Genomic DNA, 126,980 nt, shown 5'->3' with positions numbered 1-126,980 from the left:
GCCTGCCTGGGATCCCATCCTGCTCCAAACGAGGGGCAGAGGGTCGCTGATGTCGGGGGGCCCCATGCGCACAGGATGCCTCCACATCAGTACCACGCAGCTGCGAACTGGGCACAATACCAACCACCAAAAACACCTGATGTAATCTCAGGGGAGAAAGGAAAGCCCACGACTCTTCCAAATATGCTCAAATCTGGGCCCAGCCTAAACCCCACTAAAATGAACATGAAGCTCTCCTTCAGATTTCAGTGAGCTACCTACGTTTCATCAGCAGCCGCTGGAGGACACGTGCTATACACAAACTTCACGCGCTATCCAGTATGTATGTTAACACCAGCAAACACTTCAGAAATCATGGGAGTATCACATGAAAGATTGTGCATGTAGCACATAAGTGAAAAAGGAAAAGCAGACTACACTATAAAGCTTAAAGCGATTGTACCTATTTAGTTTGCTTTTTAGTCTATTACAATAGATCTCACTAATCATCTTGAAATCCAAAATTGCTGTTAAATGAATACAGTTCCAAATAACGGTATTTTCCATAACCTGTAGCTACAGGTAATGAACTCCTCTTTGCTTACGCATTCACGCTTGTGGCTTATGCCTTTGAGTACTTCTTACTTTTATTCAAAATTACTGATGGATAGTAACATGTAGGAACCACAGCACAAAACTAATTGCTTTCTCAACAGCTTCACACACCTCCTTGAAACCTGGCTGACAAAATCTGACTGCTTCAACTACAAGGCCTGATTCAAAGCCCACCCAAGTCTTTGGGCGTCCCTTCCTTTGACTTCAGTAGGTTTTGGATCACTTCCAGAGTTACAGAGACATTTCATCCAGGCTTCATTTCCCTGAACAATATAAAACTTCTACATCTGAGTTTAAAATAGTGCCCATATGTTTGAATATACAACCAATATGCTTTTTTTGTTGTTTTTGTTTTTGTGAAATGCATGTATAATCTACCCCCCGGACATAGCAAAATGAAGAGTTGTAGAATAAACATAAGCCATTGCCTATGGGGTTTTGGCAATAGTTTACAGTAAGTGGCAAATCATTACTGCCTTTGATGTTCATTGTAATAATGTTAACCATCTTGAACTCTTCTGGTATTTCTTTGGATGCAATGGGCAGTTGCCTAGAAATTTCATTTGTGCCATTTAATGCAGTCACTACATAACATTTTCTAAGATTACCCAAGTATTTATGAACAAGGAATAAAAGTTACATATGCATAGAAAACACCTGATATATATATGATATTTAAATTTAAATGATTTCAGACATTAAAAAATAGAATTCTCAAAACAAGAATTCCTCCAGCAGACAAACATGAAGAACAGTGGCAATGTTAGCACTAGTGGGAAATTTCAGTGATGGTTCCTATAGCTATGCACTGCAGATCCCCAAACCACCAATCTTCTCCAATCTTCTGAGCCAATTAAAGGTGAAATCCTGTACTCCATCACACTGAACTCAGAGGAAGTGTTGCCACTGATTTCAACATGGCCAGGACACCACTCCTGGTATGTTTTGAGGATAGTAGAATCATTGCAACAGCATCAAGACTTCACATCAGAGTAACAAAGAGGAATTCCTCAGCTTGAGATTGAAGCACACATCAGCAACATAGGCTGAAGGAAGTTGTTATTTCTTTTCAAAAATCTAAACAGCTGTTTTCAAGGCAGATTAAAAGATTTTTCAATGTTTGGATTCAACTCAAGAGCTTTATCTAATGCATACTTTGTATTTGAGTATTTGTTGAATTAGAAATTTAATAGAGCAGCTGAGTATTTTAAAATCTTTTGGAAGATGTGAAAAAGGGATGTGAACTCTAGCACACCCTGTAAAACATAAATTTTTTTTTTTAACCAAAAGAATATGTTATTCATGTGCTCTGTACATTAGGTCAATTATTACTCACTTTCTTTGGAGAACAACCAAGTGTCTCCACCCTTTATAACAGAGCACTGTAATCAACTGTAGTAAGAATAGCAGAATTATTCTAATACACTTTGGTGGCTCCGGCCCTTGCTCAAGGAGGCTTGCACAATAGGAGACTGAAATTGATTTGCCATCATCTTTACTTTTTTTTTCCAGAGGGGAATAAATTAGTACTTCCTTGTACACTTTAATAAAAAAAAATCAATTTCACATAAACAGTAAAAAACTTTTAAAAGAGTGCTTTAAATTGGCCCTTCAATTAAAACACTTCAGTTATTTAATGACAAATTCTGTAAACATTCTGATATCAATACTTCTTCCACTGCACGTCTTTCATTTCCGCTAACCCAATTTGACCTCTCATCTTCCTTGCAGTTAGCAGCTGTAGAAAGCTTTTTTTTTATATATATATACGGACATCAGCAAGTAACTGAAGTGCTAGTGCGATATTTAAAATGCCTTCTAAAAACATGACTTTTTGTATTGAATTTGGAACAGAGTTTGATACAACTTGTACTGTTAGTTTAATATAGTATCACCTTTCACGGAGCCGAATCTTGTTGGGTTCCTGCTGGGACCTGAGAGCTGAAAAATCACAAGGTTTAATGCATGGTACTTCATTTTGCCCAGTCTGGCTCAGGCCAAGTGAAGCATTTCCAATTATTTGGATAACCACATAGATTAAATACCCAGCAAGGTGGCTTGCTAAGTCATTCATCATTTACCATTCCTGGACTGTGCTTATGTCTCACTAATGTTTTTACTAGAACAGTCATTCAGATGAATGGAATGCACATCTCCACTGGGTTTCCCCTGTCTAATAAGCAATCTAAACTTCTCAGCCTGTCTTCAGTGCTCTCTACAGCTCTTTTCTTCAGAGGAAGAGAAAAATATTTGACTACATCCCCTCTTACCCTTCCATTCTTTTCCCTCACTTGCTTGCTTTTCCTTTATGACCCTCCATTTCTATATTGCCCCAGTGCATTAAAACATTACCCACTCCTTATTTCAATCCCTCAAAAAGCTCAGAACTTGTCACCTTATTATTCTTTTTGCCTCTTCAATTCAAGAATCAAGTAATGGTGATAATTCACCACTGTTGGTGCAATTCAACCCAGAGTATCTGCTTCATTAAATTGTATCTTAAGAGTTCATTGATGCCACACTGATCTAACACCGACTCTCCTTTCTCAGCTGTGTATCACTTTTTTTTTTTTTAACTGCACATTTCATTGGTAGATCTTTTTGCTTTTTAAGCCTGCAGTCTGGAAGTCATTTTTGACCTTGTGGTTTCTTTTGAAGACCATATTAATCCGACTGTAAAGCTGTCATACTACCATTTTACGAACCTCTCCAAGTTACCACCCATACTGTCCCACCGGGACATGGAGATTCGCATAAAGGCTTTCATCATATCCCAGCAGGACAATTATAATTCATTGCTCGCTGGTTTTACTATTACCTCCTATAAACATTTCAAGCTCAAGTAGTATTCTGTCACTGTACTGCTCAGCTGAACCAAGATGTCTGGCCATAATATTCCTGCACAGAGGGCCTTTGAATAAGCAGTTCAACAGGTCTCACTAACATCCATCTTAACTACACTTTAAAGATAGTGCACTGCATACTCTTTCCACTATACGTCTACTCATTTCTTGCCCTAGTTCTCAGAAACTTAAGTAGACTTAAGAGCTTTTTAGATCCTAAAAATCTTCCCTCACTAAGAGACCCAGTTCCCTCCTAAATCAGATGAAATTATCAGTCAAAATGTGGAAGAAGCCTCAAAGCTTGTGCATTATTCAGCTGTATCGATTACAAGGTACTAGTGTTTTCAGATTATAATCTCATAGTGAAGTGGGATGGTGAAGCCTTTTTTGCAGCACTGTTAAGAACCACATGATACAAGCAAAATACGTGCAACACCGAGAGCATTAGAAGAATTATGAATCTGTAGATTACCACTATGTATTTGAAGTAACTGAAGTCAATCACTAAGCAAGAACAAAAAAATGCATTCCTCAGTTTCATGTTGGCTTCTAATTTTAATTTCTACAGAACACAAGAAAAGCAAAAGAAAGTAAACAGTTTTCTTACTCTGCATAAGATCTCATCTTTTCTGATTTGGGATAGATTCTCTTGTGCAATAAGTAAAGCTCAGTGCAGTACTAAAGATTTTTTGAACTAGTTTTGGCTTCCTTATTCTTAGGGCTAAGAGCTGATGTGGCATAAAAGCTCTAAAAAGCTACCACTGAGTTAGTATCCTTAACAGAAAGATGTCTCTTCTTTTCCTACCTTTCACTTTTGAAGAAGAAAGACAGCAGCAAAGCTACAGCAATTGCCTTCAGAGCAAAAGAAAATATTTTTTAAGTCTGTCTGTAATTTCTGTCTAGATTGCAGCCTCTGTTCAAATTCAGTGGAAGAACAGAGCCATAAGTTAGATAACACCGAGCAGCTAGGTAATATGAATTCTATTCTGTATTTGTCCTCCTTTTCCCCAAAAATTGAGTTAGCAAGTACATATCCACACACAAACAGTGTGCATCAGCTACCTCACTGTGAAGCCATTTACAGGGTGGACTCTGGAATGGCCTCTAGAAAATAGATCTTTTCCTTCTGTTACATGTGACAAGTAGGCAAGTATAGCCAGTGTCAAGTGCAAGTAGGAAAGTTCCCCTGAGAATGCACCTGCAGTTACTAAGGGGATGCCAGAGACTGCACAAATGGATCACCTGGCAAAGATGGGAAAGTGTCAAACACATCACTGTGATACAGTAGGAAGCCAGATCTCAAATAATTCCAGCAAATGCAGGGAGGAGAACAAATAGGGTTTCCAGAACCAATGTAAGCACCAAGAAAGAACAAAGCGAGTCCTTCCTGGGATGCCTGCATCTCTAGTATGTAGTTTCTCGCACATCACTGACTATCATTTGAAAATGACAGGTTAGTTTCTTTCTCACTAGTGTTACGCTGACTGCATGACAGAAATCAGCCACAACATGCAAGGATCATAGTAAGAAAACACCCACTCCTTCCAGGTAAAAAGCCTCCAAGAAGAATTATTTTATTTGGTGGGCTGCAACACAGCTCCATTTGCACATAGCTCAACAGATGGAGCCTCCCTGCTCAGCAGTGATAAAGAGCACGGTGATAGAAGAAGTTCATAGCAATTTTCCCTCATATGCTAAAACCAGGCTGTTACGTGGAAACATGTAACATACTGTCAGGCAACACACATTTTCAGTTTCAACATTTAACTAACCCTTAACTTCCCATGTAGGAACTGCTTTGTCTCTATTTCAGACATACTAGTTGCTCTTTCTTATAATTAAAGATACAGAGAAAGAAAAATAAGAATGAAGCTTAGTTTCCACTATAATCCTCAAAAGCTTTGAGTATGAATAACAAACAGTATGACCAATATTTTCAGAAAACATTTTATCATTGGCAACATTATTTCACAGAGATTGCTTTCTTCAAACAACTCCTGGATTCTGTTTTCACAGATAGCATCAGTCAGTCATGTCGTTCTCTTATTATACAGGCGATGCCACAGGGAACATTAACTAGACAATTGAAAGAAGTTTTTTTTTTTTTTTTTTTTTTTTTTTTATGTGTAGTATCTAAGGGGAGCATTTCCAGTTAAGACCTAAAGGCTTCCTTCAGTTTTGGACCAAATCTCCTTCTATTAGGCTTGGAATAGAATTCAGAAGGCTGTTGTGTGATGTAATGATGTTGAAAGCTGGTCTTTGCATTTCTATCCCAGATACTAACACCTATTGCTGGCAACGCACATAGGCAGTTTTTGTAGCTTGTAGAGATTCAGCTGCCTCGATAGTTAAGATACACCTTACGGGTTGATACAGAAGATCAGCTGAATGCCACAGCACTACCACCTGCCCTGCCACAGCTCTTACCTACCTCCATCCTTCAACCATCTGGAAGTGAAAGCAAGCTGTTGAAGATGCCAGCACCCTGCATGTGAATATGCTCCTACCTGTGCACAGCTTTGTGCGTAGCTGTGTTTGCAGTGTGTATACACACATACATTTATTTATTTGTGCATAAACAACACTTATGCACATCTAATATGCAACTCCAAAGTAAAAAAAAAAAATTTTTTTTTGAAGTTCATTCTCACATTCATAAAAGAGAGGTTTACAAACGTACATCTTGCTAGTGTTAATTGTAGTTGAGAGCATTCCCTACTCCACCACTCCATGAACCACTGTAATTTTGTCAGCTTATATTATATATATATTTAATTGGCAGTTCTTTTTAAAATTTTATTAGGCAAGTTCACTAGGAATTATCAGTGAAAAATGTGCTTTCATTGTCTGGCTCCCCATTAACAGTTGCCACAGGAAAAACACCCTCTGCATAGTATAACACACAAATAAGAAGAAATGCAGAACATCCACAATTATGAATGATGTGATAATGTCAGCACAGGACCTTCCTTAATTGGCTAAATGGTTTGAATGACACAGTTGAAGGTGTTACAAAGCACAGACAAACATGAATTTTAACACACTTTGCAGAAGCTGAAATATAGTTAGAAATTGTCTTCTCTCCCCTGTAATTATTATTTTTTAATTAAGCACATTCTTTGATATGTAGAAGTCACCCCATTATGTAGTAGCTGTGAATTTTATTGTGCTGTTTTTGCTGGAGATGCACTGCTTCCCCCAGCCTTGCTGGAAACTCATCTGTCAGTAGATTCAGTGGAGAGATCGAAAGCAATGGGACCCACGTGAAAGGACCTACAGCACAACTGATGGCGTGACCTTGAGGCCAGTCAGCACTAAGGGACTGCTGCGCACACAAGAACAGGAGAAATCAAAAGTCAAGAAGCACAATAAAATCCCACTGAAATCATCCTCAGTGCTGCGACGCCAGCAAGGGGCCCTTCCCCTGCCCAGAAGCCTCCGTGCCAGACCACCGCATGGCCTCCCCGCTGGCAGGGGGGGAGAGGCACGGGCAGGCAGGTTTCGACCCCGCTCCCTTCTCCTCTGCTGCAGTCAGTACCACCGAGTTGAAACAAGAAGTATTAGAGGGTCGTAGCAGACTATTCATCCCAAGGAGTAAGGAGGAAACAGGAATGCCACTGAAATTTTTGATGATTACGGGGTGGTAAACTTCACAGAAAACAGAAACGAGGAACATAGGCCAATTATAAAACATGACCAGGACCATTTGGTAAACCAGACTTACTCAAGTTAAACACTCGGGGTCAAGGAAGACAGCGCACAGCCACCCCTTCAGAAGGGAGCTGCAACCTGAATTACACTACTTTGAAAAGAAATCAGGATTAACAGCGTATGTCTGCACAGCAGACTGAAGATGTAGCTGCAGTTAAATTAACATACTTACGCTAATTTAGCCTGGGTAATGCTAACAACAGACATAAGTTAAATGGCAGGATTGCAACCAAAAATCAACTGTTTACAAGTTACATATTTCTGTTCTTAATACACACACACACAAACACACATACACACACATTTTTAATAGCTTTCACATCATTTTCTTAATGAGTATTTTTACTTATTAAAAAGCTTAGCTTTTATTTAGCTTTTTAATAAGTACCTTTTTAATTACTTAATTTTGGTTTCTTTGCTTAAGAAAATTCTTTTTTTTTTTTTTTCCTCTAAGGAGCTTTTTTCTGGATAAGAAATGCAAAGCTAAATTCTGTTTTACAGCAGAGCAGAGTTTGGAGAGTGATCTTTCTCTTAGGGCTTCTTTCTTTTCAGACCTTATTTAGGCCTCTTTTCTTTTCCTACAGCATTTCACTGGAGTGCCAAATCGTACAAGCTGTCACCGAAAAAATATATAAAACCACCCAATCGTTATTCTGGAACCTCCTAAGGCCAATTGGAAGTGTGAATGTGACCGTTGCTACGGTTGTTCTTCGATAGTTACTTCCTACAAATTTTTGCAACTTTTATGCTGAGATAGCATATGAGTTATCTTTCTAAATACAGCAGATCACTACAGAAAACTGTAATAACTTTTATACAGAAGATTTTACCATCAATCTGTTTTAAGTTGCACAGGAATTTACATGTAACAAAACAGTTATACTGACCAATTTGACCACTTCTGCTTAAAATATATTTTCATTAGCGTCAAGCATTTTGCAGTTGACCTACATAAAAGAATTGTTTTACTTGGAAATGCTCTTGTCAGTTTAGCCTTGCATTAGGTATGATCTACGACGTTTCAAAAGAGGTTCTCTTTTCTTTGTTAGAACTGACCATCATGAAAGTTTTAGGATATTTACTAGAACTTAAAAAAAAGACTCCATAACTCTCAAATTTGAGTATTCGGTGATCATATATATTGGTATTTCATTTTTCTGTTGCAACTGTAAAAAAAATTTCAGCTTACTAGCTCAATAAGAAAAAAAAAGGCTTAAATGGAAAATATTCATATAAAATTTCAGGGTGATTCACAAAAAAAACATTTATTTTCACTGCAACAAATCAAAGGATTTTAGGTAGCTGTGCTTTCTTATATCAAAGCACATAGTGGCCCAGAGAAGAAGGAACATTCTTCTCCATAAATGGCTAAGTGGGCACTGTTAGATAAGTTCTCAGCTTCAGTTACTCATTCTCTGATCATACTCAACTCCAGGATTTACCATTTAAAAAAGCACCTTTCCCATGGAAAGCTCCATGTGAGAAATTAGTTATGTTAATTGATTTTATGTTCTAGAAGCTAAGCTGCGACCCACGAACTGGGAGATAGCTGAGATTGGGTAAATGGGATGTCTGCAGTGGTAACAAGACAGAATTGCTTAAAGCCACTCGTTCTGAAGGTCTCGATGCAGTGCTGCAGTGACAGCTAAAATCAGTACACGGTCAGTGGGGCTTTCAGCACATGAAAAAATTCGATTTTCGTGGTACAAGACATCAGACAGATTCTTCCCCATTCTCCCCAGAGTACAGACCTGGCAGCATGAGCCGTCCAACTGCCTGCACTGCGTACGTAAAAATCATGTATGTATTGATGTAACCTCCCGTAACCAAACCACCACAGACATCTCGTTGCTTATATAATTTCAGCAAAACCTTCCGACACAAGGGCAGGCCTTCACTCCTTGTTTCGCAGGTACCACAAGCCGGATCCTGCACAAGCAGAGCCGACCTGAGTTTGGCCCCTGCCTGCAGGGAAAGCAGAAGCGAGCTGCTGTGCCGCGACACGGGTGCTCGTGGGCTGCCAGCGTGCTCTGCCGGCACCGCAGCGGGCTCTGCAGCACACCTCTTTACAGGAAAACAAATGCAGTGATTTTCATGCAAGTCCCTTCAAGTCCTACACACAAGAATCAGATTTAAAAATGAGAATAGTGCATTTTTTTCAGCCAAATTCTTGTATTATGATTTATAAATCTGCCTGCATTAACTTACGCAATTGCTAGTTAAAAACCTTATTACTTCTACCTCAATCAAAAATGAGCTCCTCAATTTGTGTTCAAATTTGTAAGGATCTCTACCTGCTACAGCTAAAATCAAATCAAAACAAAACAAGAAGTCCAATACCTTGTGCACATCTAAAGGACCGTGCCTAAGCAGCCAATCAAGAAGGAACAGAAATACTGAAGGGGCTGCCAAATAATTGAATGAAAACTTTGGATCTGACTGAAATCAAAACTCAATTTAGAAGATAATGTAAATGTTCAGCTTCATCTACAAAGTTGGAGTCCTCACATCTCACAAGAGACCTAAGCCCATATGTACTGAATCATTTATGGATCTTGATTAAGCTTCAAGCATGTATCTGAAGAAACATTTTAAAACATGCTATATGATATGCTGACATGCACAAAGCATAGGAAAAGAGATATATGACTGGTTAGATAGCTGTGCATTTGCAAGGAACAGAACAACGGATAAAACCTTCACATACACAAGACCTTAAAATGTTTTTTGGCATTAAATAACAGACTGAGTTTAGTACTGAGTTCAGATCCAGAGATCTATTGATTATATTGCAAAGTATTATAACCCATCTTAAATCACACGTAGTAATTCTGTATAGTCCAACTGCCCCTGTAGCTTTATTTTTAAAAATAAAAAAACTTCTCATCCATTTAGCTCAGCCTCTCTCACAGAAAAGAAATACTCCAAGGCACTGATACTGAATTTTGTTTTAAAACTGAAAGACATTAGAGTGAAAACATGTATCTATTCCAATTACTTTAAAGAAAGTAAAAAGTCTCTCTGTGACTGAATATGTTAAATGTCCGCCTGAAGCAATCTTTTATAATTAAGTTAAATATTCAGGGGAAAAAATGGTGTGCAAGAATACTCATTCCAGGCCTTCAAGCCTGGCCATCCGTTAGTGTGCTGCTGTAACACTGTACATGCATTCATGTTACAGGGCTGCAGAAACTACATGTCTATGTCAACAGATGTGTTTCTTGGAAGACAGCTACAAAAATCAAGTTTATTCAAATGTTTGCCAGCTACCATATGCTGCAATACTACTTTAAATGCAACATAAGGCTTTGGGAACATACTTTCACTGCTATCTACACTTTGTTATTTACTTTCCATTTAGACTAAATACCAGAGACGGGGCACACTAAGGGGTGCAGTGTCTTCTTGGTGAAAACATTCCACCCGTTGTAATATTTAGAAAGAAAAAAATATACATAGTACTACACCACTCTCGACCACTTTCAGCGGTTGCACTCTCACAGAGAGGCTCTGCGAAAGATATTTTTACATATGGCATTAATTCTGGGAACTTTTAATAATGGCCAAATATAATTAAAAATTATGCAAAAATTCCTGCCATGAAGAGAGTAGTACAGAAATGACTCTGTTCGAAGAAAAAGCATTCATTTGCTCATAATCTGAGTCCATAAAAAAAAAGAACCCTCCCCAGTATATTTTTAATATTTGAAGTATATCAGGCCTAATACTCCTCCTCTGTAAAGCCAATGGCAAAATTCCAAAATGCAGCAGGATTGAGCCCCTGATGTTGTCACAAGCATTCAAATAAACAAACAGGGCTGTAACACATTCTAAGCTTCCACTGTGTTCCTCTAAATGGATCCAGACAGGAAAAAGTAAAGCTCTTCACTGCATTTTTGGAATACAAGGATAATAACAACGTACAACTTTGTATTTTATAGAAGTCACCTTATTAAAATATAATCAACTGAAGTCCAAAGCAAAACAGACTCAAAGAGTCAAGACAGCTTTTATGCACTATTTTGGAAGAGATGGTTCTATGAGATTTAACAGCGATGTCTGATCTCCCCAAGTTTGCTACATGTTGCTTCTTCCTCTGGACTTTTATAAAGCGCATGACACAGGGATGTTTTCACATGAGCCAATGTGGGCATCTAACATCGCTAGTCAGATCCCCCAGGCTTTTTATACAGACAATAAAAAGAGCTGTTGATGTTCTGAATTGTCCTCAGGGGAACCTAAGCTAAGCCCCTGCTCTGAATCTCTTCAGCAGCTCTACAAGGAACTTACATGTTGTATTACGAGCAACTTATATTACTAACTTTAGTAGTAAAAGTTGAATGGTGTAGAAATAGCACACAGTTCTTAACTAGTAGAGGAAATTTCGTTTTGTCTGCATTTTAATATTCCATTATTTGTGATTTCTTTTCACAATACTAATATGACTAAACAATATGCTTAAAGCTCAGTGCACTTCTCAGTACTAAACTCCGAAAGCCTGGGCCAAGTTCCAGCAAGGCTCTTAACCATTTGCTTAATTCTAAGTATACTAACATCTCAAGTTTGAAGATAAATGCATGTCAAAACCCACGACTGGATCAGGCCAGAGAACTCAGCACCTTTCCGAATGAATCCTAGAAGCACAAATATTTTTAACTGAGCAAGAATCCATAAAATATTTTCCATTCTGGACAGTATATTTTAAATCTGTCTTAAATTGCTGTAGGAAGCCTTTCCAGTTCCACTACACTTTTGCTGTTTCGCTTATGTCCAGTTCATCTTTTTGATGAATATTATCCCAAAGAAATATCAGGTCTGTTGTATTTACGATACACCTGCATATACTTATCAGAGTGCCAGGAGGCTTTCCCTGTCCTGGAAAGATGCCAAAGACCATATACAACAGCTTAGGAGTTAATGATTTAGATGTAAGACTATTTTGACTATACCACAGTTATCAATCCAGCTTTGATGAAGTATATCTCACTGGCGACATAGCACACATTCCCTGAACATGCAGAGGAACTCCACTGAAAATAGCAAACCTAAAAATTCCTTTTGATCATATTTGGAGTGGTTCATATCATCATTAACACTTCTAGTAAGCCCCACAAAAAGCAGCGTGTGTGCTCTAACTGTCCAAGGCTAGCTGCCACTCTATGAAAGAATGACTGAATAAATAAATAAAAAGCTCATGCCACAGCCTTTGATGGAGCTTGCTGCACCATGAAAGCAGCAGGTCCTTTACCAGATAAGCACTTTGATTTTATATGTATTTGAAGATACTGACCTATATACAAGTCTCGTAGATCTTCACTAACAATCATACAGTCAGTATTTCGCTGAGGTAATACCAATCTTGCTACAAATATGGGCTAAATAAATGGAAAAATATTACTTAGAACAGCAGACACAGACCCACATAGTATGCATCTGGACTTAAGAAGCTGGCTTTAACTTTTCTATAACAATCTGGATCATCTTCATTGTTTTCTATATCAGATTATTAGAATAATCCCCATGAATGTGGTTGCCTCAACATTGTTCTATTCAAGGTTGTTCTAAAATAAAACATTTGCAGTGAGAGTTGGAATATTCCTTGGTGGGAGACATAAATGCCAAAAACACTAAGTGACTTTTTGTAGACTATTTGTAGAGAAAAGCACTGCATGATATGCAGTAGTAAATTACTTACATCACCGTTAGCTTGTGGCATGGCATAACCTAGAAGTCAAACCAAGGCCAAACATACGGAGAATGCGCATGCCACAAAACCATATCACTCCCTTTCACATCACACTTATATCCAGAAATGATGTTTTCAAAACAACCTCCCTCTCCTCCTCCTCCTAGAAATGAGATAGTTTAAAAGACTATTTCTCTTGAGTAATTTCCTTTTTTTCCCTCACCATGCTCAATTTTTTTAAATAAAGATATAGTTTTACTCTACAAGGCATGAATCTTGTCAATCTATTTACTCAGTAACATTCATCCACATATACATCAGAACCTCACCAGAGAGTGTCAACAATCCGTGTAACATTCCAGAGCTAGATTCAAAATATGGACCTTTTCCTTTGCTGACAGTTGTGCGAAATCACATGCAGCCAGACAGCTCCCTGATGACCACACAGGTGCATGTGCTGAACAATAAGCTATTCCAACTAAGGCCAACATTAGTTTAGAATTAAAAAGTTTTTTCTGATGGCATAATGTGATTCAGAGACCAAAGAAACACCACCCCCTTTTTAGAGAAGGGGCACACATTAGCTCAGAGAGGTACAGAGGCTGCAGGAAATCTCTGTGAAAGAGACCAAATTTCAGAGGTCTTCTGGGAAGATATGACTGTCATTTGGCCTCAACACTGAAGCGAGCATCAACCAGAAATACTGTGGCTCATTCATGTCTATTTTCTCTTTTACAGATAACTAGAGAATCAAACGTGTGCTAAGAAAAACTGCTTATGGAAAAGGCATAGAGATTAAAGATTTCCACCTCAGCTGTACTCGGTAACATGCCTAAGATTCCCTGATGGCATGGCTTGGTTCCAACAGCTTTGCACTCCCCTCTTCTCACTCCATCTGGCAAGAGAAGCAAGGCAGGAGCCCCAAGGAACAGGACTGAAGCTGTTAACTGGCTTCAGCCTTGAAACCAGTCCTAATTACGTAGAGTTAAACTGGTCCCAGATCAGACAACGTAAAAGCAGCACTGAACAACCCTCTTCCAAACTCACAGATTACAGTACTTCAGCACACTCAAAGCTCAGACCCATTGAGAACAAGCAGTCATTGCTAGAAATTTCAAAGCCTTTACAGTGCAGTACTTTCTTTACCTGAAAAGCTTTTATTCTCTTCAAACTTAGGACCTTTAACCCAAGATATTTAATGTTTTTCCATTGCTTAGACTCCTCTTCGGTGGTGAGAGCCCAAGCAGCATTCAGAACAGAGCTACCTTTCAATCTTCAAAAATATTTCACCAGTTCAAACTACGTACAGAATCTCAGCAGACAACAGGTAAGACTTCACACAGTGCCAACACAGCAATTTTCTCTGCTGTGCAGCGTGTGGAAGGTATCTCCTTCATCCTACTGTCTGCTCTAGCACAGAACAGATAGTTTTACTCCCCCATGATTTGTTTTTCTGCATCATCTCCTACACTGCCCGTACAAAAAAAAGCCGATCATACGTCCAGGCCCTGTCTTGACAGCAGTGAGCATCCGACACACTCACTGACAGAAACTACGTGCACTCAGCACATCTCTACATGCAAGCCCAGAACTAGGTCACCAACATCAATACTGTCCTAGGTTCACAGATAAGTAACACAGCCTATTGTAGGGGTAGCATGTATGAATTTCCAAAGCAACAGATCAATCTATCAACAAATCAGTCAACTCTATTAATTGAAAATGTATTATTTTTAAGGTTACAAAATCCAACAATGTACAAAACATGCCTTAATCAGTTGCACGTGTGTTTCACCCAGGCTTCTATCCTCCTGAAGCTCACATATTGCTAAAACTGTTAATTAATATTTAATTTTAGTCTTGAACTTACAAAAAAAAATCCAGTCAATTCAATTATGGATTAAAGTAGGCAAAGGCTCAACAACCATATGATTAGCAATTAAACAGGAATTTTTGCTCCAGGAAAAGAAAATGACACTTGCTAAAATCTGCCATGGACTGAAGAACTAGTCTTTAAAAGCATATCAGTCAATGTCTATGATACATTAAAATCACAAGACAAAATAAGATTGAATGATTTTTCCTATAACAATGCTAAAATTTTCCTTCTCATTAAAAATGCTGTCTAGGAAAGCTGTTACAGTTTTAATCTGCAGCATTCCATAACTAAGATCTCTGTAGTTCCCTCAGTCTGAAGTTTTGCTTTCAAGAAGAATCTATACATTGCATTCTACAAGGACCTTAATTCTGTTTTATCTTATTCATAGACCATAATAAAATATTAATATTTAAATGTGTCATATCACTGGTATTTTCAAGTTACTGTTAAGCAAGATGGAATACCAATTTTTTCAGTTTTAGGGCACATACCTCTTTCACACTGGGGTCCAGTAAAGCCATACGTGCAAGCACATCGGTTGGGAGCCACACATCGCCCTCCATTTAGGCATCCATTTTCACAGACAGCTGCACCAGAGAAAAGGCAAAGGTAACCTGCACTGAGTTACTTCCAGAAAGACAAAGTTATATATACTTGACCACCTCCGGTAAACTGGTAGAAGCCAAGATACTTTATTTTTCCAAATATACTTGTGATATTTTGTGGTTTCATGGTGTAAGGAGAATGAATTTTTAGGGGAACATAATATAAACACACCAACAATCACAGTTTTTATACCTCTCAGACCCCTTCTTTTTGAGATGGCTAGACAAGTCAATGACTTCAAACTAACAACTCTTTCCAACTTTCAATGAAAAAACAGTGAAATAGTAGAGATTACAGATATAAGGTATAGACAAAAATTTAATCTCTACATCTTCAAAAATTTTCCCTACTCAGGAGGAAATTTAAAAACATATTTGCTCCTCTACCTTCTAGAAAAACTAGTATTAAAAAGCTTTTTGCTGATTATTATTAATTCATGTTATCTACTAGGATAGCCAGAACTAATGTAATTAATTACATTTCACTAAATTAATCCAAGATACTTTGCCTCTGTATGACACTCACCAGATACAGAATGCACTTTCCTCATAAGAAACTCCAGAAGCAGAGCTTCTCTCAAAAATCATCAGAAAAGATAACACTGACATGAAACAAATAGGTTTTAGTACAATTTGATGCTCTTTGAATAATATTATTCTTTGTTCTGTCTCATATTCATCTCAGTAGAAAGGAGGTTTCCCCTGATCCTTTTTTATCCACTTGGTATTTCACAGACAAGGCAGAAATACAATTCTTAATTTTTTCACCATATGATCCTCTTCCAAATTATTAAGGTAAATTCCTGGTCCTACTAAAGTTCATATAAAGTGTGCCATTGATTTTAAACAGAGCACAAAAGGTTTTCATTAAATAAGTTAAAAACATTTTCTTTATTACCAATAGTTCACTAGACAGCAACAGGGCAGCTTTGGCTCAAAAGGAGTACCTACATCCTTATTTGAGTTTCTTCACAGCACTCTAGCTAAGAAGAGCAAGAGACAACTGGAATCGGGTTGGGATAAGTTTCAAGCAGTGGATCCAGGAATGCTATTAGTCCTGGACTGATTGAGGAAATCAAAAATTTGTAAATCAACTCTAACAAGACAATATCAAAATGAGCAAAATTCCTCAAGTATACTAACTTTGTAACAAAACTCTGAAATTAAAACAAGGTTTTGTATTGAAAAGCTTAATAATACCTACGAGATAAAAACTGAATCCCATGTAAATACTGATTTTAGGGCCTATTGCTCCAGTGAGCGTAAAGCCCTGGAGGTCAATGGGAATTATAGTAGTGTGAGAACTACAGGATCAGGTTATATCCAATTATTATGAATTCACTTGATGTTTATTTTTATAGTCCTGATCACAAAGAATTCACTCGGCACTCATACTACGGAGTCATGTGTTTTTCTGTAAAATTCCATTGTACCTGAGCAAGTACAAGTTAAACATCAGCTGAAACTCAGTGTAAAAGAGTGTCCAATCCACACATCTCAGAATTATTTAACTTTACATTTCACAGTATATGTATTAATAAAAATGTACTTACGCTGTCCACAGTGTGTTCCCGTATATCCCTTCTGACAGAGGCAATGGTCATCACTACAGCTACCACCATTCATGCACCGGATGTTACAGTGTTGTACTTGAAAGGAAAAAATATTTTGCTCAGCTAAACCAAATCAGTCAAGAACAATTAACTAGCTGCTAAGGGTTTTTTTAGGGATTGATGCTGTGAACTAGAAAGCAGTACTAGAAATGGAGGATGTGTATTTTAGGACAGATATTTAAAATGCCAGTAAAGAAAACAGAAGATGGGATAAGAATTTGATACCATCTGTATTTACTGAAGTCAATAGCACTTCATACAAGCAAATATCTACAGCACCTGTCTCCTAGTTTGTAACAGTGAAGCAAAGGGAAAATATTAAACTTCTGGTGGATACCACTAAAAACCACCAGGGTCTTATCATCTGGGTAATGAGGACTGGAAGCATTAAAGGTAAGGGAATAGGAGCAACAAAGCTTCAGAAAGTGGCCTGCTTCTGCCAACATACGCAGAAGACAATCTGCCTGGCTAGGATTTCCAGTGTGGAAAAAAAAAAAAAAAAAAAAAAAAAAAAACATAGCTGGGCCATTCCTTTCCATCCACTGTCTCTGGGCTCACTCCATCAGCAGGCAAAGCTGCCCATGGCTGCTCAGCTTGGGGCTGAGGAGCTCCCAGACAGTAAGTCCCCAGAGCCAAAGACCTTCCCCTGCTAGTTAATAATGATGAAAATGGAATTCAAGTCCCATGCCAGTGAAGCATAAAAGCCTGTGCTGCATTTTTCAGATAATAAGGACAAATATGTTTTTTAACTAGATGTCAGGAACAATTTAAAGCTTCTGGCTTTTCATTTGCAAAGAAGTGGCTGGATGTCCCGATCCCATCCTCCTCACTGCTCCTGTATCCAACACAGCTCACTGGGGCCAGCACCGCTAGTGCATGGCCAGGAAATGGCTTTCTCCTAACGGGGACCACATGAAAGGCTCCCAGACAGTGTTTTAGTAAATGGCCACAGGGCACTGAATACCTACACCACGCTGAGATGCTCAAGACTGAAAAACTACAAATTGCATTGCTGCCACAGTCTATTGCTAACAGGTGGAAGGTCAACCACCAAATTTGTGTGTTACACAAAGCCCTTAAGCATCATTTAACTTATTGCATTTCAAAAGTATGTGCATGAAATTTTATTTTTATTTTTAAGCAGAAAGAGGAATTTTAGCTTTACTGCCATCTATAGCAATATGAATCTACATAAGTTAAATATGCTATTAGAAGAAAGGATTTAAAACAGCCTGACATTTAAAACACTAGTACACTTACTTTTTCAACTATAAAAGTAAAATCTGTATCTTACATTTCTTGTGTGTCTAACAGTTATGATACATCTTTGTTTTATTTTGGATGTACTTCAGACAACAAAAATGTACTAACATTCCTCAACAAAAAGTAAAATTTTCTGCAAAAACACAATGAATATCTGGTGAAGATTTTTGGACAATGTCCTAAGTAGGTCAGAAAAAGGTATATAGTTACTTTAAAATGTGTAATTCAACTTAGCTTTATACAATCTTAGAAAAACAGAGGGGATTACAAAAAGCATAGGAAATGATATCATCTGTCAAGCAGGGAAGGAACTTAAAAACCACAAACTGATTTCAATTAGAGCAAGCTATGCCAAGAGCTAATTTCCATTCCCACATGAAGACCAAAGCCATTTAAACAGTTTGAACTACATTTGAGATAAAAAGGTTAACAGTAGCTTATATGATGATTTTCCTATTATTTGTTCAAGTGAAAGCAAAGTATATTTCCCCATTTTAGGATAAGGAATGGTTTTACAAAGAACCCTAAAAAAAAAAAAGTTTCCATAATTTGTCTTACTGCTCTCAAAGAAACTTTTCCAAGGTGAAATATTTCTCTCTCTTTTTTAAAGTAAAATCATTACGGGAGATTGCTGGGATGTCCAAACATCATTATTGGAAAGAGCCATTCAAATCAGGGAGCTTTCTCCCTTATTGCTATGCAACCAAATCAGTGACATATAGTCACAGTAAACTTGTTATTACCTTTCTGTCCTCTTTTGAGGGGATTTTGGAGATATTATTTCCAAAAACTTACTAACTACTCTGAAATATTAGCCTTCTAGAAGTTTATAGAAATACATGTAAATGCTGTCTGGAGCTTGGATGATGATTTTAAGATTGCATTTTTGAGAAGTACTATATTAATACAGGTCCAGAGTCTCTTCTCAGTTATATCAACAATTCCATTAATTTCACTGAAGATATTCCAGTAAATAAAATAACTTGTTCCAAGGTATCATACTGTCTGAAACTCAAGGAAATAGCACAATAATTACTTTAAGACTAGTAAGCCAGTTCATATGCCTTATCTCAGCATGCATATGAAATGTTAACAATATTAATAAATTATTGTTCTTAATAAATTATTGTTCTCTTTCAGGTCCAATTTATAAACAGTCTGCATTTGAAATGTCTGAAGTCAAAACAGGAGTAGCTGCAGGAATCTAGCTTTATAAACCTGCAAAAGAGCCAAAAAGATCAAACACATCTGCACACATCTTGTGTGGATAATGCTTGTAATGTTTAACCAAGTGAAACTATAAGTTGCACACTTAAGCATAACAGTCTCTGACTTTCCTAATAAATTCTCAACAAAACCGAGTAAAAACCTCATCCTACAGAGCATACCGACACACTAGTACAGCTCATGAAATGTTCAAAAGCAGCTCAAAGGTAACACATACGCTGAGTATTCAGCAGCTCCAAACTATAAAATATGAGGGTCTGCAACTATCACAGGAAAAAAAGCAAACCAGCAGTATCTCCAGCTGCTTAGGAAAAGAAGCACTTGGTAGGAGCAGGCACAGGGCACCAGGAGAAAAGGCTGGGTCTCTGTTTACAGAAATCTGTGCCACTGCAGAGGAAACACTTCCAGCCCAGGCTATGCATTACGCAGGGGTTTGCCTGCCAGCAGCTGTAAACAAGGAATGATAGTCTCATCGCATCCCAGATGCTGAGTGTGTTTCCTCTGCCGACCGACTGACTCAGGAGATCACAGCTAGAGCTGGGCTGTAAACCACAGGCTACATCCACTGTGAGAGCACGCACTGCCTCACTGCCGGCTGCACATTAGTGGGAAAGCCTGTGGTAGCGTTAAAAACTCTAGAAATACTAAAAATTTAAGAGCTTTTAATGTCTCCAACAGTAGCAGAAAACAAGAAAGTGCTGTGCTCTGGGCTGTAAGCAGACATCTCCCGCATTGCCCAAGCCTGGAGTCAACCCCAAGCACCCAGGCTGCCGTGCCCACAGTGCCCGCAAAATTCCTGGAGGAGGACTTCAGTGTGATGGCTCAGGTAATGCCAAAGTACCCAAACTCTAGTTGATTTGGGACAAAACAACTGAGCAGCCCTGTCAGAACAGGCTCAAGAAGGGTGGACAACTCCTGTCCCAGGACACGCGAGCACAGCGACCCTGCACAGCAGTCTGCTCACGTGCAACTTCAGAGCTACAGGCACATCAAAGCCACATGGGATATGCCTACACACGTGGCAATCATATCTCCAGACACACTGTAAGCATACCCAAAAATTCAAGAATTGCACAGAAATAACCACTAACCAGCCAGCAAGTTCACTGATGTTACAAAAATCTTTTATGAGAAAGCCACCAGTTAATCTTTTCAACCACAAATCAGCTCCCTAAAGCTGATTCGTAACCAAAAAAGTCACAACAGTTGACCTTCTTAAGAATCAAAATTGAAGGATTTGTTTTGCTCTCCAATCTACATGAGCACACTGCATTAATCATTTGACTCCAGCAGACAACTACTCTGTAAGAGCTATCCCAAGTTTGGCTTCTGCCTATGGCTGTACATGCTATAAATCCTGGGCCAACTACTAATACCTTAGGTACCACATATCAACATCGGTTAAAATATCCAAAAGACCACTCAAATTATCTTATGAATCAGGAGCCATATGTTTAATTCTGAGAAGTCTGATTTTCTCACCTGTATCTGTTACTTGTATTTTAAATGTAACAAAACTTGTGTAAATCTGAGCAGTAACGGAATATCCTTGTGCTCATGGAAAGATAACTGGCAATAATCTATGTGCCAATAATTGGGACAAGATCACTAATTTACATATGTTGCTATAATCTCACCTTCTGAGGCTGAAAACTAAACAAAACTATGACAATACCCAGATTGTTATAGAGTGGTATAAGAAACAATCAAGATTATTTGACATGACCTGATAATTACACTAGCTTGATGATTTGGTATCATCTTGTTTTAATTTGATATTTTGTATTATATTAGTCTATTTTTTTCTTCTCATTTGTTAAAATATGTATTAAAAGTTGTTATGTAACAGACTTACAAAGCCTTGAGACAAATGCAAGCAAGTTCTGTGATCCACAGATCTGCTCTACATAGTCCCATATACTGGCACCCGAACTAGAACACATCTCTTGAAGGACAGTTGATTTCTGTAGGTACCATATCCTTCAGTGCTGCATTTGGCCTGCAGCGTGTTTGGGAGTCTGCTGTGAAGCATGCCAAACCATCAGCCCCTAAACTTGTCTCCTACTAGAAGTCTAGATTCCTAACAGAAGGTATTATGAATTGAGCACTGTTCCTAATTCTGGATTTTCTCTTCTCTGGGTTAGATACAGCCTGAAGTACTGCCAATACACTTATATGAACAAATGCATGTTTTCACTAATGCTAGTAATGGCACTGTAAATGCTAGTCTGTGCTGTCTTTACTCAACTTGGCATCCTGACTCAGATTTAAAAAATATCCACAGAATCAGTCATGTAAGTAAAGCTGCAGTAAGATTTGCATCATCTTATTTAAAATCCAGCTTCAATGTTGCCTTTTTGACATACTCATTGAGATAATAAAAGTGTACAGCCTTCAGATCACTTTCCTTCATGGTAAGGCCCCATTTCAGGTTACTAAATTGAAGTATTTACATTTTAAAAGTTTTTAAGTTCCTCTCTTAAAACTGACATTGTCAAATATCCTAACAGAGGTACAGCTCTTACCTTAGTATTTGGTTCACAAATGCATATTAAATGCATATGCTGACAAAATATTAATCATTGCTAATGGAAGCTGGCAGAAGTCTTTGATGTCAAACAGTATTGTTTCCTTTGTTTCTTAATAGCGGATCTGAGTCATTGTGCTCTATTGTGTAAATATATATTCATAGATTTGGTCTACAGTGCCAATAGAGCAAATGACTTACAGAAAGTGTATGTTCTAAAGTCCTAATGAGGTGCTGGGTCATAAAAATTATTACAAAAGAGTGCACAGAAGCAGTAGAGTCTTTTCCCACTACAACAACTTGAGACCCTTTTCCTTTTAGAATTATTTTTTTTAATAAATAAAGGTGATGTGACCACACACAACATGTATCTTGAACTACTGCATTCATTAAATACGAAATAATATTTTTGAGCCAGCTGCTCAATGTATTGGTAAAGTGCTAATACTTCTACATTACACAGAAAAGCAACATTATAAAGTGGCCAACTTATATGACACGTAAGAAAAACATCAGCACTGCTTAAAACTGCTGATTGGGAGAATATCCTTGTCTATAAAAAGCAATTGTCAACAACTGCAATAACTAAGACATATAGGCTTTTGAAGTTGCATGAATAAAAACCGTAGCAAAGTCTCTGGGCCCATTCACCTGTGCATGCAATTCCAATGAGACCGAAAGTACGGATATCAATAGTAGGATATATCAGACAAAGATCTGCAATAAAAACTTAATTTTTATTCATATTCCTTTTTTCTTTTAATTCTTGACTCAATAAATAATTCAGAGTGGCCTAAGGGGAAAAAACAAACAAACAAACAAACAGACAAAAAGTAATACTAAGGTCCAGGCATTCCTTGCTTTTACAAAGGTGCAAAAACATGCAACAGATGTAGGGAGTCTGTACCCCAAAGGAGACCTGGAATAAGGTCATCCTTTCCTGTACTGCCTTACAAGATTAAAACATATGCACCTGGTAAAACAGTAGCTGTAAACCCAGGCAGGCATGCAACAACAAACACATCTGTCCACTGCTCTGCAACCTCCCTCCTTCCAGCACTCAAGCTCCATACCCTCCTTGTGCAGGCCTCTCCCTAATAGACATCACAGGAGCCTGAGAAAGGGGTTGAACTACAAAGAACAATATTTACCACTTTAGCACATTCCATTACATTCCACAGTTGTTATTGTTTTTCCACTGTTACTGCATGAAAAGGATGCTAAAGCCACAAGCTGAAATGGTCAGTTATACGGGAAAACTCTCTCATCTAGGAAAGTAGTAAAATTGCAAGGTAAAATACATGGGCCAAGCAGACCACACACAGAGTCTGAAAAGATATTCAGCAAGATAAAGGCTTTGCAAAGCAAACAGGTAAAACAGTATTACAGACCTCAGCTGAGTGTATCTGCCATTGACTTCAGTTAAAATGTTGTTCTGACATTTTCAGGTATTTGTGGGACACAAATCCTCCCCCAATTCTTCCCAAATTCAGAAACTTTCCATTTTATAGCAAATCAAAATCTTTTGTAGTTTAAGAGACAAGAATCACACTCAAATTGAGAACACAGTAGACATTATAGCTGTATCTTAGATATGAAACAACCATGATCCCACTTCAGGTCAGACAAGTCACGATGAGCCATTGAGCTGTTTGGTTCACGGACTGATTTTCATCTTACTGATTTTTTCTGGATCTGGGCAACCTTTCTTGAAAACCTGAACTCCAAGTACTTCTAGGAAACATCATCTCTCTGAAAAGTTTCGTTTTCAAAGCATCTGATCTTTTTTTTTTTTTTTTGATGAAAAGCTATTCCCCTGAAAAATCTTGAACAATTTTGTACCTCTAACACCTACAGAAGTTTTACCTGAGTAAGGTTAGCAAAATTATATTCAGAAGATGCATACTGAGCCTGGCAGGAAAACGCTGTAACATCTGGTTAATTCATTTGAAATAATGTATGTATTTATATATGATGGCATAGTCTGGCCTAATACTTCTAAAAATGATAATGGAATTACAAAGCAATTCAAATTCAACTGCCAACAGTGATCTCTCTATCACTACAAATTTTGTGCTGTATGTTTGTGCATGGGTATGTATATGTGTGCAAATGGAGGCAAGGGATTTTCCAAAAAGTAAAGAAATACTGGAATTAGTGTAACAAACTGGCAAATAAACAGCTTCCAATAAAACTAATTTGGCTTTAATTTGGCACAAAAGAATGTCTCCAATAGCTAGTTTCTGAGTCATTCTTTAGTTTTCGTCACAGGAGGCTAGGCTTTCTTTCCTGTGGTAAAGTATGTCTGGTGACTCACAGGTTATTTGTCTTGCATATTGACTGCTGAACTAGCTACATACCTAGCTAGCTTCACAGACTCAAAAGAGCAATATAAAGACACAGAAGAAATACTTACTTGATTTTGAACCACAGGAGGGGGCTATCTGACCATTCGGGCATGTGCACATGTTTGGTCTAGAGCAAAATCCATCCCCACAGGAATGTCTGCATATTGCTATAAATAAAACATACATGGCTTCAAAACATGTTTAGAAAACCCAAACACACAAAAAACCTGATAGAAAAGATCCATTCAGTACCATGAAATAAATACCTACAAACTCTTTAAATTGTACACAACAAATTCCAAAAGAGTTCCTTCTTTTCATCTGTCTATCTCTGTAAGGGACAACTAAAATCTAGACCTTCATTATCTTAATAAAAGGCCTGGGAGCATGCCACAGGCAATGCAAGATATGTAAGGAGATTCCCCTGGAAATGGGAAACTGTGGTCCATTTTACCAAAGCACTCTTGAAAGAAGGAGGGCACTGAGATGACATGACCATGCACCCTTTATTTCTGCACCACAGACATATGCAGCAGTGCAGTATTTCCCATCTGACAGTATCTTGTCTCAGAATCTTTGGAGACTGTTTTTATCTCCCTCAGTAAAAGTGTCTGTAAAAATTGCTTCTGGTACAATGTAGCATTACACATAAAATACTTTTATAGCAATAAGATCTATCTATCTATATATATCTACTAATATCCCTACCTACATATTTCAGGCATATGGTCCAAACAAGCACAGCAAAAATATTTGCTGGCCCAATGCTGTTGCCTTCTTCCATGTACTTAAACAGATGAACGTATTCCACAGGTGCTCAGTCCTGAGAACCCAAACACACCTTGGATCCCTGTACCACAGATTTAAACAGAACATATGGATCCCTTGTTAAATACTGGTATCACATCACTATACTGTAGCCCACAAGACTTTGTATATTAGCTTAACACATTTAAAATAGTAAAGAAATGATGTATAGCTACTATTGGAACCATACAGAAACACATTTTTCCGTTCTAGTACAAAAGCAAAAATACCCTGACATACAGGGGCAAAGATAAACCTCAGTCATAACATATACTTGGATTAACTTACGGACTATGCATTGGTTTCCACCAGGTAAAGTTTTCCATCCAGGGCAACAGTAAGCATTGTAACGTGATCCACACACATTGGGTCTGGAAGAAAAAAAAGATGAACTTTTATTTTACTCAGAAATACATTTTAAAAGCAGAGGCACAAAACAAAAAAAACAGAATCACTGCAAAGTACATTTCAGTAAATAAAAATGCTATATGTTTTTAGCAGAACTGAATTGTAGTTTTTTATTTTGAGAATATACACTCTTTCAAATTGGAGATTACATTAGAAAACATGAAATCAAATCAGTAACAGAAGGGACAAAACTCATCTCTCATAATTCAACATCCGGAAATGTAGCTTGTCCTCTATTAGAAAAGTTTTGGCATGCTCAGGCTCTTCTCCACAGGCTAGCAGAATTCCAACTTACATACAAAATGAGGGATCACCCATCTTCATTAGTGAACATCAAGGAAATTGAGTGCCTTCCGAACGATAGTTTAAGTCTTATGTTCTTTATTCTACTCTAAAACATTATCACTATTCCCTGTTTTGTCCATAAGCAAAATCATGTACATACATATGAGTGAAACATGCCAACCATGACACTAGCCAAATAAAGGGGCCAAAAAATGCAAATGCTTCAATTACAAAAATGACTTGCTGTCAAAAAAATCTAGACTGTTGATGCATTTAGAGAGACAGGTCCTATGAAGAGAATTAAGGGTCTACTGCACTAAGAATTTCTAACATTTCCTCAATGACAGATCCATATGAATTTTTCTTCCTAATCTGTATCTCTCACCCGTATTTACTCTTTCTGATAATTGTATCACTAGAGCTTACAATGAAGTCTTACAGGACATGACACTATTATCATGATTTTATTGGTGAAAATACAAAAGCTGAAACTCTTCAATACCCCTCACTGATGTTAAGTCTTCTTAACCTAAGCTGCTGCATTTAATACATCTGTTTATAAAAGCAAAACTAGCAAGACAGCTTCAAATATGAGAAAATGTGCCTCTTTTGTAGTATGCTTCATAATTTTATCAGAGGAAAATTTTACAACATGTATTAATATTACAAGCAATTACTCAATGGATTAATGTAACTAAAGCTTGCCATAAACTAGTACTTCCTAGAAATAGCTTTAATAAAATACTGTATACATATTAGGGACAGATTTAAATTGTTTATTGTTTTATGAAGGGGGGGTTTATTATTATGTTGTCCTTGGTCTTTTAGAAAGTTCTTCATCCCTAGCACTGCAATGTTTAAGTAAACAATAGTTACCTCATATGGTGAGGCAACTTAAGACAAACAATCTTGATATATACAAACATTTATATGTGCACATTTTCTGAGTAACAAGGTTTTTATACTGTATTTATTTAGAGATTTGCATTGTTAATACAATTTCAAGTATTACAATTACACCAACTTCAGTGACACCTAGTCTTTTCATTAAGTGCTTGGCCAGAAACTACTTAAGTCAAAGCAAACATTATCATTATCTTCCATTGGTTTTGCATAATTACAAAGCAGTAACCAAGATAAATGTGAGCTACACAACTGGACATGCTGCAGAGCCCTTTCCCCTGCCTACAGCTGGTGTAACAGACTCAAAGTCCTCCTATTCACAGAATTCCAGCATATTCAGTTTTAGTAATGTCAGCTACTTCCCTGCAGGGCTATAACCATGTAACTTTCCTAGAGTTCCCTGTTCATCAATGCCAAATGTTGCTCCACTATCAACTGCCAAGTAACACTGGCAAGCAGACAAGCGAGATTGCTTTTCACCTTCTCCAGTCAGAAGAAATAATCGAACTTATTAAGACAGACAGAATGGGTTTGTTGCTACCTGTTACAACTGCAGACATAAACTACTTATTTCTGATTCAGGTTGGTAATAATCTATGAACAAAAAAATCACAAAGTGATGTTTAGATACGTGGGCAAATTTCAGGCTCAGCAACTGTATGTTTCTGGGGACCATATGGTCCAAGTTAAGAGTCAGGAGCAGCTTCCATGCCATGGGCAAACCTAATTTTAAAATCTGTTTCCAAAACACGGCCCTGGAAAACCTAGATGAGCCAGCAAACATGAAGTCAGAGACCCTGAGAGCCACAAGGCTGTCCACATGGATAGGCTAAGCCATACACCCAAGAAGCTTCAACTCTAAGGCAGCCTCTTAGTTTCCAGAAAGAAAGAAAAAAGTCATCAAACTGCACTTCCATGGAACAGTTTGAGTCTGACAAGTGCATTTTCCACTGGAACACTTTTTCATCAGAAAGCTTCTGTCTAGCTTTATAAAAGAAACCTATATTAAATCCTGAACTCCACCGTAGGCTTCTCTGGCAGGGAGAGGTGTGCCCTTTACCTTCCAAACAAAGTTGTTTGTGTCTATTTGTAAAACATGTTTTAAAAGCAGCAAGTTAGAAGGTTAAATTCATTTATATTTTTGCAGGCTGCTGAAATACAGGCCATATGTCCCAAAAAGCAGCAACCAAGAATGATGAAACAAAAATTCTAAAGCATAATATAAAAGCTATTGAAGGTAAAATAATTTAAAGGGGTAAAGATCATGTTCAAGCAACATTACCTCGTGATCACATTAACATTAGACAATGTGCACAGTACAATAATCTACTCATGGTCCCAGTGATGTTACTGGGCACAGTATCTCGCAATATCAAGTAAAAGAAATAATAATGGTTTAAGCAAATATATTTACCAGGTCTCAGTTACAGAAAACCAGAATAAAAACATACTATCAAAGAGTTTCTGTTCAGAGGAGCACATAAAACATGGCTTGGTAGATTTTACAATTCACTTAGTTTATCCCTCCACCAATGGAAGTATTATCTTTCTCTAAGTTATTATTTTAATCCAACTATTTTTACATCATAATAACCATCATTCAAACTAAATAAAGTACGAAGATACAGCCTGTGAACAGTTAGCCACCACTGTGTTTAACAGAACATTTTTTCCTGCTGATATTATAGGCTGTGAATACTAAAGCATTTTATATTCCTATAAAACTGTTTTTCTGAACAGCACTACAGAGCGAGTTATAAAATATGCTTTGTAAAGGTAAAATATGCAAAAATGCATGTATACAGCCCAAGCAACACATGGTGCCCACAGCACTTCCCTTCACTCCAAAAGAAAGACGGGGCAGAGGTCACCTCAGAAACATAGCTGTGGCCACCAGAACCAGGCCAGCAGTTTAGGTCAAATTAAACAAATGCACCAAAAACCAGCAATGATCTTTGAAAAGCAGAAAAAGCAATGCTTATATGAAATTAGTTCACCACTTGATGCATCTCACTCTGCACCTTTTACCTACAGTTTGTCTTTGAGATTCTGAGCTTTCCAGTATACTGACTTCCTCTGCCTCTACCTGCAAAGTACCTATCACACAATAAGAGTTTCAGTGAGATTGAGAATGTAAGATTTTGTGTAAAAAAAAAAAAAAAAAAAAAAAAAAAAAGAGAGAGAGAGAGAGAGAGAGAATAAAATAAACACCAGTGTGTACATTGCATATGTTACCACAGCATAGACCTGGAGTGTTGCACTTCATACAAAAAGTTTCAGACTTGCATCTTCCTCCAGTCAAATTCTCTATGACTATTCAGAGTGAGAAGACATGTGATCACATCAAAAAAGACAGTTCACACGTTTTCACAGATCCGTAAGCCCTTTCCCTTTTTCTTTTCTTTTTTTGGAGGGAGGGGCAGGGGGGAGGAAATGAGGAAGAAGTCTGCCACTTTATTTTGGAGTCACTTACACATCTGTAAACTATAAAGGATTTCCGTAATGGTATGGCACTGAGAGAAGGTACAACTGATGCCCAGAGTTTCATCAAAGATGTCCAAAATAAACAAATTATGTCTTCAATTAATGACATGCAAGTAGAAATTCAGTAGCTAAATTAGTTGAATAACCATCAAGAGATGTTAGTCACCAACTAGAAAATTATGAGAATAGCAGAGAGAAACATCCTAAAGTTCCTGTAATTAATGTTTGAGAATGACAGGTTCAGCTGACAGCATCTGTATGCATGGGAACAGAAGACACTCCTCTTTAGGTGCAAAGGCAAGGAACCTCCACTTCTATTAGGAAGTAAAAATTCCTCTTTGCTTTCCACCTCCACACAACTCAAACTTTTTGATTCAGTGCAAGCACAAGGATCCAGCCTGTGCAGGACTTAGGAGAAGGATATAGCTCCTCAGTCAAAACACACTTCTCTATTAACTCTGTTAACAACCTGATGTGTTTTACCAAGGGTCCCTAAACATACTCATTATGCCACTGCAATCTCTAATGGATTATTTATGTGTATCATACAACAAGGCACACAATAAGATAAAAAATCTACATTAGTGTTTCAATACTGTCCCTGACCCAGCTTGTTCTGATAGACGTGCTCAATCCCACCACCAAGGAAGTGCTCTGCCCCGGAGCACACTTTCCAGCTGTCCCTTCTCTCTGCTGGACAACACAGTCCTGCTCTCACAGAAACACACAACCAGGCCCTCTCTTCCCTGGCTACTCCTGCTCCTGCTCCTCCGTTGCCATGAGGATGAGCAGCTCCCCGACTTGGCTGAATAGCAAGTGATTAGAGAGCAATCAGCTCCTAATTTAAACAAGGTACAAATGCAAAATGATAGCTGACAAATCACGTGGTAAGGTTAGCAGTGCCTTCCTATCAGATATAATCAGGCAGTCACAGCATTGCATACCTAAGGAAGAGAGGAAGTGTTCAAAAGCACATTCCAGAGGAGGTCGTGGGGAGCAGCAGCCGATCCCAGCACAGGCCAGTGTCATTTCCAGCGCTGCTGCCATCCTCTCCAGGAGCACTTGCAGAGAAAGGTAATTCTGAAGCAGAGCCAGAGTTCCACAGGAGCCCCGCACCAGGGGATGTGCCAATTCAGCACATCCCCACTTTGCTCTGCCTGCAATCCCTTGAGGAAATCACAGCTCTCTCCTGAAGCAAGCGTTGCCCATTCGCTGCTCCCATGGGAAGAAGAGTTTTTGGCATTTCTGTGAGCTAAGCTTCGGTGGAAATTCTGTCAGCAGCACTGCCATGCACTGGCCAATGCTGGCGTAACCCAGGCTGAATCAAGCCCAAAGCGTGGGTCTTGAATAAATTAGACGGAGAGACTAGACAGAGTGGGCAGAGACTGGCTGAGCAAGCAAGAGAGACAGCTGATCTTCTGATAACGCTGAGCTGAGATGCAGGCCAAGAGGGGAACACTTTTAACCGTTCCCTCAACTCACTTTTCCTCTTCCTATGGAAATACATTTGGACTCTTCCCTGCAAGAAAATGTTTAATGAACTTCTATTAACTCCTTGGCTGCTGCAGCTAGCATAGGTTTACCGTAATGTAGAGCTGCAGATTTCTGGCAAAAGAGATAAAAGTTAAAATAATACCATGAGCCAACTGTTATTTTTTTAGAGGAACCTTTGTCTGTTTCTCTTCTTATGTGGATAAAGCTGGTACCTGCTAAAACTGCACCTGAAGTATTTGCTGATCGCTTCCACACAAAATTTAAGTGGTGTGCCCATAGATTGAGTATTAAAAAGAATGACAAACTGTACCTGAAAACCTGGTAGGCTGGTCTTTAAAATGTGGTTCTGCAAGTCTGAATATACCCAATGTACAAAGAAATCCTAGCTAAGGTTCCAGAATGTAAGAATAGCTCTTATTAGTTGTTTTCCAGAGACACACAATCAAACCTTCGCTATAAAACAACTTCAGTTGTTAAACTCCTCAGTATTTCAGAGCAAATGCTAGGAGCCAGTTCCCCTCTGAGAAGCAGCACAGCTCTGCTGACCTCCCCAGAGCTTTACTCAACTCTCCCACAGATTCAAAAATTTCCATCCTTACAGATGGGCAAAACTCAACTAGACAGAGCTATGAGCAACCTGATTGAAGTTTACCCTGATTTTAGCAGGGGCTGGACCACACAGCCTTCAGAGGTCCCTTCCCACCTAAAGGGCAGAGACCCAGAAGCAAGGCACTTGGTGCATCCCAGAAGCAATACTTAAAGTGCCTCCCTCTGCGCAGCTGGCATCTTCCACCCAAAGCAAGCAGCAAAGCAGGGCTGTGAGGGGATGGTCCAGCAAACAGGACGCAGCAACCAGCAGCTCAGACACACAACAACCAGCTTTCCCAAGCCTGTGCATGCACTGCTCCACATCTTGGAGCCTGAAGATGCAGATGCTGCGACCCGGCAGGTCCTGCGCAGCCTCAGATCCAGCTCTAGCAAGCATATACGCACACACATAGCGAAGCAGCACTGCACATGGCACAGAGCACAAATGCCAATGGCAACCTACATCTAGCACGTCTAACCTTTATTTCCACACATCCCGTATACTATAAATTAGGACTGCTTTGCTCAATATTAGATTTATTAAATTAGAATTGTTTCACTAAATATTAGAAAAGAATGCTGTTTTTAAATAGTGTATGCCCTTTTCAGCATTTGGTGAAGACCCTTAGGCGAGGTCTTGAAAGCTATTTCAATAATATAAAAAGGAAAATCTGTGAAGCAACACTAGACTTTGAAAACAAAAAGTTTATCTTCTATTATCCTAGAATGGATAAGCACTTCACATCTTCAAAATCTCAATTCATTTTTTTATGCAAAATACGTGTTTTATAAGCAAAGGATTGCTTCTGGCATACAGATTTTTACTGTGCAGTAAGTTAGCCTGGATGTCTCTGCCACGCAGAGAGCCTAATACGATAACTATTTCTCACTCTGACAGTAAGAGCACCGCTGTCCCAGAATCCTGGCTCAGTTCAACTAAAAAAATAACATGCTGAGCAGCTCTACGGGTGTCTTTGGCTCTGCAGCCGTGAGGCCTATAGGCAAGTCAAGAGTTCAAAACGACAAGCAAGTTTCCTGCAGCAACACTGAACACTTTTCTAACCTTAACTCCCATCATACTGTGACAGCTAAATACAGCAATCGGACAATAGTATTTGACATTAAGCAGATTTTTCCATGCTGGTTCTGACAATTTGCTGTCTCTTTTGCAGCGACAGACTCATTTAACCTGCCAGCCAGGCATTGTTCTCCTTCCAAGCCAAAGACGGACACATTTCTGGCACATATTCCCCAATTGTTCCACATGGGAATGTCAGTGGGTCCGCTTTGACACCCAACTTACGTGGCTGTATAAGACACAAAAAGCACAAGCATGCCGCCACAAAAACACAAAAACTATTTGCTGGGCCAGCCAAGCATGGCCCAGGAACAGAAAGCAATCAGCAGGCACTTTCTTCAAAGAAAGGGTGTGCTCAGGGGATACCAAACCATGCCTTAGTAGCCATCGACACACCTCACACCCAACAGGAAACAGAAGTGACTATAGGGCAACATTATCCTCTCCAGACTTCACTTCCAAGGGGGAGGGAGGGGGGAACGGGATGGGACGGGACACGGGACAGGACAGGGAGAGACCAGGTCACAATTCCTGCATTACTGCCAGCGATACTGCGTATCACTGCTAATGGCCATCAACATGGGCAGATTTCTAGCAACCTCCCATGAAAAAATGCACCAGCAAGCTCAGGTGTTCTGCCCGGCCCAGCAACATGGATTTGGCTGTGGCATGGGGCAGGACGCAGGCCCAGCGCCCAGCCAAGCCCCAAAGGCCTGACACTGCTGTCTGAAGGCTTCTCACCACCCCACGCCGCCCAGCCACCCTGCCCTGGCCAATGCTGCAGACTGACCTAGTGAAGAGGGTGCCCAGAGCAAGCAGCACCCAAGAGATGGACAAGCCTCTCTGACCCCTCTGAGTTCAAAGAAACTCAGAGACCAAGAAAAATGTTCCAAATTTCCAGCTGGAGACAGGATAGAGGCTCCCAGGAGCTGAGAGGGTTTGATCACCCAAGAATGTATACTTATGTGTACACCTCTCCTTTGCACGCTGGTGGCTTTGTAATAGTCACTACTCAGAAACCAGCTCAGAGGGACAAGAAAGATGAGCTCAAAAAACAGTTAACCAGGAGCAAATCCAAGCCCTCTGGGGGAGAGTCTCATAAACGTGATGGTGTGTAACACTTGCCAATGAATATCCTCAAGTGCTAAGCAATGCCTCTAACTTGTGCTTTAAAATGCTGCCCCGTAGGCTACTGGAAGATAGAGCCCTTCTTTCTTCCCCCAGAGTACACCGTAACTTCCCCCAAATCCTTTGTTACTGGGAGAGCAATACTTCATTTTTAAAAGGTAAGTTAACTGCACGTCTGCTACAGCATAACAGAACAAGCTGTCAATACTGATCCCACGGCTTTGACTCACCCTGCCTGTAAGAGACACTGGGAATTCTCTCTGTACACAGGGAAGAGGAAAAGATGAAATATCAGGGGGGAAAACAAAGAAGAAGAGAGATAGGAAAAAAGAATGTTCCGAAAGGAAACAAATTTTCATTTGAAACCTCAGCTGAACATCACCAGGCTATTCTGATGTCCGCCAGTAAGACATGAGAGAGAGAGAGAAGCTTGAAGAGGATGAAAACGATTAAGACTGTAGACAAAAGAACTGCGGCTTCCATTTGGTATTTCTGAGGCTTTAATGGTCATGAATCATTTCGTAAAATGAGAAGTAGAAAGGAAAACAAAGATTCTCCAGCAAGTCAACATTCAAAGTATTCTTCCAGATAAAAGCTAGAAGTTCTTCATACTTCAGTGGAGATATGTAAGCAAAACCAGAAACCACAGGTTTTAATTTAACAGGCTACATTTTACTTTCCAATGTACCTTCCAGAGACGAGCCCAACTTCACTGAACTGTCAAAAAATAAAAAAAAAAGACAGTGGTTCTTCTCACTTCTCTATCTATGCACCAACGTTAACAAGAATGAGGCCGTTTTGTAGGTCTGAAACCCTAAGAAAAACTCAAACTGATGCTGCAAACTGAGAACTGATGAGAAAACAATCAAAGGAGATGTCCACAGTACAAAATTTAGTTACAAATATTTTTTCCAGCGCAGTGTGATGGATTATCAGAAACTCTCCATGCCATAATAGTTCCAGTCTAAAAATATATATATATACACACACACGTATGTATTTTATATATATAAAAAAATTTTTTTTTACTGAGTCTGGGGAGTAAGATCAAAGTGAACATATGTAACTACACCCTCTTGATCTTTGGGGTTCAAGCAGGGAGATAAGGAAGGAACAAGATGGAAGGTGGTCTTCACTGCAGGGTGAAAAAGCTTATGATTAATTCCTGACCATTTTCATGAGCAGAGATTCAAAGTCTTTAACTCCTAATGTTTTGTTCAAGTAGAGATGGCCTCCTATTAGCCAATGTCTGCTATACTTCTAACAAGAAGTTTTTCTGGTGATCCAGGTAGCTAGATAGTTTGGATCCTGTTTTGGATAATATTGTTCTAAGAATCAGAGGCTAATGAATCGCTGAATGTATTTAAAGCGATCCTCATGAACATTTGTGTTAAACTCCATACAGAAAACATTCAAGTTTGCAGGAGGGAAGACAAATGACATGAAAAACATTGTGCTAAGGCAGCATCATTGCTGAATGACACATTGCAGGAAAGAAAAAAATGAGCACACAGGAAAACAGAAACTGTGATTTTATTCACAAAGAATCACCGTAAATGAAGCAGACAGGTAGACAGTCCCTGCCAAGCCCTAATCCACCAGTCCTCCCATTATTCCCAAAGAAAAAGAGTAGCCTGAAACCTACTTCACCTTTTGAAATCCAAACACAGGCCCAAACTTTCTGACACTGCTACGTGAAGCTGCTCATAGCATAGCTCATCCAGTTAACACAGCAAACACACCCACATTAGACTGTGCCCTGCAAATGCCTTGCATGCAGTGAGACGCATGCTCTGTGGGTGCCGTTTCCCCCCAGTCCTTTGCATCTGCCGTCTTGGAAGGCCAAGTGCTACCTGTCCCTTCACAAAAGCCTGGCTGAAGACCCACCAGCTGCATTCAGAAAGTCTCTGTGCCACACGAGATCAAACAGCTCCACCACACCTCCACAATGAAAACGAGCACCTGGAACACACACACACAACACAATCTGTAACAACTCTTCTTGTGAGTAGCAAGTGTAGCATAAATCTGTTTCTAACCTGTCAACGAATTAATCAGAGTCACAATCCGCCTTATGCAGGACTTGTCCAGGATGGGCAATCTGCCTTCCTATGACAGGGAACAAAGTGGCAAACCCATTACGAAATTCACTTCTCACCCCAGACATGAAGTACAACTCGACCACAGTGGTGCCACTTTTATAACTGAAAATTCATGGAATACACAGGATATTGGCAGGTAGCAAGCCAAACAGCTCTGCTGCTAGTACACTTTAGTTATTTCCTTTATTCCCAATTTACTAGCCCTCAGCACTCAGCCTCCGTCTGTCCACAATGTGACACAGACAAGGTGTGGCAAAGCAGCCAGCCAGAGGTGTACGGGCCAAAAGTGGTAAGAAAGATGTTTGAGGTTTTTCAGTATAAACCAATATTTACCGGTACGGCAGTCTGCTTTTCTTCAGCAGGCTTTTAGTGGTAAATATTGGTTTAAAATGAAAACCAGAAGCCTTAATTACATATCTGAATACTGGAATTATGTTATAGATCTGTAAGATTTATTTTATTGCAGGGAGCAGCGATGCATAGAAAAGGTCAAAGCCAACACAGATTGCACAAGTAACCAGTTCAGTATACCTATAGACTTTGTTTCAGGAGTATGGCCAACAGAAATTGATCCAAGAAACCCAATCCACTGTTGAATAGTTTTAATCTAAGAATTTTATGAACCATATTGGAGCCAACTATTCTGTTCTGCAATATTCACTATCATTTCAACTTAACAACAAATAAATTAAATTATTCTTGCCAAATGCATTTTATTAGTGTCTTAAGAGTTATTACATCACAACTCAAGTCTCTTCAAGAAATCTTATTTTTTAAAAAAACCTCAGCTGAGCTATTTGCTTTCTATGTCCATTATACCGAAAGCAGCTGACAAACACTGCTTACGATGTTACTCAAGAACTTATTCACCCTCATTGAAGTTTGAGATCTATGTCTTATCATCATCAAAAAATGGGAAATCCTAATTAATGATAAAATCCTTAATCCTAAGACTGTTTGTATTCAGCAAAGTACTGATCAAATCACCAGTAAATTATTTTTTATTCTATATGCAAATGGTTCAAACATTTATACGTTTGAGTTAAAGCTTACATTGTCTAGAAAGAACTTCCCATTCATGGCCCAATTTTGTAGTTTTTTTCTTCAAAACTTCATGCTACATTCTTACATATTTAAGAAGTAGCAGGATAAAGGCCTTGTGCCTTGTAATTCAATACATTAACATTTCTCCTAAATGGTCTTTGGGGTCTAGAGGTTAAGTATCTATGTGACATGCTTATTATTTTCACTTACTGAGTCACAACAGATTCCACAGACGTTCCCATTTCTTATTTCACAATATGAATACCGGATATGATGCTGAAAAATCTAGTTATATTAGGAAGTAACTGCCACCTTCATCCTGGTTGTTTTCTGACCAGTTAGCAGCAGTAGGCACTAGCGCATGAACACACGTTGGCTTAGACGATCTCATTCAAACACGCATGGCATTACAAGGACTTAATTGCTAATGCCTTCATAGTGGAATCAACTCTAACTACACGAGCAGCAAGCTTAAAGTCTTACAATGAATACATAAGAGGCTTTTCCACACAATTTGTAAGGTTAAAATACATCTCTAGAATCACACCGTGTGTTCGGACAAGTCACTAGTATGACCGATGAGGCAAAGGTCCTAAGGAAGAAGGCAAACAACTCTAGCGATGAACAACTTGTAGTAAAACATGCAAATGTGAAAAATCACCAGAAATGAAACAGTAAATCCTAGACTTTCTCATTTTTACATATAACACCAGTACCTGCACAGAGACTCTCCTCAACATTTTTAAATGCTAAAAAATTTTCAACATTCATATAATAAAATGCAAATTTTAAATTTAAAGGATTTCTCTAAAAACGTTTCCTCGGATTCTTAAAATCGGAGCAAGAGCTCATTGCAAAGATGATAGTCTTACTCTCAGTCAACTACAATAACAAGAAAATAAAGTTTCCCAGCATCTATTAAGATCTGTATTAGGACTCTCCCAAATATATGTTTACTGATGAACAAGTCAGAAAAGTAGTATGTCTTCTTGCAGAATCATATTTTTAGTGCTTTAGTTCATTTAATAACACTGAAATCTCCTTGTCTAACATATATACAATTCCTGTACATTCAAAATACATTTTCCATCTGGATTTCCGAAGAATTATTTCCAACCTTGTCTGTTAAAATGACAATTCTTTTTATTCATTTTGTACAGCATACTACCACACCTAAGGAAGTGCTTGCAATTTCTAAATTAGAAACATCCAGCAGGATTCTCCCAACAACAGCAAAGATGATTATGTGTTAACAAAAGGATTTCCACCTCCTTAAGCAACTCTACTCTCAGCCTCAAATGAGTTGCAAAAAGAGTCTAACAGTCCCAAATTAATGATTTGTTTTGTCTTTTACTGTACACCCAATCATTTGACAAATTGCTATCATCTTGTTAAGAACCTGCTTCCTAAGGGCATTCATTCACAACTGTAAGGTTCCAAATAATTGATCAAGCTATAAAATATCTAAAATTGGTACTGCCATTAACACTGGATTCTCAGATTGCTAAACAGATACGTAACTCACAGATATACATAATAAAAGGAAGAATCACTGCAAAGAACATAAGAAATTGAAGGTTTCAATTAAATGCATGAATCAATTCAGACAACTAAATGCTTATCCTGACACGTTTGAGGTTTTAGAAATAATTAACACTTGAAGTATCTTGTTCTGATGCACTATTATTACTGCCTGAACAGCGCAGTTTTAGAGCAAGAGTTTTGTTCAATAAAGCAAATTTTATCCTCTGATACATGCCTACAACTCCCACCAAGTCAATGGAGCCAGCACACATATACAGGACAGTGTACTTGGTCCCGCTGACCAGAAAATGGTGTTTGTCAACTTGATACTTAAATGACAGCTCGAAGAAGAAAAACTATTAAAACAATACTCTTCCTGAAAAAATATTTTTCCTTATAATCCTTTCAGAACTTTTATGATGTGCAACTAGTGCTGCAAGCCCTGCTATGTATACCTCGCCGCCAAGGACGGTTTTGTCACAGGAAGAATCTACTTTGTCCAACTATTTCTCTGGGCAACCAGGTATGTGGAAATGAAACAAGAGAGTCTGACCCTACACATTCAAACCCTTGAAAAAAAACCCAGTCGCCTGCAGACATCTTTGCAGGATGAGGATCTAAAATATAAACTAAGTACCTTTTCCAATGAGGCAAATATTTAAAAAAAAAAAAAAAAAAAAAGAAAAGCAAGATTGCACATTTGCGTGTAAGTAGGGAGCATGATACAACTGCGAGGAAGTTAGCAAGGAATTAAAGCATATTTTTAGAGGCCTTGAAGAAAAAAGTTGTAAAATTCCCCTTCGGGGACCCTACAAAAAGAGGGAAAGCACGGTGCACGCTTTCCTGAAGCATAATCGTCTCGACACAGTTTTTGCTGCGTTCGCCCCCCGCCTGCTGAGCCAAGCACTTGGCTACGGGCTGAGGAGGTGCACGCGAACACCTAAGAAAACAAGTATCTTTTTCCCTCTAACGTTGCGAGGTCGGACTTTGAAAAACCCCACGGCTTTCGGACAAACCCAGCTGTCAGCGAGCGCCCGCCCGGCACCCCGGGCGCCCGGCGCGGGCTGCGCGCCGCCGGGGCTCGCGCGGCCGCTTCCCCTCAGCGCGGCCGCTTCCCCTCAGCGCGGCCGCCCCGCGGGAAGCGCCACGGGCCGCGGCGGCGGGCAGGGCACGGGGGGCGCCGCCGCCGCGCCGCGCCGCCCCGCACCTACCCTTTGAGCGCGTCGTGCCCGCCGCCGCCCTGCCCTCGCCGCTTGGCCCGGCTCGCCCGGCTCTCCTTGGCGCTGGCCGCCTCCGCGTGCCCGGCGGCGGCGGCGGCTGCGCCCGCCTGCGACGCCCAGAGCACGGCGACTCCCAGGGCGATGCCCAGCAGCCGCCCCCGCCACATCGCGCCGCCGAGCCCCCGGGCTGCGAGCGGCCGCCGCCTCCTCCGCCGCCTCCTCTCCGCCGCCGCCGCCTCCTCCTCTCCGCCGGTCCCCGCCGCCTGCCTCGGCGGAGCCTCCACAGCGCGCTGCGAGGGGAGAAGGGAGGGGACCGTTAGGGGCCGAGGAGCCGCCGGCATCGCCGCCCGGCGCCAGCCCGCCCCGCGGGACGCGGCGCTCGGCGGCCGCTGCCTCCCCGCCCGCAGCCCCCGCCGCCCTCCCCGGCCGCGGCTCCGCGAGCCGGGCACCGCCGCGGGGCCGGGCCGGGGGCGCGCAGCCCGCCCGGGGGAGAGCCGCGGGCAGCGAGACCCCCGCCCGCCCGCCCGCCCGCGCGGAGCCCGCTGCGCCGGGCGCACCCGCCGGAGCCGCCGCTGCCGCCGCCGCCGCCGGCTGCCGTTCCCGCTGCTGTTCCAGCTGCGGCCGCCGCACCCGCCGCTGCTCCAGCTGCGGCTCCAGCTGCCCCCTCCCTCCGCCTCCTTTTTCCCCTCCTCTCCCCCCCTCCCTCCTCCTCAAGTATCGCCCGCGCCGCGCTCTCTCGCGAGAGGGAGCCCGACACCCCCCCACCACCACGCACACCGCGCCGCGGGGGCGCCGCGGCCACCTGCGCGCCCGCCGCGGCCCCGCAGCGCCGGCCGGGCGGAGGGGGCGCTGGCAGCAGCGGGCTCCGCCGCCGCCCTCGAGAAACGCGCGCGCACAGAGCGCGGCGGCGCAGCCCGCGGCGGCGCTCGGGGGCTCGGACGCATCCGCGGAGGGGCCGCGGCGCAGCGCACGTGCGGGCGAGCAGGGCGCGGGGCGAAGCCGGCGGCAGCCGCCGCCTCTGGGCGCTGCCGGGGCCACGCTGCAGCCTCCGGGGAGCCTCCAGGGAGCTCGCGCAAGCAGCGGCCCCGGGGCTCTGCAGCTTTTATACTCTGGACTGATATATACAAAATTCACACCTGGTGCATAGATCCAATATTAATTTACTCCATGGTTGGAAGCAGCATAATCTTGGATTTGATAGACTGGAGGGGGGGGGCAGCAACACTAGCTTATTCCTGAAACTTTGACAAGCAAGCTGACTTTCAGGCAAAAGAGGCACGGTGAATAGTTCGAGGGTGATTACTGCTTTGTGTCTCAGAGAACTGAATTGCCGTTGTTTTTTTGTTTGGGTGTTTTGGTTTTTTCCCCATCTCTGCCAGCTGATTTTCAGCAAAATGGAAGATAACGGCACAAAGTGCGAGTTACACACTCAGGAGTTAAGGGCTAGGGAAATTCAGACACAAAGATAACCTAGATCAATTTTCAATGGACAAAATACTAAATGAGAATGCTTCTAGAATTAAGAACCGTACACACACCAAACAGTTAACAGAGATTCAGTGGAATAACAAGATCTATGCAAAAGAGATCCCGTCCAGAGTAAAATACCTGCTGCACAGCAGGGAGTACAAGAAACCTCCGTGAATTCACTTCCAGGACTCAGCAAGAACTGCTTCCTAATGATAACGCAGACAACAATAAATTGTCTGTTCCTAATAGCATCTTCGAGCCCAAAGCATACTGATGTCAATGAAAATCTCTTTTCAAACTCACTGGACTTCAGATTGGTCCTTACAAGAAAAAGGAAACTCTCTAGCCATAATCCAACCTTAATAACTAACAGATTTGTAGCTCTCTCATGAAGTTATTATTATTACTAATTCTGTACAGCCAGCTCCAGGACAAATGCTTGTCTCATCTTTATCAAACAAACAAAATCTAGCAGCCTTTCTTTTTTGGTCCATGACATGCTCTCCTAAGGCCGACTTTGGAAATTCTGCAGGAGAGCAAACTACCATGCTGCAAACAGAAACCTGCACAGCTATAATGCCTACATAATTCCAAGGTCGTCTCCCTCACTTCTCCAGTTAACAGTAGGATTATCGCATTTCAACATACACTGAAAATACAACAGCAGAAAAGCAAGCAAGCAGAAAAGGAAATGATGTTTATGTATTCAGCTGCTCCTTGCTTATAGATAATTTGACAGACTTAGGGGGGTTTTGTTTAGTTTTTTTTGTTGCTGGTTTTTTTTTGTTTGTTTGTTTTGTTTTTTGTTTTTGTTTTTTTACACTTTCAGGCAGGTATTCTGAATGGTCTTGTACTACGGAACTGATGTTGCAGAAGTTTAGCTGCCCAGTTCAGTAAGCAGGTAGCTGTCCACCCCCACACAGCAGCTGCCAAACCAGCCTGCCCAAAGGTAAACCCAGAATAAACCAGGCGCTGCTAGTACGGTACATTAGAGGGAAGAATGAAGTCCTGGGTAAAGTTTTCTAGTACAAATCTCTGCTTACCAGCTCTAATCTAATGATGGCACTATTAAAATATGATAGATACCATTTCAAATAAGTAGCTTAAATATTTATAGTTGTGTTATATATATATATAAATAGATATTAACCTTCTAAATTAACACGGAAGTATTTAAAGTAGCACAGGAAATGCTATATAGCTAAATATATTATACTTATGTCCTCAATATAGTAACAGCATTCTAAGCATTTTATTTTAGTGGATTTTTATCCGCAAGGAGATAGATTTTATAATCTGCAAAACAGTCATTTCACTTTACCCATACCAGTGTCACTAATTAATATTTCAATGTGTAAACTTTAGCACTCACATAAAATATAGGTAAATTATACATAGGCACTGAAATACAGTGACAGCAGCACAAGAAATAATCAATAGCATTCAGAGTATGGCTCTTCAGTGTGTCAGAACAAGAAAGGCCCAAGACAGTAGCAACCCAAACCTTATACCACCATTTTGTAGCTTGTATGAAGGAATCGATGGAATTAATTTTGATTTTTGCATACAGAGTATTACTAATTTGGAGTTTGTACCACAGAAGAAATGAAGGGTTTAGATAAATCTGAACTATTGACTACCCTGCTGCAACCAGTCTCTGGATAAATATGAATTTCATTTTTCAAAGTTTTTCCATGTTTGTCTGCCACATGCGCATTCTGGAAAACAGATATTTGGTATGTCTGTGTTTGTTAAAGAGACGATGTAGCACTGTGCAAAGGATTTTGTATTTCTTTTGCAGTGGCAAATTAAAATTTGTTCAAAAAAGAAAAGAGACGAGGATAGAGATGGCAGTGAATATGTTCCTGCTATTAAGAAATCCAGCATGTGCAATACTGCAATATACAATTCTGTTCCTTTGTTCTCATCTATGTGAATAGCAAAATCTAAACATAGAAGTTAAATATTTTTAAACCAAAACACTAAAAATTGATGTTAGAAATTTACTAACTACGTTTATAGCATGAAGATGGGATTTACAAGTAAATAAAAAATGAGTTATGAAAGGAATTCTGATATACTATTTACTCAGACATTCTGTTTCAGCTGTTTCAGTTTTCGGGATAGACTGGATATTTTCCAGCAGCTTATGCGACAGGTTAGCTGGATGATTTTTTCATATCTTCTAGGACATTATATGATGTATTATTTTGCATGGTTACAGAAATATGGATTACACTATATGAAGTAATGTTACATGATATGTGGGCTGTCTGTTAATTAAGCTAGTGAAATATGTGGCACATCATCAACTTCTGGTATGTCATTTTATAAAATATGTTTAAAAAAGTACTTAATTTGTTCACAACTTCTTAGTAGTGCCCCACCTGGGTTCTCAAACCACTAGGAAAATACATTGTCGCAAGCGAAAGATTTAACAGAACTTCTGCTCTCCGCTGCTAAACAGAGCTACTAGTAAGGGTCATGCACATACTTTCGCACAGCCACCTGAGCCTCTTCAAACATTTGGACTCTAAAGAACACCTAGACAGATTCCTATACGGCCTCCAAAACACCTGCCATTGTGTCAGAAATTTCATTCAAGAAACAAGCAAATAAATAATTCTGATAATCCAGTTGATCAGTACCCCCCCATGATGACAAACAAAGTCAAGCTCCCGTATTAACTGTTCAGTGGTGTTTTAGCTCATGGTTAACCACTTTGAACCAAGCACAGTGAAGGACGCTGAGAACAAAGCACACAACACCATTACGTGTCCAGAGGCATTTGACTCTTTCCCAGAACGCTGCTTCCAGCTGATTTTGAATCACAGTTCCAGAGAATCTTTTAGCACTATCTTGAAGATTATGGATAGCAGTGACAGGGCTCAGCATCAGGGGAGGATAGTTATGGTTAGATTAATTATATCAAGGAGCAGGAGAGAAGAAATGGTCTATCCTTTGCAGTTAGGTATCAACTGGGAAGCAAGGATCTGAAATATGTACCTATCAACACACATGCAATCCTCCCGCACACCTTTAAATCAAAAATTGGGTACATACCTCTAATAAAAGACATGCTCACAGCTAGCCATACCTTAGTGCATCTCTCTATGCTTACCAATATCATATACATAAATATTTCATTTTATACAGTAGCTGAATTTAAAAGTTAACTGATTTTCAGAGAAATACCTGTTTGTTCTGCTCTTCATCCTTCATGAAGAAACGTAACTGAAATTTTCAGTGCTGAGTATCTTTATGTTCAAAAGCAGTGATAGGAAGCAGTGGTCTCTTCTTCCTGGCCTTTACCAAGCTGTTACTCTTTGTTTTACATGAGCCTTCCTCCCTCTCCTTCTGTAGGATGTTTATCAGAATTCTCACATTAGAGACATTTAAATTGCTTCGAACCATGGCAAACAAATCTCATCACATGGAAGTACTGTGATAGGATTTTTTTTTTCATTTCAGTTATATGAACTTTTGCAGTAATTGCATATCTAGATGCATAAGTTTACTCCAACCATGTGAACAGAAATATATCCATCTTATATATTTCTAAATACAAAAAGCCTTGATTATGACAATGAAAACAAGTAGTGTGGGAAAATTTTGGTGTGCATATTTAAGTACATTAACAAGCACAAATAATAATTGCATCCAGACAAGAGAGACCAATTAATTGGTTCAAATCTAAAAAACTAGGTGACTTTCAAAATGAAACAAACTATCCCCCCATTTTTCCTAATGTTGTTGGGTCAGATAAGCTGTAAGAACTAGAAAAGAAACTCATCCAGAACGGATTTTAGAGAACAAATTTACTAAAGATTTTTTTTTCTTTTTCAAATGTTTTGATTTTTCATTTGTCAGCTGAGTTTATAACGATGGAGGAAGAAATCCAATCCCACATTAGCATGTAATACCACTTTGTGAGACTGTGCAAAGTGTTGGGGTAATGCTTCTGTAATATTATAAGCGAAAGGAGGTCTATTTTGGCTCAGACATTAGGGGCCTATATGCTTCTGAGAAAATTCCAGCATTTTATCTCAGTTGCATCCTAGCTGACCTCAAATCTATTATATTTTATACAGATTCAGAACATCTCTCCCCTGTTTCTTCTTGTATGGAATAGTTTTAGTGTAGAATTTGTGTCATTTTAAACAAAACAATCCCTTTATTTTACCCTCAGAAATAAAGCAAATTTTGATAGCTCCCCACCAAAAATCAGGAGAGAGTTCAGACACTAGCTGGATTTGTCCTCCCTAAGGTCTGAAACAAACAGATGTTCTTACTCCTCTAAAGCACCTCGATTCTTAAGTATCAATGACAAAGAAAGCATGAGGAAACTGGAGAGAGGCACAAATTCAGACACCTTTTGTTCAATGCTATTTTTAAAAAAAGTTCTGTACCACACTCATAGCTATTTTCTAAAACTAAATAATTTTTTTAAAGTCAATCCTTACCTAGTAAGAGTGAGACTATGACATTACACCTCCATTTACTAAAGATGTAATGTAATAGTTGTTTACGGATGTTCTAAAGAAAAGATAAACTGTGTCTTTAATTAATTAATTAAATAATAATTAAACCTGCGACTTCTATCTTGTCCTCTGGGAAGGTGAAGCACAACTCATTTTTTTTGTAAAATTAATGTCAAATATAAATACCACTAGAATATACTAGAATGGAAAATTAAAAACAAAGAAAATCCCAGTATCATATATACAAGGTATGCACATTCATACATTTAAGCCTAGAAAATTGAAAGTTTAAAATTGCAGTTCTGTTTGACTTAAATATAAAAATCTTAACTCAGCCTTAATGCAAACGAAAAAAATATATATCCTTGTTCTTTATATCAGTTGTAACCCTGTCAAATTTAATGGGAACTTGGCCAGACTAACCATTGCAATACACGTTTCCCCAGTCTTACAGTCCTAGATGACCTTCTAAATCTCACCTGCAAGTTCGGAAGCAAAATGAAACAAATTTCGTAGCTTAGCATGAAGTGACAACTGCTAGTGAATTTTCAGGCTAAAACATTGAAAAAACAGATACAACTTTTTGTTAAAATTAGTACATTCCAAGTGGGTGGAAGTCAGTAACTAGGAGCCTCTTCTTGTAGCTCTCATTTATGCAAACTCCCTACTGACACAAACAAAGACAGCTGAATCAGGCCCTACATTCCTTCAGACATTGTGTCAGCAAGGGATTGGGTGTCTCTGCCTCTGTTTTCCATCACAGTGTTCCTCTAGCTATGAGATGTTTCAGTTGATAGGGAGTTTCCCCATGATGCAGTTGAAATAATAAAATAGGTAATAGAGACCAGGGATTAGACTCTGAACCCGGCACATTCCGTTTACACGGCCCTTCCTTGGAGGAATTACACTATGATAGCATTGCATATGGCTCTCATATAGAACCGAATAGTAATTTAGGTTGGAAGGGACCCCTGGACATCATCTGTTCCAGTTCCCCGCGTGGAGTGGAACCGACTTAAACAAGGTTGCTCAAGCCCTGTCCAGCCGACTTCTGAGTATATCCAAGGATGGAGGCTCCACAGCCCCTCTGGGTAGCCTATCCCAATGCCTGAGCGCCCACATGGCGAAGAACTTTTCCTAATATTTTACAGGAATTTCCTTTGTTGCAGCTCATGTCTGGGGCCTCTTATCCTATTGCTGTTCACCACCAAGAAGAGTCAGGCTCTGTCTTATCCATACACCAAAGATGGCAGTGAAGTCCTCCTTAATCTTTGCTCCTAGAATGAGCTCCCACCGCTCAGGATGCACGCTCCAGCCCTTTATCATTGTGGTGGCCCTCCATCAGACTCTGCCTTGTTTAGGGACATCTTTTTTTTATACTGGGGTGCCCAGAACTGGATACTGGACTGCAGAAGCAGTCTCACAAGTGCCAGTGGGCAGGAAGTCACTTCCCTCAACCCACTGGCAACGGTGCTGGTAATAGAGCCCTGCGTGCAGTTGGCCTTCCTCACTGCAAGGGCACGCTGCTGACTCACGTAGAGTAGCGATTAGTCTCTGGCCAGTGAATAGCTCGTTACAGCTCTGATCTGCACTTTCCCTTGTTCAATAACTTTCCAAAGACTGACCTCATTTCCTCAGGTTTTCTAGATACCAGTAAACTAAGTGAGACAATCTCATCCGAGACTGACTTCTTACTGGGTATAAAAATCTTTTGGGGATTTTCTTTCCTGTCTGTGAAAAGAACAAAAAGTTACTTACCGAGAATCACCAGGAGGGTGTTTTATCAGGCCCGTAAACATCATCAGCCAGTCTACACTGCTTCAAAATGCACATCAGATGCAATGTCTCTCTTATACACCACACTGGATAGAACATATTCCATTTATTTAAGAATGCATACATCTTTGAAATACTGTATCCAGCACATCCAGTACTGTTAATTAGGTATGTTCAGCCCAAAGTCAATATGAAACTTCTTATCGACTTTAAGATGGTTTTATTATTAGCCCTTTCTCATTTAGGTATTGGCTCTGTTTCTAATAAGTTCATTGTGTCCTACACAAGCAGCTGAAACACAAATAATGCAAATAATCTGACTGCCTTCCTTTATAAGAAAATGCACAAATAATAATTGCAGTTAAGTCAAAAACATACTCATTTTACAAGTAACCAAATGAAGTTAAGCTGTTTGAGTAAGAGAAGTTGCAATAGATTCCAAATAATCAGCCTTACAGCGGGAACATGAAGGGACAAGAGAAAATTCTGTATGTTTTTTTTTTAAACTCTTTTTTCTTCTGTGCAAGTAGGATTGAGATATAGGGATAATTTACAATTTATTACATAGAACACTTGAAACAAGAGTAATTTTTTTACCAATGTTTATACTATGAATTATTCAGTTTACAATTTAAATGAGGAAAGCAATTCATAGATAGAAAAGTCCCTTAGGTTTTTTTTTTTTTTTTTTTAAAGACACTGCCCTTAAAGCAACTTTAACTATTTTCAAATTATCAACACTAGGTCTAGCCAAAGCTGGTATTACTGTGATGAATGGGGTGGAGTTCAGGAGAGGTTGTTTCGCTTTTTGAGTGACAGATTGACACTTTAAAAGTTTTAAATAAAAACATTGAAAACATTTTTTAGCTTTGTGCACTCCTCTCCAAACCAAAATATATACCACATAACTTCAGATAAATATGAACAGAGGTCAAGCAGAAATGCATTCAGCAGAGAAAGTGTCATCTGACACCAGTAGGGAGAGCCAAAAAAAAAAAAAAAAATCACAGACAAGAGATACTTGGGGAAAAAAATCTGTACCTATCCATCTATAGATATATGAATATACAGCAAAGCTGATTATCCCCATTCATGTTCCTCAGTAAAAGAAAGAAAGGCTAATTTTAGGGATGAAAAGTGGATGAGGTAAATAAGATTCATGCTGCCCTTTCAAGATAAGGAAATCTAAGTGACTCCAGTCTGGACATATTTTATGATAAACTATTGGGAAAACAACAGAATTTCCCTGGTGTGGAGAAACTTCCTTTGGCACTTCAAGCTCTGTCCAAAGCCTGAGATCAGGGTTTTTTCTTCATTTATTTCAGTGGACTTTAGAACATGCCCCGATTTCAGTGCAGTGAATACTCTTCCATGCAGTTAAGCTAAGCTACAGCAGTGGAGTTTCTGAAAACAGCATCATAGATTCTGATGCATTAAGGAGAACTGCCAAAAAAAAAAAAAATCTTCCATAGAATTACTTAAGTCTTTCCTCCTTTTCAAAATCCAGTCCTCTCCACTCTTTAATTCATACATAAGAATCTTTACCTACCTACCTTGCTGGGCTTTCGCCACAAAAACAAAATGGCAACGAGTCTATGAAGCCCTGCTGACTAAGTATGCACAGCCCTCTATTGCGGAAAAACAAAGAAAACTCAGCAACATTACTTAAAACACAGAACTAACACTTGCTGAGTTTACTCCAATTCATTAAGAAAAAAAAATCTTCAGAATTCACATGTGTCATGCTTTACTACACATTCAACAGTGACAAATTTAGAGTTGTGTTATAAAAACCATTGCACCACTGTGTCAGTACCTGTGTGTCAGATCCTTGATGTGTGTATACGCTGAAAATGATCTTTTCACATGGAATCCTGGAAAAGCACACTTTTCTATACTACAGCATGTTAGAACTGCAGTCATTTCTTCCCCCCCCCCAAAAAAAAAAAAAAAAAAAAAAACACGATACCATAAAGATAAGCTGATTTAAGCAGTCCTGGTAGCAACTTACACTATTTTGGCTGGTTTGTTTCACAAGCTCTCCTTCTCCCTCCTCCAGTCAAAAACTATATAATACTACTAGTTGTTGGAGAAAAAGAAAGAAATATAAACAAACATCAATGTACTTTTAAGAAAACATTATAATTTATGGTACTGGCCAAACCCCTTAATAAGGAAAAGGTTTGCCCTGTGCATAACGAAGTCACATTCTGGAGAAGAGAGCTCTTCTAACATGTTTGGAACTAAATTCTGCATTCTGCCAATCTGTGATACAAAGACCAGGGGATAGAAAGAGGATCTAAAGAGCTCTTCCATCTATGCAGAAGGCAGGTGGGATCTAGCCCAGGAAGGTGCTGGGAAGATTAACACACAACAGTGTTAATCTGCAAATCCCAGCTACAAAACCATCCAAGTCTGCATTGTTCAACTCGCTCCTGAGCTATCAACAAGTAGCCTTCTTCCAAGAAAAGGCTGGCTGACAGCTGTCAGGTGTGTACATTGCTGTCCTTCAGATGATCAGCAAAATGTATTCCACAATTGCCAGCACTTTTGCAAGAAAGCAGTCAACAGACATTGTGGTGATTTGATTTATGGGGTTTTTCATGTTACAGAAGCTCTGAGCAAGCCCAGATGGGACTGTGGCTTCAATACACTATACCGACAGCACAGGAAGAAAGCTCCAGACTATTAGGCATTTGGCTTTCAACACCAGGTCTAGGCAAAATGGAGCAGTGCTGGAGAGACACTTGCAGCTGACAGCAAAGTAGAAATGTATGCAGTAAGGAGTCCAACTGGGTCATCTCTAGGATGACTCCAGGAATTAAATCTTTTGCCATAACTAGATCTTACAGCTTTTGGACATGAACATTTGCATGATTATTTTTAAGTCCTGCTTCCTTTGTCCACATCGTGTTTTTTTTTCCTCCCTAGTGCTATAACCTTTTAGCAAAAATTTCTCATCAGCTATAGCACTGCCTCTGGTAGTAACAACAGTGAGCTTCCTAACAGAAGTGAAGTGCTGGCATCTAGCAGTATTTTAAAGGACTATGTTACATGCAGCAGTCCACAGGAAGGGCTTTACATAATCATAGGTTCCTTTCTCCTCTTTCACTATTGCTAACATGAGCTGAAGGAATGGCAGTAGGTCGTTCCTCACTTTTTTTTTCCTGTCTAAATTTAAGATCGGCTGAAGATACACTCCAAAGGTAGAAAGTGCGTTGACCTGAAAGAGAGAAGCTGTAAGAATCTGGTAGGAACTCTCACTAAATCTAAGTCTGCACAGCAGCTAAGTAAAAGGATCCTGCCTTAACTCATATATACCAAAGAGTTGTTCTGAGTCTAGATAAAACCCTACTAAACTACTACAGAGATGCAACAAGCAGGGCTACAGGGCTCATGAGCTATTGGGATCTATTCAGTCACCTTCTCTGACAGTGAACTGCCTCACTACTTCTACTGCCTCACAGTGTTTCAGTAAGTTTTCTCTGCTTTGAAGTCCTCAGGTAATGGAGTTTGAATACCATACTCTACAAAGTTCCCCCTTCTTCTAAGCACAGAACTTCAAAAGTCATACTTTTACTCACACATTAAGCTGCAGATCTCAAATAACTTTGCTTCTGGGAGCAGAGCACTGGAGCATATGCACGCCTGAAATTGCAATGTTATGGGACTCCTGCATGGACTGGATGCAGAGAGCTAACAAACTGAACTTGCAGAGAAGAGTAAGAGTGACATAACCAAAAGAAGCAAAGAAACTTGTCAACATTGTTAAGCTTCTGCAGGATTGCCAGGCACTAGACTGGATGCCCTGAGCAGTTGTGGATCCCTCCCTACCCAGGTCTGCACAATCCTATGGGCAAGGCCTGCCACTCATTTAAGGGAATAAAAAAACCATCTACCCCACCTGCCTGCTTGTGCACTTCTCCCAGATGTATGGATTGCTTTATTTCACATTACATCTCATACCTGCTTTCTACATGTGTATTTGTGAACAATTTATATTCTGTTTGACTGTTGACACCATCAAAAAAAAAAAAAAAAAGTAGAACAAGTACAAGAAAAAAGTAGAACAAGTTAAACTCCCTGGCTGATGTATCGGTCATAACTTCCCACAGGGACTTCTCAGACATCCAAAATGATAAACAGAGGAAAAGACTCTACTGGCTCAGCTCATGTTTATTAGAAATATCTGTTAATGACCTAAAGGGAACAATCTTGAGAAACATAGGAAATAATAACCAATAGCTGGTGAAACTATAACATGCATAGCCGACACAGGCAAAGAATCTCTTATAAGAGCAGCGCAGGAAGACAGAAATTATATTTTATGAAGAATTTTACTTTTAATGTTTGGTTTCCTTCCAGTTTGGAAGAAAACAGATATCTAAGTCCCACACACACACACACCAAAAAAGAGAGAAAAAAAAAAGTAGGTTTTGAACTACTAAACTGTTTCTTTTCAATTTTGACTTTTTAAAGTTGCAAGAGTCTACAAATGAGGACTCCTTTTAAAACAGAAGATTCCACTCAAGTAGTACTCAAGTGTTTCTATTCTGGAACAGTTTCCAAGTTTTTTCCATAACTAAATACAAAGAGCAATACAATTTTGCAAAGCATTGACAGAACTGTATTTTCAAACAGAAAATCATCATCAAAATGGTCTTTGATTTGATATCCTTCCCCCCCCCCCTTTTCTCCCAAACAATAGTCCAAGGCATTCTAAAAGAAAACAGAAAAGCTAAGAATAGGTAGTTTGAAAAGAGCAGCTAGCTTCTGAAAAGTGAATCATCCATATATGTTTTTAAGGTACACTCTCCAAGCAGAGAAAGAAGAAAGAGACAAGCATCTTGTGAAGTACCTTACCCTTTCCTAGAATAATATGTTAATAAATCATCTCAAAAGCGTTCAAAATATGAACTCCAAGATTCAAAGAAAAAATTGGCCAAGTTAATGGTTACCCATTAACTATTGCTGTGGTAAGCCTGTGCTGCACACCTATATCGCTTAGGTTACATCAGCAGCTCAAGAAAGGAGACAGTGGACTACTGGAAAATTAGAAGTTTCCATTCTGATCCCATAGGTTCTCATCTGTTTACCAGCTAGCGGAAGCTACATCCTGCACAGAATGACCTAACTGGCAAGCTTAAAGCATCATCCAGCTATTCAAGAGTCTCCAGATGTCTCACAATTTGCACGGGCCCAAACAGTGTTAGGCATGCACCAAAACTGGCATGCCCCACAGTATAAAAGTACTGCGTTGCAAATGTAACTAGGTTTCACTAATGTTTCTATAGCCTTCACTGCAGTTTGTCACTAACACAGCTGCACTGGAACAGATTTGAAGGTATAGAGCATAAAGGTTTAATACACAGCTCTAACATTCTTCTATAGAAGTTGATTTATGTATGCATCTTTCTACAGATGTGGCTGCAGTTTGTTCTATAACTAAAAATCAACATATACAAAATAGTTACACTGGCAAGAATCCCAGTTACTACAAACTAGTTTGTCTACAGAAAGAAAAGATGAGAAGGAAGGGAAACTATCAGCTGGCTTTGGTTTTTTAAAGAACCTTGATACACCATCCTTAAATCTATTGAGAATTATTATATAAAAGTACATATCGTACAAGACCACTAGAGGGGAGTGAAGTAACTTAAAACTGACTATTTCTTCTCTACTCTATTTGGCTGTACAAATTGCTTTTGTACATGTTAATTAACAGCTATAGTAAAGCCAGAGTATTAAAGAATTGCATTTGCTTAACATTCTAAAGCAGAGTTGATTAGATAATTACTGTATTTCTGTACCATTGTCCCTTCTCACTAGGCTGCAGGCTGACAGGGAACATTCGTCATTTGGATGAAGCCAGAACCCCAGAGATGGCATTCAGCCAGAACATTTGGCAATAGAAATGAATTTCTTTACTTGTATTCAAATTTACAAAGAAGCATCATTACATGATGGAAGCAGACTCATTTTAGCAAGTGTTAAAAAGGGACAGGACTTAGAGATTGACTTGCTTGGTAGGTAAGCATACACAGGAACTAAGGAAACAAGAACTCTGCTGCTCACATGTATCACTGCTCAGGTCTACCAGCAGGGAAGTATTTGTCCAAGCAACAAGAACAGAGAGAAAAGCATGGTTAATTTGGAAGTGTAAAGTACTCTGCATCAGAATTTTGGGAGAAATCTCACTACAGCTGCAAGTAATGTGCTCCTGTATCACTGCCAGGTTAGCATCGTCTCCATTGTAACCCATCTACACAGTGGGAGACAAGACCATGCAATGAATCTGCACAAAAGAGCAAATGTTTAAAATAAATTTCAATGGGAAATCTTACCAACTCCCACAGAACAAAGGGAAACATGAGAACAGAGTTCCAACAGCAAAAGAATGGTTTTGACAGCAAGTTTTAAAGATGAATGACTAATAATATGTATGTATATGTGACTATGTATCTCAATACTTCTGGAGAGTATGTCTGGGGAGTATACCCAGCTTGAGATTTTATGAGAAAAAGAACATTATACAGTAAGTAGACCTTCCAACTTCAATGGAAAGTACCAACTCAAAAGTATAATAAGAGATAGTCCAGCAGATGGGGGGTAATATGAAATTCTAATGGTGTCAAGGAAAGTCAAAGAACACAAGCCAGAATTCTCCATAACTGCATATCCACAAATTACACTTAGTGAACTTGGATTTAACAGCACCAATTTTGAAAGACTTTCACAATGATAGGTGGAGGTGGAGTGCTTCGCAAAAAAAAAAAAAAAAAAAAAAGGAGAGAGAGAGAGAAAAGAAAAAATAGCAGTTCTACAGAAAAATTGACAACCATAAATCAGTCTGAAAGCTATCAAGTATGGAAGGGTCATGACTGGTTAACTCTTTTTTTCCATTTACTATTTCCTGTCCTCTGGACTCTTTCCACATCTGCATGGAACAGACCTATACATCTTAAAACCTGACTTTTTACAGAAAGATTGAAAGAAGTGGTGCTATTTAGGTGAAAGAAAAGTGAGGAGAAACACAGTAGTTACTGAGCATGTAACATGCTGACAAAGGAAACAATCTCTCTTGCATGTCATCGGTCCATTGGATAAGTAGTAATGGGCTTAAATTAGAGCAAAAGGGTTCAGGTAAGACGTTAAAAGAATGGGGACACAGCCTTCCAGCACTGAGGATTACAAGCTACTGGAAGGAATTTGTTTGGGCAGTTGTAAAGTTTCCAGTATCAGAACTATTTCAGAACACAGTGGACAAACGCCTGTTAGGACCAACATCAGTGTAGCCAATTCTGTCTTGTACCGGGTAAAAAGAGTGGATAACCTTTTTCGAAAATTAACAGGTAGAGAAGACTTACCTATGCCACGTAAATTTTAACTTCAGGAGGAAGAGAAGGCAACCAGCTCACTAGAGTGCTTGCAAACTGCTGCTGAAGCTAGGCTTGAGCCAGATCTAAGCCTCAAATCATACATGAGTAAGGCTAAAACAAGAGGTTGAGAGAAAGGTCACCAAGAAATCAGGAGTCAGATAATACCAGAAAGGATACCTGTGTCACTCTGGAGAAGAAATTCAGAATACGCCTCCAACTTTTTTCAGAGAAGGGGTAACCAATGAATGTTGGAAGGAATAATCAATAAATCTTAAAACCAGACGAAGTTCAAGGAAAGAAGACAACTCCAAGCAAAGTAAAAGGCAAAGAGAGGCCAAGATTAACCAAAAAAGAAGAAAATGAAGAGGTTAAGTGCAAAGTCAAAGAAAAGAAAATAGGCCAGTATAAAGGTAAAGGGAATAGCAATTAAAAAAAAAAAAAAAAAAAAAAAAAAAAAAAAAAAAAAAGCACAAACAAAACCCACAAAGGGATAGACCAGACTAGAACAGAGGACAAATCAAAGAAAAGTAAAAGCACAGTAAAGTCATCAAATATAAAGAAAAGGTAATGTGGTAGTTAAAGCATTAGCCAAAGATTTAAAAGGTCTGTTTTTAATTCCCTGTTCAGGTTTCCTAACTTCCTGAACAAGCTACTTAACCTCTCTGGGCCTCAGTTCCCACTCTTACAACCAGTCTTGTGTACTTTCCCTCTTCACAAGGATCTCAAACATTTACATACATTAGGATGGTGAGGCTCTGACATAATGTTAACAGCATTGTTACTTCAAATCCTTTTGCTTAGTTTCCTTCCATCCTGCACATAACAGAAGAGTAAGCTCAGTTTATTGACAGTGATAATACGCAGAAAGAAAAGGGTGCTCAGAATTAGAAGACAGTGTTTCTGAAAAGAAGAAATATTAACACTGAAAGCCTAAAACATTGTCTCCTACCACAGTAAGTTGTGGTTTGGGAAAAAGCATGTGCCTACGAAAAATAAAGGAGGTGGATGATTACATGTTGCTTAAGCTAGATATATTATGAAGTTTCTCCATTAATGGAGAAGCTGCGTGTTGCTCTAACATAACAGAATGTCACTATTTCATTCCATCGGAAAGAGGAGGCCACTGAAGATACATAAGCTAGAATGATAGACACCAAAAATAAGTTATCTCAAAACATGTATCAGTTAAGGACAAATCCAGTGCATTCCTGCTACATACATTGCACACAAGTAACTTATGTACATTTAACTATATAAAAGACATTTTCAAGTTCTATATAAATTGTATGTTAAAGTAATAACCTAGAGTTACCTCCTTAACACAGTGTGATACAGGCATCTTGGAAACAGCTACTCTTGTATTGATATTTTAGTGTGGAATAGTGACATAGTCTCAGAAAAAAAGGTTGTTCTAGGCAGAAGTGTGCATATATACTGCACCTGCAAGATGAATCAGCTAAAGCACAGAGAACAGATAAATCTCTACCATAGGAAAAAATATCATTGCACACTGCTACTCTTTTTTTTGGGGGGTAGAGTTAAACAAAGGTTAAGCTAAATAGCACTAAACTGCAACATCACTAGGGAGAACTAGGTAACTGGCTATTATAGCATAAACACAGTATTAAAACAAGCAACCATCTGAATCAAAAAGACCTAACAGTAGGTGATGAATTCTTGAATAAAACAGGTAAGTTTTCAGAAGTATAGCCCAATGGGTGAAAATGTACAGCAAACTTAAGATATTCATTTAGTAGCTGTTACAATCTTGGCTCAACTGTACTAGTCCAACCACATATATTGCAACACCACATCCCCCATTCCTACTGGTGTCAGCTGGCCAGTTTTGGGAGTTGCCACCCTTATGTTAGCCTGCTGTTGCTTCATTCTTTCCTACTGACGTTACAAGAATGAGGGCTGAGGAATGCTTTTGACTAGGAGCTGTTGATTCTTGGGCTAAATATTTCCTTTTTCCTCAAACTTTTACTCACCAGGGAATGCCTGCTGCTGTTTGGGTCTGGATCTTCTCTTCAGGCCTTTGCAGTTGATTATCATTAAGGAAAATAGAATCCCCTCAGCAGCTCTCTGGAGCTGTTGGTGTAGTAACATAGAATTAGGTGAGCAAGGATTTACCTGCATCTTTACCCACATATACATTTCCACATACAATACAACTTTGGTCACTGATACTGTCTTGTACTGTGATATGATATACACTAAAACAGCAACCTAAATATTCCTACTTTTACTAGCTGTGACTGGAAAGGTTTTTTGCCTTGCCTCTTTTGCCTGTCTGCCTGACATATTCTTCCTGTCACATAAAGAGAGAGGAAAGCCATACAAACGAGAACCTTTTCCCAAGCCAGGCTCTGAAGTTTGCTGAAGAGACTTGCCCTCATTACCTTACCGCCGCTGTGATCTGCTGCAGCCTTCGCTTTCTCCAGTGTGCACAGGAACAAGCAAGATCCATTTGCTTCAGTGGAAGACATCAGCTTCTAAACCAAGAATCTGAAAATTGGCAGCTGTCCAAAGATTATTGTGATTATGATCATTAAGTATTTCATTCTGCACTAAAGTCAATGAGTTTTTAAGTGTAGGAAGTTTTTTAAAAGCTAGAAACTATAATATGTAACAAAAAAAACATTGAATGAGATGACGTAAAACGCAAGCACTCCAAAAAGTTTCAAAAGGATTTTGAAAGCAGTTTTCATATATGCACTAAACTTGGCATTTTGGGGAGCAGCTACAAATAAGATATTAACTCCATCTCAGGTGAGTGATAACATAGGAAAAACACGATCATACATGCTGCACTGAAACACTGGGCAAAATTCTTACTACAGCTGCTTGTAAGATGGGTCCTTGACTACTCTAGCTGAATACTGTCATGTCCTTCAGAACAGTTGCATATTTACTTCTATGGACACGGGCTTTGTCCACCGTAGGAAGGTCTCTGGATTAAGTCAAGGAATAAATTTATCTGATATACTGTTTTTTTTTTTAAAAAAAAGGAAATAAAATAAAGCAAGTTGTGCAAGCACCTCTTATACTGGAATAAACATACTTTTTTAAGCTCAGGCAATTTGGAAAAACATTTAAGCTAACCAAAAAAGCCACTCTTACATTAAAGGAAAAAAATAAGTATCTATGTGGGGTTTAGAGTGGGATAACTAGTAAAAACTTTCCCCTACAGACAAGGCCACAGTTATTTCCTTAGCTAAGAGCTTGGAATTTGGCCCCTGAACTTAACCACTGTCCATGTTTGTTTAGGCACAAGAGGTCTCTTGTGGCCTGATCTTGTTCCCACTGAAGATGACAAATCCCACCTTCACTGAGGAGGAAGTGGGATTGGATTTATGGGTAACACTAAGGGCCACCAAGAAATTCAGATTCCTCTCATTAGACCTCCTGACAAAGCTTCAAGTCACAAATCAGTCTTGTGTACCAGATGTAATGCATTCTGCTTTGCCAATTGGCCTGAAAGATAAAACAGGCAATTTTTTTAAAAAAAAGGAAGTTAACTATGTTTTGCTCTTGAATCTTACACTATTTTCCTTGTAAAAAATGAAGGAAGATCTCAGATTAGACTGTACTGTTCAAATCTGAAAGACCAAATGAGCATCCTTATTGTAGTTAAGGGGCAGAGTAGTTAAGAGGTTCTATCTCTCTGAAGGCAGGGGCAGAGAGTTGTTGGTTTGCTCCTACAAAATAATAGGGGGGAAGCTTTTTGTTTACGTATTCTGTATTAATGTTCATGTGACTTGCTGGGCCATAACCACATTATTAGTGGCAGTAAGTATTATTGAATCACATTATGTAAACAAAAGTGAAAGAGCCAATAAAGCCAGAAGCAGAACTCCTGCCTTCACAAAAGTATCCCTAGAAATGAAATGTAATGCCAAAAGCAAGGGTGGGAGGGGGGAACACACATCCCCATGGATACAGGCAGAAGTCTAAATGGCATTTCACAGTTCCCTACAAAACACGAGCAGGCCTTTAAATAGAAGCATCAAGGTAAGCATCAAGAGAAACATGACTGCATCTTCGTTAAAAATGATAGTTTTTGCTATTAAGAAACATCTGCAAAACATGGTTATTCTAAATTAAACCTTCTTCCTCTCAGTATGAGCTATTTTTTCTGTACCCAAGGGAAGACATACTTGAAATTCGATCATTTAATAAAAATATGCAATATTTATGCTTTTATTACAGGTATGCACAGAGGCTTAAAGGGGGTCTTTCAAAATGGACATTTCAAACAAACCCTAAAAGATCTCTCATACTGAGCTCTGGAGTTTTCATAACCATTTTAAAAGATCACCACAAGTTACAGTACCTTTGTTTTATATAAATAAAAATTGCACTGCAGGCTAAACTTAAAATATAAAAATAGATTCTATTTAATAAACATATACAATATAAACTACAAAAGTCAAGACAAAGTAAACAGAAGTCTCCATTAATATTAATTTTATAGCATTTCTTCAGGTAACAGTCTCAAATTGTGTAACATTGATCAGGTTTTTCCCCATTCCTCAAGCTTTTATTTAAATATATTATTTCACCTCACACACACACACACAAAACTGGGAACCGCTGATATCAGTTCAAGTTAGAAAGTGGGCTATCAAAACCACTATCTTCTTGAAAAGATTGGGGAACCTGCACCATTTTCTTCAAATATTGGTTGCAGCATTTTCCTACATTTGAATTTGGTGATGCACTGAGTTGCGTGACAGCAGGATTTGATTTGTCCGAGTTCAGGAATGCAGTATGCTCTAGGTTCACTTTCAGATGGTCTTTACTGTAAACTTTTATGCTGTTTTTTGTGCCAAGAATCTTGTCATGAGTAGGTTTTTTCTCAGAAGTACTAGCATTTTCATCTGCAGAGGAGAGTGACTTGATGTGAGGAAACTCTTCACAATACACAATCTGTGCTTGGTCACTAGTACCAGCTTTTTGTTCAGGATACAGCAAAGACATGTTGCCACTATCCAGGTGCAGACTTCCATTCACAGAACTCCATTCACTGCAGCTTCTTTCATCCTTTTCTGGAGTTCCTTGAACATCAAAATCTTGAGTTCTTTCAGATGTGGTCTTCCGGTTTCCACACAGCTGGTTACATTTATCTTCTTTCAAGACTGTTCTTTCACTTTGGCTCTCAAGCATGCAATGAGTTGGCCCAGGGATAGCAAGGCCGTTCATACGGCTGGATGTATGCTTAGTTCCTAGCTTTACTCGAGAAGTAGATGGAGGGCTACTCTGATTTGCTATATTGCTAGCTGCACACAACAGTCCTTTGTCTGCATTTACGATGGGGCTGTATTTTTCTCTTCTTCCATCTTCATTTGGATAAAACTCTGACAAAACATCTCTTGAAGTAACATGTAGGTTTTTAGAATTATTCCCATTGTGGAAACCTGGGGTCACTCCTTCACGAAGCACATACTGTGTTTCAGTCTGCGCTGCATCAAACTGCTCTCTCAAGTCATGCGGTACACATTTCTGAACAACTTTATCATTGGCTTTTTGGGTAGTACTTTCAGCACATGATCTGCTTTCCATATGGTTTGGCCTAGTTTGAAGCATGAAATCTCTTTTTGAGTGCTCAACTCCAGTTGGCAGATCAGAATTTAATAGCAGAGCTACGAGAGAAGGGAAGGAAACTGATTAATTGAAGGAAACAACGCTGGAAGAAAAATCACTTTTTATAAAGAATTGTCAGTATTAGCACTATCAAAATAAGCAGCTCATGTCTACATTTCTGTTGGCAAGCTTAAAAAACTTATTTCACTGCCCATCTGTATTTTCAGTACTATATGCACTAAACCTTTAGGACAAGTAAGAGAATTATCTAATCCAACATACCTGAGTGGGTAGCTTTGCTTTGGGGTATGTGTCGAACAGGCGTTTCAAGGACTTTAGCCATTGTAGCGAGCTTGCTGGCAGCATTCATTATTTTCTTTTCAGCTCTGCCGAGAATCACAGAACATTAAAAGTTTAGTTTAAGGTTAATTAATTTTTCCTATGTCATTTCAGCTAAAGCCATCAATAACTTTAACAGTAGAATGCACAGACTTTCTATGTCAACCACCATTTATCAACAGATCTATACTACAGAAAAAAAGCAGAATTTGTTGTTTTCTCTAGTCCTTTGTTTTTAGACAAAAGCCTACATACCATAAAGGACGTTTCTAGTGTTCACTCTTAAATGCCCATTGTCCAAAATACCGTCCTTAAAATCAATTTCTATTATATGGAAATAGATAAGGCTTACAAGATTCTACCTTGGAATATTATACAAATCAGTAGAAAATTGCTAAGTTTAAAGCATTGCACATTTAGAGGTGTTTCTTAATACAGACTGTTAAACAGGCATTAAAAAAAAAATACAAGTGATCAGCTGCCATATACACATTCCAGAAAAAGATTTGTTAACAATCCAAAACCAGCCCTGCTTCTTCAATTGAGGCTCAGAAAGGTCAGACTACTTTGACAAGCCTTCCAGCAAGACCAGAGGAAACCAAAAACAAAACTAGAAGTATTTTAGTCGTCTTAATGCTTCACACAAACAGTGAAGAACAAATAAATTTTTACTATCTCAACCTTAAAAGATCACCTTTAAACTAGTAAAAAATAAGATGTACAATAGTTGCAAAATGCTAGTGCTGTTTTATTTCCTTTTTCTTCTTCTTCCAACCTTGCATTTTACTTGAAGGAAATATTAAGGAGAGTCAAAGAACCCTAGATAGTATATTAGACTACTCAAGTTCAGTCATAAAACTCACTGGGAATCTCATGCTGGAATACTAAAGCAGGCCAGTAAGACTTCAGGTTAGACATGGTTTGCTCCAAGATGGGCTGCACCACAACTGGACAAACTCAACACTAAACTAGAAGTTTACTGCACTTCTTTCAAAAGCCATACTAATTCCCAGACAAACATAACTGAACTTACCCTTCGTGTTTCCCATTATCAGTAAGAAGCTGCTGAAGGCACGTCAAATAGTACTTGCGCATTTTCCGAGCAGTTTCTTGGCGCTCTCTTAAAACCTCCGCTTTAATCATTTCAGCTGCTCTCTCCTTACTTTCACGGATATAACAAAGCATATCACCTAAGCAAACACACTTCATTAGTACTGACTCCCTAAAGGGAAAAAGGAACTGGGACTGTCTAGCAGACAGAGCAAGGCAGCAAGGGCCCAGATTTACCAGCCAACATTCCTCCCAAATCCCTGCACCTCGCGTTGCCTATTGGCTAAATGCTGTGCAGGACGCAGAGCCAGCCGGTTAAGTTCTTGTTTAACGTTTCATATTGGCTGCCACTGGCTCCTCAGCAGCGTTTAGCCAATAGCCAACACTAAGCACAGGGATTTGAGAGGAATGTTAGTAAATCTGGGTCCAGGAATTCTTTGATGGCAGTATAGTTGGTACTTGGGGACCTGCTGCTGTCAAGTAAGACCTAGCAGACTTAGTCCCCTCTTCTCTGCCAAAAGGCTGACTAAGGCCCAGAACACAGGTTATAGTACAAGAGTAAAAATAGGTTTCCACAAAACAAGCTAAAGGAGTAGGTAGATTGTTAGAGAAACAAGATTAGTTCACAAAATAGATTTTACCATTTAAAAATATACAATATTGTACAAAGTAAGGATAGTGTAACATGGCTTAAACCATCACACTAAGCCTTGTACAAGACAATTCCATTTCTCACATTTACTCTAAGAACACAAATGTAATTCCTGTATGACTTTGCTGTCAGATTCCTGCGTGATTTGGCGAAAGGAGGAAGAACTAACAAAGTAAATTATTTTGCTCTCCTAGCCTTTTATACTTTAATACTTACTCTTAATCTTGCTCACAGCTTTAATGTACTGAACACGCATTTCCTCCAGCCCTTTTACAGTATCACAGGATGTACAAGGTTTTGAGATGGCACCCTCTGACAGTGACCTGGAGAAGCACACAAATTAAACAGCACAAGAAAGGCAGCTTGTCTTATGAAAAATTAGTTTTTTTTTTTTTTTTTTTTAATACCTTGGCGGTGTTCTCAGGTCTTTGAGTTTAATCTTCAACTCAGAGTTTTCTGCAACTAGAGCCTCTAGAGCCTTCTCGTTTTCTATTAAAAAAAAAAGTCATGAACCATAATTCATTGTACTTCTCTAAATTCAAGTAGACTTCAACCTAAGTTACTACACAGTAACTGCTATCTCTGGTGTAAGAATATAATGTTACAAAGCATCAACAGCGTATGCACAGCTGTCAGTGACAAGCATTAACAAATTGATCAGAACTCAATCCAGTGAAATCTGAATACAAATCCATCTAATAGAGTAAGTAATCCTAAAGCCTTTATATGCCATGACTGAGCCTGAGCTGGAGGTGAAACTTCACATATATCAGATGGGCATATAGAAACGGTGGGAGAAAATAACGAGGGTTGTTTTGACAAATGTTAGAAAAGAATGATTAGTTTGTGGGTTAGCAACCATAGCTTCTTTGGGATGGAAAAAGCTAAAATGTTTGTTTCTTAATCATCACAAACTAATATTACAGAAAAAGGACTTTCATGCTGAATTGTGCTCAGTGCTTCTAAAACCATTTAAATATTATGAGTCAGCAGAGAATGAGCAAACAGTGAAGCTGACAAAAGGCCTCCAAAAGCTTTGGGCTTTGAGCCGACACCAAAGTTTGTTGATCATGAAGTACAGACAGCATACTGACACCACCGTGTTGTTTTCTGAAGTGGAAGTTAAAGATCCTGAAAATCCATTTACAAGCCATTTAATGTGATCTAAGAAAATGGTTATTTCTGAAAAGGGCATAGGTAATTACCGTAACTTGAAGAAGTGATAGACAAACTTTGATACAACTATGAACTCTACAGTTTATTATTAGGGAAGAAAAGCAGCATGAACTGGTGTCAGTTCCCACCTATCCTTGATCATACATGCTTGCTGGAGATACTACTAATGCATCCAGTCTCAGAAATTCTTATATGAAAATAAAAGGAGAAAGGGGGAAAAAAAAAAGCAACACCACGAAGAGCGGTATGCTTTATCAAAACAGAGTCTCTTTGAAGAAAAAAATCATAGCTTTCATGGATAGAATATAGAAAAGATAAAGGATAGAGCCCTGGAAAAGGCAGATAAATTTTGCTTTTTTCTCTAGGAAGATGTATGAAAAAAAACCCAAAAAGCAAGGAACAAATACAGAATGAAGCAACTCAACAGTTCAAGTTTGGAAAAAGCTTTCAAGAATTCTCATTTGTGGTTTTCATCTCATTTTTAACATTTGACAGATGTATCCCTGATGTTCTCAGTGACAGCAGTAGCCTTGTTTTCATCAGCAGATCTCTTACTATCCTTCAATTTTTCATTGGTGCTCAAGAAAGTTTACAAGTTACATGGTTTTGGACAAAAATTTCAGAGGGTAGTATTTTGCAGATCTGTATAATTTACCCACCTGGCCTTGTTCATACAAGTCTGCTAGCTGGCAAGAATGACTTCCTTACAACATACAGCTTTTACTGCTCCTTGCTGACCATAAAATTTATTAGAGCAGGCAATTGAGAATTTTCATATTACCAAAAAATAAAAAAAAATAAATAAAACCCACACCACAAACCAGTCTGTGGCACATGGTGTGCTTAGTCCCTTGGTATAACCTACTACTTGGCATCTACTCTAAGTTGACCATTTGCCACACGTTTAGTGTCCATGATTATCTTCCACCAAGACAAGCCCAAGCAAAAAAAACACGGCAGGGAGAATGATGCTCTTATTCAAATTGCCAGCATGTTTTTCTTCAGAGAGAAAGTCATCCTCTTTGTTCTAATGATGAAAACAAAGACATCTACCAACTTAAATATAGGGGTAAAAGAGTTCCTCAGATACCAACTGAATTTACCATGTGGCACAGGGTTCCTTTTATATCTCAAACAGGAAAGAAAACAAACGTTCGAGCATAGGAACTAAGCAGAGCAAGTATTCTTTCTACAACTGCTCTCAGAAACCAACCTAGACAATAAAAGTTACCTTTGCTACCATTCAGAGACAGATGAATCGGTAAGACTTCCTCTGAGCAAACAGCCAAAATACAAGGCCCAGAAAGCAAGAGATAGTAGAGATAGTTACAGGTACAGGTGAAAAGGGGTTTAATATAGAACAGTGTTATCCATGTTATCTCAGTTTCTACTATGGGTAGAGACTTTTATTAAGATACCTAAAGAAATAAAGGATGAAATCTACTATTCTGCCCTATATTTCTCTGTTGCAAAGCAACACAAGAATGTCTTGATTTGAAAGGCAAAGAAACTACATAAAAACTACTTAAATAAGAACTACTTAAATCCTAGTTTAAGATTAAAAAAGAAATCAGGACAATTACAGCTTAAATCTATTACTAACTACAGGAAGATACAAGAAACTGTGGACAATGGCTTATTAACACTGGTGCCAAGAGGAACCAGGTAGCATTTGAGGCTATTCTGCTCTTTATACTCCTGCTATGCGGGGTAAGTATGTACGCAGTACCAATACAGCCTCAAAGGAGCCAGCTAAAGACCTCCCAGACTCATATATGAAAATATAAATCTATGTAACCCTCACTGGCAATGGGATCCACATGTACACAAATTCAAAGATGATCTGTTACATGTTCATTTTTCCTTATTTTTTCTTAATATCACACATGTGTGATAGTAATGTTTAGGGCCAAGAGTTCATTATTTTTTCTATATGCATACTGTTTTATACACACACACACACTCATTACATCCATTGAAGGCTTTATAACACAAGAGGTGAAAGATTCCATGCAGCCAACAAGGCAGAGCTCTTCAAAGTTTTTTCCAGGTGAGTAACAATGCTAACCTTGGATTTGTTCTGCCTTAGCTTTGTGCTCCCTTACAGCAAGTTGAAGATGTTTGCAGGCTTTCTCCAACTTTTTTTTCAAATCCTGGCACACAGTCTCCTTTTTTTCAAGCTCTTGGCAGCAGCATTCAGAGCAGAAATCTTCATGAGACCAAAAGTTCCTTTTCTTACACTTCTGATCTGCAACAGCAATTACTAGAAGTTATATATCACCCATGGGATCAAGGAGAATCAAACCCAATCTTACTATTTCTAACATGCAACTTAGATACTCTTTTTCACTAGGAAAGCATACAGTGTATTAGTCCAATTAAAAGAATCATAAGAGGCTAGATCCCAGTTACAGAACGTGCAACAGTATCTATCAAGTCTTTAAGCCCTCATAGCCTCCATACACTCATATTTTTGATGCTCTGATTCTAGAGAGACGTCTGAGCACAGATAGTCATGAGATCTGTGTATTGATTTGTTTTAAAAAAAAATAATAATAAAATAAATAAAAAAAGCCAAATAGAGGCTTTTGGAATCATCTGAAAGAGAGATGCTCCCAGCTGCAAAGGCTCACATGCGGCTGAGTCTAGTTAAGCTAAGAGATTTACAAAGACTGGGCTACTTCCAGGAGAGCAACAGCCACTCTCTGCAGCCAGGACAGGGAGCTCTAGAGACAGAAGAGATGCATTGCTTGTATTGTTTTGTGTTTAATAGACAGCTTGTTATTTTGGTTTTGAAGGAATTCAAGCCACATTATAGGCATAAGGCCAAAGACTCTCTTGGATTTTGTTGCTTTATGTTTTTTTGGTTGCATAAGAGCTTAAACTAAACAAAAAGCCCAAGAGAGATTTCTGTGCCTCCCCTAAAGCTTTTCCCCAGCTATACAGTCTCCAAAGTATGGATGATGGCTTGTGAAGAGCTACAATGCTGCAAAGAAAAAAAAAAAAAAGAGAAAAAAAAAAAGACACACACCACACACACCACCATCACCCCCACCTCCAAAAAGAAAAATCCTGCAAATTCAGATTTCCTAAAACAAAGTTATTGATTAAAAGAATACAAATATCTACTGTGCCAGGTAAAGTATCATTCTTGACACAACAATGTCTTTTACATGAAGACAAAATTCTTCATCTACTGTCAAGAAATAATATTATTTCAGCTTCAAAGCATTAGTTTAGTATTACCCATTTTCAAGGCACAGATTATATCTTGCATAGCATGATCAACATAGGCTTGCTTACTAGCTGCCAAGTACAGAAGGTATTAACATTTCTCTGTCCACAATCACCTAGGAGTATTTCAATCTACAGCAGATACTACAGCTATTCATTCTTGAAGAATAGTTTTAAAAAGCTGAAAGCTACTAATATTCATTAAAAATAAAGCTCTTAAAAATCTAGCATTAGATCAGCAATGTTAGACACCAGTACCATTTGTCATGCAGTTCGGGCATTTCTAACACAGTACAAGCTATTACAGCATTAAACATTAATGTGGGAAAAACTGCATCTTCCTCTATCATCCACATGATATCATGATATCATTCACAAGTTATATAAGCATGCATTAGACAAATCATCAACTACTAAAAGCCACTATTAACAAGCTTAACTGTATGACACATGATCTATCAATTTAAATTAGAACAAAACCAGTACTTTTATCTGTTTCAGTTTCCTGTGAAGGCGGCAGTTGTCTTAGCATTCTTTGTATTTCTACTTGGTGTCCAACACTGTATACAGAAGGTCTTGCCATGTCCCCAGTTTCTCCTTCACCACTTTGCACACAGGAGTATCTTTTTTCATTTACCTTACTCAGCAGTTCTTCATATTTCTGCAATTGAAAACACTCTCTGAAAACTCACTACATAGCAGAAAAGTGTTCAAAGGCACTTAAAAAAAGAGAATATTAGGAGTAAAAACAAGTTACCCTTAGTGGCCCAATTAGTTTTAGCAAGTGTATCTTAGGTTTAAAGTCTGTCATAGAACTGTAGATAGCAGCCTGGATTGCGAGAAAAGTCTCTATTCTAACATGTGAAAGTCATACCTAGTATATAATTCATTGCAATAGTAGTACCTGGTTTTCCTCAGAGTTTTACTTTAGAAATGTCAGTAGCCATTAATATCATACAATTAAACAGTGTCTTTAAAAAAAATAAGCAAGCAAGCTTCAACTATTCAAAGGCATATCTAGCAAAAAAAAGGGTTTGGACTCACTTAGCAAGTTTCTGCAGAAACATGGCTAGTAGAGGGACAAGTAAGTCATCAGGAGAAATAAAGTCACTTTTCTTTAGAGTTATGGTAGCATAATACAAGACTTTACTAAGGATGGGTATAAGGATTCTACCATGCACAGGCTTCAAATGTGGTTCAAACCAATCAACATTTTGAAGCTGCTTATTATCAGCAGTTTACCAAAAAGCATGCATATCTGTTGCAAAAGATGCATCAAACTTAAGTAAGAAATTCTGATTTTTAATTGTGCAATTTGTGATACAAAATCTTTAGAGAATTAAATTCTGAACAGAAACTTGCTACTACTAGGAAACTGGATAATGAATATGAAATTATTTCTCATGACACTATTTCCACCACTACTCATTTGGTGCCTTTACTTGAAAAATAAGACAAATTTCTTTATGTCCTATTCTTAGATAATTCTACAGCTGCTGAGTGTCGGGTAGCAATGGCATTTCCAATGGGATGCTCCCCATAATCAAAAACTTACTGCAAGCATAAGCATTGCAAAAGAGGAATCTGTAAAGACAACAGAAATACAAAAGGAGCTTTTGGACAAAATTCTGCTTAGTCCTAAACTAATTGAAGACAAGCAGGATAGTTTCCCTCATTTGTGCAAGCACATAAAAAGAAAAAAAAAGAATTTCCTATACCACAATAACGTTAAGAAAGATTAAGATTATACCTGAGATAAAACAATTGGTCAATTATTTACTTTCACTACAGATAATCTGCAAGAGTTTAGTGTTTTCACCTTTATATCAGAAGGAAAAAAAAAGTGATCCATGGTCACTACACATTCACCTCAGTGGAATATTTGAACTGCTAAATTTACTCCCAGAAAGGCTGTAAAAAGTCTTCCCACTGAATAGCCCAGAGGTCACAGATATGAGAACCATCTCATATGGATTACTGTTTAGCATGTTCATTTTATCAACAATTATTTTGGTAAAACACATTCCAGGATGAATACCTTCGCTAAATATTGGAATCAGCTCAAATCAAGGCTCTTAAGAATAAGGATAAGAAAATTAATGTCTGATGAAGGCACTATGCTTGATATTTTGTAAAGATGATAATTAGCTTCATGGATGGACTAAAATCATTTTGAACTACTGGACCTAATGATTATATTAAGTGTAATTTTACCAACTCCAAAGGAATAGACTGAGATCACAATCTGAAAATGAAATGATGTTTCACCATTTTATCTCTAGGTTGCAAGCCACAGAGCTCCAGCTATGTTTATCTATCATTTACTTTGTGTTCTGCTGCAATTAGGAATACAATATTATGTTTTACTTTTATTATAAAAAATAATTCACATTGATATCAATAACATGCTGTTTCTAAATAAATAGTCTGCAGAGTGAGGTGATATACCATGCTTGGGGGATGTTGTTTTTTAAAAGACTGTCAGGAACTTATCAGTAGGTTGCAACAAACCTGTTTAAAAAGGATAAGTGCCTAATTCTTGCTAAATACACAGAAGACATGAATAATTTAACACACAAATGTGTATACACCAAAATCCTTACCATACAACTTCAGAAAATATTTCAGTTTGTCCCTTGTGTTCAGCTTATATACAGCAGGGGAATATTTGGATAACTCAAAAGCACGGTTTTTCGTTTCCATCATCACAAACTTTTGTAAACAATCTGCTTTAGACTAGATTTTTCTGCTTTTATATTAGATTTGCTTTTGCCTTGACTTGAGTTACTTTGATGACAACTAAAGCAACCAGCCGAAGGGATGGCAGTCCATCCCTACAAATGCATTAACTATTAGAACAGTAGTGTAAGACCATTACTATATAATGGTCAGCACAGCTCAAGGGTGTACCTCCACCTATTTGCATGCGCTGGTTTGGCAGCTAGTAACATAGGCTTTAATTATAGAACTACTCATTTAAGAGGTCACAAGGAGCTCTTAAAAGGCTCCCAAACTTAAGATGGTAGGTGGATCCCATTAATTAATGACTTGTGGTATTAGAAATAAAGCGATTTCTAATCAGATTTTCCCCAGCTTAAGCATTAAGAATGTCAAAGCTACACCCACCTTCTTCCTTTTCACTTCTTGAAGGCAGATCTATCCTCCTTTTATAGTTCTAAAGGGCATATTAATGAATTCAAATGTAGGACTGATTCTCAGGATCATATGAATATTTTCAATTAAGAGAAAAAAAATGTAGAGTCAAACTGTCATTTCCCAAACCTTTCTGGTTGGTAGTTATAAATTATAACTACTAAAAATTATAATTTTACCTCTTTCCATTCTTGTTCAGCCTTTTCCAGGACTGTGTAAACTGTGCTTCTGTAGGCCTTCTGTAGGCAAGCCTTTATTTTCTCTTTGCATTGCTGATTTAATTGAATGGGAGTGCTGAAACACTTATCCTTCCAAGAAGGCTCATTTTTTGTGCAGTTGACTAGTTCTTCATGGATTTCTCTTAGCAAGCACTCAAGTTCAAACAATGTCCTCTCCTCATATTGAATAATTTCATCCTGAAGTCTCTTTGTTTGCTGAGCTTCCCATTCTCGCTGCTTCTGGTCTAGTAACATCTTTATTTCTGCCTCTTTCTGTATAGAGAGGTCATTTTTCTGCTTTACAAGATCTTCCTTTGCTGTTGCAAGTACTTCTTTAATTTTGTTTCTATGATCATCTAAAAATGAACGGTAGTCTCTTTCATTTTGCTCTTGAATCTGAAGGATTTCTTCTTGCTTTTCTTTGTTCCACTGAGCCCGGGCTTTTGCTACTTCTGCTTTGATAATTGCGGGGATTTCTTCTTTCTTTAGCTCCAATTCCCTTTGGAGAGAAAGCACCTTTTCTTCAAGTTCTTTCATTCTCAGTCCAGATTTCTCTGTATTATCAAATTCTTTCTTCCATTTCTCTTCAGCAGCTGAGAGAACTAGAGCTAACTGGTGAATATAACAGAGACAGCTCATTAACAAACACACAATTAATTTTAAAGCATGATGCACTACACTAATTAAATGCATCAAGAGTCAAGAAACAGCTGAATACCACCACCATATATTAAGCCATTTGATATGCTGTTACAATACATTTCATTGTACTGTTGAGTAAGATAAGCCCAGCAGCTTTTCCCACACACACCACTACCCCCTGCAGTGTAGCTTCATAATATAGAAACTATAAAACTACTAATGGTCATTCATTCAAGGCCACAAAATCCTTTCAACCAGAAGAAATTGCATCTTCTTACAGAGATCCTCACTCCTCTTCTATTACATTGATGCGGGACACCAGTGTTTTGGGCAAAGAATGAGTGTTTATCTGGTCACAAAGGCGTAAACTTCAGCTTGACCAAATGACCAAGTTGGCCCTGATTTGAAGGGGGAGGTGGAGGGGAGCTTGAACCGTATAACCACCAGATGCCTCTTCCAGCCTAAGTCATTCTGTGATTCTATGACTGACATGAAACAATCTGATTAGAAGACTAAGCCATGCCCACTTTAAAACTTTTTGTTCTTTATAAAAAGAAAAAAAAAAAAACACATGTTCTTGTTGTAAGGGCCACAGAATATTAATATTCTTCCTTAGACGTTGACAATGTGGACAGAACATTCTATTAGTTTATATGAGGTATATGAGGTATAGTTACAACCTCTCCACTCAACAACAATTAATTTTATCTCACACTATTTTTTTGTATCTACTAACTTATTTGGTTCTAGGTTACCCACTGATTCACTCCGCAGAGACTATATTTTTATGATTTATCTCTCTCAAGTATTGGATCATTAGCAATCTTTCAGAAATGATTTCCAAGTTTTCATACAAACATAACCCTACCGACAAATAACCCTCCATGTCACAGGACACTAGAAACATGCCTCCTTAATGATTGCCCATTTACGTTTGTTAATTTCTCTGCTTGAGTACAAGATTTAGGAAACTGAACAGTTTAGCAATACATGTAAAGCAACTATTTTGTGCTACCTGCTTTGCTGCAGTCTCTTTGTGTTCCCTTTCCCATTTTTCTTGTTCTGCTTTCAGATTTACTTTATACTCTTTGAGGTCTGTTAATTCTTGTAGCCACTTGGCATGAGCTTGGGTTAAAGCTGCATCTACCTATAAACAGGGAAAAGAAGCTACTTCAATCACCAGCACTGAAAACAATTTCATTACTATTTACACATAACAATGAAAGAAAATAGTTCAGTTTGGATTGACTGTTTGTAGAAATTCATCAGACCTGCTGCATCTGTTGCATTTCTTGTTCTCATCTACCAAAATGATGACAGTGTTAATCATGTTTTCCTTAATAAAAATGGTATAAATCACAAGTAGTTTTGCACAGTTCTGTTCAAAATTCCTGCAAAACTTTACCAACTGTGTAAGATGTGAAAAATTAATATCTAGGAAAACAAGTTGATATGCTACTGCTTCTTCAGGAGGTCACAAGTACAAATTATTAAGGTGACAGTGCTTAAAACATATCTAGACCTATTCTGCACATTTGCACATCAGTTTTACTGCCTCCAGGCGGACAGAACAATTATTTGTTACCTGGCTGGCGAGATTTTTACGGTATTTATTTTCCAGTTCTATTTCAAGTTCTTTTAAGGCCTCTTCAGAGGCCATCTTTTCTTTCAGTGCCTTCTGGAGCTGCCGCTTCTGGTCCTCAACAATCCTTGCTAATTCTTTAGATAAAGTTTCATCCGTAACTGTTCCTTGGTCAGTTTGGCTGCTGCAGTCATTACATTCAACTAAAATTCTTCTTGTTTCTTCCAGTCTGCTTTGCCATTCTCCTTCTACTTTTGCAATGACTTGTTCTTTATCCTGTGGAAAAAAATATTTTTTTAAAAAAAAATCTCTCTAATATCTAAATAATTAGAACTTGACCACCATTTAACAGCAACAAAACCCCTATCAAAAAAACTCAGTTTACACCAATAATCCTCCCTGACAGAAAAGCAAAGCCATGTTCAAAGGCAGTGTGTTCCTTCCATCCAAGTCAAGTATCTACATTTCTGAATAATAATAAAAATTTAACTGAGACATTTCTTACTAGGTCCTTTTATGCTTCATCCTTCCTTCCTCTCCCCAATTACATTTCTGACTATATACTCAGTTAAAAATGAATGCTTTTGTCTTGCAACACCACAGCTTTAGCCAATGAGGTGGGAGACGCACATTTATAGGACCCCTGAGTGAAAAACAGAAAAAATGTAACCATTCACTCAGATACCAAGTTGAAACACTTCAGCAAGTGATTAGCTGTGATAAGACATCTCTACAGTGTGTCTAATACCTACTGACTTCAGAGGCTCCTAAAACAACAGATCCTTAACAACTATTTTAAATGGTAGAATAATATTTTATAAGTGTATCTATATACAAGTTTTCCTTCTGAAAAAAAGTAATTTAAAATCCTCTAGTATAAGCTCCAACCTCTTTCTCTTCCTTCTCCCAGTGGACTTTGGCTAAAGCAACTTCCTTTTCAACCTGCTGTTTAATATAAACTTCTTTTTCTTTCAGCCATTGGTTCTTTGCTGCTATGATAGAATTGTTGTACTTCTCTTCAAGCTCAATCCTCAGATGGTTAAGTGAGACTTCTTTCTCTTCTAGTAGTTGTTTCTTAAGCTAGGCAAAAAAAAGAAAACAAAAAATACAAAACAAAAAACCCACAAAGCACACAAGAAACATCAGCTTGGACTAACTTCTATAAAAGCATTCAGTTCCCAAAGGTGCAGCAAACTATTCCAGAACAGAGTGATTAGCATGCATGATGATATTCAATTAACTCCCTAAAGCTTGCACACTGATCTTACCAATGATATCTAGATAAGAGATTTAGCTCTCAAGAGGTGTTTTAAGGCATTATATTTGAACTACTTGGAGTAAGTTGCTCCAAAAAGAAGTTTTCTTAGTCAGTATCTTTACTTTCAGTATATTTTAAGCTGCCTATCTTTACTGTACTTCCTAGCAAGACAGCTGACCTATTTATTTCATCATTTCACACTAATACTTTGGAAAAACAAAGCAAGTTTTTAAATCAATACAGTAAATTCAATTTATTAAATAATTATTGAAAACTATTCTGAAAATATAAGACAACCTCTATGATCAACAAGTTTTTTTTCGAAAAAGTCTCACAAATATAAAAATTCACATTGCTGACTCAGCCCTGTAAAGAGTCATAATTATGATTTTTAGAAACATCACTATGTGAAAATAAGTAGCTATTGGGAAGGAATACTTCTCTACTTTAAACCAAGGGACATAGTAGCAGGTTAAATTACAACCAATATGCCACACTTGCTAGACTTCTGATGCAACTGCATAGCTTCCAAATACCTTCCCAAAGTAATTATTAAATATGTTTCTAGATATATATTAAGAAAACAGTCTCAAGCGATACAATTTATAGGTATCTTCATCAGTACCTTCTCTTCTTTCAGCTGCTGCTCTTCCTCAAATTTCTGCCTTAAAGTAGTTTCCAAGGTGTCCTTCTCACCACAGACTGCTATATAAAACTCCTTCACTGCAGTCATCTCGCTGTTCAGCTCTTCCATGTCAGCCCTTCAGACCACATATTGTTTATAACAAATTTAGTCTTCACATTCAGAGAACAAACTTTCGTTTTTTCACAAATAGTGTAATTAGCATTGAATGCTAGATAAGAAATGCAGAAATTTCAGTGAAAGAGGGAAAAACGAATAAGCCTTACTTGAACTGTGATATTGTCTCTTCGTAAGTTTGAATAAGCTGCTGTTTTTCTGCAGCATATCTCTCCACAACGTCTTTCTCAAACTGAGCTTTTGTATCCTCATGATGTTGCTGATACATTCTTTCACACCTATGATTTAGAGAGAGAAAAATACTACTCTACTTTTCTTCTTAATAGGTTGTTTCCATTTTTTTTTTTTAAGGAAAATTATAGTTTTAATGTTGCCCTCCTTATAGTTAGCTGGTGTAAGGACATACATGCAGGACCAAAGTTAACAAATGGAACTAAGCAGAGTCCACAGGCTTACCTGTCAATAGCTTCTTGTTTATCCTCATCAAAATCTTGAACCATCTGTCTCATCTGATAACAGAGATCTTGATTTGAATTTTTCAGCTTTTCCTCACTTGCTTTCAGTTCTTCAATAGTCAGAGCATGCTTCTGAACAAAAGTCAATAGAACGGTTTTAAGGAAACTTTCATAACTGCAGATTTTGGCACAACTTTATTGGTCAATCTTATTTTAAGGAATTTACAGTATTTCAATCTTACCTCAACTTCCTGCATCAAATTTTCATTAGCCTTTCTGAGTCTCAGAACCTCTTCCTTAAGATGATCAGAAACAGATGGAGTAGCTACTAAAGTATCATTCAGATTTTTCACAGGCTAAAACAAAACAAAATTAAAATGAGATCTTTCAAGGCATACTTGCTTTAGAAGTTGATGCTTTAAAAAAAGTTACAACTGTTGGATAAACATTTTACTCACAAAGGAAAGAAGGAAATGATTGCAGTACAAAATATACAGATAGCATCACTGTTATTCTGTATGAATTCTTGAAATTCGTAATATTTTGAAGTTTAAGAAGCACACAGTTGATATCCCATTTGCAAGCTGAATGGCAGCTACCATCCAGTTGCGTGTGTACATTCTAAGCATATTCTTTTCTTATCCCATACTGAGATCACAATTTATGGATTACAAAAGCAGACATTAGATGTTTGTCCAATTTATAGAGGGATGTTAAAATACCAGGGTGAAGAGGGATACAATATGGAGAAGATTCTTCAGTGATCAAACTACTTAGTAGAATCATCAAAAAGTAATTTATTTAATGTTCCTTGTTGAACTTAATATCAGCTTTCTCAGAGAAATTATGAGATATTTTTTACTAAATAAGGCAGCAGTAAAATAGAATGCTGACACCTCCCCCCCCCCCCCGAAAAAAAAAAAAAAAGAAAAAGGCAGTGGCCATTAATGCGTACCACCCAGGCCTTCACATCAGAGAACATCTAATAAGAGATATTGCTACTCAAGTTCTGAGATTTCTTCAGGTTATTTCTTTTTCATTGAAGATACAGAACAAGGTATCACCAAAATTGCAAAACCAGCCTAAAGATCAAACAGATTTACTTATCTGCCATAAATACACAGCTACAATTTCATTCTTTGGTCTGTTTTCAAATGAGATTTAAATGTTGGTTTGGTTCATTTAAATTCAGTGCACTTCCACAAGTTCTTTTTTTAAAGCATAAGCTGAAAAAGAACAAACCTCTGAGGCTTTTGATGCTTTTTCTGCTTTCAGCAACTGCTTGGATTCCTCTAATGCTTTCTGGTAATCTTTAAGGTCATTTTGTAATTGAGTAATCTTGTTTCTCTTCGTTTTGTTACTGCTCAATAAGCGTTCCAGTTCAGCTTTTAATTCTATGATAATTTCATCTTTAGAGAGTTCTTTATCCAGGTCTCTATTTTGTATTGCACTAGTAGGGAAAACACAACCAGTTCCATTTTATAAAAGACAAACAAAAATAATTTGCGCACACACAGATATTTGAAAGGTGGTCGTAGCAAAAGACGAGCAACTAATGCTACCAGCAATACAGTCGTTCAAGTATAAGATAGGAGTAAAAAGAATGAGAAACAGACACAAAAGTTTTATTAGTCATGTTGTAATTAATGTACAGAAAAGGTTTTCATTGTTATTTCCATAAAAGACTTGCTGTTTCAAAACACCTCACATAGTATAACAACTCTTGAATGGTTGTATTAAAAGACAGCTTTAAGTAACTAAGTGTAATCATTTGAGCAAAAAGGTATCTACACATTTATCCACACAATTAACATGAAGACTATGCATTTCTATGGGCAAAAAAAGATATAGCTGCCTTGTACTGAGACATTAAGATGCTGTTGACATACAGACTGAGCACTCAAGCACATTACTGTAGTCTCTACTACATGCTCTAGATTTTACCCATATGGGGTAAGCTACAGTTAAGCAGGTCTCAAGCTTTCTGGAACACAATCAAATCTCTCTTGCCATGTAACACCGATTGTTTTAGGCATAGTGCAACAATATAATGAGGAATTTCTCATTACTTGTGAAATGCTTTCTATCTTACTCCAGCAGTAATTGATACAAAAAGCTTTTTTTTTTTTTTTTTTTTTTTTAAAAGAGGTTTCAGTTTTTAGAGCAGCTTATAGTAAAAAGATGCTGCTACTTAATTTTACAATATCCCTTTCCCTCCAAAATAACACCAAAAGGAGGAAAACAAACCAATCTCACACCTAAAGAAAAGCAAAGAAAAGTCTGAAGATTTCTCAGCTGGCAATTAGGCATTCAAATTATGGTATTATATTCAGTTCTTTGTTTCCCAGATCCCTTGACAATATATACATTATTCCAAATATTCTGAAGTAATTACATAGTAGTCCTATAAGACTATCTTTTACTGACAAATCAGATATTATGCATTACTTGTATAACTTCTTGGGGGCTTTAGATTTTACTAAGAATCACTCAATACCTGCAGAATCTTGATTTTTTCCAGTTGCTTTTAATCCCCAAATCTACATAAGATTCACTCAGCTCTCCACCTGCATCATTCAGAAACACTCCAAGCTTGGCAGCAGATTCATACAAAGTTATTTCTTCCTTCAGGTCCATTAATTCTTCCTTAAAGAAAGGAACAGAAATAAATTACACTGAGCAGAGAAACTCTAAGCAAACAAATCAGGCCTAATGACAACTCTTCCTACAAAAACAGATATGTAGAGCTCTTATTTCTAAATGATAAGCTTGTTTATTGAAGTATCCTAGCATTGGTTTAATTCTACAATAAACAGTTTTGTTATACTATCTTTTTTGATTCTTCCAGCAAAGCATAATAAAATCTACAAATTAATTGGGGAATGTTTTCTTATCACTGAATATTTCCTGTCCTTTTTCTTACAGATTACTTAGGAAATTAAGTATGATTTCTTTTGCTCTTGCTTCTTCTCTCCTGCCACACTGCTGTCATCTATTTTACTACACAAAAAAGGGTATACATTATCTGTGAAAACAGACTACTACTCTAGTACTTATTAGGAGTCATTGCTTCCAAGCTAACAGATTTACACAAGTCAAATACCTGAACTATACCGTAAACACGGACTTCCAACCATATTTCAAAAGAGAAATCCTTAGTATTCCCTCTGGTTGGCAAAAGGCAGACTTCAGAACATTTTATTTCTAAATATTCCTATAGTCTAATGTAGGATATTCCTGGTCATGTCCAAACATAGCACTTGCAAGTTTACATTTTTGTTGTTCCATAGGTAGATTGGATAGATGTATAATATAAAGTTTGCGCTGCTAACATATTTGCATACAATATATATATTTTTTTTTAAAAAAAGAGAGGTCCAACATACAATACTTGAAGAAGCAGATAATTCTTCACTGAAGGGAAACACGCTGTTTCCAAAAAGAGACGAATAGAAAGTTTCAGCCTACCAACTTCTTACCCATAATGCCCCCATCTAGAGTCAAAATGGTAACATATTTAATAAAATGAATTAACCTGCAAAGCCTTGTTCATGTTATTGCTTATCATGTGTGCAGACTGAGCTTGTTGCAATTGAAGCCGTAACTGATTTGTCTCCTGAATCGAGCCTATTGCAGGGAAGAAAGGGCAGGGGAGAGGGAGAGACAAATATAAATAAGCAAGAATCATAACATCTGAAAAAATAGCGGGATTGACTCTCACAAAAGGTATTATTCTATTTCCTTGAGCTCTCCAATACAAACAATTACGTGAAAGAGTATTTCTTGCTATAGTGAGGAGGTGAAGGTTCTCTAAACAGCAGTTTGTTTAAAGCTTAGCACTATTATGGTGGCTTTATTTCTTCAAAATTTTTAATAGTACCTTTAAAATAAAAGCCATGAGTCGCAAGACATGACAAGTGTTCACTGTCCTTGCACATCACCAGAAGAAAAAACAAAATCATGCACCTGTGCCAGAAAGTCAGCAGGAACAGGACTATCCTGGAAAACAGGTCACCTTCCCTTCCTCCCAAAATTAATAGAGTAGCCTCGTGAAGTTGCCAATTTCTTAAGATATTCGATGAATATAGCACAGAGCAAAATCACCATCTTTCTTCAGTTGGCAGTTACACTCTTAAATATCCTATTGTATTCATAATTACGTATTTACATTTTAAAGAACTAGTAAGGTTCCCTTTCACCCTGAAATTTTCAAACACTGATTTTTCCTAGACTACCAGTTCTCAAGCAGAACAGGCTCTCAAATCAGGATCCATTAAAACAGACATTTAATTTAGTCAAGATGGCTGGATTCTATGAAAAGACACATAATAAATTAAAAAAACTTCAACATGCAAAAGTAGGTACAAGCCACACATATAAAGGGCAAAAAAAAAAAAAAAAACTACACACTATTAAAAATAGTCCTATTAATATCAATTCTCTAGAATCAACCTCCAACTACAAAACAATTACTTTTCATTACAATTTAATGTGCAATGGTAATTAACACTGAATTATTTTTTCACTGAAGTACAGAACGTATGCAAAAGCACAGCTCTGCTCAGAAATACCTACCTATTGAAAAAAGTTACGGCTGTTTACACTTAAACCTTTCAAAACCTAAAAGCTTTAATTTCAGAATTGCTGTATATTTCTTCCCCTGACTTTTATTTTAACTAAGCTTCAGTTCAATCTGGCTAATGTACTGGGTAGGAAACAGTCTAATATGCATTTAGACTGATGTAGATCCCATTTCAATAGGGAGACAAATGTGTTATTCCGTATTTCAAAAAGTTTGAGTCAAATCTGCAAGAAAAGACAAGGTATGAGCAAGACTGACCTGTTTGCAATAAGTTTGCACATTGCTTTTGGCTTTCTTCTAGGCTCCTTGTCAGACGGTTTATTATTTCGGTTTTTTCGCATTTGTTTTCTTCTAGCATTTTTTCAAGTTGCTTAACATGCTCTCCTAAGCGATTGCAAAGCTCATTCTGGGAAGCAAGATTATTTTCATTCACATTACAAGAAAAGAATTTTAAAGAAATCAAATTCTTATTTCCCTCATATGAAAGAGGAGGGCAATTTCCCGAAGACTGCATAGGCTACACCTTTTGAATATATTTAACAGCATAACCAACTGTTATTAAACATTAAGTAAAATAAGTTCTATAATCACATGACAAATCTCACTGAACATACTAAGTACTATTTTAAAGACAGTTTGTTTTGTTTTTTTCTCCTTCTTTTAACTCCTTACTTCTAAAATAAAGCAACTGTCCTAGGTTTGGGAATCCACAATCACTCTGAGAACAAAGCTTGGGAATTAGTCAGTATGTTATAAACAGTTTGTCTTGTAGCAAAAGATCAGACCATTTCTCAAGTAGCCCTTTTCCTTCCCAAATTTATACCTAATGATTTTTTTTTTAATTAAAAAAGATTGTGTACAAGATAAAAGCTCAGAAAGGCAACAGACAAATTATTGCCTTCTTTTCAAATAGAGCTTTCTCTACATCTGCTACATGCAAACTCCCACAGTATCACTGTGGAGATTTTTGTAAGAACATACCACACAACCTTCCTAATATTGAGACTTATGAATAATTTTCTTTCCATTTAGTTAACAATTTTCAGAAGGGAAAATTATGATTACAGGTCAAGAATTGCTATTCAGGAGAGTTGTGGAGCCCTACAGCATCTGAAAGACGGTGTCCCAAAATCCATTCTCACCTGCTCTCGGAGTGCGGAGTTTGTAGTATCAAGTTTCTGCTCTAACAATAATACTTGCTTTTCATACTTTTGCTTGAGTGCTGAAATAACAGCTTCATGTTGCTCTCTGGCTCGCTGAAGGGCGTCTGACCGCTGAAGTTCTAACAGCTGCTTCTGCATGCTTTCTATGGCTACCTCTGCCACTTTGGACTGCTTCAGTAGCTGTAGGAACAGTATTAGAGTAGATCTGAAAAGCTGCATATCTTAAACATTAACAGTGTCGTAACTGAGTGGTAATTTTTTAGAGCTGGAACTCCTACAAGAAATCTAGTATTTCAACAGTAATCTATTCTCTAAGTGAAATAAGTAAGGCAAAAATCAGAATGTCAGTAAAACATGATCAGTCTTCCAGCAATTTTGTTAGTGAAACTTCTGAGAGCTCTAGGCATATTTTAAGATACCTTCCTCTCTGTATATCTCTAACTCAGCTGATTAATTTTTATTGAGGGTTTTACTGAGTTCCCATATCCCCTTCACAAAACTCAAGAAGCATCCTTAGATAAAGTATCTTAAAATCACCTCAGTATAATTATGGGCCTGGTCTGTCACTACTTCCATCTTCCATCCTTTCAGTTACCCAAACGAGAATTTGATTTGCCTTGTGCTGTCCCTTCGCTGCTTCAGTACCCTCCTCCATAGACACAGGAAAAAAAAAACAAAAAAAAAAAAAACAAAACAAAAAAAACACTATCCACACCAAAATGGTATTTACAGGCAGTTCACTCACATCTTTGTCTAAAAAGTATGTAAAATAATCAATCACTGTCTTGAGAAACAAGGAGCATGGGGAGAAGAAAAAAACAACAACAACAAAAAAAAAAAAAAAACACAAGCACATTCTATTTAAGTTGACACTTTGTGTCTCCTGTCTAACAAAAGAAAGTTCAAAGCAGTAACCAGAAGGGATTATTGCTTTTTTCACAGATGCCAAGAAAAAGTATAAGGGAAGTACAGCAGGTTGATACAGTACTGTTTAAAAATGGAAATCTTTCTGCTTCAAGTTACACTACTTGAAGGGGCCTTTAATTTTGAGTGTCAGCAGAAGATAAAGTATGTTCCACTAAAAAAGCTCCAGTCTCCTGTCCCAGATATGTACTTTTAATATTTCTATTACTTGGAGAGAGAAAAGCAAGAAGGGATCCTTACAGATGGTTACAGTTTTGTGCCGTGAATGTTAAGATAATCAGCACAATTTGAATTCCAGTGTATTTATCTACCAAAAAGTAAAAACATCCTGTTTTGAGTCATGGAGACACAGAAGTGACAGTGAAGGTCTTATAAAGCATCCCAAGGGGCATGTCAGGCAGGAACAGACTAAAACAAAAAACCCAAATGAGCCTGCATGAGAGAAGTTATTGACATGGCTTAAGGAATGCAGTATGTTAAAATAACTGTTTTCATTACAGTCTGACTGCTGTAGCCAAAGTGACTCATCTAAAAATCAAAGGTTGGTCCAAGAACACAATGCTTTTTTAAAAAAAAAAAAAAAAAAAAGTTCCTCATTAAAGAAAGCCTTTAACATCTGGCTTTCAACAGAATATCCCATATTAGTAGGTAATATGACTGTTTTTCAAAGCCACAGGTATGGCTCAAGCCATTAAGTGAGTATTGACAGACTATTTCCAGACCAATAATACAAAGTTACTGGAACAGGCTGAACTTATGTTCATGTAGCTTTTGCTCCAACATTTTGTATGTCAGTTCACAACTTTTTCAGGCAAGAATTGCTAAAAATCGTCATATACTGCCTGGATTTTAATAAAACCGATTTTTCCACCAAAATTTCCTATTCATTCATCATATATTCAACTTCTGTCAATGAACAGCATGCCAGAAGACTATGAAGCATAATATTTTATACATACATATATATATACATACATATATATATATATATATATATATATATATATATATATATATATATATATATTTTAACTGTCGAAATCTTCTACAACTAACAGTTTAAAAATAATTACCAGTACCTGTTCCTCACTGGCAGTAAGAGTCTGAATTTGGGTTTCAAGTGCTTTTATTTGACCTTCAAGATGTACCTCCCGTTCTTTTCCATTTTGATAGAGTTTTTGAGACTCACGAAGACTAACAGCCAAACCATCCTTTTCATCTAAAAAAGGATAGCAATTGTGAGTGAAACAAAGAACAGCATCCATTCAACAAGCTCATAGAACATGACTGTTCAATATCCTGCTCTACAGAACAAAGCTCTACTAGCCCACCTTCATGTTCTATTGGAGCTGAGAAGCACAAGAGATCACAAAAAGGTTCAGCCAATCTCCATCTACAGCAATTGCATTCCCTCCAGGAGGGCTAGCAGCACTCATACCTTGTACCCTCAGAACTCTGGTGTTCTGTTGGCACCAAGAATTAACATCATCCTTCAGATATGTGAGGGTAAAACAAACAGATTCCCCTGAAGGGTTAACCAAGACACAGCAAAACACTTGACCAAAGATAGAGAATTTGGGGTATCTTTTTGCACTCTACACATATTCTTAATTTTCCAAGCTCATGACTTGTCTTAGTCTTTTCTTCCCTATAGGAATAGACAAAGACAACCACCAGTCTCCTTGACAGCTTTTATCACTTTGGAAGAACTTCCGTCTACACATAGTCTAGGAAATTGGTCAGTTAAACCATACAGTACTAAATCTTTTTGTCACGGGCATCTTTCTCCTGTTTGCCTTTTTTAGGGGGGCAGGGAGGTACTTTTAACTCACTAGCTTCTCATTTCTAATTCTAGATTTCTGCATTTAGAATGCCTAGCACATGAGAACTCCAGAATATGATGGTGGCCTTCAGAATCAATGCAGTAAAAGTTAAGTTGAGACAACTTCCAATCCAGAGAAGCATTTACTCTAAGCATATGCCAACACATTGTCTGAATGCTAATATTTTATTGAATTAGGGTCTTATCATGACAATAACTGCTGTTAAGTACTTGAAAAAAAGAGTCATAGCTCACGATGTTACTACATTTAACAGATGTTAGAATACCTCAGGTTACTTTCTGGCTGAAAGAAAACAGGAAATAGCAGCAAGATAGCAGAAAAGGCTCATTTCAATTTACTACCTCTCAAACAACAGTGTTGAGGGTAAAGGGTTAGGTCCACATTTGATTCCACATCAAGCTTATAAATACAATCAATACTAACTAAACAGAAGTTTCAGAACAAATAAGTTGCTAGATATCAGTAATTCCGGATATTAGAGATCTTTACAAAAAGATTTTACCTTTGACCATTGAAAGTTGATGATTCAAATACCTAATCTGCTGTGCACTCTCTTCTAATTTTTCATTAAGTTCTTCCAGTTGTCTTTCTCTTGCTTTATTTAGAACTTGAAGTTGAATAATCTGCATATTCTCTGAAGAATCTGCCAAATTTAAAATAGCGTACAGACAAGTCAGCATAACTGCAATGAATTAACCAAGTCATGAACATAAATCACTCCTCCTCCAAGAATCTTTCATACAGTGTCAAATTCACAGATGGTACACAAGCATATTATTTTTTATCTATGTTAGATTCACATCACCTCAGTTACTCTATTAGGTTTGAATTCCATTGTTAGTGCCTACAATTTTCTAGCCATCACTAACAATAAGCTCAGAGATAAGTATTTACATGATGTAAATTCACAGGCAGTATAGTGATAACTACAAAGTTTTCCTCAAGATGTCTAAAGGGAACAGAGTAAAGTAACTGTCATTTGAAGTGTACTTTGCAGAAAAGCCCAATCTGGCATCAAGCAAAGCACCTCTCAGCATGGTGAGCCATTCGTTTCCAATATAATTAACATGACATTGCATACCAGCAGTGCTCAAGATCAAGCCATCAGAAGGTAAAATAGCTTATTTTGTTCTTGTTCAGTCTCACCAGTCAAAATTACATTTTTCAATACCCTGAAAGGTTAATGCCCTCATTAAAAAAAAAAATAGATAAAGTAGAAGGTTAAAAAAAATAAAAGAAAGAAAGGAAGGAACAGGGGCATCCCAGTGTAAGTTTAGATCAAAATAAAAAATAATGTATATCAACTTTTTTTTTCAGTTGTTCTCTTAATACTGTATGAAAAGTCCCCTATTGATTTCAATAGATTTTATTATTTCAAGCCTAAAGAACAAAACTTACTTTCATCACTGCCCAGAAATTCATGCTGCAAATCTTCAAACACTTCATTTCTTCTGGTTCCTTCTTGGGTCATTGGAACTTTTTGTTGAATGCCATTTTGATACGGTTTATATGTCACTTTGTAAGATTCTACAGATTGGCTGCTAACAACTTCAGACGCGCCAAACTGCTGTTGTGACAATATATACATAAGGGCAAACAAATAAAAGCTACAAATGTAGTCTTGCTCAATGAAAGTATTTCTCCTTTTGATTTACATGTTCACATTAAGAAGAGCTCTAGTAGCTTTTCATTCTCAGGTGCCAATCCAGCGAAGTACTTAAGTTGCACTTACTCCATTGAAGTTGAGACTTCACCACACTTAAATTGGAAGCCTTCATCAAAATTTATAACTTACTTATAAAGTGCACCACATCCATACTACCTTATATGCCTATAGCTAGCCAAACAAAAGGAAAAAAAAGAAATCACTACAGGCACATATGAAAATCCAGATATTAGTGTTTGGCTGTTTTAATGCCTCCCATCGTTTTAATTGAGAGTAACAGTCTAAAAACAAACAAACAAACAAAAAAAACCTACAAACTACTGCCAGCACCTATAAATCTACTAAGTCTTTCCAGAAGAGACAAAAATATACCAGTTTCTGAAATACCTTTAGATGGTCCTTCGAAGTATCTGGAAAAAGTACTATTTTACTTTGTTTATTATTCAGTTCTGGTTTATGGCCATTCATATATGGCCTGAAGTTTTCTGGCAGATGATACACATTGCTCTGTTGGTAGCAGTTTGGAGCGTTATATCCATCTCTACCAAGATATACATCATCAGGATCCTCTTGACTGTTTTGGCCACAGTAATCTTCCTTAATCTCGTACAAGCATTTTTCTTCATCATTACATAGGCCATTCCATTTCTTGGAATGTTTTTCAACATGGTTATTTTGCTGGTCACACAGTAACTGGTCAGGAAATAGATTTTGTCCTTGTTCATAACCCTATTAATGGATAAGAGATTTAGAATTGCTCCATCAAAACTCAGATTTCTTTTCTTGCTGGGGTTACCAGCAAGGTAGAAGAAATATTTCTGCTGAAGAGCAAAGTAGGTCACCTACACAGAAAGCACATTTCTAACTTAAAGAATATTTAGCATGTTATTCTGAACAAGCAGTTGCTATTAATTAGGTGACTACTTAGAAAAAAGCTTACATTCTGAGGATCAGTAATCAACGGATGATCATTCCACCTTCCATCATGCTTCCAAGGTTCATGTGATCTAGAGAAAGACAAGCAGCTTTACTCTGTTAGTTATAATCTTGGGGGGGTGGGAGGGAGCCCCACACACCTTCATTCAATTAACTGACATCTACTCTGTTTCCCACACAATCCAAACACTACTATGAATTATAGTATGGCTCCCCTCACCCTTTTTTTTAAAAAAAAAAAGATCGAGGACTTGATTATATGAGATTTTACTCCATCTCAAAAGTACAACCTACATTAAAAATAAATAAATAAAGCCTTACTGCTCTTCATTCTCATGAATGCTACTGTCCGAATAGCTGGAGAGCTGGTCTCCACTGTCTTCCAGCATATCATGGGGAAGGTCTGTCAACAGCTGTTGCAACTGAAACAGAACATGCATTATATTTCTTTTCAAAAGAATATATGCAAACTTAATCTAAAGCAGGACAGAGGAAACAGGCCACTTGCATAATATCTGGGTTTTCTTCCTCCACTGAAAAGGTGTCATCCACTTAGAACACTCATACCACTAGAGCTCACATTAGAGTGCTTAATACACTAGAGTTACCAATCTAATGATTCTTCTGGTAAGCTGTGAAGCAAAAAGGTGAGCGATAGGCCATCAGAGTGAGTTGTTCCAGGACAGACTGCTTTTGAAAACTAATCTAAACTTCTTGTGCTAAGCGCTCTCTTCTCTAAATTCTAGGTAACAGATTTTAGACATTCAAAGCATGCTCTGAGAAGCCTGAATTGAAAGCCTGATAAGAACATGCCACTCAGTAATACTACAAACAAGTCAGCATTGCAATGATTAGTGGTCTGCCTTTAGCAGCTGAACACATACACACACACACACACACACACAAAAAAAAAAAAAATACAATACTTTGAATTCAGGAAAGAGATAACTGTGCCATGTGGCAGCCCAAAGGCAGAATAAAGTAGTATGACCTATATTCAAAATTATTATATATACTAGTGTACAATGAAATCAATACTGCATGTAAAAATACATCATCTCTCCAAATACATACTTGGCAAAGTGTATTCTGAATCAGAGTCCATACATCTCTGCCATTCTTGCAGATAGCAACAAAACGAAATTTAGTAATCGTGAAGTACATTAAACAATTCTCCAACATATTGCTTTTAGCAGCATTAGTTGCAGTCTTCAAGGTCAAATATACCATTCTGTAGAAAGAATACAGCTAAGCACAAAATGTATGGAACATGCACCTAAGCCAAAAAATTTGTCAAGTTCACTGGTGTATTACTAACAGGCCAGAGATAATATAAGGGTCATATTATATAACATCCGTTTAGCTTAGCACTGCATTTCTGAGTTTGGCTAAGGAGTGCAGTCCCAGGTCAAAAACAATTGTCACAAAATGACTAGCACTATTTACTAATTCATACAACTTGGTAGCCAATATGCACAACAGTGACAAGTGAATAATCAGTTTGATTTGTTAAGTTCACAATGTAAATTAGAATTAAGGATATTTAGTGTGTAACTCTTATATGAAAATACACAAGAACTTAACCGAGAGTACATTCACAAGCTAATAGTTTATAACTCCTGTATTTTATAGGTATTTTCCAGAACTTGATAAAAGCTTATATAATGCTTTAAAACCACTGAGGACAAAGACAAGCAATTGCTTTGAAATAAGACAGCTTCATTTAAAACAGTTGGTATTTTCAAAATCATGCGAACTCTTTAGAGGTAGTATTTTTTAAGTGTCAAAAAAGCAAAGTTATCTCAAGGCCTTTTATGAAAAGAAACCAATTTAAATTCTTTTATAGTGCATGGACACGTACTGTTTCCGAGTATCTTAATCTGCCTTTCCAGAAGTTAGTTCCTTTTGCCCATATAAGTTACTTAAAAAAAAAAAAAAAAAAAGAAGAACTTACTTGATGTAATGAATCCTGTATAGAATGTACCTGTTCTTCCAGAGTGAGGCTTTGACATGCGGCCACATATTGGCCTTCACCTTCTAAGTCTGAGCAATACATTCTGTTTCTCCTCATTAAGAGACCATAGAACTACACAACATATTCAAAGTTATTGCATCATGTATCTGTACCCTAACTGTTTTTCTCCAAACTGTCAGACAAAGCACATATGTGTTAATTAGAACAGAAACATCAGCTGCTACATGTGAAATACTATCAGGTATTACTGTCTTTGTAAAAAAAGAAAAAAAAAATGCAACTAAGTTGAAATTTTAACTGTTATGTATTAGAAGTTAGCATCTATATAGCTTTATTCTATTTGACAACTTTCCCTATCATTACTGCATCCTCTGGATTTATTGCGTCTAAGATCCAGAGAGCAGGAAAGGAAAGATAGAATCATTCACTGGAGAAAGACCTTTCATCTGCCCTATTTAGAGTCAAGAACATACTCAAGCACTAAGTTTCACTGTTCTTCCACAGAACACTGTTTCCACTGTTTTGGAAACAAATTCAAGAAAAAGTAGCACATACATGGTTCACAAGACACTACCACGAGATTTCATACATAAGCTGAGTTCAGTCTACCAGTTTAGCCATGTTTGGAGTCCCATGGTAGCTAAGGGCAACACAAGATAACCATCTGAGTGGTGTCTTTAGTCAGCTCACTTAACATTAATCAGAGAAAAAAGAAACGTCACAGAACGCAAGACCACCATAAAACAGAAGTGCTAATGTTTTTTCTTGCAAATCTGTTTCTTGTATGCACCAGAATTCTTCACAAAAATCGCTTAGAGGGTCTCAAGAATGCATCCCCCACCTTTGCCACTAAAATACATACCCAAGAGACCACCTCTCTTCAAGAGAAAAAAAAAGCAACAGATTTTTCCCCAATAGACTATACATAAGAAGATATTATTGTTATCAAAATTGTCATTGTGATAAAATAAAGTTCTTGTATAAGGGTAAGTTTATTTTGCTGTGCAGCAGCACTGCCTTACTTTTAAACTTATACTCCAGAGGAAAAAATTTTAAAAAAGAACCTGCCTCGAGGTTAATACACTTGTGGGACAGCTGAAGAGAAGGAAAGGCTTGTTCTACATGAAATAAAAGTTGAAAAGCTACAATCACCTGTAAGTTCTCCCCCCACCTGCCATTTACAAAGACCTAAAAATTCAGAGGACATAATTTTCACTTCCAACAGTTCCTAGAAGACAAGTCACATAATTCAAGTATTGAAATGGTTCTAATGCAGAAAAATAATATTCCTGTTCCAAATAAAGGCACTGTAAACAGTGAGATGTCAGAAGACTGGGTTGGGGGGGGGGGAAAAAGGGTATTTCATAAGTAAAAGGAATTTGCATATTATTTGGGTTAAAAAAAAGGGGGAAAGAATTGTATTTCTTAAAATCCAAAGAAGTGTGGACCCAAACATTGAATAATTTAATGCCTAGTCTGAAGAGGTTACCTCACAGCTTCAGAAGGTATTTCTGAACCTCAGAAGTTTAAGGATAGTCATCCTAGCACAGAGCAAGCAAAGTACGCAGCCTTAATTCCAAGGCTAGAAACACTCAGAAGTCCGCACTACACCTCAAGCAATACATAGATACAGAGGCAAAGACTATATCCATTGTCCAACAGCTTGTAAAGGCTCCAACCCTGGCTTGATTACCACACATCTATTAGCTAACATAGCATATCTCTTGGTGACTCCTTTTCACTTGTAGAGTTACAGATTCAACCAATAAACAAACACAACATTGGATGAACAGCAATTTATTCCCACCTACTCACAGACACAAAAGATTAATAGACCTTTTGTATGAAGCTACTTAGTGTATTCAGTCTCTGAAAAAAAGCCTATGTTTATCTTACTAATATCTAAGTTGGATATACATAGTTCAGAGATCTGACCAAGATGACACATGGACTACTACTAAATATTCCAAGACTTGTCTCAGATTAGCTCTTCAACACCACACTGTAATGACTAAGGTAACAGTAAAAAAAAAAAAAAAAAAATGTTTTAACTCTGATTTTAAAGCTTTTTCTTCTGCAGTAGGGATTTCTCATTTTGATTAGCTTACCCCACATGACCGGCAAAGATCAAACTCCTCTGTCTTTTGGGAAAAAAAAACTTATTATCTCCCTTCAAATCTCACGAGTGCTGTAACAGTCCAGGTAACTGTTACTAGTTTAAGCTTTTACTTATGGAGAAATAACTCCAGTAATGACCTGGCATCAAAAGCACTCTCCTACTACATAGAGCTTAAAGAAGGGAAAGTAGGGTTGGCCCTGGTAGAAAACTTAAAATAATGCAGAAAGTCTTGGCTTAAGTCTTGAGTAGTGAACACAGCAAAGCCTCCATTGAGTGAGTTTGCTGGACGTTACACCCCACTGAAATAACTATGCTACGTAACATTTTGTGAACTCCAGATCGCCCCAGTTAAAGGTTGCACGACCTACGATGATTATCACTAACATATTCAGAAGAGACGGCTTTGTACAACACTATTAAAGTGGAAAAGTAAAAGAAATTTTAGAAACAGTACTGTTCCCACATTTACTCCCCTTCATGAACAAGATTATGAACAGGATATACAAACCATTTCTCCATAGACAAAGATTTTATCAGATGGCAAAAATATATGCAAAAAATCCACACCCCAGTGCCCAAACTTCTTTAACAGACAGCAGAGCTGAACTTCTACTGACATACTTCAATCATTACATGTTTGCTCTCAGCAGCTCCCTCCATAACCTGAGCACAGTCCTATTTCAGGACTGCTCAGCATTCATTTCTATCGGAACAACCAATCCTCAGAAACCAAATATTTTCCTATTCTGTTAAAATATAAAAGAAAGACCTAAATATACAAAAAAAAGAAGCCTCTCTGAACTATTCCCACTGGCACCAGTGATCAAAAGGCAGCTCAGGCAGATTGTGAGGTCACTAAAGAATTCTCTCCCCATGCCATCAAGTTTTACTTTAAGATAGTTAGCAATGCTTTCAGAAGCAGAAAATGCTTATGGAGCCAAGACTGCAAGGACAACATAAAAAGGAAGGAAGAGAAAACAACCAACCAACACACCCACCCACCCATTATACACTTACAGTGAAATTTGACCAGGACGCAAAACAAAGGATCTACCCTTTGATCATCTGAGATCCCTTTACAAATATGAAATACTGAAAAACTTATTCAAATGGTAAACTACTGCTACGATAAAATAATCTGAAAGCACGGTAAGCTTCAGGCATTAGTGACTATGGATTAGAATGCCGCTTCAGATATCATGAGAACACAATGCACCATTGGGGAGAAGGAAGTACCTTAGACTAGTGCTATAAGAGAACCTGGAGTGACAAAAAGATATTATCAGTGCTCTAAGCTTATGATCCTATTTATTCTGTCATCTTCTGACTACAATAACCTTACAATTACTTCACTTACTGTTCTCCTGCGCACACACAATATCCTTTATTAGGGTAAAAAGCTTTTGAACAGACATCACATTCTCTACAGTGTTTGCAATAACATCTTTAGAGGTTGCATGGCTATTGCTCTGCTACATATTTTTGTGAATATTTGTGTGTATTCACTGGCCCGCCAGACAATGATCCCTGAAGTATATGTTGTGGGGCTTAGCTGACACAAACACAATTTCCTTCCCTATAAGAACACATTCTGCACATTCATGTTAAATTAACATTTTGCCAATTCTATATTTGAAATTAAGGAAATAGAAACACCTAGGATAGTCTGTGTATTTGAACCCCCAAAAGGAAAATATGTGAATTTATTTTTTCTAGAGATTAGAGTACATAACTTACAATCAGAATTTTAAAAGTTTCCTCATTCTTTTCTAAGCTAACTTAATTTTCAGTTGAAAGGGAGCTGTTGTAACAGTAGTAAGTAAAGCCGTGAAGGAATACAGAAAATAAGTGACAGTGATCTTTGGCAATCTACTAAATAGCCAAGGGACATCATTCTTGCAGCCGCTACATAGGACATTGCAAGGCTCTTAAGACGCACCCCCTCATTATCTCTCTATTTCTTGTGCAAGTCTTAAAAAGTTGAGTCTGTGCTCTGCATTATCATTGCCAGCATAAAACTTCAGTTTAACATGGAAAAGAAGCTAGTTAAACAAGCCTTTCAATCAAATCATTTATTCACTTATTTTCACCTCTTGTTCTCTTGCATAATCCTCTTGGTCATACTCTTCCTCTTCATGTTGAGTTTGTAGAGCTCCACTATCAAAGTCAAGGGACATTGTTTTCTAATGATAATGTTTTTGTATTCACAAACCTATCACAAGGCAAGAAAACATCAAATGAGTAAGAGCGTAAGGTCTAACACAGAATATATTCACTCAGCACAGACTGATAATTATGCCTGCTCTTAAATCTTGTTTCATTGCTTTCTATATACTACAGTATGACTATATACACTACAGAATGACTTAATCTTGAACCAACTGTTGGAAGTAGGTTGCTGCTTATTAAAGCTATTAGCCAAATGCTCAATGAAAAAAGTATCAAGTTAATTGAAGACTTAAATAACTGCTTAATGAAAATAAATTCAAACACCCAAGGACTTACCTACCCTGAACAGTTAGTTTGCAATAAGCCAGAGTTCATAAAAGCTGGCCTACATTTGATTACTAGATCAGTTATTCCCTGATGACAACAGACTCCTCACATACAGCTATGAAACAAAGTTATTAGTGAAGATTTTACAGATTTCACATTCTTTGATCAAACAGGTATAGCATATATTGACATTTTTACTCAGTATTACAGTAAGCTTTACAAGTGCATTCTTCCAAAGTTAGTTTTTCAAGTGTTTTACTCAGGTTGTTAAGGACATGCTTGCCTGCTTACATTCAAGAAAAGTCTATTATAGAGTTAGCAAAGGTCCTAACAAGAGCACCCGTCCCTTTGCTCCCCCTAAAAGACCATGTTTCACTGTGAGAATCACTGCAGCATCTTCCACAGCATGGCGCAGGAGCTCAGGCGCCTTCCCGCAAAGCCGGCCCCAGCCGTGAACTACCGCCTGCCCGCCCAACAGCCGCGCTCTGCCCCGGGCCACCAAAACCCTCCCCGAGCCCGCGGCTGAAGCCGGGGCTGGATACGGGCCGGCCCGCCGCCTCCCGGCCTGCGAGGAGCGCGGACGGGCACCGCGCGCCCGCGGGGCCGGCAGCCCCGGGGCGCGGCAGGCGGGGGCCGCTCGCGGCAGCCGTTAGCCACCGCCGCCCCCTCAGCGCGGCGCGGCGCAGGCCGAGCCCCCGCCGGCGGCGCTCGGCGGTTTACTCACAGCCCGTCCCTCCCCACAGCAGCGCGGGCCGGCGGCGCTCGGAGGGGAAGGCGCCTCCCGCCTCGCCCCGGCCCCCCGGAGGCGGGCGCAGAGCCCGGGCCGGGGCGCCGACACTCACCGGAGCCGCAGCGCCCAACGGCCGCTCGCCTCCCATCAGGCACAACAAAGGCGCCCCCGCCGCTCTTCCGCGTGACAACCGAACCCCGCGCGCGCCGCCCTCGAGTGGCGGCTCGGGGCTCCAACCAGCGAGCGCGGGACGGCCCTGTCGCCCCCGTCCTGCAGGCAGGAGGGGCGGGCGGGAGCCGCTCGCCCCGCCTCCTTCGCGCTCGGCTGCGCCGCAAACCCTCTCGTTGGCTGTTTGAAAGCAGGCGCGGACGGCCGCGGGAACGCATCTGGCTTGTTGGTTGGCTAAGCGGCCAGCCAATGGCTGTGGCCACATGCGGAGGGGGCGGGGTTATCGCCCCGTGACATTACGGCGTTCCCGCCCCCCGGGCGCCGCGCACAGGTGGTGGCGGCGCCATCTCGCACCAGGTCGTGGCGGTTGCCTGGCAACGCGCGATGGCGCCGCCAGAGTGCAGTCCTCGTGAGGTGACCTGGCGGGTGACGTCTCGCGCTGAGAGCGCTGGCCCCCGTGGCCTTGTCATGACGAAAGCTGACAGCATCGTGGAAGCCCCTCTCGCTGCAGAGCCGCTGCGCCTCTCCCGGGCGGCCCTTGAAGCGAGGCGCTGCCGCGCTCCTCGCAGGGAGGCTGGTGCCCCTCGCTGGGAGACGCCTGTGGCCGGTCCCGCTTCCTCTCATGTCACCGTGCTGACAGGGTGGTGATGGCAGAAGAGCTCTGAGGCCCTCTGGATAAACGTCCTGTGGAGGGTCCTTCAGCGGGCCTTCACCCCTTGCCCGGCCCTAGTAGGGGCCTGGGAGCAACCCTCCCTCAGGGTGTCCAGCACTCAGCCCCAGCGATCTACTGCACCTCCAGGGCTTACTTTAATCTTTTTTTTTTTAAATAAAGTTTTTCTGAGCTGGAGGAACTCCTTCCATAGAATTCAAAAACCAAAAAGAAAAATCAAGAAGGTTTCTCGAACAATGAGCATTTATTCAGAGAGGAGGAAGATATGTAATAGCACCATCTGGTGACACTCATCCTCAGCAATAATGCTTCCAGCCCGAAAGGATGGCGGGAGAGATGTGTTTGGGTCAGCTGTTGTAATATTTTTATTGATGAAAGCAACTAAATATGGATGTTAATGTGTTTCAGTGAAATTTATAGGCACTTTGAAAAAGAAGAATCAAAATACTGTGTAACTTTAGTTAAAATTACCTGTTTTTCCCAGGGGCTTCTAGTAACAATTAGAATGAACACGACCGGCCGATTCTTAAAACCACCTCAGTATTTTCACAGGCATATGCTTAATATTAGACTTCATGAAGTCTGATAAGCCCTGAGAGTAGAAAGGATACCATGCAGGGAGTTGATACGCCACTTACATCTGCTTGCCAAATAGCCCTGCAGTGGCATAAAACTTGAGCATAAGCTTTTGCTGGGGGCCCTATTCACAGATGAGAACCTTGGATATGATAGAACAGAAATAAGTTTGATCTTTATTCTAAAGACTTGAAATATCAGCTATGCCCGACCATTTTCAAGGAAATCAACTACTGATGTTTAAAAGCATCTCACTGCTTCAATATATGTTATTGACTATCTTAATCACATTGTTATTGAGGAATGAAACATATTCTGTGCCTATTAGTTGAAGAAAAAAATGCTTTTTAGTCAGCTCTAACTGTGGATATTTAGATCAGACTTTCCCTCCAAGAAAACTTATGTCCCCAATTATTTTATGTGTATACACCCTTTCTGTTTTTCAGAGAAAAGAGCTCTGACTAATGGTCCCATTTAACATGAACACTTTAGGCAGAAGAACAGAATTGCTTTTTTATAGTCAAAATTTCTTTCAGTGATTGCTGAATGATCCACACCAATTGTCTGCCTTATGGAACTAAGCTGGTGGGCTGGGAGCCAGAGCGAACATCTCCGGCTCTGCCAGGAGGCATTGCTTATCTTAAAGGGACAACCTTCTCAAGGACGCCATCATCCAGACTACCAGTCTCCTTCCAAAAATCTCCCTTCCCTTTCTTCAGTTACTTATTAAATGACTGTTTCTTCAACAGGAAGACCAAGAAACCACTCTTCACACTGAATACAGGATTGTTTTTTATTTATAATATTTATTGTGGCAAAACAATTCATAGGTTTCATTTAGAAGACTTTTTTCTGTGTTTAGGAACAGATGGACTCTACATGAAGAAAGGGGAAATCATGTATCATTTTGAAAAGAACACTGAATAAGGGCACATGCAGAGTTCAAACCATCTTTTAAATAATTTTCTCTCAAAATGCATCATTAGTTTCATTCAGCTTCTCTAGTTTGTAAAGGTCTATGGAATCAATGAAAATATATTTAGCCTACGTTTAGAAAGGGAAATCTCCAGTATTAATTAGTAATAATAGTTAAATCATATGCAAGACACAAAAATATTAGAATCTAGCATGCTTGTCCTTTAACAAGTTCTATTCCAAAATTATATTACATATATTAATTTCAACTTTGTAAATGTTGCATAATCTCAAGTCTTTGAGTAGGCAGACAGTGATAAAAAATGATTAAGAAACCAGATAACCTTTCTGTATTGTGAATGCTATTAATTTCAAACACTACTTGCTAGTAAAGTGCTGTTACAAGCAAAATGAAATCATTAGTGTCTATTGAAAGCAGGAGACGTTTTAGTAATATTCAAATTCTATTTGTTTTGGCAAATAGTTTAAACCTTAGACATGTTTGTTAAACTGCCCAAAACTAACTTCATAAAAAATAATACTGTTTTCCAATAATTCTATGCTAAAAGGCACATACTAATGTTCCGGCAGTTTGTTCAAGTGAGCTCTTGCATGTAAAGGTTTAATTGTGCTTTTAAATAGTTACTGATTCAGTATGACCTTGAAAGTGACATCTGTGCATGTCAAAAATACCTTTTTCACAAATGAATCTTGCACTCTGAAGGTATAATTTTGTTAAGATTATATATATCTATATAACTATGCATATCAATCTCTATAGATCTACATAGATATACACATATACATATATTCATACATAGACACACAAGAAGAAGTCTTCTGGAACAGCAGCAGAAAGTGCAGTCTATACTTTTTTGAATTGGCTTCATAATATAAAGTTTCATAATAGTCAATGAATTTTCAGAAATGAGTTGTATTGGGATTTAGAGATCCAAAGGATTATTTGTGATAATGCATATATCCCGTATTACTCTCTTTCTTTACCGGCTGTTTCAAACTCACTTCACTTCCAGAAGAGATGATTGGCAAATTATTTTCCATGTGATACTGTATAAGATGACCCACACTATCAAATATATGGTCTTTGGTTCTTACCTAGTGGAAGAAGCAAAAGAATATATTTCAAGTTATATTGTGCTTAAAACTGGTTGGGCATGAGCCTAGCCCATTAAGGTCAAAAGGCATTTAAGCCATTGAACTCCCTGTGGCGGGATCAGTAGGCTGTATACATTAATGCATAGCTATCCTTTTACCCAGTGTTAGGTGATGTGTGGAACCTAAAAATGTGGTGGACTCCGTTAAGACAATATATGCCCCTTAAGCATTACTTTTCTGATTTACTGTCTCCTCTGAGAAATGTCATTCAAGAATGCTCTCCTAGCCGCTGAGCAGAAGCAGCTGAGCAGAAGCAGGTAGAATTCAAGTGACAGCAAACCAATGCTCCATTTTCTATATCCAGAAGTGTGTTACTGATCAACTTTATTATTTGATGTTAGGGTTATTCTTCTGCAGTGTAATAACAATTCGAAAGATGCATTAAGTGTACTTTTATTTACACTTATTGCCAGTATCTTGACTCACAAATTTAAGTTCCTCACTTCTATTTCTATGTAACTTAAGTACTCACAAGCTCTTGAAATGAAATTTAAACCTATACTTCAAATTAATCTGCATATAATCATATCAGTTCCACTTTGTGGAAACCATCCATGCATTTTGACCAAAACATCTGAGCAACCCTGACATTTCACTATATGAGATGCTCATACCTTGCCCTCAGGATCCACCAACAGGAGATGCTTTGCCTGCCCTCCCTGAAGTCCACTGAGGACATACTGACCAGGTGATGTTGTGCTCTCTCGCACCAGAAAATCCCCATCGTTGACTAGGAGGCTCTCTGCTGCTTTCCTGTTTAATTTGCCATGGTAACAATCTTCATTCTTTAGCTGTTGTTTTATTTGTGGTATAATACAGAGACCAGCTGTGTTGCTTGCAGCACTCTGCTGAACAGCTTCCGGTAATTCTAAAATTAAATGCAAGGGAACATATTGGACACTTCACCTAGAACTTCATCCTAAAAGGAAGTGATACAATATTTTTATGGCTGTTAGCCTTCTGAAAAATTCAAATGATTCAGTCCTGAAGCTGTGAACAAAGCAGCCTTACAGGCTATAACAATATGCACACATGAATGTTCACAACACTCCAGTGCATTAGGTAACATTATCATTCCATCTTCTCCCCATACCTTAGATGGGAAAACCTTGGGTTGCTAGGCAACAGGAATTTAAATCAATGATTTTTTTTCTCTAATGCTCTGCTGATTTGGTTTTGTATTTCTTCAATTGTATTAAAAAAGTCAAGGCTTCCCTGTAAAAATAAGATTTTTGTTGCTTTTTAGCCACAGTACATTTTTAAAGATCTAGTTTTTCCTTCTTCCTTAACAAGCTCTGAAGAGATTGTCACATCTAATTGGGAGAGTCACTTTGAGTGACTCCAGCTATGTGTAGGAATGTAAGACAACATGGCCAACGTAGCCAGAAGGAAGGATTACAGCATGATGCATCTGCTGTGAAAAAAATGAACAATTACTGCATGTACTAACAAAACTGGGTGGCTTGGAATATAGCTAGCCAGACTGCAAATGACTCACAGGCAGAACTCCTCTAAGGAAGATAAGAGGATACCACTTCTCCAATGGAGTTGTGCAACTTAAGGCTTCTCAGGATATAGCTAGTTCCTGTTAGAGTACAATGCAGCCCCGGGTTTGAAATGTCTCAATGGCCACAGATTTCCTTTACTCTAAATCTGTGCAGTCCTTAGCGCGCTTTTTGATGAAGCCAACATTGACAGAAAAAGCACTAAGTGGGAATCCAAAAAAGGTGAAGATAATAAATAAAGTGTCTTCAGTAATGAAAATCTGTAGCAATTATATAGTCAGCTAATGGATATACTCCACGTTGAGTGTTTCAATCAAGACTTAATTTAACATAACAGATACTACTGATCAAAGAGCTTGATTTAGAAATTATTGGCCTGGATTCAACAGTCTTTGTTATGCAAGAACTGAGAAAAGATGATCGTAACAATCCCACTTTGACCTTGCGTGCTGTTGCCTGTGAAGCAAAGGCATCGGAGATCAGTTCCAGTTCAGAATGGGGGGAGATATGAGCGACATGATCGCCCTCGTCCTTGAGTCAGTCCCAAGCTTTCCTAACATCATAAAGATTTGCCTCTTATTACCTGTGGAAAATGTGACACTATTTATTGTTATCATCAACTGCAGAAGATGAAAGGTGTTTCTACTTGTTATCTGTCAGTATTTCTAATCTTTAATCCACTTTATCTTGAATTTAATAATCTAAAAAGCAACTAGTAAGGGTCCCCCCCCCTTTTCTTCTATATTTATTATTAGGAAAGCAAAAGATCTTTCTCTGTGCATATAGTTGACAACACCTCTCTTTTCAAAGCTTAGAAAAGCATGGTATTGCAATGTGACCCTACTCGCATGGTGCAGTGGGCTCCCATGGGTCGGTGCTGTTGCTGTACCACGGGCTGTACACACTGCGGATTGCAGGGTCTGTGTGTTGATGTAACATGGATCATCAAAAAGATCTAGTTTGTAGGCAGGCTTCAACAAAGCTGCATCTTTTTTTGTCCTCTGTGATCTTTCACTGCCATTACCTGCAATGAATGTGTAGTATGCACAGTTATTTTCTTTAGCCAAAAGAACTACACAAGCTGAAATAGAAATATTGTTGTTCTTATGTATCCCACTAAGATCATTCGTAGGGAAAATAAAAATTGACTGATGAACTAGGTTTTCCTTATGGCTAGAAGGCACCAGGTACACTGCCAAACTCCCAAACTGCCTAGAATGAAGTTTTCAAAAATGTTCTGCACTGGTTCAGCTTTACTCCAATTACTGTTAGTGCTGAAACTGCCAATGATTGTAGAGAAGTTAATATATCTGCCTTCGCAGAGGCACAAACTGTATCCATTGCTTGAGGCAAAGCCGTTTTGCTTCCCCTTGCACTGCAGGCATTGCGGGAAGAGCACGGAAGATGGAGGAGGCTGGCGCTTTGCGTCTCTGCCTGGAGAGCCAAAGCCACATCTGCCAGGTTCGGCTCCTAGCCTAGAAAAAAGCTAATAGAAAATCTATCCCCTGCATTCTGAACTGCAGCTAGCCAAATAGCACACATTTTTGCTCTTTAGCAACATTTTATTCATAGATCTATTCATTCTTTTATTTATTCACCCTCTCTTTGTAGAGACCATTTAATTTTCCTTTACTTAATCAGAAATAGCACAAGAAACAGAACTATCCCCTGCAGATCCTGTAACAGAACCCTTTATAGCAGCGCAGGTGGGAATTCAGAAAGGACCTCGCTGCACAGTGAAAAAGAGGAAACATGCTCAGCTCAGGGCAGCAGCTCTGGCAAGGGACATCCAGGAAGGGCTGGAGGCTGGCGATCTCACAGGGTAGCCGAGAGCAGGTTTTGCTAACGTGAAACCGAGGTGGGCACAAAACCTTCGAGCGAAGGGAAGGCAACACCCCTGCAGTCACTGCCACCGGCTCCACGGTAAAGCAATGGCGTGCTGATAGCTTAGGTCTCCTGCAGGGTTTGGAAGGGGAAGGGGTATTTTCAGAGACTTAAGTAGAGAAGTATTTTCCTTCTTCAAAGGGTATGAAAGGGAATAAAACAACAAAGGGTATGAAAGGGAATAAAACAACAAAGAGCTACTGTACAGCATCATGACAAGTAAAATGAGCAAGTCTGCCTGCAGACATGAAGACAGATTAGTGGCCTTTTGAAAAGCTATAAGGCCTTTTTGTCTGTCCTCCATCTAGGGAACTAGCAATGACCTAGTAAATAGGACACTTTTCACCACTGCATTGAAAGCAAACAGGCAGCTCTTCCAGGCAATTTGCCTTGCTTAGTTCTAAATATGCATGAGAAGGAAAATAGAGTCCATACCCACAGTTCTGCTTTCTTCTGGGCAATTTTCATATATATTGGTGAATGTTGGGCTTCCTGGCTGTAGAAAAATCATAAGAACAGTCACAAAGGATCTTCTTTATAAACTTCAGATAACTTTATAATGTCCATGCACCAGTTAATTGAGATCCAGGTAACTAAACAAATCTCTTTGAAACAAATTTCAGATCTCCTCAAACCATTTTTCATGCTGATATTGTTTTTTCTACAGGTTTCATGTCTGAACATACTCTAACTCTCACAGAGACTGTTAACTACCCAGTAATGTATCTAAGGCATAATATATACAGTACATTGTGCATCTCCGATAAATGAAGTGATGCAGTCACACAAGAGAAGTAAAAGAAAGCTGGGCCTACATTCTCAATTTATATCATGACTGAAATGTGGTGTGCAAGTGACCAAAAAATTTTAAACACTATTTTTTAATCTATTGATCATTAAAGTCCCAATGCTCAACATTAAAAATGTTGTCCCACCTTAAGTGTCTAATGTCTTTTTTAACCCCATGGTACCTGCCCTGTCTAGCCTCCAGCTGTAGCTCAAGATGACCTGTGGTCTTCTGCAAATCCTGTAGCCTGTCCGACAGCTAGCCCTGTGCAGGTGGCACAGCATAGCACCTGGGTTTGGGCTTGCTGAAATGAGCCCTAAATCTTGTTCTCTAATGGATAACTTATTGTTTCACTGTTAATTCTACAGATATTGCTATGAAGGTGAAATCTGGGCTTGATATGAAACAAGGCCTATTTCAGGTATGGGGCTATTTTTTTGCCAGAAGTCATGAACAGGACTCTTGCAAGAGGGATAGTTTTGATGCCATAAACAGGACTCTGATGATCTCATTTGAAGAGCACACCACAATATCAGAGTAATTCCTAGGCAATAAAAGTTCCTATTTTCTTATGAATGCTCCTTGCAATAAAAACAAGGCAAAAGGACTATAGACATCATGGTGTAAAAGTGAAATGGTCACCAAGTTGTATGGGCAGCATTAAATGATCATCAGACCCAAAAAGAAATAACAAGAAAGTAAAACCCTATGGAAAAAAGGCAATATCATTTACGCGATGCCTAGTGAGAAGTAACACTACACTGTACATCTTCAGGAAACTCACGCTGCAAAGAGGCTTACAAGGGTAACTACTTGCAACAGTTTTAGAGAGCTTTGAATGCAAACTCAGCTACAGTCAAACACTACTTCAGAGAACTGCTGGGTGTCAGGGTCCCACAGCTGAGATGTTAACCTACCAGAAAATTCATACAGCAATGCAACCTAACAGCAGTTGCCACTAGACCCAACAAAAACTGGAGAGCAGCAGCTTCTCAAACAGGACCACTTAGACTCCAACCAGCATGTCTGACCCCGCTCCCTCTAAATAAAGCCTTGGAAATGCTGGCATTTCCAAGAATTAGCACAGTAGCCTTCGTAGTTCATATAGCAAGTCTGAACTCTGCTGGTTTTACTTCCTGATTGCTTGTTCTCTTATTCCTGGCTATCCCACGCAAGAGCCATGGATATATGTATTTTTTGCTGTCCTTGAATGCTGTGGATAATTTAACAAAGCCTCTTGAACACCTCAAAGTGAATGCTGTATATACATTACACTACATTAATGTTGTATGTACAGGTTGTAGAAGATAATGGACAGGATGAACTAGTTATCTGATAGCAGCATAAGGAGCCAGGAAGCCTCATATTTTGCAGATGTTCTCTTAGACAACCCACATCAACGTTCATTTATTTCCTTCTCACAGCTAACCAGTGAACAAGAGAATATTACTTGGTCTTGTACTAAGCATCATTAAATCTACCCTAAAGAGAAGATTTTTCCAGGGTAATCAGGACCCAATTCTGTTATTAGCATGCTTTACACCACAGTATCATGCAAGTTGTTATTCATTCCCATAACAGGTACTGAATAGTTATTCCAGAAGAAGATGTACTTACCAAACAATACTGCTTTTTGCACTGTATGGGACAATCAGCTCTTTGGTCTGTTTGCACTTTCACTCGCATGTCCAATACTCCACCAGTGGGAGGCTCTTTCCCTGGAATTTCATTGTAATATTCATGATCCTCCCTCTCCTGTAAGTTCCCAGATGATTTATCAGTAGTCACAGCCTCACTGAAAAAATGTGAAAAATAAAGTGACTGATGTAATCAGCTGCTTTCCAGTGCAGGCAAATGCTCCAAGTGTTTGTGCATCACAGCATACCCAGGTCAGCCACACTGAGGTTTTAAAGGTTTGGGGGCCAGAAACTTTCAGAGAGTTTCTTCTTTATTTTTCCAGTTACTTCTTCTGGAATTAACAGTGGAGCCACCCACAGTTTGGGTTGTAAGGAAGTAGAGTCATTGCCCTAGCTCTGAACAGTCTGGATCCCTTTTCTTTGCCTTGAAAATATGAGTGCTGCTTACTGAACTCTCGCTTAAACAGGAGAGTGCCAAAGCATCGTACATTAAGGCATCTAAAGTGTAGACTGTAAAACTAATTCTTCTAGTTTCTTATCTCAGCCATATAAATCCAAGGAGACTGCTGTGTGGGGGACTTACAGGAGGAAATAATTAAAACCTCATGTGGCATTTAGTTAGACAGGCCTGCAACTGTTTTCGAAAAATCAAGTATTGCTACAAAAAAATTGTAGTTTTCCAGAAGGAAATTTACTCTGATTTTAATAACTGTAATCAATATAACTATTTTGTTTCAGCTTGAAGGAAATACTGAATGACACTAAGGATAGTGCAGTGTTTTTCTTGAGCTGAAACAGAATGATGGTAGTTTAGATGTACAGCTGATACACTGCAAAAGAACTAGGTGCTTCCTGTACTGTCTCCAGTCCTGAAATAAAAAGCTCATCTCAAATCCTACTTCTCTGTTTAATATGAATATAATTGGATAAAAGGCCTCAAGCAGGAAAGAGATAAAGTTCAAGTAGTTGATTATATGATACACAGTGCAAGTATTTGATTATGTGATTCATAGTAGTTTGGAAGTGGGTGACTCATTCACACAGCAATATCCGAGTTTTCTGCCTGAGGACCATTCTGCAGGCCCAGGTCTGAGATGGGCTCAGGGAAGGAATCTAATTAGCATCTTCCATTTCTCATCACTGGGATTTACTTGTGGTATCGTCTAGCACAGTCTCCTAGGAAGTTCTTTCTCTGGTTACTGTCCTCCAGGAAAATAGCCGACTGTTAGAAGCAGCATGGCAAAAAAAGCACTATCTCTAATGAAATAAATATAAATTGGAGGGGGTGCTGCTGCACCGTTATTCAGCCTGGGTTTTTTGCTGCGCTGTGTTGGGCACTGCACAGTGGCCACCTGCACGGAGACTCTCCAAGTTTTCAGGAAGGAGTCAGGTGCGGCGTCACCTACTTGTAGCCAGCAATCAAATCAGGCATCATGGTAAAGAAAGGAATGAGGGAGCCTTGAAAGAGAGGCATGGCTAACCTGTGAGGAGAGCCAGATGTCCGGGCAAGAATTTTGTGCCTTGTGCAATGGAAAAAGGGTAGCTGAAATGGGGACTTGCACTCCAAAAGTTAATCTAGATCCTGGATTTGGATGACTGTGCAGAAGACAGAGCTTCGTATTTTAAAATGCCAAGTGGCGCCTGTGTTTTAATTCAGTATGCAAGGCTGATACAAGTCATACCAGGTGGCATGTCAGGGCCCTGCCAGGATATGAGCCGAAGAGCAGAAAGGTAAATTATAATTGCTTTTCTTCCCACCACCCACTCTCCACAGCTGTGGTGAGCTTACGCTTGGAATGGCTGAGGACTGAGCTCGGTGTGTGTGCACCTTATCTATAGAGCAGAACTTCTTCACTTCACTTACTCTGCCCTTACTCAGAAACATTTGTTCCATTTACTCGCATGACTTAGAGTTCAACAGTATTGTTCCTTAGCTAAAACAGCCTTATTTTATGTTGTTATGCACCTGTACAAACGTCACTGAAATCAACAGAATTTACTAGAACAAGCCAATTTTAGTCTATTATATTCTGTACATGCAGCATAAACTTAAATTAGCATACGTCCAGAAGAATGGCATATCTGAAACATCTTATTTATGGATCACTCTTTACAGCATACATTTTTCCTGAAAAGTAGCGAAGAAAAGAAAACTGCCAGTTAAGCAACTGAGAACATCATGCTGACCTTTCATGAGCAGTGACCAGGCCAGATGGATTCTTCAGGTACTGTTTGAACCGCAGCTCAAAAGCTTGCCCTATGGTATTTATTACCTCCTGCGCCATCCCATTGGGACATTCCAGTATGTGACATGCTGCAAAGAGACACCTTTCTTAAATTAAGTAAACATGCTTTATACCAGAAGATATAGAGACAAGCTACATTGCTTACAGCCGCAAAGTTAGACAGGATGTTACACATTTAAATAGCTTTAGGTTGTTATACAGACTGAGATTTTTGCTGTATTAAGGAACTTGCTCTGGGTATTTTAGTCATAATAGCAACTTTTACCTTTATAAAAGAAACTCTCCATTTATGTTTCCTGCATGGAGTGCTCCTGTATCTTCTGTTTTCTCCTGCACGGTGGTAAACACAGGCACAGGAGAGAACCCTCCCTGCAGGTAGGTTCTGGCTGTTTTCATAGGAAACAGCAAAAAAAATTAAGGCAAGGACAAGCAGCCCCAGCAGCCAGGGGCAGGATGGCGCTCCTGCTACCAGTCCTGGCTCTCACATGCAACCTCAAGAAACTCGCACCAGCAGTGAGCGCCAAGGACCAGCTCTCCCCTCTGCAGAGCTGTCATGCAATAGCGCAGGTTTAGTCTCACCTGCAGATTCTCACTTTGTTGCACAGAAAGTGTGAAGTTTAAAGCCACAGTCTGCATGCTATCACATGTTTCCATAGAGTGACATTAGAAATTATATGGAATATTGAATCATTTGGTATCCCAGTACATTTAAAATTCATGCAATATCTTAGTACTGATAAAGTGATCATATAAATATGCATAACAATCTGAAAATTGTTTCCATACCTCTCTGATTAACAGGATCTTTTGCTACATATGCAACATAGTCTGTTGTATCCTTTAGGAAAAGAGGAGAAAAATATCTTTAAAATTATTATTACCAGCAACACTGTCAACATAACAAAGCGACTGAGTATAGAGATAAACATTTCTAGCCTTTAATAGGCATACTTCCTTCAGTAAAAACAACTGGACTTGCTAGCAAAGCGGACCAAGAGAAAGACCAACAACACTTTTGTGGATACAGACACAGTAATTGTGCTGGAATGGTCTTCCTGTAACAAATGCAATAGATCACCTTGCTTTGTGCTTGCAATAGACTTTTGAGTTTCAAACTCTGTAACAGGAGCAAAAATGACTGCTGGCTCATCAGCAGGCAGCACTACTCTCTTCCAGTGCTTCCCCAAAGCTCACATTCTCCCCTGTGTGACAGCCCAGGGCTCAGTGACTTCCAGGCACATCATTTCACTGGGACATTTCTTACTAGGATCAGTGGAAGATAATACTGAATAGCGCTGAAATACTGCAAGAGCAAGTTAGAGTTTTTCTAAGTTGTCGTATGAAGGCTGGCTTTTAAAGGCATCGTGGGGAGAAGATGATCTTAAAAATATCATATAATACAATTGGTATCTAATCTCCATCACTAGTGCCTGATTTTAGCCCTGCTAACATCAGGTTAAATTCCTTTGGACTTCAAGGCTGCTGAGATCAGACAACCTCAGTACAGTCAGTTGCCTGTTTCAGATTCACTTTCCAGCCAACATAAAAATAATAATCACTTTTTCTAGTGAAATTGAAGAGGGAGCTGGAATAAAAAAATTAACATTTTTAGTCATATTGCAAAAGCAAAGAACCATTTGTTAATTTGGTGTTATAGTAAAAATAGTGAGGTAATTAATAATATTCTTTTAATAATTAAAGATGCATTTTGGTTTTTTGGATCTTTAAGGCAAGATGGGGAAAATGCAATTCACAGCTTAAAGGCATGGCTCTCTTGAGGGCAGATGCAATCGGCTGGCAGGAAACAAAGGCCCCATTTGCCATATGCACAAGAACGACCATTTAATAATTCACAATGAATGACAGAAGCAGACCTTAGGGTCAGCAGAACTTGTCCTAGATCATTAAAAAAAATCTGAAGTTAATATCATTACAGCAAAGAAAACTAAATATTTCTTACACATTTAGTGAACTCAATTTCCTTCCTTTTCCTCTCAGATTTTTTTTAAAGCTCATAAATATTTTAGAATACATTTTTAAATGAATTAGATCTGGAGAGCAACTAGAGAACTAAAACAACTGGAGCTACACCTACTATTTTTTATGTCTTTATAATGTTTAAGTACAAGCAGGGATGACTGCTCTAAAGTAAAGCCACTTCTAGAGCAGATCATTGCCATTCCTGAACGGTGTGGAGTGATACTGCGCTGTATCCAGATCCCACTGTAGGGTTAAGCAACTCATGCAACTGCACATGGGGACAGGCAGAGACACATCCTACAGAAACTATATCCTATTTTAGCTGTAAAGAGAATTTTGGAAAAATAACCTGAACAAGTCACCAGAATTCCCCCTAGATTTCTAGTCACCAACCGTGATCGAGACCTCCGTTTTACATAATTTCCCAGAAATATTAGCTCATTGAGCAAAGCAGCCATGCTGGGGCTTTTCTTAGATTCTCCCTGAGAGGAGAATATTTAATATTAAAGATGTATTTAAATTGTTCAACCATCAAGAAAATTGGAATTTTCTCCTTGAGTAAAGAGTACAGAAAATAAATATCTGAAAATTTTTCTGGAAGGCAAAGGAGATGTACGTTACAACAAGATAAAGTAATTTATATTAAGATTCAGACTGGACTTCAGTTAGCTACAAAATGGGCTTCTAATAAAAGAAACAATAGGCCTAAGAAAAAATTGTTGAAGTTTAACCTTTAAACTTTAGATCGTACCATGAGAACTACTACTACAGTTAGAAAAATAGCAAAGGATCCTCCCTGCATGCACTTAACGGAAGAGCAGAAGGGATGTGTTAATAAGAACATTGTTGCACCACGTCAGTGGCGCACACAAAATTTCAGCAACCAGGATTTTTGCTCTGACCAAAGTTTACTCAACTCCGCATCTAAAGGAAGGGACATAGGTAAGTTCAAGTCAAGGGGACATTGGTTAAGCCAGTTCCTCATATAACATAAAGCAACATCAAGCTTAGCAGCATGAGCCAGAAAGAAAAAGCAGCTTGTGATGCTCAGCACAGTGGTGCACCAGTATTTGGCAGCTACCTAGAAAACCACATCCTGAAATGTCTGCAGAGCCCAAGGACTGTACTGTGCAGTGCAGTGTATCAGGACAGCACAGGCCTCTATGGGTAAAATCTGGACTGCTTTAGGATCTCGAAATGCTTTAATCATTGAACGGATCTTCAAGGTTCCGGTACCGAGGGACTGGGTTCTTGCAAGACCTACCAAGTGGGTGCAGGGCCAACAGCAGGCAGCCTGTGCCCGTCCCACCCCAGCTCCGCAGAGCTGCTGTTGGGAGGCACCTTGGGAAAGGTCTCAGAGCAGCTGCGCTGGCCAGCATCACCTGCGGGGCCCGCCACGGAAGGTCACTCCACCACTTAGGGCTGGTTCCCACCTAATTTCCCTGCCTGGACAGTTTGCTAAATCCGAAGAGGCAGATTAGTCATTTTTTCAGTTGAGGCTAGACCTGGCTTCCACCCCTGTGTTATCAGGAACATGACCCAGATCCTTCTATTTCCTTGTTTCATAACAGAAGAACAAGAAGACATTTAACAAAAGTGAAGGGCAGAAAATTCTAAACAAGACAGAGGGATCTGGAGTGAACTGAAGCTGACAGACGATGGGAAAGGTGCATATGTGTGTCTGTCATAAAGATCAACTGAGCCTCTTCTCTCAGTCTCTTTTCCCGCCTCAGTCTCTCAGTTTCCTTGTCCTCCTGTCACCCTGGCAAACCCTGTTGGTGCTTGCAGATGGGAAGGGATGAAGTAAAGTATTTGCAGGTGCTTTTATTCTCATAATAATTTCATTAAACCTACAGAAGTGTATCTGATAAATCAATACTTACTGGGTCACCTCCAGAAGCAAATGAGATGGACTGCATGTGATGATTGGCAATAATCTGAAAAGCATGACAAACTAGTTAAACGTGCTCACGTGCCGTACGTTTAGAAAACAGCAGAACACGACTCCATGGAGCAAGCAATTAAGTTCATGACTACCCAATCCTTTAACGCATACACATACCATTTGTGAAGAAAGGAGCTAGAGGTGAGACTATTTTTTAAGAATACATATTCATGTTTAGTAATATCTAGGTTCCTGAGTAATCTTCCTTAAAGGGTTTCCAGAACAAATGCAGCCGCCAACTTATAACCTGGTCAGTATGAAGCTACATGCGACTTTTATAGGAGAATAACTGGAGACACCTGACATGTTTACAAATTTTTGGTAAATTAATTTAGTTGAACATGACCAGAAGTTAATTTAAATGCATAGCTTGTATAATGATGGTGTTTTTATGAACAGGCCCCAGTGACACTCTGATCACGTCCTCTCTCAGCACTAGCACTGAACTATTGTCTTACAGATTTCTCCAGCCAGATCAAGCATCAGCTTTTCTTAGTTTCACCTATTACCTCAAACTGTTCTTTCTTATAAAAATAACTGCAATAAGGAACACAATGAAATGTGGTGGCAGTGCAAGAATGGAATAAGCAGAACTTTCAGTTTGCAAAGATCTGGTAAGTAAAGACCTAGACAGAATTGGAGGGCAGCACCATAAACACCCACGTGCGCACAAACAGGGCACGTTAGTGCGTTGGGAAGCAGATTTGTCCAGCTGGTTTTCAATCCTGCTACAAACATGCACAGTTTAGAAAGGCCATACTTTAGTTGCAGACCCTGGGGTTTTGCCTGGTGTAGGGAAGCGCTTGGCTGCTGTACCTGAGAGGGAAGGACACCACGTGCTGTTGCCCCTAACCCCGCTGTGCCACGGGGGAATCCCAACAGCTGCTGGCGTTGGGCAGCCTTGCACCAGCATCAGTGCAGTGATTCCTCCAAAACCAGTGAGTCCAAACCACCTCCCTGATGTTTCCCTGCTCCACCAAGGAGCAAAGCTAGTACTGTGTCTGGGTGAGATAATGCTCTGAGCTGAAGTCAAGTGTGGAAGGTGGAACTAGGTGGGCAGCATGAAGTTGTCCCACGTGCTGGGAAGGAAGCACCCCCCGACCTAGGGCAAACTCAGGCTCGCAGGAGCCTGCTTCGAGGAGCCTGGAGAATTTACATAGTATAATTGATTATGCACATGTATCACCGGCCATGAGATAGCTTTGAATGATGCTAAAGCCAAGCTCTGACTCATTATTTATATCTTCTTTTTTTTCTCCAGGACTTGTCAGAAGCTCCAGTCAGGACTACAGCCTTGTTTATTAGGCACTGTATAAACAGAGACACACATACAGAAACAGCTTGCCAAGCGCTTAGAGATCCTTCCACATGAAAGACACTATTATAAACAAAAGAGGCATATGACACATGTCAAGTTCCTCCAAAATGCTCTCATTTCTAGATCTAGGGGCACCAATGCAATTCCGCTTTACCAAGACTAAATGGCGCAGCGTTCCACGGAAGGCGCCTAGCCATTCCTTCGGGGGCCACAAAGGGAGGCGAATAGAGTAGCCGAGAGAAAAGGACGCTGGCTTACACGTATCCTACCTGCTGCGTGTCAACGTTAACTAAAGTGAGGCTGCTAGTTGAAATGGTCAGCTTTATATTCATGCCAGAAAACTGAAGGTTACTTTTGCCAAGCACAGAAGACAGGAACTTAACTGGAGGCTTTGAAAAAAAGAAACAAAAAAAAGACTGTCAGTTGAGTTTTTCAGGGGCAGAAGCACATCAAAGTCAAGTAGATTTTACAGTATCTGACTGAGAATTTAAATGGATTAAGGATTAGGACTTAATCAAATGCAAACAGATCTTACAACAAACAAACATACTTGAATGCATGATTTTTATGTCAATAAAGGAAAAAGTTTTAAAGAAGCAAAATTGCAATGAACTAAATGTTGTAGCTGGTAAATAATTCATAGTGCATCATTTTCCCACTGAACTCTGCACTTTGTTTTTTGGGGAAAAAGTGTTTGAGTAAATCAAAAAAGTTCTCTCCTGTATTCATTTTTCAGGAACATGTTCGGTGAGAGTCATTCTTCCTGCGCTCCACAGTTACCGATGGAAATCGCTAACTGCCACTGAACACTACCCAACAGAAGCTACTTACATTGCCCGTCACTGCATGCCAGTCATTAAATAAATGATAAGCCCATTAAACACTACTATTCTAGTTTTAATTCTTTTGGTCTAAATAACAATCACATAATCCTCCAGTGAATGGGCTCCCTTTTGCAATCAAGAAAACTCACATTTTACCAGCCAGAACCTAAAAATCTTAAAGCTTTGCGCACTGAAAAGGCTGGTGGGAGCAGGAACCCTGGCCAGAGCATTAAGCCTCAGGAGTAAGGTACAGCACCGCTGGCACCCCCAAAGCAGAGGAGCCTGGACATCCTGCTGAAAACAATCCTTTGGGTTATACGAAGCTCAGATGAATGAACATACACTGACTTCAGCATGCACTGAATCCAGTTTGGAAATCACATCTCTAGCTTATCAAAAGCACATAGAGAAAGGTAAATGCTCAGCTAAAATAATATTTACCTTCCGCTTTTTTATAGCTCCATTTGTACCTGATACAGCTTCACACAGTCGGCTTATTGCTTCCCTACAAATAGAAAAATACAGCACAAACTGTTGGATCATTCAGCATGCATCAGCTGTAACAGGGTCAGCAACCTTGTGATTAATTGTTACAATCCCACTTAAAAACAGTTAAATCTTCTGGAAGGTCTTTTTTCTTTTTCTCCCTCCCCTCTCAGTGTTAATGAAACACAGTGATTCAGCAATCTGTTTTGGGTTGATTCTTTTCCTTCATAGGACATACCAGTTTCACCTAATGGAAATTTCCTGTAAAAGAAAAAACACAGACAGCTCCCCAACTAACCACAAGAAATGAAAAGGATCTCATGCCTTCAAAGCCCCTTTCACAGTAAGGTCGACAGGTCTCCTGCTTGGCAGGTAGGAGCCCTCACCTGCCGCAGTTGGTCTTATTTAGAGCATCACGGACCTGTTGAGCGAGCCCAGCTGGGTGCCCTTATTAGCTGGGCTGGTGTTTTAGGTTTCCCTTAAAAAAATGAAGGAAAAGAAACATCTCACGACCATTCTGGAATTTATGAAAAACCTCTTTTCTCTCACAAGGAGATCCCTGTTTACTGTAGCGTTGCTCAGTGAAGGTCCCCCAGCCCTCTGGTCCCACCTCGCCAGGTGCAGCAGCTACTCCGGTGTCCGGCACCAGGGCTGGCAAGTCCAGGGGATGTTTCCTTGCCAAGCAAAGTGCAACAGTCTCAGCCAAACTCCTGGTTAGACTCTGCTCATTCTACACACGCACTGATAAAAATGCTTCAAGGGTTGCTGTCAGCACTTCTCCCTTAGCAGGAAACCTTTCTCTGCGAATTTTATACAAACCTTTCTCATTTTAAGATCAAGGTGTACAGTTTGCTCAAGGGAAAGCTGAGTTTCAAAGCTGCTTTTCTTAGAATGCGAAGAGGTTTCGTTGTGCTCGCTAAAGATAAAGCCTAGGAGGGAAACTCAGAGGTAAGGTCTACTTCTGCTTCTCATGTTCTTTTTCAGATCTGAGGTTTCAGTTCAATATTTCCCAAATTAAAAGTCCTTCCCTGGCTGTCAAGGTGCTTCTCAGTTAGGAAAGCAGAAGTGTAAGGCATAAAGCACTCACAGTGTTTATTGGCCTATATCAAAGACAGCTGAATTGCACACTTAAGGTAACCAAGTGGCACGCTGCATTGGTTTCCCACACGTCGACAAAGGAAATTCTGATATATGATCAGTCAGATTATTGGTTTTGACATACATATAACAGTCAGCTACTACTGATCAAGGTTGGTAGAGCTGTTGGAAAAAAATATTTTGTCACAGACTTTTCACTCACTGATACGTTTTATCTTATTGTAAAAATGGTGACTTACTAGCTTGGAAAGTGCTTAGAAAATTTCCTTAACCTTTCCTAGACATCTTGGCACTATGGACATGCCAGCAGTGCTGCAACATCCCACACGCCCCAGAATCGTGTGGTACCCTTATCTTCATAAACCAGCAAGTGGAGATGCTAACAGGGTAAGTTTTTCATGCAAAAGAACCTGGTCACCCTCCTACAATTTCCCATGGAGTTAGGAATGCAAGACGCATTGGGAAAGGCACAAAAGCACCTGGCAGGGCTGGACGTGCAGCCCACGAGCCCTCCAGCTGCCAGAGCTCTCTGCCACGGGGTTCACGGAGAGGAGAGAAGCCCTCGACCCAGTGTGTTTTCAAGCATATTTGCATTTTGAAGCCCTTTTTTTTTTTTTTTCTTTTGAGCAAGTGCTGAAGCTCAGTGCTACAGTGCTGTAAGACTCGGAGGAAGGAAGCACACGGACCGCTGAATTTGTGTTCTCGTTTCTGTCAAATCAGCCCAGAGGAGTTGTGACTTTCTGTGCAGTTTGCTCCCAAAGTGAAGCCCGTTTCCTCAAGAAACTTTCTGAAAATGTAGCTGGTGTCTCAGGGCCACATTCCTAAACTTCAGTCCATAATTTCAGAGCTATCATGCAAAATCAAGCATAAATTCAGTCTTTACATAGCTGTATGTTGTTCATATGATAAAGCATTTTCTTCTCAGTGCAGAGTAAGTCTGCATTAGTCAATGCTCTCAGGTAACAGCAGTGCCTCGGTTCCTCGAGGACACTCGAGGCTCCGGCGTCGCTGCTGGGAGCGGACCTGAGGGCCAAGCTCCGGCCAGCGGCGCTGCAGAGCCGCAGGAGGGCAAAGGGCCCAGCGCCACTGCTGGGTCCTTGTCCGGATGCCGCTCATGTTGCTGGGCTGATTCGCTGTGTGCATAAAACACTAGAGAGCCCTAATACTAAATTGAATCTTTCTGTCAAGAGAGAAACCTGAGAAATTAAATTTGGAGATTGTCAAATGAATGAGGACCTCATCAATAATAAAATTATAAAAATGTAGTTAAGATATTCTGAATGAAAACAGCAGAGAAGAGGAGCATCATCAAGGGCTACACAAGATGGGTCAGAGTCAGTTTAGAAACACACAGTCCTCCAGCCCTGTAAAGCAAAGCACTTCTCCCTACACAACTAGAAATAGCTTCTCAAGTCCATTCATTCATTCCTGAAATCCTTCTCGTCTTGCTCCTATTTAGGTGTCACCAATAGAAAGGTCAAAACTAAAAAACATGGGAATAGGCATCCAGAAGGAGGGTCTTGCAGATTCCAAAAATCAAGCTAGAAAAGGAGAGCTCATCTTCTCATTCGATATTAAAGGAAACTAAAATCAGACACAGGACATAATGGCTACCTATATCCTTCAAGTCTAGCTACAAAGAAAAACAGATATTGAATAAATTGGAAAAACAAGGAAATCTTCTATTTTGCTGACAAATGAGTTATTATACACTTGAAGCAATCTCTATTGAAGAAATGAATCTTAGGCAAACTATCAGCACGTAACCACATGCCAAAGCAGTTTTCCAGCAAATAGGAACAAAAAATAGGTAAATCATTCCTACTTTATAGTTCTTATTACCTCTTCTGCTTAGTGAAAAACACTTCACACATTTCTTGCTGCATATTTCTGGATGATGTTTCAGATGATTTAACAAACTAATATCTTAAAGTTGTGAAAAACGGAAATTTGGTAATACCTTGCTGATATAACTCGATACTTTCATCATTCACTCATTTCAGTGGACAGATAGATCGGAACCAGATGTGCACCAGTCCATGTGCACTGTAACCAAAAAGAGGAGAAACGCTGGATATGTCCATGATAAACTGAAATACTATTTACTCTACCAGTGACTTCTTCCTGGAGAGCAGCTATTAATTTATTCTTTCAGCAGTTCATTTCCAATCACGTGCTCAGGCAAGTCTCTGCTCTCAGATCTGACAGGGTCGCACTTACCCACCCACAGTTCTCCTAGTTGATCCTCTTGCTTCTGGACAAACAAGCAATGTTACGGGTCCTGCCGCTCGCCTGGCCATTTTATATTCTCCAGATGTGAAGCAGTGACAGCCATGCTGTTGCTCTTCCTTTCTCTCCCCCTTGTCACTCATCCCAAAGCAAAACACTCTGAATTTTTTGTTTTTCTTTTAAACTGTACTGAATGGGATACTCCACTTGGGTACTCTACAGCAGCTTTTCTCAGCCCTAGGAGCCACAGAATGAACTCAGGAAAGCTGTGAGGAAATTAAGTTATTCTTGTTATTTAAGGCAAAGATATTGCTCCTTAACTCCTCAGACATCTCTTGCCATCAAGGTCAGATCCCTTTCCACCAGTCCATCAGTGCCACACGATCATGTAAGTTAATCATTGGTACATTGACAAGGTTTCCACTCTTCCACAAGGAACGTAAGAGATTTGGGCCAGCTCTTTCCACCATCTAGAGAGACTGCTCCAAACCTGGCAGCGGAGCCTCTGCAGGCTTCCCATGCCACCGGAGCCTGGTCCTGCTCCTCACACCTCCTTCCTCCGCTGGGAGCCCAGTCACAAGTGAGCCCGGCAGATGCTTGTCCCTGGAGGTGGCATTTCCTAGGGATTCTTCTACATGGCATTAGTTCGCCAGGGCTGGCACGGTGCATGGGAGCACGTACACTGAGCTGGCCTATGGGACGTGGATGCAGGGAAGCCTCTCAGGCTGGGCCACCAGGTCCCTTGAGCACACAACCTTCATCAGCACCCACCACTGGGGCTGAGAGCCATGGCAGCAGGGATTTTGGGGGGCTCCTGAGGAGCCGTGGCAACTTCCTACTGCTCTGGGCCAGGCTGTCCTGCCCGAGCTGCCCTTCATGGATCCGCTGTGGCTCCCTCACCTGCCATTCCCATTCCTCACCTCCCACAGGGGCCATTCCCAGCCACCTGCAGGCTGAGCCTGCTCGGAGAGAGCTCCAGCAAGGATGGGAGCAGGAGGAAGGGGCAAGGACAGCCCCGGTTTGGCATCTGGGATGACTGTACGGCTCGGCTGAGCAGTCAAGCCTACCCTCGTTGCAGACACCTAGCCCCACTTTTCTCAAAGAAAGGAGGGCGCATGGGGGAGAAGAGCTCGCAACAACAGTGAGCCGCTTTGTGCATTGTCTCCCCAAAGGAGCGTAAAGAAGAGCGCGGCGCTGATGTAAGCGCAGAAGCATGCTGCTGGAGATTGGCTTTTAAGCAGCTCGGGCTCTGCCCACGCTGGCGAACAGAAAGGGATTGTGCGTCTCAACAAAGTTGAAATGGCTCTTTCAGACAAAGTCAGCCTTCTTCAACCAGCCGTCCCCACTGGCGCGTTTCGGATGCCCTTCGCCCTAACCACGCTGCCTGACCATTTTCTAGTTTGCAAGTTAATGCCATAATCTGAGATACAAAATCCCTTTTCCTGTAAATGTCCAAATATTTAATTTATCAGAGTGAGGGGATGTGTAACAGGAGAAGAGCAAAAGGGCTGAAGAAGAAACACGCAAAGGCGGAGCGGCTTCCTCGGCGGGAGGAGAGGGCCAGGTGCAGCCTTGCCACCCTGCAAGGGCTGAATCTGACCACCCAGTGGGCCAAAATCTTGTTCTGCAATAAGCAAGTGTAACACACTTATTGGTGACCACCAAAAAAAAGCCTCTCCAGGAGAGGCTCCTGGTATCCTTATCATTATTTACTTATGTTACTCTTGTCACCTACTTGTAATTTGGGACTGCAACTTCCACAAAGCGGGAGAGGCATAGCAAGAGCACGTGGATGTTACGATGTGCCTCCCCGCTTTGAACGCACCTGTGGTACGTGGCTCTTGTTTCGACGTGCTGCCTCCCTGCGTGGAGCTGCACGGTGCTCAGGGTGGACTCCAGCCCACCGGCAAGGGACAGGAAGGATTCGTGTGAATGCAAGTAGCCTTGGCTTAGCTACAGACGGGATTTAAAACCGGCTGACTCAGCTGATGCAAAAGGAAGCAGGGACTTTCCTAAATTGATATCAGTTTGGCGTGTATTTTCTTTAAACCGACACCAGCGAGGTATAAATTACAGCACGATGACTCACACAGGCGCTCTTCCAGCTGCGATTGCGCTCGCCTAGCTTACGGCCCCGGCGAGCAACCTCTGCCCGCTTCGGCTGCAGTCCTTTACGACATTACTGCCCCAGCTCTCTGGCCAGTCCCTTGGCTGAAAGCCACCGGCCCACACTCCAGTCCTCCTGCCCGCCAGCGAGGCGGACGGTCAGCAATGCACTAGGCTGCCGTGAATCTGGGTCACAGACGGGTATGGCAGAAAGTTGCAGGAGAAAATGCCTGGAAGGGCTGCAGCTATGGCCCCTCCGCCAGCCTCCTCCCCGCAGAGGCGCCTGGGGCTGCGGGCACGCAGGCTGCCACTTGCTGAGCTGTTGGCGTGCACTTTGAACAGCACAAGGCATCTCTGCACCCCCGGTCTCAAGTGATCCAAAGCACTGAGGAGGCCACTTTCTACCTTCATCACCCTGGTGGCTGGTTTGCAGGTCCTCTTCAGGTCTGCTAGACAGGTTATAGGTCCGTATGCTGCATTTCTGCACAGAAACATCATGCTTGTATAAGACTGAATATATTTTGGGAGCCCAGATACTGCTCGTCACTGTGACTCTGACGATGCAAGACCAGCAATGAGCTAGAAAATTACTCATTAGCTTTCATCTCTTCTGACTCTGCAAGGCACTTGGGCGAACATAAGCTTGTTGGTCTTTCCAACAGTCATGTAAGGCAGGTGAATAATATTTTTAATTTTAGAGATCAGGAGACTAAGAATGCAAATAGACATGAAGCAACTCATGGAACAGACATAATTAGAGACCCTTTCTGCCCCAGTTAAAAACAGAACATTTGTTTAGTGAAATGCCATCAGAGTAAAAATATTTTTTTTTATCCCTGGTACAAATAAGTCAGATTATTAAAATGGAATAATTTCAAATAACTTTTTGTTTGCTGTATTTCGCATGCCATCTATAGAGTTACTCGCCCAGGAGAACAAGAGCGGAATAAGCGGTGTTATCTCTGCTTCTAGTCAGCTTGTAATCGATCGAACTTTAAAGTTCACACGCATGAGCTCAGCACTTCAACATTTCGTTTGCAAACAGCCTAAGTTTTGAATTTCTCATACACGAAAGATCTTGTTAAGGTCAGCAGTGACATTTTTTTTAGGTGATGGAAACATTTCCATTGTTAAGTTTTTGCATAGCTCAGTTTAACAAAACCTTACTATCCGGGCCAAATTTAAGTTGGCAAGTTCTCTTTAAGCGGTAATTCAGATTCATTATTTTCCAGACAAGCCATCCAAATCTCTGTTTTGTAAGTGTAACAACATACATATTCCATGTCTTGCAAAAGGGAGATAACCTCACTTTTTGGCTGACACTGTCAAATACGATGGGATGGTCTGAATGCACCGGGCTGATTTCTTTGGGCCAGCTGTCCTACATTGCTCCTTCTGGTCCGTAAACGGTTAGTTATTGGTATCACAGGCACTTCTTCATAAGCACATGCAGGAACCGGGCGACTGCACACTTGTGCTGGCTGCAAATGTAAACAGCTTCTGATTTGGAGCATAAAACAAATCAGGCTGCTTTCGAGCGAGGTACGTAGGCATTTCAGGACTCAAGGTTTTCAGTTTCTTCCTTTTGTCTAATAAGTCTGGGAGTCAACAGCTAGAAGTTTAGCTCTTCTCTGTTCGTGTTCCTTTCCCTTCTCCAGTTGGTTTGATACTAACAGTTGAGGAACCAAAGGAGCACCTGTAAACCTTCCTCCACCAGAGAGGAAGAGCAAGGCAGCACAGGAGGCCCAAGCCACACTTCTGGCATCCACAGCACCAACCGTGCCAGAAAAACGGCAGAGCCAGGAGAGAAGGCACCAAAGGCACGGCCAAACCCGCTCTGCGCCCGCTCTTCGCCGAGAAACCCTTGGGGCGCAGCCGCGGCTGGGGCGCAGGGGAGCTCCTCCGCCGGCGTCCCGGGGCGCCCCGGCTCCGCAGGGCGCTGGCCTGGCCGCGCAGCCCCCCGGCAGCCCACCACCACAGAGCTGCTCGAAGGGGGAAAAACGTGCTTGTTTTGCAAACTCACACACTGCTGCAGATACAAACTTAACAGGCACGTAGGCTTTGCAAATAAGGTAAAAATAAAACTGGGCTTTTCTACTCTTGACGTGACATTTCAACAACACCCTCCCACACACACACGTAGTAATAAGCTGTGCCCAAAGACTGGCACCAAGGCAATCTGCAACAGAAGTTGCAAGCTTTTCAAAAGAGCACAAAATATTTAATCTTTAAACCACAGTCAGTTGTATCTGAGACCAAAGGATTCATTTTTACTGATTTGAAGCCTGGAAATCTAGGCCTGGAGCACACCTGGAAATGGCCTGCATTTCATGTGGCGTCCTGGTGCCTGCACCTACGGCCGTAGCTGGCCTTGGCTGCAAGTGGAGCCAAGCGTTATCACATATCTGACCGAAAAAAAAATCATGAGAAGACCTTACTAGTTGGGAAGGACCTCGCGTCAAGGCCAGAGAGGGCAGCGCAGCAGGGACATGCCCCAGGCTGCTCCCAGCACGGCCCCCAGCAGCAGGACGCCCGCAGCGGTGCCAGCGGATTTACCCGGCTTCTCGGGCGGCCGCGGAGCCGGCGCTGAGCCCCGCAGCCAGGCCGGCACCGCGCCAGCCGGGCCCGTCTGCTCCGCGCCGCCACCGCCGGGGGATTCCCTCCACGTCCAAAGCAAGAGCTGGGAGAGAGATCCGACCGGCGACTGGAATAATTCATTTACTGGCGCAAGGGCCCATTGTAATGATCAAGTAATTCAAGTTGTCACTTGGGGAAAGCAAAACAAAACATGCAAACTCTGATTCAAAGGGGCCAAAGAGCCTGGCAGGCCCCCTGGAGCGAGCCCTCGGGCTTCTCACTCTTGGGCTGCATTTCCGTTTGGTACCACCTACCTGGTGACTTGTGTTCGCGTGGCAAAGTCCAAGGACCTCATCGACTGCAACACTTCAATACAGCCCATGTACTAGAGAAAACAGACAGACAGACAGACAGACAGGATGACTCTGTTAAGATCTAGAGAACAGGTTAGAGGAGGATCACAGGAGAATGCAAATGTGGCTTCAGTCTATTAAACGTATGCAGAACCATAGTCTAAATGGAAGATCTAATCAGCCGTTCTAGATACAAATATGTCTTGTTTCACTGAAGAGTGTGTAGGACTGCAATAAAGATACTAGTGACTTTAACAACATGGCAAAAAAGGAAGCATTTTAGAGACATGAAATCCAATCATTCATTTTTTTCCAATTCTGCTTGTTCTCCCTGATCAGCCTGTGTTACTGAACCAGGAGAGATGCATGAGCATTTGGGTGAAATTCTCCCACTATGAACAGATATCCAGAAGCCCCTGAGGCCAGTGCACTGCCAAGCCTCCCCGCAGAAGAGCTGAACATCCCTTCAAGGCAGAGGCAGGTATTACTAGGTATGCGGAGAGTGGTGGCTTCCTGCTGCTGCAGGTCCAAGGAAAGACACCCCCTGCAGAAGATGAAGAAGGTGGAATTGCAATTCCAGCTAATAGCAACCGCTCTCAAGGTCCTACACTATAAGCCAGCCTGCCTTAAATCAGAGTCGGATCCCACACTTCTGTCATGTGGGGCAGAGTGGGGGCTTTCCATACTCATCTGGGATTTTCACAGGACTAAGGATTAACAGAATTCATCAATTTTCAGAAACGTAAGAATGTGGCAATGTGCCAGCCTGTGGACTCCCATGATGTTTATATACCAACCTAGGGAACATTTTCCTCTCAATGGAGTGTGCTAGGCTAACACTGTCCACTGAGTTTACCTTCCCCCCAAAAAAAATCTTACTAATTCCTTCAGCATTTCTAGTGGTGTCCATCCCTGCTACTGAAGTGCTGAGACGTCTCCCCGTTACAGCCGTGGCACAGACCTGGGTTTCCCAGTTTGCATCCTCTATTCCGCAACTAAACCGTCTCCAGGAGGAAGAGCGAGCTTTGTGGCTACCCTGCAGTTCTCGCATACCAGCCACAGCTCCGGCGAGAGCCAGCCCGTGCAGACCTCGCGTGGCCTCTCAGACGCGCCGGAGAGAGGGGCAGTCCTGGACAGGGGCAGGCATGGCCTGGGCTCCTGTTTCCAAAGGATGGTGGATCCACTGCTTGTCCAGGGAAAGGTACCATATTTGCCTCCTCTGCCTCAGCTTGTCTGTGAATTGATTTTTCTGCTGGGGCATGCAAAGGGGATTGGATTTAGGTATCTATTTCAACTTTGGAGACCTCTAGAAATGAATGTGTGTGTTAAAAAGAGAGCGTCTGCATACAGTTAAACAGGGATTCCATAACAATTGTATTATCCCAGTTTTGATTTCTTTCCAGACAGCAGTGCAGCCCTTGGGAGAACTCCAGAATTAGGTCAGAGCCCTGGAAGGACATCAATATGAATCTGAAGGGTTAGCAGAACTGCTTCCCTAATGAACATTTAATGACTTTGTAAAGGTCTCTGAGAGCTAGCTTACTTGTTAAAGATATTCCTGCTTAACGGGAACAAAGCAAATATGGAAAATATGTTTAGAGCCTCAGCTTATAGCTTAGCAGAGACCTCTGATCCTACTGTATAAGGTCAAGTATTCTGTGAGCCGGTTGGCTGCCCCACAATCCTTGAGAAAAGAAAGATTTATAGGAGTAGGTGAGTCATATGCAGATAAGTGAGCCCCCACTGCATCCTGAACAGATGCGTGGGAAGCTACTCTAAACAAAGACGAAAAATCAATATTAGGTTTTTGCATAAGTGACCCTGAGTGAAGCTGAACTTATCAATGATTCACAAAAGACTTTTTTTTTTTCCTTTAAAAGCCTGACTAGGGAAATGCATTAACATGGCACCTCGCTGTATCCCTCATATATTTCAGCTGCCGTCGGTTATGGAAACCAGCACAGCTAGTGGTGGCGGAATGGCCACGTCTCGGTAGGAAGGGGACAGAAACGCTGCAGAGTCCTGGGCAGGGACAGGCAGCTGGAACTGGGGGGAGGCAGGCACGTCCCAGGGCTCAGAAAGAAACCCACTGAGCAACCAGAAAGGACAACAGGAGACTCAAATCCTGTTAAAGAAAACAAAAGATACTCTCCCAGGAAGGAAAAAAAAAAGAATTAAACCTTAAACAAGGCAAAGATTAACCCCGCCACAGCAGGGTCTGCAGGGACTAGCCACCTGACTGCTGTCCAAGGGAAAGGGAAGGCAGGAGGCAAGGAAAAAGCTTTTCTCAGCAGTCCTCACCCGAGCCTGGACTCTAGTTCAGGTGCTGCCCCTGCTCCCCCATCCTGTTTGCCCCAAACGGCCGCTCCCGGGAAAGCTGGCCGGCACGTCCAGGGCGCCGGGCAGAGGCCAGCTCCTGCCTCCGTGGTTGGGGGGGGGGATCTAAGCCAAGGCATTTGCAGGCCGGCAGCCCACCAGCACCACGGCCGCTCCAGGAACGCCAGCGCGTCGCTGCCTTGCCCAGCGAGCCATCGGTGACTGCGAGATGCGAGGGGCCCCCGGGCTGCGGAGGCACAAGCGGGAGCTTGAAACTATGAGCGCTGCCAAGCCCACTGGGGTAGGGAGAGGAGGGCGGGCGACTCGCGCCCCGGAGCCCGCGCCAGGAGCTGCCTGAGCGAGGGGGTTCGTCCCCCAAAGCTGCCGAGAGGAGCCGGGCGCGGCTCTTGGGAGAGGCGGCGCGGGGGAAGCGGGCACAGGGGCGGCGCGGGGATGCTTTCTGCTTCCCTGGGCTGCTACAGCGGAGCTCCTAATTAAGCCTTGCAATTTCGCCTATTAGTTAACGGCCCTAATTCACGCATAACGTCAGGGCCAGCTCCTAGAGACCCCACAGCTGGCTAACGCAGAACCCAGGTGACAGCGTTTGCTAAGAGGCGCGCTAAGATATCATGCTGCTGCCGAACACCCTCTATCCAAACCTACATGAGACCGAGTTCAAACGCACCGTAAACGTAGTACAGCGGCCTGGGCAAAGAGCCACCCCGAACAGCTGCACTGGGCGCAAGCGGGCACGTCAAGCCTCCAACCCCCTTCGAGCCTTTCTTTTCCCAGCGCTGCTTTAACTAGGCACTTTCGAACGAAGGGGGGAAAAATTGCCAAGCATCCCCCCCGCCAAAGGAAATCCCTCCGGCGACAGCCTCGGCTGCGCCTTCCTGCCTGTTCATTCATTTATGCTCGGCGAGGCCGGGTGCCGAGGCCGGGGCAGCTCCCTGGGTGCCAGCGGCTGCGGAGGCCGCGGGGAGCCGGCAGCAGTGCGGGCTGGCAGCGCTGGGCACTCGCTGCTGCTGCTGCCGCCGCCAAGGTGGCACCCGTGATCTCCCTGCCCTGAGCCAGGGAGAGGCGCCGGCAGCACCCGGCCGCCTGCGGAGCACCACGGGCGGCCGCGCGCGACGGCCTGGGGCACCCGGACCGAGGGGAGGCTCCGCGGGCGCGTCGCACGTTCGGACGGTGAACGAAGCAGGTCTGGACGGGGGACGAGGTCCCACGTACGCTCCTTCAGGACATGCCGCAGCTCCTTCCTTACCTCCTGCATCAGCAGGAACGAGCCTATTTCTGCCCTGGGGGCTACCAACGCCACAGATACCTGCCGCACCAACTGCTGCCGCGGCATCGACCCCTACGCTGAAAAACTTCTCCGAGATACAGGACGCTGCAAGCTCTGCGAGAGCAAGGAGGCCGCGAGGCGCCGCCGGGAAGGGCGCGGGGCAGGGCTCGGCCCCGCTTCCCATTAAAAGCCGGCCGAGAGGAGGCAGGCGCTCTGCTCGCCGGAGCGCGCAGCGGAGCCGCTTCCCGCCCTGCTGCGGGGCGCCGCGGCCCGCTGGACGCGCCGCGCGGCCGGCCGGGCGCGGGCTGCCCCACGGAGGGCCCCGCCGGCGAGGTTCCCCCCCCAAAACCCTCTGCCTTCCAGAAAGGCCGGCAGAAAACCGCGCAGCGAGGACAACCTGGGGACGACCCCTCGGCCACTTTCACTCAGCCCTGCCGGTTCCCCTCTGGGCTTTTGTTCTCTTTTTTTGCTTCTTCCTCTTTTGTCCACACGGTCCCCGGCGAGGTGACGGCTCAGCGGGGCGGCCCGCGGGTTTCGACCGCAGCAGGAACGCAGGAAACTCCACCTGCGCCTTTCCCGCTCCCGCCGCCCTCCCCGGCAAAACCCGACGCTGACGTGAGCGCTTCGGGGTTTGCGACCCTACAGGTACCTCGGAGCCCGAATCCTGAACTCCACCACGTCAAGCACCATTCGAAACACAGCGTAAAAAGATCCTTGTGCCGAAGACTTAGAGCATCGCGGCACCGTTTGCCAGGGCAAAGGCTTCCCGGGCAGCTGGCCTTCAGCGCAGAACCTAAAAATTGCGTTCGGCACTTTCAGTATCGCTGCAAACCAGACCCTGGAGGCTCTTTAATCTATTTTAGAGACTTGCTAACGTCAAAACCAATTCTAACAGTGACATGAGCTGCTAACAAGGAGGAACACACGCGGAAGGCCGCACTGTGCTTCGGCCTGCTGAAAGCGCGGAGCTCGCGCGAGGCGCCCGCCCAGCAGCGCTTCGCTCACCACCGGCTCCAACAAGAGGGAAAACGTAAAGTTTTTGCACAGCTTATAGCTTTCTCTTTCCTTATTTCTGGCCCATTTTGACACATCCTATACGCCAAACTGACAGTTTACAGATATACACCAGCCTTAACACCCTGCTTTTGGCCTAGTCCAAGGAATATATTAACAGGGACTTGCACGGCTCGCTCCCGGGGCCGCGGGCTGGCCGCCGCTGAGCAGCCCAGCCGCGAGGGCTGCGTGCCCGGCCACGAAGCTGCTGCTCCCAAAGCAGATTTAGACCATTTTCTGCTGTCCTACGCCCACAGTCTGAACTGGCTCCCCTGGCCCCGTGCTAGCGCTGTGTGGTTTTCACGCAGGAGCACTTTCGACAGAGGAGAGGTCAGCACTAAAATGTACAGGGACAGAGCACAGAGGGGGAGGCCTCCGGCAGTGGTTTTTCAAATGGCACAGAAATATAGAGTCCAGAGAGGCTCAGGAAACAACAACAAAAAACAAACAAACAAAACAAAAACAAACAAAAAAAAGCTCCTGAGTGCAGTATAGGTGGAGGGAGCAAATGTACAGGGAGTCACTGAGGCAGCCACGTCTCCTCCCGACCACTGACTACTGCTTAGAAGCTGATACATGCCCGTGCCAGCACACACTGTGGAACAGGGAAATACCCAGGCAGGATACTTTCAGGTATCAGCTGAAGAAATACGCAGGAATTTTTGTGCATGATCATTATGAGGAAAATCAGGCACAGCATACATGGTCTAACGCGGAGGACAGCTCTGGCACCCTGCAAGCTCACCTCCTGGGGCACCCAGGCACGTGGGTGCCAGGGTGCTGCAGGGAGCAGCACAGGGCCTGGCCGCTCTCCCTCACGCTCCGTTATATACGCCAGAGGTGTGAGCCCCTTTACGCCCCGTACCTGGGAGCTGCTCTGCAAGAGACAGGAAACCATTTCCATGAGTCCTCCTTCTGCCTCCAGTACGCATTGCCTGCCAGAGCAATGCCTGCTTGAATTTCAGCTCAAATGCACTGCTTAAAGAGTACAGACATTCTTTGGGAAACAAATGTTGTGCCACCTCTGGGAGTGGCTGCAGTCCTTCTAATTCCCTCAATTCAGCAACACAGACCTACTTATGTGATATCAGGATAGGGGAAATATGCAGGATAAATAAGCGGTTTGGGGCACCAGGTCCAGAAGTGGGAACAAGGGGGCCCGTGGGAAGTACTCACCCGCACACAGTAGGTCGTGCCCATCTCGACGACGTTGTCAGCGCTCTGTACGAGACTCCTGTCCTGTCTGCCAGCAGGAGCAGCCTCCTCCGAGCCCCATGGGGTGCCATCACCTGCAGCCTTGGTGCTGAGGAGCAGCTTGTCTGGGTCAGGCTGTGGGTAGGTCGCAGAGAGGCAGCTGATTTCAGGTGAGGTTGGGCTGCTAGGGATGGTAACGCACTCCGTGAGTTTAGTTCTTGGTACCTCTTTCGTTCCGAGACAGAAGCTTTTCAGCCCTGGCAGACTGGATGGGTTGGCAAGTTTAAGGTTAGCCATTCGGGGTATCAAAGCACACAAGGTGGTGCAGGTGTCCTGTGTCCCCAGTGAGACATCTTCAGTCAGTAAATTAGGTGCCGAGGAATGGGAAGAGGAGGAAGAGCCTTTGATGTTTAAAGATGTACTTGGTGTACCTTCATCTAGTGATGTTATCGAATCGTTCCTGAATCGGCTGTATTTAGCCCTGTGCAGCATTCCTGGATGCCTAAATAACCCTACATACAGTACGTGTCCACCGAGGCTCTGCTGGTTGTGTTCTCTCATAGCCTTGGCAGTTCTGTAACTGGATACTCTTGCATTAATTGGCTCTTGTAAATAAATTATATGGAAATCAAGCAATTCAAACAATTTTAGAAAGAGAAACCTATTGGATATTTTTGCTGACTGCCTCTCAAGTGGTTTATTATTTTCCTCAATGCACGAGGCTTAAAACTGCATGGACATCTGGTATTTTGTAAGCAGTAATAAAAGAAGCATACAGGAAAGCATAGCAATGCTCCAGCAGTTTAATCTGAAGAGCTGCTATCCAAACCTATGCTCATTTCTGCCTCAAGCAAGCAAGCCACTAAATCACTGCTAGCTTTGAAGACTCACTGTTGTAGCCTGCATCATTAATTGAGTAGTCCTGGCTGCAGCAAAAGCTCAAGCATATTCCACATCATTAAGCAAAGCAAAACAGATGATAGAATCTCAAAGACGTTTTCAGATTACCAAGAACCCAGCAATGTACCCAGCTTTTAGCATTTCCAGCTTCAGCTGCCTCAAAGCAAGGAAGCACCCCTATGCTGCAATTCTCACGTTCTCCGTTTGTGAAAAAAAAATATAATAATAATCAAGGAAAATACTGATCTGAACAGAGCCAGCAGTTCTCAGGGTAAGTCTTGCTAGTTCTTGGTGGAAAGTCCTTCAGCAGCATCCTGCAGACGCCGGCGAGCCCCGCGCGGCCCGGCGCCCCGCGGCTGCGGCGGCCCCGGCGCGGCTGCTCCGCGGCGCCGCTGCCTCGCCCGTGGCCGCGCCGCGCCGCCCGTTTTATGAATGAAGTTTTTGTGAATGACTCCGGGCGCGTGCAGGCGCGCAGCCCCGCGAATGGCGCTCCGCGGGGCGGCCGCGGCCGGCGGCCCCCGCGGGCGCCTCCCAGCCAATCCCGGCCCGCCGCTGACTCACGCGCCATAAATACGCTAAACGAGCAGCCCCAGAAAAACAGGGCGCCGGGGAGCGGCCCCGAGCGCCGGCCGCGCAGCCGGCTGCGGCCTCCGGAAGCCCGGGCAGCTCTTGCTGGAAATCCATGAAAAGCCGCTTTGTCTGTAACGCACCGGCAGGGAGTTAAAAAAGAAAAAGGAAAAAAAAA

General features: G+C 40.4%; 3 protein-coding genes across 6 annotated transcripts in view; all 3 read right to left on the bottom strand.

Moving 5' to 3' along the window:
* Positions 1-39,543, bottom strand: part of FBN1 (fibrillin 1) — a 156,605-nt gene extending 117,062 nt beyond the window's left edge. Inside the window, exons 1-5 of the mRNA XM_062584036.1 lie at positions 39,353-39,543; positions 25,392-25,474; positions 24,365-24,463; positions 16,872-16,967; positions 15,205-15,300 (exon numbers count right to left, since the gene is read on the bottom strand). Of these exons, the coding sequence (XP_062440020.1) occupies positions 15,205-15,300; positions 16,872-16,967; positions 24,365-24,463; positions 25,392-25,474; positions 39,353-39,528 (550 nt within the window). The 5' untranslated portion in view covers positions 39,529-39,543. The remainder of the gene's footprint in view (positions 1-15,204; positions 15,301-16,871; positions 16,968-24,364; positions 24,464-25,391; positions 25,475-39,352) is intronic.
* Positions 39,544-58,941: 19,398 nt separating this feature from the next.
* Positions 58,942-91,958, bottom strand: CEP152 (centrosomal protein 152). The gene is made up of 27 exons (XM_062583688.1): positions 91,872-91,958; positions 86,009-86,109; positions 85,692-85,758; positions 85,139-85,480; positions 84,484-84,652; positions 83,588-83,728; positions 82,321-82,460; positions 80,297-80,497; positions 79,413-79,560; positions 78,108-78,199; positions 77,070-77,218; positions 75,815-76,022; positions 74,815-74,928; positions 74,574-74,704; positions 74,267-74,395; positions 73,983-74,118; positions 72,988-73,179; positions 72,103-72,375; positions 71,533-71,664; positions 69,837-70,487; positions 66,991-67,165; positions 65,339-65,518; positions 62,502-62,583; positions 62,311-62,417; positions 61,426-61,582; positions 60,336-60,439; positions 58,942-60,112 (listed from the first exon to the last, which is right to left on the bottom strand). Exons 1-27 carry the CDS (start codon positions 91,956-91,958, stop codon positions 59,070-59,072), a joined length of 5,451 nt encoding a protein of 1,816 aa, XP_062439672.1. The 3' UTR covers positions 58,942-59,069.
* Positions 91,959-95,240: 3,282 nt separating this feature from the next.
* SHC4 (SHC adaptor protein 4) lies at positions 95,241-126,495 on the bottom strand. Of its 4 annotated transcripts, XM_062583497.1 has the most exons (12): positions 125,318-126,495; positions 119,449-119,519; positions 111,080-111,143; positions 110,084-110,203; positions 108,435-108,488; positions 105,358-105,409; positions 104,513-104,639; positions 102,306-102,483; positions 100,337-100,397; positions 98,862-99,041; positions 97,127-97,380; positions 95,241-96,452 (listed from the first exon to the last, which is right to left on the bottom strand). In XM_062583497.1, exons 1-12 carry the CDS (start codon positions 125,894-125,896, stop codon positions 96,297-96,299), a joined length of 1,896 nt encoding a protein of 631 aa, XP_062439481.1. In that variant the 5' UTR covers positions 125,897-126,495; the 3' UTR covers positions 95,241-96,296. The 4 variants fall into 4 exon arrangements, with proteins under 4 accessions (XP_062439481.1, XP_062439482.1, XP_062439483.1 ...); XM_062583498.1 differs by lacking the exon at positions 98,862-99,041; XM_062583499.1 differs by lacking the exon at positions 95,241-96,452 and having other exon boundaries at positions 97,237-97,380; positions 98,857-99,041.
* Positions 126,496-126,980: the final 485 nt, after the last annotated feature.

Source organism: Rhea pennata, chromosome 10 (assembly GCF_028389875.1).
Source record: "Rhea pennata isolate bPtePen1 chromosome 10, bPtePen1.pri, whole genome shotgun sequence".
Classification (NCBI taxonomy): domain Eukaryota; kingdom Metazoa; phylum Chordata; class Aves; order Rheiformes; family Rheidae; genus Rhea; species Rhea pennata.
This window is presented reverse-complemented; position numbering and strand designations above follow the sequence as displayed.

Bases quoted from the DNA above. Each gene is read 5' to 3' on its own strand.
- SHC4 (XM_062583497.1), bottom strand. From the start codon at position 125,896: ATGAGAGAACACAACCAGCAGAGCCTCGGTGGACACGTACTGTATGTA. The intron at 119,520-125,317 runs GTGAGTACTTCC...TGTTTTCTCTAG, and splicing joins GCACGACCTACTGTGTGCGG to TACATGGGCTGTATTGAAGT. The intron at 111,144-119,448 runs GTAGGTGGTACC...TTCTATTTGTAG, and splicing joins ACGCGAACACAAGTCACCAG to GGAAGCAATAAGCCGACTGT.
- CEP152 (XM_062583688.1), bottom strand. From the start codon at position 91,958: ATGTCCCTTGACTTTGATAGTGGAGCTCTACAAACTCAACATGAAGAG. The intron at 79,561-80,296 runs GTGAGAATGGAT...CTTGCTTCCCAG, and splicing joins ACTCCGCACTCCGAGAGCAG to AATGAGCTTTGCAATCGCTT. The intron at 73,180-73,982 runs GTACTGATGAAG...TTTTTTGCCTAG, and splicing joins AGCAGCTGAAAGAAGAGAAG to CTTAAGAAACAACTACTAGA.